We start from the raw sequence: 144,179 nt of genomic DNA on the forward strand, positions 1-144,179 counted from the left end.
GTGGATCAAGGCTGGCTAGAAGGCTGGTGTTAATATGTGCCATCATTAAGGCATGCTGGGGTGGCGCCAGTAATGGCTGCCTCGCCAACAGTCTGTCTGCCCTTTCCTTCTTTGTGTTTCAATTGTATGTGTTAAATGTATGTTTTTAGTGTTCTTTAGCTTGTTTTAATGTGGGCGGTGGGGGTTGGGGGAACCTTTTTGTAATCTCTCACCTCGACGGAGATGTGATTCTTTCCCGTATTGTACCTCCGTCCGCCCTGTGGCCTAACATGGAGGAGTTGGCGGCCTTTGCTGGAGACCAATTTTGAGAGCTCGATTGCGGTCGTCTGTGGACTTACCATCGCGGAGCTCGCGATCCCTTTGCCAAGGTCGACCTCGGAGCTCCAACCGTGGGTGCTTGTGGACTTTTACATCACGGAGCTCGCGGTCTCTGGTCAGAGACCGACATCGGGAACTCCAAGCCGCAGGAGTTTCGACAGCCCCGACGCGGGAGTTTCGATCGCCTTGACGTAGGGGCTTCGACCGCCGACTATGGGAGCTTCGATTGCCCCGATGGATGGTTCGACTGCCCCGACTGTGGGAAAATAAAGAGGAAGAAGGTTGGATTTTTTGCCTTCCATCACAGTGAGGAATGTGGGGAATCCGCTGTGGTGGATGTTTATGTTAACTTTTATGTAGTTGTGTGTCTTGTTGCTTTTTTTTTCGTACGGCTGTATGGTAATTCACATATCACTGTTCCTTAATTGGTACATGTGACAATAACAGACCTTTGAAACCTTTGAAACCTTAATTTTCTTTGGCACCGGGATGATAGTGGTCTTTTTGAAGCTGTCGGAGACCTCAGAATGAGGTAATAAGAGGTTAAAGATGTTTGTAAACATCTCTGCCAGCTGATCCACATAGGGCCCGAGAAAGTGACGTGGGCCAGTTGATTTCCACGGATTCACCCTCATGAAGGCCGATCTTACATCTGCCTCAGTAACTGCTGGTACAGGCATCTAAACGGGCGGGGCAGGTAGCATTCCTCCAGTGATCCTGCGTTCAAAGCAGGCATTGAGTTCATTGGGGAAGGACTCATTGCTGCCAGCGATGCTGCATAAACAACTATAAAGATCTGGAGGAGGAATGTTTTTAAAAATATGCATCCACGGTAAGAGTTTGCAACCCTGTGAAATGGAAAGATGGTTGTTTGGATGAAAGATTGAAAGAAAGAAGCCAAGTTTAAAATGCTGAAAGATTCAAACCATAAGCTGTGTGAATACATCTGCTACTTTGTGAATGCTAATGTTGCTAAATCTTTTCATAGATAGGAGGCAGCTGGAGGGAAATTCATAATTGTCGGCCAATTGTAGAACAAATATATTTAAAAAAGATTTAAAGTTTTAATCTGTGGGGATAAACACGTTTAACATTATTATTTCATCTCAGGGTGAAAGCCTCACGTTATTGTAAATTTACAACTTTTCATGATTAAGGCATTTGGAAGGGCTGATAATGCCAGTTAGGGCTTAACCTCATGGGATGATTCATTGCCAATGGAAAGCTAAGCTCTCCTTAAAGTCTCTTGGGGAACAGATAAGGCTTGCCAACTTTACCCAGGATATACTGTATGAGTAGAATATGATCCTGATGAGGGTGATGAATAATGTAACACAGATATCCTACCCAATTTTAGAATGAGTAATATGGCCTATTAGTGTTTAGTGTTGATAGGTATTTGGGCATTTGATTTGTGGAGACAAAAAAAAACCTTTTCTGACCAATATTAATGTCAGGCGAATCATTTACTCACACAGAAGATCAAATTTTAGTTTAGTTTAGCTTAGTTTAGAGATACAGCGCAGAAACAGGCCCTTGGCCCACTGAGTCCGCACCGACCAGCGATCCTCGCACATTAACACTGTCCTACACTAGGGACAATTTTTATATTATACCAAGCCAATTAACCTACAAACCTGCACGTCTTTGGAGTGTGGGAGGAAACCGAAGTTCTCTGAGAAAACCCACGCAGGTCACGGGGAGAACGTACAAACTCCGTACAGACAGCACCCGTAGTCGGGATCGAACCAGGGTCTCTGGCGCTGCAAGCACTGTAAGGTAGCAACTCTATCGCTGCACCACCCCAATGCTGCCCTACATATAGTTATTTCCAGACATTGGACAGGAATATATTGTGGGTATATTTGAAGAAACAACAAACGTGGCTTGTCTCCAAAGTCTAAAGGCTAAAGTCTAAAAAATAAAAATTCATAGTGACCAAGACCATTATTGGAAAGATTGCAGAAGCCAAATCTCATGAATACTGTAGGAAAAAAACTGCAGATGCTGGTTTAAATCAAAGGTAGACACAAATGCTGGAGTAACTCAACGGGTGAGGCAGCAACTCGGGGGAGAAGGAATGGGTGACGTTTTGGGTCGAGACCCTTCTTCAGACTGATGTAAACAAGCCTGTGACATGAAAGCAGAAAATCCTGGAAAAACTCAGCATGCCCTGCCTCAGGATTTTCAATCTTAAAGTCAGTTGCTGTCCATGTGGATTTTGCACCTTCTCCCTGTGACCACAAGGCTTTCCTCTGTGTGTTCCAGTTTCCTTTCAATAGACAATAGACAATAGACAATAGGTGCAGGAGTAGGCCATTCAGCCCCTCGAGCCAGCACCACCATTCAATGTGATCATGGCTGATCATTCTCAATCAGTACCCCGTTCCTGCCTTCTCCCCATACCCCCTGACTCTGCTATCCTTAAGAGCTTTCACCTAAAGATGCGTGGGTTGGGAGATCAATTGGCCAATATAAATTGCCTCTAGTGTATTAGTGAGTGGAAGCATCTGGGGAGTTGATGAAAGTGTGGAGATAATAAAAAAACTGGGATTAATGTAGGACTAGTGTAAATGGATTCAAGCTTATTACCACATTGAGTCTCTTTATGACTCGATGAGGTCAGGCAACATCTATGAGAGAGTGAGAGAGAAAGAAAGAGACAGTTAAAATAGCAGGTCAAAGACCATCAGAACTGGGAAAGGGAAAAGCAAGATAGTGCAGAGACGGTGGGAGAGATATTTAGCACACATATTTACAGTATTGATCACATCTGGCACATTATCATGCTCCTGACCTCTTCATACTGACTCTTCAGTCACCGAATTCTGGCAAAGGGTGAATTGGTTGAAACATTAATCTTTTGTTCCTAATCAAACCACATGAAAATATTCAACTTTGCTATTTTTATTTCAGACTTGTACCTTCCGCAGTATTTTATTTTTCACCTTAACATCAAGATTGATGGATGAAGTTTGAGTTAGATAGTGGGGTGGGACTTACAATTATTTTATTACTTTGGAAGTGTGTTGCGATGTGCTCGGTGTGGCTAAATAGTTGAGTGTGTTTCGGCTGTGTGCCTTGAATGGCGTGCAGTGTTCCTTTCAGTCTTGTGCCAACACACATGGCAATTGTAACAGGGTATATAAATGTTAGTAGGAGTCCAAAACAGTAAATGTTATTATTCAGTGCGCGATGATAGTGCACAGCAGTAAGACATGAATGAATGATTCAATTGTTGGGGCTTGGGATTTGTTAATTTGTTCACTGACATTGACCAAATATTTTTAGCACTGCATCCATATTTTGGCCACTTCCTATGTGGCAATGAATATCTGTGGTCACCTCCCATCGCCAGCTCTTTTTGCCTTATCAAAACCTTCAGCACTCAGTACCACCCTCCTTCATAGAACATAGAAAAGTACAGAAGACACAAAAAGCTGGAGTAACTCAGGAGCTGAGGAGAGCATGGGAACAAGATCTTATCAGAGTTTAAAGTAAATGCAAGAACCTAGGCTCTGGCGTGCAAGTGGAAACACTGGAACGGTTGGGTTTAAACTGAGTATGGGAACTGGGGCTCTGGTGTATAGATGGGAATGTGGGAAACACTGCCCTGATATGTTCATAAGGTCATAAGTGATAGGAGTAGAATTAGGCCATTCGTCCCATCAAGTCTACTCCGCCATAAAATCATGACTGATCTAAGTCTCCCTACTCACCCCATTCTCCTGCCTTCACCCCTTAACCTCTGACACCCGTATAAACAAGAATTTATCCATCTCTGCCTTAAAAATACCCTCTGACTTGGCCTCCACTGTTCGTAGGAATGCTGGAACCGGAGCCCTGGTGTGTTGGAGAGAGTGCAAGAATGGGCTCCTTGATGTGCCAGAGGGAGCTCAGAAATCAACAATGGGTAAATTATTGCCGTTACACTGCATCTGAAAAGGCAGAGGGCGACTCAGTTTACCATTTCATCCAGAAAGCTGTCACTTTCAACAGAGTAGTGCTCTCTCAGCACTGCACTGGATTGTCGATTGAGGGTTGGTGTTTTGAGCATTTGTCAGGTCAGACTGCATTTTTTTTACCAAAAATAATTTGAATCAATTATTTACAAAAATGGCATATGCTGTAAAATATAAAACTGCATAAACAAACCCACCACCATAATAACAAATATTCTTAGATACTAAATAAACTATTATACAACCATATCACCATCCTTATTAAGGATGCATTCCAACTCCCGTGGTGCCCGGCAATCTATGAAATCCCCCAGGATGCCCATGGACAGAGTACGCGTAGTCCCTTTCTAGTACCCCCAGGTGTGGATATAACCCTGGAAAAGGGGCAGGCAGCTGGCTCGGGCAGAACCCTCTTCTGCCTGGCGCTGTGACTCTCAGATGGCCAGCTGGGCCCAGACTGCATCTTTATCAGCCTGTTGCATAGCAATAAGCAGTGGTCCAGTTCCCTGAGTTTGAGGATAGGTTTAGAGGGGAAGATGGTGTTGAATGCCAAGCTGCAGTCTATGATTTCCCGTAGATGGATCCCTCACCAACGTCTCCTCTGTGTCCCATAGTTCTGCTCTCTCTTCCCCTCCCCCTGGACGGAACAAGGATATAGTTCTCCTGGTCCTCACCTTTCACCCCACCAGCATCTGCATCCAGCACATCATTACCCAACATTTCCACCACCTCCAACATGATCCCAATCACATCTTTCCTTCTACCCCCCTTTCCGCCTTCTGCACAGACTACTCTCTCTGCAACTCCTTGGATCAGTCATCTCTCCCCACCCAACCCACCACTCCCCAGGTGCTTTCCCCTGCAAACCGCAGGAAATAAAACATTTGTCCCTGTACCTCCTCCCTCACATCCATCCAGGTCCTTCCTGGTGAGACAGAGGTTCACAAGCACCTCCTCAAACCTCACCTACTGCATCTAGCATTCACGACGTGGCCTCCTTTACATTGGTGAGATCGAGCGTAAACTCGGCGATTGTTTCGCCGAACACTTGCGTTCTGTCTGCCAAGTCCTACTGGATCTCCTGGTTACTAACCATTTTAACTCCCCTTCCATTCCCATACTGATCTTCCTGTCCTGGGACTCCTCTATTGCTAGTGATGCCACACGCAAACTGGAGGAACAGCACCTCATTATCCGCTTGGGTAGCTTACAACCCAATGGTATGAAAATTAAATTCTACAATTTTACGTAGCTAGCACACAAATCTCCTCTCCCCCCCACCATTCTTCCCTGTACTCCACCTGGATGTGCACCCATTTCTACCCTCCACCTATATACCTTCCTCTGTCTTTACAATTCACATATTTTCTATCCTTATCGCACATCTTTTGTCTTTTCAACTCGTGCTTTTGTCCAACCATCTATCAACCCCCCCCCATGTGTATCCACCTATCACTTGCCAGGGTTTGTCCTGCCTCTCCCCTCTTCCACCTCTTTCCCCACCCCACCCCCCACCCCCCACCTCTCACCACTATCAGTCTGAAGAAGGGTCCCGACCCAAAAGGTCAATTGTCTATGTTCTCCAGAGATGCTGCCTGACCCGCTCAGTTACTCCAGCACTTTGTCTCTTTTTTTGTAAACCAGCATTAGCAGTTGGTGGGGGTGGGGGAGTCTAAAACTAGAGGGCATAGATTTAAGGAGAAAGCATAAAGAATTAAAGGGGACCAGACGGGTCATCTTTTTCTACACAGTGGGAGGTGGTCATGTGGAATGTGCAGCCAATAGAAGTTTTAGAGGTGAGTACAATCACCCATTTAAAAGATTTAGGTAAGTACACGGTTAGAAAGTTGGCCCAAAGGGCCTGTTTCCATGCTCTATAACTCTGACTCCATGAGACAGCGTTCCCAACATTGTCACACACCAGACATTAGTGTGCTGAACTTTGCAAAGATAACTTTGCGGGCGGCACAGTGGCACAGCGGTAGAGTTGCTACCTTACAGTGCAAGAGACTAAGGTTCGATCCTGACTACGGGTGTTGTCTGTACGGAATTAGTACATTCTCCCTGTAACTGTATGGGTTTTCCCTGGGTGCTCCGGTTTCTTCCCACACTCCAAAGATGTACAGGCTTATAGGCTGATTGTCGTCTGTAAATTGTAAATCGTCCCTGGTGTTTAGGACAGTGCTAATGTACGTGGTGATCACCGGTCGGCGCAGACTCGGTGGGCCAAAGGGCCTATTTCCACGCTGTATCTCTGAAGTCTAAAGTGGATGGGAAGCACGCTGAATCCTGAGCCTTGGTTGACACCAGGTGATTTCTCTAATGTTATCCTTGCATTTTGGTATTATATGGTGCAATGGAGAGGGTTACTTGGCTATTTATGACGATTGATATCATTCCCCGGAAGAGCATCGTTAACCAGAAGTACTTTTGCAAATTCCAGCATCTTCATGTGCAATGTTAGTGATGCTAGCCTTTTAATAGACTTAGTTTTTTAACCCAGATGTAATTGATAAGTTAAATTCCCCAGATGTCATGGAGAGGTTCGAACATTTTGTTTGGACCATTAGTCTCTGTGTTACCGGTGGGCAACATAGATACTGTGCTCTCAATCCATTCACAAACCCATAATTCCCATGGGTCAATAACTCAAGAGGGGCGGCACGGCGGCGCAGCGGTAGAGTTGCTGCCTTACAGCGCTTGCAGGGCCAGAGACCCAGGTTTGATCCTGATTATGGGTGCTGACTGTACGGAGTTTGTACGTTCTCCCCGTGACCGCATGGGTTTTCTCCGAGATCTTCGGTTTCCTCCCACACTCCAAAGACGTGCAGGTATATAGGTTAATTGACTGGGTAAATGTAAAAATTGTCCCTAGTGTGTAGGATAGTGTTAATGTGCGGGGATCGCTGGGTGGCGCGGACTTGGTGGACGCACAGGTTTGTAGGGTATTCGGCTTGGTAAATGTAAAAATTGTCCCCAGTGTTTTAGATTTATTATTAAAAAAAATTAAAAAAAGATTTATTTTAGAAATACAGTGCGGAAACAGGCCCTTTGACCCGCCGGGTCTGCGCCGCCCAGCGATCCCCGTACATTAACACTACCCTACACACACTAGGGACAATTTTTTAAAACATATTACCCAGTCAATTAACCTACATACCTGTACGTCTTTGGAGTGTGGGAGGAAACCGAAGATCTCGGAGAAAACCCACGCAGGTCACGGGGAGAACGTACAAACTCCGTACAGACGGCGCTCGTAGTCAGGAGTCTCCGGCGCTGCATTCGCTGTAAGACAACAACTCTACCACTGCGCCACCGTGCCGCAGTGTGTGTGGGGATCGCTGGCCGGCACGGACCCTGTGGGCCGAACGGCCTGTTTCCGCACTGTATCTCTAAACTAAACTAAACTGACCCTCATACTGAAGGGGGTGTTGAAATGAACGTGATGCTGAATGAGAAGGGCAATTATTTTTGCTGCTCTACCACATCGCTCCATAGACCAGCAATGCAGTGTACCTGAATTACGTGGACAGAGCTTTGAGGTCTCAACCATCCTAGTACCACCATACTGTGCATGACTCGAATGATGGTTTACTGTTATCAATTTGAAAATAGTTCAAATATTTGAAAATAGGTTCCTGCTGGCATTGCCAAACAATTATGATTTACGTGGTAAATGACACTGTGATTGGAATCCTTCCAAGTAATTAGTGAGTACTACAGATAGCTGAAGTGTAAGAAAATAACTGCAGATGCTGGTACAAATCGAAGGTATTTATTCACAAAATGCTGGAGTAACTCAGGTGGTCAGGCAGCATCTCAGGAGAGAAGGAATGGGTGACGTTTCGGGTCGAGACCCTTCTTCAGCCAGATAGCTGAATGTTTCCTACAGAGCAATCTATCCACTGTCTCAATGGAACTTGGCACCATATCTGAGGATGGGCTGGCCATGGAGAGGGTCCAGAGGAGGTTTACAAAAATGATCCCAGGAAGGAGGTTAATAAATGATGAGTGTTTGACGGCACTGGGCCTATATTTGATGGAGTTTAGAAGAATGAGGGGGGGGGACCTCATTGAAACGTACTGAATAGTGAAAGGCTTGGATAGAATGGATGTGGAGAGAATGTTTCCACTAGTGTGAGAGTCTAGGACTAGAGGTCATAGCTTCAGAATTAAAGGACATCCTTTTAAGAAAGAGATGAGGAGGAATTTCTTTAGTCAGCGGGTGGTGAATCTGTGGAATTCTTTACCACGGAAGGCTGCGGAGGCTGTCAGTGGATGTATTTAAGGCAGAGATAGATTCTTGATTAGTACGGGTGTCAGAGGTTATGGGGAGAAGGCAGGCGAATGGGGTTAGGAGGGAGATAGATCATTGAACGGCAGAGTAGACCTAATGGGCTGAATAGGATCAATGATCTTGTGAACTGGATTCCCCACATTGATTGTTTGCTGTAGTGAATACGTGCATAATTATGTACAATCCGTAATCAGAAGGGACACAGGACACCCCAGGCCCAGCCTGACATCCCATCAGAGAGACCTTGTTAAAAACTATGGTGGCCTTGTGTCAATGAGGGAATCTACATGTGAAATAACCCTTTTTCCAAGTCTGGTGGAGAGGAAGGCTAAAAGGAATAATTTGCACCAAATCTCGAATACTCCAACGTTTCAAGTGTTTCAATTCCCTGTCACTATTATGCACAATTTAAAAATATGGGTATAATGATAGATAATAGATATAAAAAGAAAACAGGGTATTTCCTGAACTGAAGAAAGTGAACTATTTTATGACTTTTGAAAAAGTGAAATCTACAAATCCCCTTGAAGGTCATAATAGTAGAATGAGGCCATTCAGCCCATCACGTCTACTCCACCATTCAATCATGGCTGATCTATCTCTCCTTTCTAACCCCATCCTCCTGCCTTCTCCCCATAACCTCAGACACCTGAAGAGGGAATTATAGGCCCACCACTGATTATCCAGCACCCTTAGTTCCAGAGCCTGTCTGGTTTGTGCGTTTCACTGGACCAACATAGGTCACGGCCTCCGGTAGCAGTTGAATGGCACTGGAACAGTCCGTCTTGGCTGCTGAGGGGCTGAGATACCGGCCCATAGCGTTGGCCAAGGAAGTCAGCTATGGGAATGGAAATGCCTGCTCCAGCCGGGGCCAGAGTTCAAGAGCCCCGGCCGCAGGGGGCAAATTCGACCCACCGATCAGCTGCGGAAGACCCGATGAGGTCAAGATCAGCTGCCTCACCCAGCCATAGAGTCATACAGTATGGAAATAGGCCCTTCGGCCCAACTTGCCCACCTGCCCGCATTTGGTTCATATCCCTCCAACCCTGTCCTATCCATGTACCTGTCTAACTGTTTCTTAAATGTTGGGATAGTCCCAGCCTCAACTACCTCCTATTGCCATAGAGGGAGTACAGAGAAGGTTCACCAGATTGATTCCTGGGATGGCAGGACTTTCATATGAAGAAAGACTGGATAGATTCGGCTTGTACTCGCTGGAATTTAGAAGATTGAGGGGGGATCTTATAGAAACTTACAAAATTCTTAAGGGGTTGGACAGGCTAGATGCAGGAAGATTGTTCCCGATGTTGGGGAAGTCCAGAACAAGGGGTCACAGTTTAAGGATAAGGGGGAAGTCTTTTAGGACCGAGATGAGAACGTTTTTTTTCACACAGAGTGGTGAATCTGTGGAATTCTCTGCCACAGAAGGTAGTTGAGGCCAGTTCATTGGCTATATTTAAGAGGGAGTTAGATGTGGCCCTTGTGGCTAAAGGGATCAGGGGGTATGGAGAGAAGGCAGGTACGGGATACTGAGTTGGATGATCAGCCATGATCATATTGAATAGCGGTGCAGGCTCGAAGGGCCGAATGGCCTACTCCTGCACCTATTTTCTGTTTCTATGTTTCTATGATCCATACACCCACCACCCTTTGTGTGAAAAAGCTACCCCTCAGATTCCTATTAGACAGCTTAATCAAATATTTTTAGGGGGTCTTCCAGGGGGGGATTTCAAGTGCACTTGTAATTCTGTGCGGGTTAAAGGAGGTGCCGGACCACCAGTTGCAGGAAAATCAGTGGTGGTCCTACACCACCTCCAGCAGCTCATTCAGATTTCTAGTCTCCTGGCCTAACTTTGCAACAATCCGGACGAAATGAGACAAGGGAATTCACTGCTCCTTTGTTGTGTAACTGTAAGTGATTCACTGCTCCTTTGTTGTGTAAAAGCATCATACCAAGATATATAGAACAAATGAGAAAATGTATTTATTGACACATACAACAATCAGACTTTATACAGAAACATGTAGAAGCCATTTGCTTGAAAGTTAGCTTTACATCATAATTCAATGTCAAAATAGGGAAACAAAATGACATTATTTACAGTCAAATGCAAGTTTATTTATTAGTTGCCATTGTTGGATTTTCTTCTGGTATGCAAGTTAGTGCAGCCCTTTTCTCTATAATTCAGTGCGGTTTATGGATCAAAACTCCTGTTGTATTTATTATAAATATATATAACAGCAGTAACCATTGACAAGTGCTACCAAATTCATGGACATATCCGATTTTAGTGTTTCCCATTTCATAAAGACCAACAGGGTGAATGTTTACACACATTAAACATCCTTCATGGGGTATCCTGTTTTATACACTGTGCCAACCTTTACTAATCAAAAAATGATCAGGGTTTGTTTCCAAAATGTAAAAATATTACTAGTTTTAATCTGAGAATCAATAATCAATCCACTTCAACGGCACGATTTTAAGAGAACACGCATTACAATGGCAACATAGTTACAAATAAAGGCGTTAAACATATAGGTGGGGGAAAATGTGAATCAATAGGGAAAACTGCTGCCTGTAATTCGTGAATATCAGCCCTCCCAGTAATCACTCTAATTTTCTGATGCGTGCTAGGAACCGTGGATTTCACAGCAGTATCCTCATTCTTGGATAAACTAACAATGCTTTCAAGAAATGCTTGTCAGATGCAGAGCATTGCAATCCTCCAGTAACTAAACTTTACCTTATCCTTACTTTTTGAGCATTTCAAATAAGGAAACCTCTGGGTTTGTTTACTGCAAGGTAAAGACTATGGAAATTCGTCAGGAACTAACTTTGCAGGCACCCGATTCACATGTTAATAAGTAACTAAGTAAAATATTCTTTCTAATCTTGCAAACTGAAGTCTAGAAACTTTGTTGGCTAGTGTTGGAGAGCTTGCTTGGATGAATGGAGAGTATTTATGCAGAAAATAGAGAAGATTACACAGTAGACAACATAGATTATACATCGTATGAAATCAATAAGCTTAATGGCTCGTTCATATCAATATTATGTTTCATCAAGCCCAAAATGATCCCAGTTTCTCCATTACCTCAGACATTCATATTTTGTATCCCTGTGACCTCTCTATCTTGGGATATGTTATAGGAGTTACAATAAATCCAAGATGTCATTGGTCCAAGTTTAACTTTAAAAATACAAATGCTGTTTAAAAATCACCATTTATTAAAAAAAATAATCAAAATGTCTGACAAATTTAATGGGAAACTGGATTTTTGTTCCTTCAGAATAATACATTCTTTGCATCGAATACCACCAGTTCCTCTTTACAACTTGGTACCGAGGTTTGCCCAGAAATTCAACCTCAGCCAGAAGCATGACATGTGTTGGCTAGTACGTGCAGGGAGATGAGATTAGTTTAACTTTGCATCATGTTATGGCACGAACATTGTGGGCCAAAGGCCCTGTTCCTGTGCTGTATTGTTCTGTTCTAGGTGCTATCTAGTAACAGTCACGTGGCTTTCTCCATTCTGAAATTCCATCAAAAGCAATCAATGGCACCAAATTTTGGAAACAGAAACCCCAACTTCCACATTTTTGGTGGTGCAACATTTTGCGGATAATTTCGAGAGTAATTTTTGGAAGAGATTTCCCATATTCAATAAAAAAGTTTGACTGCTGCTGTGATTTGTTCAAACAGAATCGAGAAGCTCGTCTTTAATCACAAATTTTTAGAGTTTTAATTCTTATTTATGTAGTTAGGAGATGCTCAACAAAAAGCAAATTGAATTCACTGTGCTTTGCAGATCTCATTTGCATGAACATATTAACACATGTGAATTATCTCATTCACTGAAATGCTAGAAATACAAATCATATCTCTATATATGACTGAATATCAAAAGGCTGAATAGAGAAGAATCACGATACAGCTGGAAACAATTAGCGTAGTACACACCATATAGAGCAAATTTAATCAATTAAAAGTTGATTAAAACGAACAAGAATAAACGGGTAGGCCATTTAGGACTGAGATGAGGAAAAACTTTTTCACCCAGAGAGTTGTGAATCTGTGGAATTCTCTGCCACTGAAGGCAGTGGAGGCCAATTCACTGAATGATATCAAGAGAGAGTTGGATATAGCTCTTGGGGCTAATGGAATCAAGGGATATGGGGAGAAAGCAGGAATGGGTGCTGATTTTGGATGATCAGCCATGAATAGTGGTGCCGGCTCGAAGGGCCAAATGGCCTATTCCTGCATCTATTATCTATGTTTCTATATTCAGGATATAGGAAGATCACAGCAGCATTGTGGTGTGGTATTGTGGTAGGACAGCAGCTCAGCTAATAGAGCTGCTTCTCATACCTCCAATCAGCCAGGTTCAATCTTGACCTCCGGTACTGTCTGTTTGGAGTTTGCACCTTCTCACTGTGATCGCATAGGTTTCCCGCGAATGCTCCAGTTACCTCCCACACTCCCAAAAATACACGGATTGGTAGATTAACTGTCCACTGTAAATTGCCCTAATGTGTAGTAGATGTGTGGTAGTATCTGGAGATGTTCAGTCTGTGGTCAGAATACATTGGTTTTGGGGAAAATTAAAATGAATGCTTGATGGTTGGCACATGGTGGACTGAAGGGCCTGCTTTCATGCTGCATCTCACTATAACTCTATATACCTGTGCATTCAATAACTACGATGCACACTATCATTAATAGAGTCACATTTAATGGATTATTTATATTTGCCTTTTAATTAATGCATAAAATAATATATAGGGAGTTGTGATTGCAGCCCAATCCATCATGCAAGCCAGCCTCCCCCCAACCCTCCCCCTCACCTCCATCTATACTACATGCTCTCTTGGGAAAGCAGTCAATATAATCAAAGACCACTTATACCCAATCATTCCCCATAATGGGTACAGGATACAAAAGCTTAAAGCGTGAACCAACAGGTTCAAGAACAGCTTCTTCCCAGCTGATAACAGACTCTTGAACTGATCTCTCATACGCCAAGAATGCATTCCCAATCTTCCAATCTACGTCATTAAACATTTTTTAATTTGGCTGTATCTGTAGCTATAATGCTACATTCTGCACTCTCTTTTCTCTTTTACCCTACCAGATGCCTGGACAGCAGACAAAATAAAGTTTTACACTGTACACGTGATGATAATAAACCAACACCAATATATTGGTTAATGAAATCCAAATGATTTTTCTTTTATGAATGACTGCTACAATACTGTGTACTGCTGAGGCGAACAATAAAATGGCAACTCTATAACCATATTCGCTTTTATAACTCACATTTTATACCTGTTATCTGTTGACTATATTTTTGCTACCATTTCCCCATGAATGTAAGTTGCATTTCCCAAAACACAAATATTCATTCCATTGCTGTAAATTGATATGGTATCTGTTTGCAGCAACTCCACAGGTTCAATAGATTCAGCCAATGCTGCACTGATTTTTGTTGCCTCAGGAAATCAGTGAGAATGCTCAATAAAACAGTATAAACATCGAAGTCCAGCAGCTGAAATCTCACTGGTAATGCATAATGTTAATCAATCGTTATTGTGATTTGTTACACATAGACCCGATATCTGCACGAAACCGACTATGAACAAAAATACAATTTCACCAAGAAACAGAATGCATCGTAGTCAAGTTTAACAACAAGCATCTATATTGCCCATGATTAGACCAACATGGAGCATGTGTCCATTATAAACAGCAGGCATGCTGCCCAATAATAAACTTAAGCAAATAATTTTTGAAATTAAATGTTAGACATATATGGTTGCACAACTTTATTGAGAAGTTCTACTCTTTTGTCGTCATATTTGCCTTTGTTGAGGTATATCTCCTAATATTTGACCCCCCCTACACACACACACACACACACACACACACACACACACACACACACAGCAAATAAAAATAGAAGTGATGCCGAAATCCATCTGCCAATTCAAATGTAGAGGGCTTTGCATGATTAGTTAATTAAAATGAAAACAACTTTAAATTAGGACACAAGGAACTGCAGATGCTAGTTACACAAAAAAAAAATACATACAGTGCTGGAGTAACTCAGTGGATCAGGCAGCATCCATGGAAGACATGGATAGGTAACGTTTCAGGTTGGGACCCTTCTCCAGAGATATATTTTGGGAGAATGGGAGATCCGATTGTTTACATAGATCATTTAAAGACAGAGATTTGAGAAGGACAAACAAATCCTGAGATAGGGAAATGAAAACACCAGTGAACTCAACTCAAAGCTTATTTTTCTCCGTTGCTATTTATAATCTTATTTTCCATGCTCAAATTCATCAAATCCAATTCGTAAGCAATTAAATGACAAAGGGGAGAATGAGCACAACTGATTTTGAGCTGTAACTTGAGCATTGCAAAAAAATCGTTAAATTGCTGTTGTTTATAAAACAAAATGCCAGCATTGTCCCATTTGTTTGAATCAAGTACAATTTTTCAATTGTCACGAAGGATTTGCTTGCATCCATTAATAAATAGGTTTTCATTTGTTCTTTCAGTATGTCCACTTTACTCTGTGCTAAAATACTACTGTTAGCTTTGGCTCTTCGGTTTATTTAGAGTGCAGGTTTTAAAGGTTATGTTGAAATGTTACATGAATGAAATAACACTGCAAGTGGATTCTTGTAGGAAGCCATCATTTTTTGTTTTCCTGCAGTTTAGCTGTCTATAACAAGATATTTTCAAAATATTACTTGCTATGAAATAATTACTTATTAATGATGTGCATTTTGTCCTTGGTTGAATAAACCAAAGGATTCTTGTAGGAAGCCATCATTTTTTGTTTTCCTGCAGTTTAGCTGTCTATAACAAGATATTTTCAAAATATTACTTGCTATGAAATAATTGCTTATTAATGATGTGCATTTTGTCCTTGGTTGAATAAACCAAAGTATTTGTTATCATCAGTGAAGTAGCTACGCTCAGTATCCCACAATTCTTCAAGAATTGCAATGTTAACACATCATGTTTATCATAAACAAATAAAGAGAGAACTGCAAGGGGAGATCTGGAGATGGCTGTGGAGAAGCAATGGATGAAGGTCATTTTATAATTTCAATGTCATACTAAAAGTATAGTTGGTATTTTGTTCATCGTATGTCTTTAACGATACATACTTTTTAGTTGCCAACTTAAAAATGGAAAATACCTTCCCTTTGAGGGACACTATATTGTATGGAATGGATAAAATAATACTTGTCTGACTCTGTGGCCTTAGTTTATAATCCCTGTGCAAGGTGTTTGTCCAGGGGCGGGACAGTGGTGCCTCTATAAAAACCTCGCGGGAACCGCTCCAGTACAACGAGCGAGCGGGCCGGTCGGACTTTGGAGTTTGAATAATGGTGCCAAAAAGATGTAATACATGCAAAATTAATTTCACTGTGCAGTTGCATATGGAACAAATAAAGCTCCATTGAAGCGCTAAACTATTGGTGGTGGGAGGGAGGGAGGAATAGCAACAACTTAGTGAGAAGTGATGGAGAAACATTCACATAATTACCAATGGATCCTGCATATGCATTGTAGTGTCAATATTGTATTGTTATCTTTTTCAAAATGTAATCTAAAATGTTAAAGTTAAATTCCGAAAGACAAAAAATAGAATTTTAAATAAACATTGAACAGTCTAGGACAGGAAGTGCCTTTTCAGCCCACAATGTCTGTGCCATTGTGCCAAATTAAACTAATCTCCTCCACCTATATCCTCCATTCTCTGCATATCCATGTACACCTCTAAAAGCCTCTTACACGCCACTTTCATATTTGCTTCTATCACCACTCCTGGCAGCTCGTCCTTGGCACCCACCATACTCTGCATTAGAAAGATCTAACCCACACATCTCGTTCACACTTTACCCCTCTGACATTAGAGCTATGCTCTCTAGTCTTTGACATTTCCATCCTGTGTTATCTACTCCATGCCATAATTTTACGTACTTCTATCAGGCTTCATCTCAACCGCCAGATAAAATAATGTGTTTAACCAATCTTTCATTATGGCTCATATCCTCTAATCCAGGCAGCATTCTGGTAAACCTGGTGCATTCACCCTCTCAGAAGCCTCCATATCCTTCCTGTAATGCAGCAACCAAATCGGCACACAATATTTCAAAGGGGTAAGATCAAAGTTTTACAGAGTTGCAACATGACTACCTGACTCTTGCACAATGCCCCAACTGATGAAGTGCCCCTTTTAGGGAGCTACAGAATTGGACTACAAGATCCCTTTGTACATCAATGCTGTTAAGGGTCGTGGCATTAACTGTATACTTCCCCCTTACATTCAATCTCCCAAAGGCAACACATCACACTTGCTCGAATTAAACTCCATCTACCAATTCTCCACCCATATTTGTAACTGAACAATATCCTGCTGTATCCTTTGATGTCGTCTGCAAACTTACTAACCAACCCATCTACATTTAAGTTCAAGTGGTATATAATAAACATCAGAAGCCCCAGAACTGACCCATGTAGAACACCACAGGTTACACACTACAGCCACCATAACACTGATCCATCACTGTTTTCCATGGGTAAGTCGGTTCTGAATCCCAACTACCAAGACACCATGGATAACATGCATCTTAATCTTCTTCAAGTCCCCCGTGGTAGGCTGATCCAGAGTTATCAAATACCTCACTAAAATCCAGGCAGACATCCACCACCCTACCTTCATCAATCATCTTCATCACCCCCTCAAAAAACTTATTCAAGTTAGGAAGACATGACTAAACACGAGCAAATCCTATCCCAAAGAACTCTCTCCTATATCTCTAAATCTGAAATGACCTTCACAGGTCTTTAATTTCTTGGATTATCTCTGCTCTCCTTCTTAAACACAGGAACAACGGCTACTCTCAGGCACAGGGGATTTATCCACCTTAACGTTTTTCAGGACACCTAACATCACCTCCTTCTTGATCGCAAACTGTCCTGGCTTATTAGCCCACACGGATCTCACTACATTTCCTTCTCCTTGATGAACACACATGAAATCATTCATTTACATCCCCTGACTCCAAACATAAATTCTCTCCTTTACCTTTGAGTGATACTACCTTCTCCCTAGTTACCCTTGTGATTTTGATGTACATAAAGAGCCTTGGGATATTCTTTCATCTAATTTGCCAATGCCATTTCAGAGCCCCTTTTGGGCCTTCCAATTCCCTGTTTGAATTCCTTCTTGCTTTATGTTCTTCAAAGGCCTGGTCCAATCTGACATTCCTGAACCATGCATGTGCTTCCTTTCTTTCTTTTTGACCAAATGTACAACCCCTCTGGTTATCCAAGATTCCCTTACATTACCATCCTTATCCTTTCACCTTACTGGAACGTGCCGGACCTGAAGGCTGATCAGCCATTCGTTACGTGACTTCCATATGTCTTGAAATCCATCTTGAATCTCTTGAATCTGATGTGGACTTACCCAATGACACTGCTCACAATTTACTCTCCCTAACTCCTTAATTAACTCCCTAATTCAGCACTGCCTCCTTCCCCAATGTCTAGACTTATCTGCATTCAGAACAATCTTAAAACATGCAGAGTTGTGATCACTGTTCCCAAATTGCTCTTCCACTGAAAAACAAGTCATCTGGCCAGGGTCATTTCCCAATACAAGGTCCATTATAGAATCTCCTTGTTTGGACTATTCATTTATTTTTCAGCACACCCTCTTGGATAAACATAGCAAATTCCGTGCGTCTGAGCCACTTGCATTGAGTAAATCCCAGTCAATATTGGCTGTTAAAGTCGCCCACAAGATCCCTATTCCTTTTGCATTTTTCCACAATCTGTCTACATATCTGTTCCTCCATCTCCCGCTAGCTATTGGGAGGCCTATAGTATAATCCCATCAGATAAATTGCAGCTTTCCTATTTTTGAACTCTACCCATATTTCATCAGTGGATGAACCCTCCAATATGTTTCACCAAGTGCCTCTGCGACATTTTTTCTTGATTACTAATGCAACTCCTTCACCTCTTTTGCCTCTACCGCTATCACATCTAAAACATGGAAACCCTGGATGATAAGCTGCCAATACTGTTCCTCTCTCGCAACCAAGTCTCCATAATGCTCATAACATCATACTTCCATGCACTGAGCCAGGCTCTTAAGTTCAACCTCTGTACCCATGACAGCTCCTTGCACTGAAATAAACACACTTTAGTCCAACAGTTTCACCATGTTCGTTAATCTCTCCCTGCCTGTCCTTCCTTTGAGACCTACAGATCCTAACCGCTACCTTCCCATCAATCCTCCTTTTAGAACATCATTCTGAAAATATTAGACTAGAAGCTAACCCAGAAACACATCACCCTGAAATACCAGCTATTTTTTTATTAACGCTTCCTTTTTTTAAACTTATTTTTTTCACCCAACTATTCTTATGACTTAATGTTTTAATTTCTTTCAATGATATTTGAACTGACTCCTAGAGTTATTGCTTATTAGCTGGAAATAGTTTGACGTAATATTGTAGATTTAATTCATGACTTGTGGTGAATGCACATTGGCTGAACCTGTATTGTTATCACCAAGGCCTGGAATTTATCAATGGATGCAGCGATCAGCCATGATCACAATGAATGGCGGTGCTGGCTCGAAAGGCCGAATGGCCTCCTCCTGCGCCTATTTTCTATGTTTCTATGTAACCTGTAAGTTGAACCAGAAGGTGCCTTTTCTGCCACTAACCTGTTAACTTATCTGCTAAATTTTCTATTCTATGACAAGCAGGGAGGGGAGGGGGGTTGGAGAAACAGGGACAGGTTGTGAATAAATGTAAATTATCAAACACAAGGCCATACTTGCGTTTCACGTTTAAACATTAATGCATTCAATCAACATTCATGCAAGTTTAAGAACCTGAAATTGGAGAAGCATCGCATAAAGTATAAAACTGCACTAAAATGAAACTATGTCTCATTGCAATTCGATTTTTTGTTTGAAAATCAAGTCAAGAAATTGCAAACATGACCAGAAATAATAATCCATTCCCATTGTGCACAAATGAAGAGACCTGAGCAATCACAATTGATGGAAATCCATTAGAGGTTCTGCAAGCAGCATGGGGCAAGTTTTAAAGATGACTGTATTTGGCAAAGTGATCAATCGCCTACTGTGAAAGCCTGAAGAAATATGGACACCTTGTACACAAGTGCATAATTTGTGTCAAACGTTTAGATTTTATAAGCCACATAGTTGGTTTGTACCCAGGTTTGTGCAGTGCCAAAGTGCAAATGTGGAGGAAATTCAAGGCACTCGTGTAGTTTGTGGAGATCAATAAGTAATAATTGGCAGAGAAGAATTCTTGGTAATTTTCCATTATTAATCCAAGAGGGCTAAATGGCAAAAGTTGCTATCTGCATAGGAATTGTTCTTATATGCATGTTCCATAACCTAAAAATCTGACTTAATCATCCAAAAAATCATTTATTTATTTTAGAAGTGCATCTACAGAAATGTTCCAAAATAATTGGCAACAACCTTTTTTCGGTGTACAGGTTAAAAGTATCTTTCTCCTGATATAGATGATTATTTTAAAATCTTTGATCTGTAATGATGCAACATATTCATTACGAGTACAGTTTATGTTTTAGTAACCTTGAAGGGATATTTAATTAGCTTGTTAATTAAAAGACTCAAACTACTAAACACCCTTTTTAAAATATTTATTGTTCGTTTCAGCATCAGCAGTTCACATATTGTAATTTAGGAAACAGGTTTCTAGTTGAGAGGATGCTTGTTCAGTGTTTGAACACACTTGGTTTATTAAGGATACACAATAATTTGTGTCCTCCATGGAGCAAGTTACACGTTTTAGCTCTGTTTAATTCCCACCTTCCAAAACCATTATAGCATTAAAGAGGAAAGTGGTTCTTTTTTCCCCCTCAAAGAAACTCGTGTTTAAGAATGAGCTTCTTAATCTGACAACGCTGTGACATGGCAAAATATTTTAAGTCATCATCTCTTATTGTTAGCAGGTTAAAGGTTAAATAATGTTCATCAAAGCTGCTGTGCTTTAGAATTTATTTACATTTAATCATTTATCAATAAGACCACAGTATCAAAAAATACAAGTAAAAATATCTGTAAAAGTATCCCATAACATGTTTATATAAATATTTTTGTAGAACCCAAATTCTGCTGTGTGCATATGACACCCCCTAACCACTTTTGTTAATTACAACTGTTCAAACTGCTTAACTTAGCTTGTGCTAACACAAATAACCATTGTTCTTTAATTTCAGAAGTGTTTAGCAAGAATGAAGAAAAAATGGAATATCATTGAAACAATACAGAGATCAATCTGAAAGGAGAAAGGAGTTTCTGAAACAGTTGGAAAGAGAGCCACCCAACTAAATTAGTTAGGCAGAGGTTGAATACACATCTAATCCTGGAGTGGTTAGAGATAGAATCAATGTGCACAAAGATTTTTTAAGTGACTTAAATGTCTAAGAACCATTAGAAACTAAAATTCAAGGAAAGATGCCTTAAACCTCACCATAGGCCAAGTGACAACTGGTTGGTGAATGTTGCAGATTTACACATTCGGCATTGGCAATTACAGAGTGCAATGAAACTGCACTGTGCAATATTAATACTTTAGCACAACTAATGTGACTAAAGTAACACCTCTGAATGCACTTACATGAAGATTCTCTTTCCCTTATTTTTAGTCCTTTGTCAACAACATACAAGGTTAACACATTAAAAGAGACAGGAATTTCATACAAATATTCTGCAGTTTGCCAATATTAAATAGCCTAATGTTAATCTTCAGGATTGAAATCTATGTGAAAAATTACATTGCAGCAGACAGAAATGTTTTAACCCTGCAGATATATTCGATCACCTCTAAAATGCAATATCTATTTGTCCTTGGTTAAACCCCCATTTCTCTTCTGCAGAATAACTTTACAGTTCAAATAGTAGTTATCGAGGCCGTATGATTGTGTAACCAAACACCCTTGAAAAATACACATTTTTTGAAAGTGGGTATTTCTAAAGGCAGAATATTACATTTTAAATCGGCTGGGTCACTATGGTCTAGAAATTGCTAGCAATTTTCAGTGCAGACCCATTTGCTTTGATTAACACATTAAATTACGATTTTAAAATCATTAATCTTTTCTTGAAGCTTTTGGTTCTAGCTGGCCTTCAGAAAACCTTCCGATTCAAGATTAATTGAGTTAACCCTTTAAGCTGGTTTTATACCTCAGTTGACAGTTTCTTAAAAAAATTCAGATTGCAAAGCACCAATATTGAAACATGACAGTTCATTGTGCAGCCTATCACATTACATGACCCTCTAAAGGAATGCCTTCTGCACTATGTTATTTCAATCATTTGAAACTTCTAAGAGTGATCTCAACGAGGTATCGCAAGCTCAAATGGATTAAACCAACCCAACACGTACAGGCTGTCATTTTGAAGCACTCGACAACAAGTCACCGTGCCACATGACTAATCCCCTGAGCTGTAACCTTTAGCCATTCAGATCTAGTTGGCCTTCAGTGCTTTCCCGGTGCTGCTGCTCAGGTAAGCTCCGTGAAAAAACTGGCAAAACAGCACAAAGTAACTGAGGTACATGAGGGAAGACCAGACAATGTTGTGCATATGGGAAGGGCACTGGCCCGTCTGCATCCACTCATACACCAAATAGTTAACCACGCAGCCCAGGATCATCTGGGTGATTTGCGTCATGGTGATGAACATGGCAAACTTGCGCGAGACTCGGAAGCCAGCAGCTCGCAAAGCGTAGTACGAGTACATGACAGCGTGCACGCCATAGTTCATGGTCATAAACCACCCTCCTCCAGCCACCATGTCTTTGTAAGAGTACCAGGAGTACAGCAGGACTGTGATGTGATGGTACCAGTGCAGGAAGATCAGCTTCTGTTTCCGTAATATAATGAAAATTGTGTCTCCTAAAACAAGAAAGAGAAACACATTGGTAAAACATGTAGCCGATTTCATTGTGTAAAGATTGATAGTGTTTTATAAAATTTCTTGGTTACATTGGTTCCAAGGAGATAAAAGCTTCTTTCAGGCAAAATTCTCTAAACTTCTCCATTCACTTAGAATTGGCTGTAATTTACAATCAACTACTTTGTTGCTCAGGAACTGTGAGGCGAATGTTTTAACTGATCTCCAAATGTACGGATTCTGCTCTTTCAAGAGTTCATTCATTCACATTTCCACTCTAAAGAACAAACAGACCGATTTTAATTTTTATTAATTTCAGAAATCATTTCTAAACACTTTCTACTTTAAACAAAATTTTACAGTAAGTTAGGTATACAGTAGGTACACCATAGATGGAAACTATTATGAAAATAAATGCACAATAATAGATAAAATATACTGTGAGTGAAATTACGATAAAACAATGTTTTTAGCATGTTTAAGTAAGACACTATATTGAATTACTTCACACATAACTGCCAGTTTCCTCGACAGCAATCTGATTCTATTATCTGTGACTGCAAGTTATTTTCCCTGGAGTGACTATCTAATTGCGTTTGAAAGTGTTGACTGCCTCCTCATCCATTTTCCCTCACGGATTTACAGATCAGCACCACTGCATAATGAAGATTTTGTTTGCATCCCATGTCCTCTTCTCATGAAATCAGTTCCTTTCAGTCCCCGAAACAAATATCAATGAGAAACTTTTCTTTGTATTTACCATATCCATTGTGACTTAGTACACCTCTAATATTTTTTATATTTCAGATACAGCGTGGAAACAGGCCTTTTCGGCCCACCAAGTCCACGCTGCCCAGCGATCCCCGCACATTAACACTATCCTACACACTAGGGACAATTTTTACATTTACCCAGTCAATTAACCTACATACCTGTACGTCTTTGGAGTGTGGGAGGAAACCGAAGATCTCGGAGAAAACCCACGCAGGTCACGGGGAGAACGTACAAACTCCTTACAGTACAGCACCCGTAGTCAGGATCGAACCTGAGTCTCCGGCGCTGCATTCGCTGTAAGGCAGCAACTCTACCGTTGCGCCACCGTAATGAGTCACCTCTCATCTTTCTTTGCTCCAAAGAAAACAATCTCAGTTTATCCAGTCTAACCTTCAGGCTGAATTCCCTCAATCATGCTACTACTCTGGTAAATCTCCTGTATTCCCATCTGCCACCTTTGTATACTTCCGAAACTGTTGTGACCAGAAATGAATGCTAGCTGTTCCGCTGTCTCAGGTTGGAGGAAGTCTGAGCCACTGGGACAAACGCGAGACCACCAGCGCCACCATGTGGTCAAGACCTAGCTGCCGGGAAGAATCCCTAGACAGCCACTGCCTTTACCGAGGCTAAGACTGAGTGGCTGGGGCCAGCCTGAGGCACCAGTGCCCCCTCCTGCCCATAGACAACGAGGGACCTCGCTCACAAATAGAGGCAAAGACTGAGCTGCCAGGATAACCCAGAGCCGGCCAGCACCACCTCTTCAAGTCCCAAAGCTGAGCCTCCAGGATGAGCGTGAGACCACCAGCGCCTCCTCTCCAGGCAAGGGTGAACTGCAGGGAAAAGCTTGAGATCACCACGCCTCCTCCTTTGAGGCCAGAACTGATCTGCCGGGACAACCCTGAGATCACCAGCGCCACTAGACATGTGCCCTGATGACGAGGGACAGCGCCCCCATGTGGTCCTGGACTTTCTTGTCACTGTAAATAAAAGATATCATGCAAGTTCACCCTATTGCGAGTGTCGGTGTGGTCACTGCCAAATTCAGCATCGTCCTCCACACCACAGTACATATATCGTATTTTGCTTCTGCGGAACAATTTTTATTTAATTGTTTGGAACATATGAAACAGGAGTAGGTGCAGGCCATTTAGTCCTTTGAGAGTGCTCCATCATTCAGTAAACTACAGCTGACCTTCTACTTGAAGAATTATGGGGTAAATTACATGCCATAGTTGCTGATTTGCACCAAAGTCTTCAATCACCCCTTCAGTTTTGTGTTTAACACAGACCCCCTAAGTCAAATTGAAATTCACAAGCTGCCATTAAAACCCCTGACACATTATTCCAGATCCAAGCATTACTTTTCCAGTAATTCAACCACTGTGCAGATGCTGGAAATCCGAAATAAAAGCAGACAATGCTGTGATAATCAGCGGGTCATGCAGCACCCGCTGAGAGAAAAGCAATTGATGGTTCACCTGTTGGTGAAAGGTTCACTGGTCTGAAATATACCCATTTCTTTCTCCACAAATGATGCTCGACCTGCTGAGCATTCAACATTTTATGTTTTCTATTCACCATTACCACTCTACTACCCAACTATTCACGACAAGGGTGCAATTGGAAGATCCATATTGGGAAAATAAAATGTGAAAAAAGATCGGAACTTTAAAATGGAAGCCAATATTGTTTGAGAGACAGAGTGTAAAGGGGGAGGGAGACAGAGCTATGGCTGAGTCACAGTTTAATAAGGACTATGCACATCAGGCTAGGTAGGAGGCCATGGGAACAGTCATACTAAGGATTTCATCAGTAGGTGGGCTGAGACAGGGAAGGAGTTGGGAGGAGTTGGGTGGTTTGGGCAGGGAAGAGCTCATTCAGAAGGTTATTACACATGGAGATGCAGCATGAATTAAAACAGATGAGCTGTCATCCAAGGAACTGATACAGAAAAGATATCTTCCAAAAGGATTTAGCTGGGCTCGGAGGAATGTGTATGGAATGACCATTTATGAATGACTACAAGGTGAAGCGAGGCAAGATAGTCAAATATAGAAGAGTTGGGGAAGATATAAAGGCTCAGTGCCATTGGCAACAAAGACATGGCAGTTTGCAGAATGTGTAGTCAGGTACTGCTGTGATGGTAAAGGTCATGGTACTGTTCTGCAGCATGGATGTGAAAAGGATGTTTCCACTGGTGGGAGAGGCTAGGACCAGAGGAAAGTGGAAGTCGACATGGCTGTGTAACGCGACAGAATGAATTAGAAGGGCCACTGGAATAAAATAATGTAAGAGGTCGTCCTTGGAGATACCCTATCTCTGAGGGTTGTGTCGGGCGGGGTTGGGCAAGTAATGTGCCTACTCAACAATGAGTCGCACAGTGACTGCATCCATTGCTGACGATCGATTGCTCCAAGCATTGACTGACCATCTGGTTCCAACAATCCCCCCTCTGTTGGAGGTGACGGTCGGTGCAAAGCACCAGGGAGAACACGCCCAGCTGAAGTTACGAGGAGGCGGCAGTTTCCTTAACATCCAGCAGGTGACCGTAGGATCCGGGTGATATGTAAAAATATGGAACAGTGGCTAGCCGATCCCCGGCCATGATCACACTCACCGTGTCGACCAAGATAAAGCAAAGCCCCACGCCTCAGCACTGAGGGACTGCACGGTTCACCACAATCCACTCAGCACCCGCCCTGCACTGGCAGCCTGTTGCCACAGAGTTATCTGAAATTCATTGCTACAGACTTGATGGTAGCAATGGTAGCAGAGTAGACTTGATGGGACGAATGGCCTAATTTTACTCCTATCTCTTATGATGGAGATGGAGATGAGGATTTACGAAGGAGATGAGGAGAAATTTATTTAGTCAGATGGTGGTGAATCCATGGAATTCTTTGCCACAGAAGGCTGTGGAGGCAATAGACAATAGACAATAGGTGCAGGAGGAGGCCATTCGGCCCTTCGAGCCAGCACCGCCATTCAATGTGATCATGGCTGATCATTCTCAATCAGTACCCCGTTCCTGCCTTCTCCCCATACCCCCTGACTCCGCAATCCTTAAGAGCTCTATCTAGCTCTCTCTTGAATGCATTCATAGAATTGGCCTCCACTGCCTTCTGAGGCAGAGAATTCCACAGATTCACAACTCTCTGACTGAAAAAGTCTCAGTTCTAAATGGCCTACCCCTTATTCTTAAACTGTGGCCCCTTGTTCTGGACTCCCCCAACATTGGGAACATGTTTCCTGCCTCTAACGTGTCCGACCCCTTAATAATCTTATACGTTTTGATAAGATCTCCTCTCATCCTTCTAAAACTACACCAGGGAGGGACCGCACGGTTCCTCTGTGGCAACAGGAGGCCAAGTCAGTGGATATTTTTAAGGCAGAGATAGATAGATTTTTGATTAGTATGGGTGTCAGAGGTATGGGGAGGGGGCAGGAGAATGGGGGGTTAGGAGGGAGAGATAGGCCAGCCATGGTTGAATGGCGGAGTAGACTAGATGGGCCGAATGGCCTAATTCTACTTCTATCTCATGATCTTACCAGAGGGCACAGGAAAAATAGTCACTCAGTACTTCAACACATCTGAAAGTGTTGCAGCAGGAAACAGTGTCCTGGTCTGTCTAACAGTCCATTTTGCCACTCCACTGAAAGAGGCAGATCGCAGGTATCAAGGCAGCTGCTGGACAGTCCAGCCTAGATTAAAGGAGCGCTTGTCTGGGGTTCCCTTTCAGTGGTGATGTGTGCATAAATAAGCCGTACAATATCTATAATGTACATCACTGCATCCATAATATTAAAGCACAAAATATTAGAGGAGGAAATGAAGTGAAAACATTTTTCAAGTAGATTTCATGTCACCACAGACAACTTTCATTCACCATTTAAGAATTCTCTGAGGAGCAATGGGGAGGCAAGGCAGAAAGTCATTTACAAGCAAGGCAAGAGACTTCAACCAAGCAGGATTAGCCAGCCGGACGGAGATGCAGACTGAGCTTTAGATTGTCCAAGTACAATGTAATTACTGATATGGCTCGAATCACAATGTCGCTTAGAATAGCTTTAAACCCAGAATCTGGCATGATGTCAAATTAAAATCAAAGAGTCATTCTCTTTTGTTTTCATTGTTCTACGACAACCACACGCATTCTATACATAGAGAATAAAACAGTGTTTGATTAATATTAGGCACTTCGGGTCATGATTTCTGCAGAGTACAATTTTCACCATAAATTAGCTCAGAGCATTCAGCGAAAACAAAATTTTCTGCCTCACTCACCTAGCTCAGGGGCTTTGCTCAACACAAATGCATATGCCCAGAATTTGCTGATCGGCCCATTGTAGAAACCTTGATCACACACCGACTGCTTCAAGCCACTGGTTGTCAGGATATACACCATGTACACTCCAGTACGCACAGCTCCGATAATACTTTAAAGGGGGAAAAAAACACCAAAACAATGAGGCATAATATAACCATACCATAATTAAGCTATTTATGACTAACAAAGATCTTTTTTTTTCTGAAAGCTGTGCAATGCAGAAAAAGGACTGTAGAAAATGTTGGAGACATTAATGCTTTGTTTCATGCTTAACATGCACGTGAATAGGCTTTTTGCACCGACAGGGCACTCCATAATGTTTGGGACAAAGACCCATCATTTACTTATTTGCCTCTGTACTCCACGATTTGAGATTTGTAATAGAAAAAAAATCACATGTGGTTAAAGTGCACATTGGCAGATTTGAATAAAGGCCATTTTTAGATATTTTGGTTTCACCATGTAGAAATTACAGCAGTGTTTATTCATACTCCTCCCCATTTCAGGGCACCGTAATGTTTGGGACACAGCAATGTCATGTAAATGAAAGTTGTCATGTTTAGTATTTTGTTGCATACCCATTGCATGCAAAGACTGCTTGAAGTCTGCGATTCATGGACATCACCAGTTGCTGGGTGTCTTCTCTGGTGATGCTCTGCCAGGCCTGTATTGCAGCCATCTTTAGCTTATGCTTGTTTTGGGGGCTAGTCGCCTTCAGTTTTCTCTTCAGCATATAAAAGGCATGCTCAATTGAGTTCAGTTTGGGTGATTGACATGGCCACTCAAGAATTGACCATTTTTTAGCTTTGAAAAACTATTTTGTTGCTTGAGCGGTATGTTTGTCTTTGCTTGAGTAATATGTTTGTACATTGTCTTGTTGTAGAATGAACCGCCGGCCAATGTGTTTTGAGGCATTTGTTTGAACATGAGCAGATAGGATGTGTCTATACACTTCAGAATTCATTATGCTACTACCGTCAGCAGTTGTATCATCAATGAAGATAAGTGAGCCAGTACCTTCAGCAGTCATACACACCCAGGCCATAACACCCCCACCACCGTGTTTCACAGATTAAGTGGTATGCTTTGGATCTTGGGCAGTTCCTTCTCTCCTCCATACTTTGCTCTTGCCATCACTCTGATATAAGTTAATCTTTGTCTCATCTGTCCACAAGACCTTTTTTCCAGAACTGTGGTTGCTCTTTTAAGTACTTCTTGGCAAACTGTAACCTGGCCATCCTATTTTTGCGGCTAACCTGTGGTTTGCATCTTGCAGTGTAGCCTCTGTATTTCTGTTCATGAAGTTTTCTGCGGACAGTGGTCGTTGACAAATCCACACCTGAAGAGTGTTTCTGATCTGTCGGACAGGTGTTTGGGGATTTTTCTTTATTATAGAGAGAATTCTTCTCTCATCAGCTGTGGAGGTCTTCCTTGGCCTGCCAGTCCCTTTGCGATTAGTAAGCTCACCAGTGCTCTCTTTCTTCTTAATGATGTTCCAAACAGTTGATTTTAGTAAGCCTTAGGTTTGGTTGATGTCTCTAACAGCTTTATTCTTGTTTCTCAGTCTCATAATGGTTTCTTTGACTTTCATTGGCACAACTTTGGACCCAGTACAGTGATAAACTGCAATAAAAACTTCCAAAGACTGGAGGAAAGACGAGGTGCTGAGAGCTCTCTTATAGCTGCATTAAGGAGGCAATCAAACGCACCTGAGCAATTACAAACACCTAAGCCATGTCCCAAACATTATGGTGCCCTGAAATGGGGGGACTATGTATAAACACAGCTGTAATTTCTACATGGTGAAACTAAAATGTATAAAAATACCCTTTAATAAAATCTGACAATGTGCACTTTAACCACATGTGATTTTTTTTCTATTACAAATCTCAAATTGTGGAGTACAGAGGCAAATAAATAAATGATGGGTCTTTGTCCCAAACATTATGGAGGGCACTGTATCTTTCTGCTTCAATCCTCAGCAATACACAAGACATTGAAGGAACTGCTACTCAGTGCAATTGCTGAAAATGGGATTGTATTAAAAACAAAAAAAGTTAGTGTTGGTACATTCACACTTATTATCCAACACTTAAATCATTCATTAGTGCCATAAACATCTGGCATCAAAAAATAATAATTTTACCTATGTGAGGCCTCATTACCTACAATACTTAGCACTTCACGTTTTAGAGAGTTAAACCACAGCAGTTGCAGAAAATAGATAGGATGAAAGCTGAGAAGCTCGTGCAAACTCCAAGTTGTCACTTAGACCAATGAATCACACAGCAAATCCAGCATCAACATTTGAGCAACTATTCTACAAGAGCCAAAAGGAAATGTAATATTTCTTAATATACTTTGAAAACCATCCGAGTTCAGAAACCAGGAACCTTGACTGCACCTGTCCAAAAGTGGAATACTACAAGTTCTGTACATCTGAAATGAAACAAAAATAAAACTGGAAACTCTCAGGAGGATAAGCGACATCTGTGGAGAGAGAGAGAGAGAGAGAGAGAGAGAGCGAGAGAGAGAGAGAGGGAGAAAAACAAGACTGGAATCGAATGAAACATTATTGACTTGAGATATTAACTTGGTTTCCCTCGCCATAGGGACCCAAAGTAGAGTTATATAGCACAGAAACAGGCCCTTCATCCCAATTTGTCCATGCCCACCAAGCTAGTCCAATTTGCCCATATTTGGCCCATATTCTAAACCTTTCCTATCCATGTACCTGGATGTTCAAGTCTTTATTAAATGTTATTATAGTATGAACTATCTCCTCTGGCTGCTCATTCTATATACCCACCACCCTCTGAATGAAAAAGTTGCCCCTCAGGTTGGTATTAAATGTTGTCCCTCTCATCTTAAACATACGTCCTCTTATTTTTCGATTCCTCTACTCTGGGTAAAAAATTCTGTGCATTCACCCATCTATTTCCCCTCTTGATTGTATACACCTCTATAAGATTATCCCTCAATCTCCTGCACTCCAAGGAATAAAGTCAAAGCCTGCTTAACCTCTCGATACATTTCAGCCCCTCAACACCTTTGTAAATCTTCTCTGGACTCTTTCCATCTTAATGACATGCTTCTGATAGCAGGGCGTCCAAATCTGAATACAGTACTCCAAATGTGGCCTCATCAACATCTTGTACAACTGTTACATAACGTCTCAATGTCTATACTCAATACCCTGACTGATAAGTAATAATTGAGCAATTTATTTCACCAAGTCTAACTTGCTCTACTTATTAGAAAGATGCAAATTATAATTTTAACTAGAATAATTACACGCTGGAAAAAGCTGCACATTTTTAAATTTAAAGAAATTTAAGGAATAAAATATGTGCCAGACACTGTTCTGTATAGTTAGCAAAGAACGATGGACTGACACAATGTGGTGCCCCCAAAACAACTTTTTCCTTTTGCCTTTGGTAGCCCTGCTAAGAAGATTAAGTATTTTTTTAATAATGTAAAATTAACTACAGTTCAACAATTGGCCAAAATGTTGGTTATCAAAACATTGTGAGGATCATCATCCTTTACTGGAATGCAAAGTGCATCACATGTATGGCTAAGTCAATTGGATATAAAACTAGATGTATAGTTCGTGATTGTGGTCAGAACTTTACTCCAGTTGCATTCAGAATTTCATTTCTTGACAAAGTGGGACAAATTGGGCTCTGGAATAGTTTCAGAGGAGAAATGAATTATTGTTTAAGACCCCCTCAGTGATGATCTGCCGTAGTTGAACCAAAGACAGATTCAACACATCACCAGGTCCTTTCTAGACACACAAAGCTGGAGTAACTCAGCGGGACAGGCAGCATCGCTGGAGAGAAGGAACGAAGGTCTGAAGAAAGGTCTCGACCCGAAACATCACCCATTCCTTCTCTCCAGAGATGCCGCCTGTCCCGGAGTTACTCCGGGTTTTTGTGTCTACCTTCGGTTTAAACCAGCATCTGCAGTTCCTTCCTACACAACAAGTCCTTTCTTTTTGTCTTCTGCACATTTGTTAATCGATTTGTGTATTAAGTCTGTATAGTTCCGAATGCAGAAAATACCTTGTTTTTTTGCAGGACGCCCTACCAGAAGATCACTCAGAAGATGAAGTTATCACTTGGAGCTACAGTGGCAATGCCACCTACAGATTCCGCACACTATTAAAGAGAAGCAAGTACTATACTACGCAAAAGAGAAGCTACATAAAGAGACCGTCAATAACCCGGACCTAAAATTAGTGAAGAAATATCAAAACTTATTTTAATTTTCAGATAATTACTTCTACCTAGAGGTTACTAAAGTTTAAGAGAAATAACGGCAAGCTTAAAACATGCATTGGGTGGTAACTACTATTAATTTATTGTTTAGCTAATGTACTTATAGCATTAAAATGAACTGCTTACCCCAGCAGTCTGTTTTGTGAGGTACATCAAACTTGAACTCTAGGAGCAAGGTAACAGCATATTACTGTACAGTGATTTCCTTGCAGTATAACTAATTTATATCCAAAAATCTTGGCAGTTTTATTAATAGATGGTCAAATTCTCAGGACTGGAGGTAGCGCAATGTTGCTGCCCACCATACCAACAAGACACATATCCAGATAATCAACAAATGTATTACATTACAGTAGAAATAAGTTGTTCCTGCTGATTTTTCTGTGGAAAATTCAGATCAACTTATGTCAGTGCATGCTCAGTTTTTCAAGAGTGGCTGCAGGATTATGGAATTGTAAATTTAAACTCTGACAGAACATGCAAAAGGTGTGTATTTTTTAAAACCACATAGATAAAAACCAAGTGTAGCTAGACAAGGAAAACAAAAAGATCTTGATTGATATTTTACAATTCTTACATCTCCGTAGGCAATCTACTATGTTACTTCACTTTCATGCATGTTGAAACAAATTGTGCATCATCTTCATTTTAAGTATTGGCCTTGAAATTACATTTTTTCCCACATTTCATCTCAGTGCTGCACAACTGAGAATGGACCCACCCTTCAGTTAGAAGGCAAAATCCAACCAGTCACTTTAGTGACACTAGTTGCTCTGCCTGATGCAATTTGTGCGTCACGTTGCATCATTCCCATGCCATGCCTGCAGAGCTAGTGGGAAAATCAAACCATTGTTCCACGAAGCAAGCATCACTGCTGCTAATGTGCATTACTTTCACTGTACTGCTCAGGATTAGGACTCTGCCAAATGTTGTTAATTACTTTCTATCTTTTGATCCTCAGGATTACACTAATGTTCATTCCCTGCAGCCCCACCACCACCCCAACCCCCTCCCACACCAAAACAGACCTGTACTGACATCACTTCAATTGCTGCTAGACCTGATCCCATTCTGCATTTTTCACCCACCCTCCCACCCACCAAATTATCCCTGCTTCCATCTCACCAATCACTCTACTCCATCCCTCACATGTTCTCAAATTGGTTTGCATGGGTGCTTTCACAGATAATCAGACTACATTGAAGCAGTTATTCCAGTGTGATATATCATCAGCATAGAACAATGGTCACCTTTCTTTCTGCAGCAGCATAGAACAATGGTCACCTTTCTTTCTGCAGCAGCATAGAACAATGGTCACCTTTCTTTCTGCAGCAGCATAGAACAATGGTCACCTTTCTTTCTGCAGCAGCATAGAACAATGGTCACCTTTCTTTCTGCATCAGCATAGAACAATGGTCACCTTTCTTTCTGCAGCAGCATAGAACAATGGTCACCTTTCTTTCTGCAGCAGCATAGAACAATGGTCACCTTTCTTTCTGCAGCAGATTAACTGAGCTTCAAACAACTGAATCCACCCACTACAAAATATACATAAAGGTGACATTCATTTAACTTTAATGGAGCTCCCAGCCTGAATTCTAAAGCATGTGCCTCAGTTACCTCATATTAAAGGAACAAACGTGGCCTATGTGCTAGTTGTAAAATAATGAACACACACACTCCCACAACTCAGTACAAATTATGAGTTTAGGGGGCGGCACAGTGGTGCAGCGGTAGTGTTGCTGCCTTATAGCACCAGAGACCCAGGTTTGATCCAGACCACGGATGCTGCCTGTACAGAGTTTGTATGTTCTCCCTGTGACCGCGTGGGTTTTCTCCTGCTGCTCCAGTTTCCTCACACTTTCCAAAGACGTGGCTTCTGTACATTGTCCATTGTGTGTAGGATCAAACAAGTGTGCGGGTGATCATGATTGTCACGGATTCAGTGGGCCTAATGCCCTGTTTCCATGCTGTATACCAAACTAAAGAAGTTTGATTGTGATATTAACAGTTAAACCTTAATATATTCAAGCTAATAAGTAAATAAACTCTATTTAAAATATAAAATGTAAATGGACCCAGCACAAATAAACAGGAAATATTTGCTCAAATTGCCCAGGGAAGACCCTCGTTCATTCTAAAAGGGTTGAAAGCTTCCTTATACAAAATTTGTTCCCTACACTGGAGTGCAAAATACAGATTAAGATCTAAAGCAGAGATATGGAAAAACCTTAACCAATGGAAAAATCCTGATAGTTCTTTTCACATTATAAAACTAGGTATTAAAATCGCTATAACGTTATATTCTTATCATGTATCAATACATTGTAAATTAATTGATTGTAATCATGTATTGTCCTCCTGCTGACCAGTTAGCAGGCAACAAAAGCTTTTCACTGTACCTTGGTGCACATGACAATAAACCAAACTGAACTATACAGCAACACCCTTCATTGGACAATCTAACAACAGAACACATATTGCTGGCTACCTCTGAGTAGACAGACAGTAATATATTTTCAAACAAATGATTAAAGGGAAAAAAGATTTAAACAGGTTTGGGCTTCACGGTGGCACAGAGTTGCTGCCTTAAAGTGCTTGCAGCACTAGAAACTCAGGTTTGATCCCGACTACAGGTGCCGTTTGTACGGAGTTTGTATGTTCTTCCCGTGACTGCGTGGGTTTTCTCCAAGTTCTTCAGTTTCCTCCCACACTCCATAGAGGTACAGGTTTTTTAGGCTAATTGGCTTGGTGTGAATGTAAATTTTCCCTAGTGTGCGTAGGATAGCGTTATTGTGTGTGGATGGCTGGTCAGTGCGGACTCGGTGGACAGTAAGGCCTGTTTCCGCGCTGTATCTCAAAACTAAATTAAACTAAGGTTAATTGCACTCGTTCAAAATTTGTGCAGCCAAATGCCAACAATTACAGTTAATTAGGTACACTATTTAAATACAGTTTTCCAATGATAACTATACATGCAATTACTGATCCTTTAATGCGTTAAACACTTTTAAGAATTGGGTAAGAGTGGAATTACTGGTAACATCGGGCCCTAGTTGTTTCAGGAACATGTCAGTCTTCCTGAGGTTAGATAGGGTTTCGTACTGAGTTCACACAAAGCTATTTGGTTTACAATGCATTGAACTGATTTGACCTAATGCAGAAATAAGCTGATGAGCCCAACTATTATGTGCTAATGTTTGTTTCACATTAATAGCTCTAAACGTACGTGTCTGCTCCTTTCCCACATTCTTTCATTCAACTACTAACCTATTCCTAAATCCTAATGTGGTTTCAGGTTCAATTATTAACTCCAGTAATATAATCCAGAGGACTAAAATTGCCTTTGAAAATAGAAACTCTCATACTTTTATATCCTAATCTTTTGCATTTAAATCCTATTTCAAGGTCTTAGCCTAAGCTCGGAGCCCAGTCAGAAAGTCAAGTCAGACCCCTAAGCACATAATCGGAACTGCCACACCTGTGCCGTACTCAAGGAGTGCTGCATTTTTGGAGATGTCATCTTTCTGGTGAGACAAGTTTCATTTGACCAATATGTCAAATATGACCAAATATCCTGACCAATATTCATTCCTCAAATGTTCAGTAAAAACAGATTAATTGATTATAATTGTGGACGTTTTTGGTACTAAGACACTGTACTTCCACATATCATAACACTTTCATTTCCCCCCAGAGATCCCATGATAATATGAATCAAATACCATTAGAAAAATATAGCCCTTTAAAATATTACGTTCATTGTTTTAAGTGTTCCTCAAATCAATGTTGTCACCACATCCTGAGAATCATGGTTAAATACTGGCACGTGAATGCTCTTGACCGTTCCCTTCTGCAGCACCAACTCACTAGCACAAAGCTGCCCTGCACTGCAGTCCCATCACATCCTTCTCCACATTAAGCTTTAAATTTTTTTTTTTACGTTTCTTCCACGGGTGTTAGATACCAACGTTCCCCCAGATCTTGCACACCAATCACGTTCCTCTAACCAAATCTTTCCTTCAGATCTCTCCACTTGCCTTGTTCCCAACAGTCTTCTGACCCTCCCCTCTCTTCCCTCACCGGAGACTGCGGCTTATGTGCGGCGTCAAAAAACTTCGCTCACCAACTAAACTTCGAACTTGGACGCAGTCGGGACTTGGGTTTTTGTGCTTAATCTTCACCTTCTCAACATACTTGAATGCACCACAAATGTCTCCATTGTATGAGATTGTTAAGTGGACAGATGATGGGAGGTTCTATTCATCATCATCATCATCATATATATACAGCCGGAAACAGGCCTTTTTCGGCCCACCAAGTCCGTGCCGCCCAGTGATCCCCGTACATTAACACTATCCTACACCCACTAGGAACAATTTTTTACATTTACCCAGCCAATTAACCTACATACCTGTACGTCTTTGGAGTGTGGGAGGAAACCGAAGATTTTGTTGTTTAGCAAAGAGGCATCTTTTTTTTTACAGATACTCTCTGACATCACAGTGCACCTCCCTCTCGACCACAATCCAACCACCGAACAACGGATGTTCCCAGGCAGCCTCCAATTTCATGATGGACACAATCAGGATTCAAACTCTCTACCTGGATCAATATACCAGGCCACTGGAATCCACTCCAGTGACTTAACCTTTGCACTACCATAACCAGTTATAATGTAGTCCTTCTTGAAATCTCATTAAGTATGTATCCATTCAATCAAATCAGTGCCATTCTAACCTTAAAACCGCAAGCTGTCATTTCCCTGCCCCTTACTTTGCTGATAAACAAGAAACGCACCTTGAGTATTACACCACCTCAGATAACAGGTGGGATTGTTGCTGCTGTCTTTCTGGGGAGCTCGACTCCGAAAGCAAGGCCATGTAAGAGTGGTATCAGGAAGATGAGCTTGCTTTAAATGAAGGAATTTATTTTGTATTACATGTAGAATTTGCTCAAGCACTTTAATGTTATTTCAGTGCGAGGATAAGAAAGGAAAGCATTGAATACCATACCATACAATGTGTGGATACCACACACACCGACACATCAGCTTTTTAACCTCTTTGTGCTTTAGGAGGCAAATACAAATAATTTAATGCCAAATTGCAGACTTCTGACTCCTTGCACAAATGCTTGCTTGCTTTACAATAAGCTGCACGATTGAAACAGATACGACAAGCAGATTACTACATTGTGAGAGTACTCTCACAACTGTTGGTGACATCCACCTACACTGGAGAGAAAATAATGGAATCCTGTGAGCAATTACATTACAAAAACTGCATCAGGAATACAAAGACATATCATAAATCTCAAGAGCAAACTCAAGCTCTTTACAATTGCATGGGTGGAAGAGTATGTCAGAAATCACGAGCAGAATCCATTAATTCTATAATCTATTTGTTGAAGTATTTGGACACAGTACTAATTCCTCATGGGTCCATCTTTTTCCTTGCACTACACTGAAGGCATGTTTTGTTAGGTGGTATTGGGGAGATAAATGCAGAAAAAAATCATTTTGATATCATTGGGCTATAAACCCAGGTATTCTTCCAATACTCTGCACAGAAGGAAATCCCAAACAAAATAAAAACACTAGTGGCGCCACCTGGGGGTCAAGCCACTTACTGATTGAACATTCGTCACCGGAACTGGAATGATCAAGTGACAGGGAGATGACAGTTGACAGTTGGAGATGAGAATTGACAGTTGAAGATGACAGTTGACAGTTGGAGATGACAATTGGAGATGAGAAGCTCAGCTCAAGCCCACGAGTTGAGAGACTTGTGGTGCTCCTCTCAACAGCAACAAACACCTAACTGTTCTCCTAACTAATCTCGCGTGTGTTCAACCACTGTTTCGTGAATAAAACCCGTTTGTTTCACCATGCTTGGTGTACTACACTGTCTTCTCCCAAGTTATTTTTGGACGTGTCACAATTTATGTGAAGATACAGTTAATTGAGCAATAGGCCCACAATTGCAAATATGCTTAAACTCCATGGCAATCTGTTATCTCGCTTGCTGGACAAATTGCAAGAAAGATTATAAGGGCAAATATATCATATTATAGTTTACAAGATTCAAATGTGGAGGAAGTCACGTCACAACTTGCAATCATCGTAGTCTAACCTAGTACAAGGTCAGCACCTCCAAGTTATTTAGTTATGTTTAGAGATACGGCGCGGAAACAGGCCCTTCGGCCCACCGTATCCACATCGACCAGCGATCTCCGCATATTAACACTATTCCACACACACTAGGGACAATTTTTACATTTACCAAGCAAATTAACCTACAAACCTGTACGTCTTTGGAGTGTGGGAGGAAACCGAAGATCTCGGAGAAAACCCACGCAGGACACGGGGAGAATGTAGAAACTCCGCCCAGACAACACCCGTAGTCGGGATCAAACCCGGGTCTCTGGCGCTACAAACGCTGTGAGGCAGCAACTCAGGTGAGAGACTGATTTCAGGAACTCCAAGCCGCAGGAGTTCGACCGCCCCGATGCGGGAGCTTAGACCGCCCCGACGTGGGAGCTCAATCGCCAGCTGCGGATGGTTCGACTCCCCCGACCACGGGAGGAAGGGAGGAAAGAAGATAAGACTTTATTGCCTTCCATCGCAGTGGGGAACGTGCAGGAGCCGCTGTGGTGGATGTTTATGAAAATTTTTATGTAGCTGTGTGCCTTGTTGCTTTTTTGTTATGACTGGATGGCAAACCAAATTCCTCGTATATTGCAAAACGTACTTGACTAATAAATTACGATTATGATTAGGACACAGTGGTGGAGGAATGAACATTTAAGGGGCAGAGCCAGTTGAGCCTGCGCAGTACTCAACTCCAAATCTTCATGATCATAAGGTCATAAGTGATAGGAGCAGAATTAGGCCATTTGGCCCATCAGGTCTACTCTGCCATTCAATCATGGCTGATCAATCTCGCCCTCCTAACCCCATTCTCCTGCCTTCTCCCCATAACTCCTGACACCCGCACTAATCAAGAATCTATCTGTCTCTTCCTTCAAAATATCCATTGACGAACTCCACGGCCTTCTGTGGCATAGAATTCCACAGATTCACCAATCCCTGACTAAAGAAATTCCTCCTCGTCTCCTTCCTAAAGGATCATCCTTTAATTATGAGCCTATGACCTCTAGTTTTAGACTCTCCCACTCGTGGAAACATCTTCTCCACATCAACTCTTTCCAAGCCTTTCACGATTCGTTAAGTTTCATTGAGATCTCCCCTCATTCTTCTAAACTCCAGTGGGTAAAGCGTTCTGCCATTCCTGGGATGATTCTTGTAAACCTCCTCTGGACCCTCTCCAGAGCCAGCACATCCTTCCTCAAGTATGATAGGGGAACTTCACAATAGTAATGTCAGTCAGATTTCCAGTCATTATTGCCTAGCTTGCCACCTCAATCCATGACTGAATATTACCTCGGGTTGGAATGGGCCTTCCGAAGGTTGGAGGTGGGGGCAATGAGAGAAGATGGGATCAGAGCCAGGCGAATGGAGATAGATGTGTGCCAAAAGAATAGAAGTGTGAGAGCCACCTTTGTAAGGTTTCAGTCTGATGCCAAACTACATGGTTATCATGGGAATGACCAATGATCATAACCATTGGTTATCATGGGAATGACCAATCATCCCTGTAATCTGTAATTGTACTCTCACTAATCCTTGCCAAATTATATACTTTCTCTTTTGCTTTCATGCTTGCCACACCAATCTTTGAGCCGCAAATTTAACTCCATAATCTTGTTGACCCGATGCCAATTTGCTCATGGCTCAGAGATTATAACCTTTTTTTGTTGTTTTACTTAATTTAGTCCCTAGCTCCTCAAATTCCCTCAGCAGAAGTCCTTTTATTTTTCAACCTACATCAGTGGTACCCACATATCATATCATATCATATATCTACAGCCGGAAACAGGCCTTTTCGGCCCTCCAAGTCCGTGCCGCCCAGCGATCCCCGTACATTAACACTATCCTACACCCACTAGGGACAATTTTTACATTTACCCAGCCAATTAACCTACATACCTGTACGTCTTTGGAGTGTGGGAGGAAACCGAAGATCTCGGAGAAAACCCACGCAGGTCACGGGGAGAACGTACAAACTCCTTACAGTGCAGCACCCGTAGTCAGGATCGAACCTGTGTCTCCGGCGCTGCATTCGCTGTAAAGCAGCAACTCTACCGCTGCGCTACCATGGAGCACGGCAACTGGATCTTTCCCACCTCGTTCCAAATTCCTCGGAAGTTGAGGTGTCCTGAACCCAGACACCAGGCAGGCAACACAGCCTCCAGGTCTCTCGGTCCTTGCGACAAAGAATAGTGACTCATTCATTGTGCTGCTTGCAAAATGTTACCACAGCACAGCCATGTTGACGAATGGGAAATGGAAATTTGCCCCATCAAATCTGGAGTCAGGCAAGACTTCGCACTCTCCACAGTCTTGCTTGGGAGTTGTATTGAAGCCTTTGCTGCATCCATCATGGATGACATGGGGTGAAGAGGATGGGAACATGAGGCAGAGAGGCACTCAGATCAAATCCTCCCCCTCGGTCAATGACATTACAGCCTTCTTCCCAGATGCCTTGTCATCCCGCTGATTGATCAGCATCTGCAACCAATTTCAGCTGGCTTCAGGTCATAGCAAAAGTAAGGCTATGATTTTTGGCAACTAATCTAACTGATCCTTTGGAACCCTCAAAATTAAGTCTGACCACCCTGAATGTGCTGAGACTCTGGTTCAGAAGAGCCGAGACACATGGAAAGAATTGGCTGGAGCAGATCGCCAAGGGAAATTGGGAACATTGCTCTCTTTCAGTGGGGGCTAAGAACTCTGCCATCCAGTGCAAGACGCTCTTGGTGTTGGGTGTGCATGCTGCACATGTGCCCATACCAGTCACCCTATTAATCCAAAGACCAAGAATGAATTGCTTCTGTTGGCTCATGATGCACAAATATCCAGAGAAAGCAGGGGGAAAATTATCAAGTGTAGGACCTATCCAATTGGCACTCTGGTATGTGACTGCTTCAAGGTGTCCATGCAACCGAAGTGCACAAGCACAAGGGTGGCATAGCAGTAGAGTTGCTGCCTTACAATGCTTGCACACCACAGATCTGAATTTGCCCCCGACTACGGGTGCTGTCTGTACAGAGTTTGTACGTTCTCCGTCACCTGCATGGGTTTTTTTCCGACATCTTCGGTTTCCTACCACACTCTAAACAAGTACAGGTTTATAGGTTAATTGGCTTGGTATAAATGTAAATTGTCCCTGGTGTGTATAGGGTAGTGTTATTGTGCAGGGATTGCTGGTCAGTGCAGCCTCGGTGGGCCCGATGGGGCCTATTTCCACGCTGTATCTCTAAACTAAACTAGGTATCAGTCTGTGTTGTGGTTAACTGTCCTCCGTGTTGCAGAGGATGGACCTGGCCTCGTCATCCTGCAATCTTCAATTCAGTTGGACATTGCTGCATTCGTTGTCCTTCATAGAAATGTTTCTGTAACACCTACACCTTTGACCATAGGTTCATCTAGCAATGGTCAGCACAGAACATCCTGCCGGCTCCACGTGAGGACATCATGGATCCTGTGAGATAATTTCCTGAGCAAGCTGTTAAAATAGTCACCAGAACAAACAAGTAAACACCAAGACCTCATTTGACTGGCAGTGAGAGGGACCTTTCCTGTCAGATCCGTCCTGCAAAAGCCAATCTCATTCCCATTGCATGCTTTCCTCAAGATCGCTGCGGTGAGGATGCGCAAAACATCCACTTCTTCCCACACTGTGCATTTGTCAAGAAACATAGAAAATAGGTGCAGGAGTAGGCCATTCGGCCCTTTGAGCCAGCACCGCCATTTAATGTGATCATGGCTGATCATCCTAGATCCAGACAAGAAGATCTAGAAAATGTTGCAATGGTCCTTATCAGATTTGTTTGGAGCTGGTGGGTAACAGAAGACCCTGGTTTATGGGCTGTTCTCGGGGATGCACATTGAGACGAACATCAATTGCTTCAGGAAGGTCATCAAGCTGGTGATGGATACCATTTGGTTCACTTGAGCATTGTTGGTGTTCCAGCAAGGATTTGTCCATAAGCGAATGCTGCCAATTGGCACATTCCAACGTGTAGAGAAATTTACTGAGGGACACACTGAAGCTTGGTACAGCCACCGCAAAGGCTTTGTGGGGAAGGAATGCATACTAAGGTCCTGCTGCCATGAGATGTCGAGATAAGGGGACCTGTTTTACCGTCACTCAAACACTTGACAGCACATTAATAAATGAGGAAACTTAAGTTACATTGATCCATTACAAGACAATGTATTGGATGGGTAGCACAATGACTGTAAAGGAAGAAAAGTGTGCCAGTTTTATTTATTGTGTGTAAATCATGAATAAGGTCTACTTTCTACATTTTTTTAAATGGCTTTACACAGAGAGAATGGAAAAGCTGTTGAGCCATGTGTCGTTTTCACTTGATGCTTGTGTGTACTAACAATACCTTCCTAATACACAGACTTGGAATCTCCATTGACATCGGTAGTGTTTCAGGTTCCAATGTTGATCCCAGCAACAGATATTGGGTCATCTGCCATTCAGCAAGTCCAAATTTCCACTCTTGTCATCGCATCCATGCAAATCCAAGTCATTCTAAGTTTTGATGCAGATGGTTCGGACAGGCGCATTATATTTTCAGTGTAAGGTGACTGGATTTAATTTGAATGTACTGACACCACACTGTATGAATTGCAGGCAAGCACATACTTCATAAGGTCATGTAATAGCAGAATTAGGCCATTCGGCCCATCAAGTCAGCTCCACCATTCAAACGTGGCTATCTATCTCTCCCTCCTAACCGCATTCTCCTGCCTTCACCATATGACACCAGCACTAATCAAAAATCTATCTATCTCTGCTGTGTAAATATCTAATGACTTGGCCTCCACAGCCTTCTGTGGCAAAGAATTCCACAGATTCACCACCCTCCGACTAAAGAAATGTCTCTTCATTTCCTTCCTAAAAGAACGTCCTATAATTCTGAGGCTATGACCTCTAGTCCTAGACTAGTGGAAACATCCTCTTCACATCCACTCTATCCAAGCCTTTCGCTATTCTGTATGTTTCAATAAGGTCCCCCCTCATTCTTCTAAACTCCAGCGAGTACAGGCCCAGTGCCGACAAATGCTCATCATAGGTTACATAGAAACATAGAAAATAGGTGCAGGAGGAGGCCATTCGACCCTTCGAGCCAGCACCGCCATTCATTTTGATCATGGCTGATCGTCCACAATCAATAACCCGGGCCTGCCTTCTCCCCATATCCCTTGATTCCACTATCCCCTAGAGCTCTATCTAACTCTCTTAAATCCATCCGGTGATTTGGCCTCCGCTGCCCTCTGTGGCAGAGAATTCCACAATTAGTTAACCTACTAATTCCTGGGATTATTCCTAGGATACAGAATCCCAAACCATACATAGTACTCCAGATGTGGTCTTAGCAAAGTTCTGTGTATTTGTAAAAATACATCCTTGCTTTGGCACCGCAATCATCTTGTACTAAAGGCCAGCATAATAAATTATTTCCTGTACCATTTGTTTTCTGCGCCTCATGAACCTGTAAGCCAGATTCCTTTGAACAACAACATTTACTTGTTTATCATTTAAAACATTATTTTCCTCTTCTTTCTACCAAAGTACATGACCTCACATCATCCCCCACTGCCTTTTACATACATGCTAAAATAGGTTTCATCAAGGGCATAACAGAACAATAACATTTATACGATTTGAAAGAACATCCACATTAGCATGAATACTGTAAGCCTACATTAAGCTAAGCATGATTTAGTAGTCAGGCTATTGTTGCTGTCGGCAGTAACTGTCACAAGTATTCTGTCTAACTAAACTTGTACTGAACCATGTTTTCAAAGCAACAGTACAGACTGAATGAGGGCAGGAACACAGCTCTGGTCTTCAAAGATGAAACTCTCAGCTTTGAACCACATATTTAACCAGCAAGATGGCCACTGCTAACTGTTACTGTAAATATAGACAATAGGTGCAGGAGGAGGCCATTCGGCCCTTCGAGCCAGCACCGCCATTCAATGTGATCATGGCTGATCATTCTCAATCAGTACCCCGTTCCTGCCTTCTCCCCATACCCCATGACTCCGCTATCCTTAAGAGCTTAATCTAGCTCTCTCTTGAATGCATTCAGAGAATTGGCCTCCACTGCCTTCTGAGGCAGAGAATTCCACAGATCACAAATATGACCGTGATCCAGATAAATTGGCCAAAACAAGTATCATGTAGACTGGTTTGCCTTATTGCCGTGTTTCTCTTCAGCTGAGGGACACCACAAGTTCCTCCACTACCCTCTTTGAATAACGTTTTGACAACCAGCAAACATTTCAGTTTTGGTTCAGACACAAAGCGGTGGTCAGATCATCTAAAGCCTTACCATAGACAGAGCTTTTCAAGCTTCATTGTTCCCCACTTTTGCTTATTTAAACTAGAGGATCAATGGTTTTAATCCTCAGATAATATCCTACGGTTTTGAATGGAGGACAATAGTTCAGATCATTAGGAAGTAACATTTGATTTGTTAAAAACTGTTTTGTGACCAGAAAGCAAAAGAAAGTGAGGAGAACACATTTTAAAGAGAGGTGTCAAGATGATATTTGTAGTATTATGCTATTCTTTCAACCATGAACGGCTCAACTTTGACATTTCTGTTTGTGCAGCACCCAAGAGTAAAAAGTTAAATATACAAGCCTGTATACCATATATCTTCAAAATTCCACCCCCCCCCCCTAAAAATTAGGATCTTCATTTACAGATACATCATCATCAGCATCTGAAATTTGGGCAAGTGATGCCTTTTGCACACACATAGAAAATTATCCTTACTTGGCAATAATTATTATTGTGTTACAGTGTAAGCAGTTATTATTCATTGTGCTTACAATTCCTTTAATAATTATTGTGCTCTGATATTGTATGTTTTTAGCAAAAATGTTTGGAAATCAGCACAACCTGAGCAAGTCACAGGGTGAAACACAAAGTGCTGGACAGATCAGCCAGTATCTGTGGGGGGAATGGATTGGCAACTTTTTGGGACGGGACCCTTCTTCAGACCAATTGTAGCAGGGGGAAGAAAGCAAAAAACGAGAAAGCGGGACAAACCTTGGCACGTGATACGTGCAAACAGGTTATGGTTGGGAATGGTTGGAGCAAACGACAAAGGCAAGAGTTGAAAAGGATATCCATCTATATCCCTCCCTCTAGCTTTACATTTCATTCCTTTTCTTTGGCACCCTACTGTCTTCTTTTCACCTTACCACCCATCTGCCAATCAGACCCCTCTCACCAAAATCCACATGCCAGGTTTTGTCCCAAGCCCACCTCTCTTTTTAAGCTTTCTCCCCCGCCCCCCATCCACAATCAGTTTAAAGAAGAGTATCAACCGGAAATCTTCCCTGCCCATTCCTTCCACAGATGCTGCCTGACCTGCAGAGTGTTGTTTTGCTCAAGATTTCAGCGTCTGCATTTCCTCACGTCGCCAAATCACAATGTGGAGATGCATGGAACTGCAGATGCTGGAATCACTTGCTAATCTGGTTTAGAAATCTGATCATTTAGGCTTAATGACATGATAAAGAGAATACTTATTTAAAAATTTGACACTGGCATTTTGTTTCCAAATTATGTACAGCCAAACATATGATTGAGCCTTTGGGAGACCGGTAGATGGATTCACCTGCTGCTACAGAGATGCAGGCATCTTCTATATCGAAGTATAGAAGTTGGGAAGTCATGTTGCAGTCTTATAAGACATTGGTGAGACCGCATTTAGAGTATCGTGTTCAGTTCTGGACACCATGTTATAGGAAAGATATTGTCAAGCTTGAAAGGGTTCAGAGAAGATTTACGAGGATGTTGCCAGGACTCGAGGGTCTGAGCTATAGGGAGAGGTTGAGTAGGCTGGGTCTCTATTCCTTGGAGTGCAGAAGGACGAGGGGTGATCTTGTAGAGGTGTATAAAATCATGAGAGAAATAAATCGGGTAGATGCACTGTATTTCTTGCCCAGAGTGGGGGAATCAAGGACCAGAGGACATAGGTTCAAGAAGGGGAAAAGATTTAATAGGAATCTGAGGAACTTTTAATAGGAACTTTTTCACACAAAGGGTGGTGAGTGTATAGAACAAGCTGCCAGAGGTGGTAGTTGAGGAAGCAACTATCCCAACGTTTAAGAAGCAGTTAGACAGGTACATGGATAGGACAGGTCTGGAGGGATATGGACCAAATGCAGGCAGGTTTGGAGGGATATGGACCAAAAGTGGGCAGGTGGGACTAGTGTAGCTGGAACATGTTGGCTGATGTGGACAAGTTGGGCCGAAGGGCTGTTTCCACACTGTATCACTCTATACAACGCTGTATCTCTAAACTAAACTGAAAAGTGCACCAAAAAGGCTATTTTCATTCAAGCAGATGTTTTAGTGGTCAAGATGAGAAAAATAATGGTCAGGTCAAACTTACTTGAGTGCACTTCTAAAATTTGATTGAGCATTAAAATTAAAAAATGCAAAATGATCTTACTGGGCAAATGGATGTCTTAATTGTAGAAAAAAATTGTTTGAATTTGGTTATTTAGAGAAATACTTTAATGCAAATTAGCCTCCCCATTTCACAGAATAAAGAACAAAAGGGTTGCACAATGTCACAGGTTTGATCCTGACATCGGGTGCTGTCAGTATGGAGCTTGCACGTTCTTCCTGTGACCATGTGGGTTTCTACTGGGGGTGCTCTAGTTTCCTCCCACATCCCAAGGGCTTGCAGATTTGATGGTTTATTGGCCTCTGCAAAATTGCCATTAGTGTCTAGGGAGTAGATGAGAGAGGGATAATATTGTCAGTGTGGACTTGGGTGGAATGAAGGGCCTGTCTCCATGCTGTATCTCTAAACTAAACATCAAATAAAATTGATTCATGAATGGTAAATATCATATCTTGTTAATAGAAACGATACCATATCCATTTACGGGGCGGCACGGTGGCGCAGCGGTAGAGTTGCTGCCTTCCAACGCTTACAGCACCAGAGACCAGGGTTCAATCCTGAGTATAAGTGCTGTATGTATGGAGTTTTTACGTTCTCCCCATGACAGCGTAGGTTTTCTCCAAGATCTTGTTTCAGCCCACACTCCAAAGACTTACAGGTTTGAAGGTTAATTGGCATGGTATGAATGTAAAATTGTCCCTCGTGTATGTAGGGTCGTGTTAATGTGTGGGGGTCGCTGGTCGGTGCAGTCTTGGTGGGCCAAAGGGCCTGTTTCTGCGCTGTATCACTAAACTAAACTAATTTGCAGCATCATGATGCAATTTTGACAGAAAACATAAACGTAAAACATTAAACATAGAAAAATAGGTGCAAGAGTAGGCCATTCGGCCCTTTGAGCCAGCACTGCCATTCAATATGTATGATCATGGCTGATCATCTAAAATCAGTACCCCGTTCCTGCTTTCCCCACCATATCCCTTGATTTCTTAACCCCTGAGCTAAATCTAACTCTCAAAATGAAGTATTCTCAGTTTTAGACAGGAATTGGTGTACTTAAACATTTTTGACCTCAACGCGAATGGTAAAAATCACAATCCTATACGAGAATTAAAAGATGGCTTGAACTTATATGCAGTCTTGATCGGAAATGTCATGGATTATCACCAACCGAGGGGAGGGGGGGGTGGGTGGGAAGAGGGAAATGACACTTACCTGAAGAGGGCAAGGCTCAGTGACCACAGTACCAAGGGTTTCCGCAGCTCAAATTTTGCTCGTTGCTTCATCATGTGCCGACCGCCAAATATCAATGCAGCATAGAGAGCTGCATACAAGAAAGACTTCTTCCTGAAATAGTGGGGGGGAGGGTGGGGGGTAAAAAACACTGCTTTGTTAATGCAAGTTCTGTGAGAAGTCAGAGTTGAAACTGCTGCATCTATTTTTGTCTGCAAATGCTACTGTGTAATGGCAGGGCCAAGGAACTAACTTCCAAATAAACCATGCACTCCAGATAATTCAACACTTCTTTCCAGCTAAATCTATTTGTCCAACAATCTGATCTTAAATTGTAGTGAAAGTGGAGTGCAATTCCAATGCTTGGGGGATATCAAGTGAAAAAGTGCGGCACGGTGGCGCAGCGGTAGAGTTGCTGCCTTGCAGCGAACGCAGCGCCGGAGACTCAGGTTCGATCCTGACTACGGGCGCCGTCTGTACGGAGTTTGTACGTTCTCCCCGTGACCTGCGTGGGTTTTCTCCGAGATCTTCGGTTTCCTCCCACACTCCAAAGACGTACAGGTTTGTAGGTTAATTGACTGGGTAAATGTAAAAATTGTCCCCAGTGTGTGTAGGATAGTGTAAATGTGCGGGGATCGCTGGGCGGCGCGGACTCGGTGGGCCGAAGGGCCTGTTTCCGCGCTGTATCTCTAAATCTAAATCTAAAAAAATCTAAATCTAAAAAAGCATTGTCGGCAATGGAGAGCTGAATGGTGAAAATTATTCAGGCAATGCAACTGATTTTTTTTTTTAATGTCTCCGAGATTTTAAAACTATTAAAAATTGAGGTAAACAAGTTTAATGTAAAGTTTATGAAAGCATTTTTTTAAAGTTTAAATTAAGGAAACAAAGAGTAAGGCAAAAATAATTTGTGCTGCCCTAGCATTGCACTGGGAAGTCACGTTGGAAACTTGGACTCACTGCTACTAGGTGAATCAAAAGATTAAATGAAGCCGAATCTGTCACATTACAAAGCACCTTTTTGTTTCAATTTGAATGTCTGAACCCTAGTGGATCCAAGCAGAATTGCCAGCCGCAGCCAGCACCTTTCAGCTCAGTGAGTGTTATTTGATGCTGTGAATCGGCATTCCCTCACAGCACAACAGTAGAGTAATCATCAAATAATATAATAAGGTGGTATGAAGTAATTGACAATATTCATCATATTTTAGAAGAATGAGGGGGGGACGCACTGAAACATGCAGAATAGTGAAAGGCTTGGATAGAGTGGATGTGGAGAGGATGTTTCCGCTAGTGGGAGAGTCTAGGACTAGAAGTCATAGCCTCAGAATTAAAGGACGTTCTTTTAGGAAGGAGACGAGGAGAAATTTCATTAGTCAGAGGGTGGTGAAGCTGTGGAATTCTTTGCCACAGCAGGCTGTGGAGGCAAAGTCAGTGGATATCATTAAGGCAGAGATGGATAGATTCTTGATTAGTGCAGGTTATAGGAAGGCAGGAGAATGGGGTTAGGAGGACGAGATAGATCAGCCATGATGAATGGCAGAGTAGACTTGATGGGCCAAATGGCCTAATTCGACTCCTATCCCTTATGACATTATAATGTTCATAATTATTCATAATAACTGTCAAGCCTTTGGGATGTGTGAGGAAGCCAGAGCGTGCAAGCTCCACACTGACAGCACCCAAGGTCAGGATCAAAACCGGATCTCTGCAACTGTGAAGCAGCAGTTCTACCAGCTGTGCCACCCTGCAACCCTTTTGTTCTTAATTCTATTAAATGGCATGGCCTAATTCACATTAAAATATTTCTCTGACCAACCAAATTCAAACAAAAGTTCATGCATAATATTCACTGTATGGGTAGATGGGGTAAATATTCATCGAGTTCAATGCAATCACAAATCCATTGAGCTAATAAGGTGGTGTCTGCCTGGTACCACATTACACTGTAGAAAGAATAGCAGTATAACTGGATTGATAATCCGATCAAGTTCGGGTATTCTAGAGAAAGTAGGGACAAAGCTTGTAATGGAAATTTAAAAAGTTAGCAGAGAAATCACACCTCAGAACATTACATTTTTACAATAAAGGGCCTGTTTCCATGCAGTATCTCTAAACTAGATTAATTCACAGAGCAGAACATAAAGCATATTTAAAAGGAATAAGACCTCTGTGATTAATTTTCTGTCACTTCACTTTTAAAACCGTGACAGTTCATTACATTTGAATGAGAGTGAGGTTTTATCCTTTATACTGTGATGTTATATTTTGACCTTCTTTCGCCTGCTACACTTTGTTAATGTCAATTAAATTTGACATAAAGGTAATAAATGTGAAGTCAACAAAATCCAAGCTAAATTAATGTTCAGGAAGGAATTGCAGATGCTGGTTTAAACCAAAGATAGTCCCAAGAAGCTGGAGTAAGTCAGAGTTGTCCCCAGCATCTCTGGAGAAAAGGAATAGGGGACGTTTCAGAGTGAAGAAGAGTCTCGATCCTAAATGTCACTCATTCCTTTTCTCCAGAGACGCTGTCTGAGCCGTTGAGTTACTCCAGCATTTTGTGTCTATCTTCGGTGTAAACCAGCATCGGCAGTTCTTTGCTACACAGTTTAATCATCATGCCCTGCACAGAAATTGTGGGCCAAAGGGTCCGTCCCTGACAAGTATTTCTATGTTCTATCACAAACTGCTGCCAGAAGGGCCTCTGGAACGTCTGTGGGGAGTTACCCCAGCTTTTTGTGTCCATCCAAGCTAAATTAATTTCTGAACATATTCCAGTTACAAGAATCATAGTAGTTCAGCAATTTGTTGTCACAACTACTTATGCAAGCAGGATATTTAAATGGTCAGCTCTCAAGTTCTTTGATAATAGTGATAATCTGCAAGCCAATTATATCCTTAAACTACAAGAAATGCAAAGAGCACTGCCACGCAATAAAACACAGGTAATCAACAATGTAAGGTACACAAAAAGTTGGAGAAACTCAGCAGGTCAGGCAGCATCTCTGGAGAAAAGGAATACATGACATTTTGGGTCGAGACCCTTCTCAAGACCCTACAATAATGTAATTGAGACAATAGATCATTACAAAAGGAAAAACAATCATGTCATAACATAAGAGGTTTTCATGTAATCTCACTTTTTTTTTTACTGACTACAAATTAATGACGGAGACGGGAACAGAGGCAAAAAATAACTTTGACAAAGTCCATTAGGTTTGGGAAAAATTGTGAATGGACCAACCCAAGATCAATCATTGACTCCTAATACATCACCAGGATATTTGTGATATGTTTACTTGGACATGAAACAGTTTGGTTTGCGGTTGGCTGACTGAAGTGCACAGAAGGTATTATCTGAAGGATCTTACAAGTTTCTGTTTTGCATTCCAGGGCAAAACCTGCCTAAGTTTTAGAAACAGAAGGGGCACAGTGATAACACAGGGCGGCACGGTGGCGCAGTGGTAGAGTTGCTGCCTTACAGCGAATGCAGCGCCTGAGACTCAGGTACGATCCTGACTACGGGCGCCATCTGTACGGAGTTTGTACGTTCTCCCCGTGACCTGCGTGGGTTTTCTCTGAGATCTTCGGTTTCCTCACATACTCTAAAGACGTACAGGTATGTAGGTTAATCGACTGGGTAAAATGTAAAAATTGTCCCTAGTGTATAGGATAGTGTTAATGTGCAGGGATCACTGGGTGGCGCGGACTCGGTGGGCCGAAGGGCCTGTTTTCGCGCTGTATCTCTAAATCTAAAAAAAAACCTTTGCATGCTAACCTGCTATGAGTAAATGAAGACTGCAAATAACATGGTTTGCTTCGTTTATTTGGGTATTAAAACTACCGCGGGGGGGCGCCGCACGATGGCTGCCTCGCCAACAGTCTGTCCCGTCCTTCTTCTTTAGTCAGTCGTTAAATGTATGTTTCAGTGTATCTTTAACTTTGTATTATGTGGGGGGTGGGGTTGGGAAAACTTTTTTAAAATCTCTTTCCTCGACGGAGATGCAACTTTTCAGTATCGTATCTCTTTCCGCGCTACGGCCGGACATCGATGAGCTGGCGGCCTCTTGCTGGGGATCGGATTTGGGAGCTCCAACCGCGGGAGCCTGTGGACTTAACATCGTGGCGCTTGTGATCCCTTTGTCAGGGATCGACTTCGGGAGCTCCAACCGCAGGAGCTTCGGCTGCCCTGATCATGGGGAGCTTTGATCGCCGGCTGCGGATGGTTCATCTGCCCCGACCGCGGCAGGAAAGGAAGGAAGAAGATAGGACGTTATTGCCTTCCATCACAGTGCACTGTGATGGATGTTCATGTTCATTTTTATGTAGTTGTAGGTCTTGTTGCTTTTTTGGTATGACTGTATGGCAAATCAAATTCCTTGTATGTTTTTTACATACAAGGGCTAATAAATTAATTACAATTACAATTTATTTGTAGCTTTCAAAAAAAAAATCTCAACCTTGCAGTGCTCAGGCAAATTGCATCATATTGCAATCTAATATATGGCACATTTTGCAATGCAAAGTAACTTTTTGTACTCATTCAATAAATAGCACATTTTTGTATAATTTTACATATTAGGAAAAATAACGTAATTATATAGGCAGTTTATTTTCTAGATACAGCTTGGCCCTTCAGCTAACCGAGTCCATGTCAACCATTAAATCACCCGTTCACATGGTTTGTTACCTTTGTTATCCCATTTTCCCCCATCTACTCCCCACACTTTATGGTCAATTTACAGAGGCTACACACCCACACATGTTTGTGATGTGGGAGGAAGGTGGAGCACCCGGAGGATACTCACAAGGTCACAGGGAGAACTGCAGCACTGTTCACGTACTTAATTGAAGTTTTGAAATCCTTGCACCTGACAGTCTCAAGTGATTTTGGACTCTCTCTATTCTTAAAATGGACACACAATGCTGGAGTAATTCAGCGGGACAGGCAGCATCTCTGGATAGAAGGAATGGGTGACATTGGAAAAGGCAAAAGGTCATGACATTGGCCTACATTACAGTGCACAAAAACATGAAATATAGTGTTGTGCATAGAAGTATAATCACAGGGACTTCCCAAAACAGGAGGGAGGGGGGTTTGCTGCACAGATGGCCTTCTATGGCTGAACCTGAAGTCATGGGTATAGTCTGTGAGCAGTGTCAGATCAAGGGAACAGAGGTAGCTATTTCAGAGACAATGTAATGGTCCAAGTCAATGGGAGTTTGGAGTGGAGGATAAAAATCCGAATGACGAGAATTGAGGGGTGTAGGAAGGAAGTGCCCATGCTGGTTTACACCAAAGATAGACACAAAAAGGTGGAGTAACTCAGCAGAACAGGCAGCATCTCTGGAGAGAAGGAATGGGTGACGTTTCGGGTTGAGACTGGGTCAGGTCTGAAGAAGGGTCTCGGCCCGAAACGTCACTCATTCCTTCTCTCCAGAGATGCTGCCTGTCCCGCTGAGTTACTCCAGCATTGTGTGTCCATTTTAAGAATTGAGAGATGACAGATATTACCAAAATTGCCAAAGGTTCAGAAGAAGGGAAAATGGAGGGAAATGGGCACTTCGATTTTTTTAATCCATTCCTTCACTTAACATTTCCAAATGTCTTTTAACCACACCGAGCCATAGATGTGATGACTGACAGAAATGTTTATAAGAAGGGTCTGAAATGTCTGAAGAAGGGTCTCGACCCGAAACGTCACCCATTCCTTCTCTCCCGAGATGCTGCCTGACCTGCTGAGTTACTCCAGCATTTTGTGAATAAATCGATTTGTACCAGCATCTGCAGTTATTTTCTTATAGAAATGTTTATAATCTAAGTACCAGAATTCCTAACATTGTTCTCTGCTGGTCAAGGCCTCTCAGCAGTAATGTGGTTCTGAAAACTGATTCCAACATCGATGCCTTTACACCACTTATTCCAAAAACGTAATTGTCGAGTTGAGTGCTAGGTTACTTAATTGCTTGTAACTATTTCTAGCTCTGTTGTCTCAAGATACATCTTGAAAATCATTGTGAAGTTTGTTCCCAGTGTCACAGCTGGGAATGTAGCGAAGGATGAGATTGAGTAGAAATGAACAATAAGTAAAAGGGAACGTTTGCTCAAAATTGGGCTGGGGAGAAAGAACATGTGATGCAAGTGGTGAATAGGATTAAGACAGCACATCAGGTGAGACAGTTTTCAGAAGTTTCAGAAGGATGTAGCAGCGAGAATTGTAACAATTATCGTAGATGAACAAAATCTGGTTCTCACATAAATTGAGTGAATCTGCAATAAATTGGTATTTATGGAAACAGCAAGGTGTAAAATGTGTGCTATGGAAGGCCTATAGTAAATAAATACTCGCAGAAAAGTAAAGCAAAATTATCAGTGTCTACACCATTCCAACATGATCCCTATTAGTACACACACCCCCGGCATACATTGATGGCACTGAAGTAGATATGGTCAAATGCTTCAAGTTCCTTGGAATAAATATCACCAGCAATTTGTCCTGGATCAGTCACACTGAAGTTATGGCCAAGAAAGGACACCACCGCCTCTACTTCCTAAGAAGCTCAGGAAGTTCAGCAGGTCCACAACAACCCTCGCCATATGCACCACAGAAAGCATTTTATCAGGATGCATCACAGCATGGTTTGGGAACAGCGCCATCCAAGCCCACAAGAATTTGCCGAGAATTGTGGACGCAACGCAGGACATCACACAAACCAACCTCCCTTCCATTGACTCCATCTACAGTTCATGTTGTCTCGGCAAGACCAGCAACATAATGAAGGACCAGTCTTACCCGGTCACTCCCTCTTCACCCCTCTCCCATCAGGCAAGAGGTAGAGAAGTTTGAAGATGTACACCTCCAGATTAAGGGATAGTTTCTTCACAGCTGTTATTAGACAACTGAACCATCCTCTCAGCAGTTCAAATGTGGTCCTGGTCTCCCATCTACCACAGTGGAGACCTCTGAACCATCCTTAAACAGAATTTATCTTCTACTAAATGTTGCACCCTTTATTCTTTATCTGCCCACTGTGGACGGCTTGATTATAATCATGTATGATTTGTAAAAGATATGGATAGCACATAAACAAAAGCTTTTCACTATACTGTGATACAAGTGACAATAAACTGAAATACTAATTCTTTGTGCAGTCAGAATTAATTGTTTTCGATGATGCATGAAGCAGCCTTACAGCTATCCAAAGCTTTGCGTAAACTACTTAGTATTGTTAAATACCTGAGGCAAGTTTTTAAAAAAATCACGCTCCTGGATACAATGGGCTACGCACCAACACCCAATTCCTAAAGATTATGAAGTGGGCAGAATTGTTTTTGTATACATAAGGAAATAAAAGATAATGGAGCTCAGAGTACTGTTTGCAATCGGCAAAATTAATGGGCTAAATTGCCAAGTTTGGCCAACAGTTCTAATCATAGATAGACAATAGGTGCAGGAGTAGGCCATTCGGCCCTCCGAGCCATCACCGCCTTTCAATATGATCATGGCTGATCATCCAGAATCAGTATCCCTTGATTCCGTTAGCCCCAAGAGCTATTTCAAACTCTCTCTTGAAAACAGTGAATTGGCCTCCACTGCCCTCTGTGGCAGAGAATTCCACAGATTCACAATATCTCAATCAGAAAGGTCAACGAGAGCAGTGGAGGACTGACAGAAAAGACAGAAAGAGCTGTTTATCATCAGTTTTATCATCGTTCTCCATAAAGATTTGCACAGCCATCTACATGTGGAGTCACAAGAGATGGCTCAGATGTTTAATAAATATTTCTCATTAGTTTTTACTGTGAAGATTATGGAAGCCCAGGGATTGAGGAAAATGTAGTGAGGTCCTGGATAATATATTAATTATCAACGAGGAAGTATTGACAGACTTAAAGCACATTTAAGTGGATACATCCCAAGGGCCTGACCAAGTGCATCCCCACTACTTGCAGGAAACTCGGGGAGATATTGTTCATGTCTTTGCAGAGATACTTGCATCGTCTTTGGCCGCAGTTCCAGAAGACTGGAGGGTGGTTAATGTTGTACCGTTAATTAGGAAGGGCAGCAAGGGCAAACCAGTGAACTGCAGGCCAGTCGGTGGGCCTGACATCAGTGGTGGATTAAGTTACTGCAGGGGATTCTGATGAACAGGATTTACCAGCATTTCGACAGACAAGGTAGTCAGCAGAGCTTTCTGCATGGGAAAATGTGTCCCGCAAATTTGATTTGAATTTTATATGAAGAGGGAACAAAGGGATTGATGAGGGAATTAAGTAAGATTGCGTACATCTGCATTGAAGCTTTCTAGTGCAGGTTGGCCCACGCAGGCGACTACTCCAGGTGCGGGCCAGACCGCGAGGATGACGTTCGCTTCTGGGTTAAATAGAAATCAGGAAATAGGCTGGCACCGTCAGGTGCGAGTCACCTTAGGGCAGTCGAAGTGCCCATCACCTATTGCATTGTGCACGTTTCCATCACTGCTGGCAGAAAATACAGCTTTGGAAGGAAACATAGAAACATAGAAAATAGGTGCAGGAGTAGGCCATTTGGGCCTACGAGCCAGCACCGCCATTCAATATAATCATGGCTGATCATCCAAAACCTGCTTTCTCCCCATAACCCTTGATTCCATCCTGTGACCTTCAATACAAACTATCCCGAAAACCAGAAGCACCTTATTCTGAGACGAATCTGAAGAAGGGTCTCGACCCAAAACAACACATATTCCTTGTCTCCAGAGATGCTGCTTGTACCGTGAGACGCTCCACACCTTGTGTCTATCTTCGGTATAAACCAGCATCTGCAGTTCCTTCAAGCACATTATTCAAGGTTGGGGTTGGCACATCAATAAAAGGGACTGCACTGTCACATCAAATGTGGAGGAAGGAACGGCAGATGCTGGTTTAAACTGAAGATCGACACAAAACGCTGGAGTAACTCAGCGGGACAGGCAGCGTCTCTGGAGAGAAGGAATGGGTGACGTTTCGAGTCAAGACCCTTCTTCAGATCAAATGTCCTCCACTGCATCTGCAATCTCACTCTTCAACCACCAGCCGATATTAAATACTTTGCTGAAGCTTCCTTTACTGATTATTTAAAAACAAGTGTAATCACTTGGGACCATTGACAGCTCAGGTGTTGAGAGAGAGCATACGAGTAAGTGTGTGCAAGTGATTAGAGAGGGTGGGATGAGAGCGAGGTGACACACAGAAAAATGCTGTGCCTCCTCTCCCCATCGCCCCTCAGCACCACGGCAGCCTATCCTGCCACAGAGCATCATGACTTAAAGGGATTCTTGAAGTGCCGATTGCCTTCCGAGAGATCGGTGCAGAAACAATACATTGGACCGCTTTTTAATGTAATTGTTACCTTGACCATGTTGATCTCCCCTCAATTACAGGTGCTGGAAATAAAAGTACGTGTGAGAAAACAGAATGCAAGGTAAACATTCTGTTTTCTCACAACTTCCTCTCTGCAACTTAAAACTGTTTTCTTGCATTTTCAGTTCGATAAAAGGTTTTTGATCTGAAACATCAACTTCGATTTTCTCACCTCTGATGCTGCCTGACCAACTGTTTTACCTGTTTTTTTTTTAATTCCAGCACCTGTAGTTTATTTCACACCACAGTGGGTAGAGTTGTTGCCACATAGCTCCAACTCACCAGGTTTATCTCCAGGTTCAAATCTCTGGTGCCGTCTAAGTGGGAATTTACATGTTCTCCTCTGGTGCTCCAATTGCCTCCCAATTAACTCCTTGCTATAAATTGCACCTGGTGTGCATGGATAATAGGAGAATCAGAGGAGAGTTTGCAGCTATTTGAGTGTAAAAATAGATTAGAGGAAAACAAGTGGGTGAACGGGAATAACTACGAGAAATGCCATAGAATCAACAGACTAAATCAGGGGTTCCCCAACCTTTTACGTCCCGTTTACCCCTGGCAACATTTCGAAAGTAAATTTATCCCCACCCTGTTTTGTTCATTAATTTGAGTTTACACTTCGACCATAATAAAGCAACTGACAAAGGGGAAATTTTAAAATACTGTTAACATTATTATTTTGAGTTCAAATAACAATAATCATATCATATCATATATATACAGCCGGAAACAGGCCTTTTCGGCCCTCCAAGTCCGTGCCGCCCAGTGATCCCCATACATTAACACTATCCTACACCCACTAGGGACAATTTTTACATTTACCCAGTCAATTAACCTACATACCTGTACGTCTTTGGAGTGTGGGAGGAAACCGAAGATCTCGGAGAAAACCCACGCAGGTCACGGGGAGAACGTACAAACTCCTTACAGTGCAGCACCCGTAGTTGGGATACTCAAGTTCAAATTCCACCAGAGCAGCAATACAATTAAAAGGACTGATTGTTTACTAATGGTAAATCACAAAAACAGTTGTGTTACTGCAAAAACCCATCTGATTCACTTCCATATTACCTCACTGCATAGGAGGCCTTTCGGCCCATCAGCTCTCAGAACATTCCCATTCGCCCATTAAACTTTCCCCCTGGCCCATTCACTCCACATCAACTGCTCCCCCAGGTGCAAGCCACTTTGTACACACGAGGAACATGTTGCAGCAGCCACTTTACTTACCAACCCATGTCGTTGGAATAAGGGGGAAATATAGCGCGCCGTGAGGAAACACGCAATCACTGGGATAAGGTGCAAATTCCGTACGTACAGCCCCGGATGTGTGGAGTGAATCTGGGTCGCGTGCACTGAAAAGTTAGCAGCACTATTCGCTGCACCACTGCACAGGATTATGCTGGTGCTTGGGAGGAGGACATTTACCATCCTCACCTGGTTTGGCCAATCAATACATGACTCCAGGTCAGTCACTATGGCTGTCTTTCAAAAGTCTACTGAAATGGCACAGCAGTTTAAGAGGTAATTAGGAATGAATAATAAAAGCTGCAAGTGGTATCCAGATCCCAAGCAAGTCAAAAACAAGCCATCGTTGGGGAGGGCAATTGAATCCTTTCTACAATTCCAACAACCATGTGTAGGAAGGAACTGCAGATGTTGGTTTAAGCCGAAGACAGACTCAAAAACCTGGAGTAACTCAGCGGGCCAGGCAGCATCTCTGGAGAGAAGGAATGGGTGACGTTTCGGGTCGAGATCCTTCTCCAGTTCGAAGAAGGGTCTCGACCCGAAACATCACCCATTCCTTCTCTCCAGAGATGCTGCCTGTCCCGCTGAGTTACTCCAGGTTTTTGCGTCTATCACGTGTATGGAATGTCAGGCCGAGATACAATCTGCCATAGTTTGACTAAGGGCTATGGGAAAGAGATAGTCTCCAACCCCAATGGGTTAGGAATTCATTCGCATGGCCCGAGGCATTGTGCATTATTGAACTGACCTTACATAACAAATCTGCAAAGGAGTGAATGACTATGCAAACTACTTATGCTGATTACTTCAGAAAGCCAAACTGACTAAACACTACGAGACCCTCCCGCTTCTTAAATACTGCCATTATTCCTACTATTACCAGGTTTGTGCTCAAGGGTTGGCTCCTTGTTTTAATACTTCTTATAAAAGGTGGGTGATACTGGAAGGCTCAACCTAGATAATATACTTAGGTCGACACAAAATGCTGGAGCAACTCAGCGGGTCAGGCAGCATCTCAGGGGAGAAGGAATGGGTGATGTTTCGGCCTGACTCGCTGAGTTACTCCAGCATTTTGTGTCTACCTTCGATTTGAACCAGCATCTGCAGTTATTTTCCTTAAGTTCATTTGGGAGGTTGAGTCTAGAATGGATCACTTCTTCCATGATTACACCAATGAAGCCAAGATGACAATGAAGTGCAGAGATATTAAAAAATATATATATGCCTTCATATTTCAAAAATGTTAATGCCTATTATCCAGGATTCTAGCTTCGAGAATTGATTTTAAGTAGGATACAATGTATGGGTTAATTCACAAGCATATGCTAAATTTAAGGCACTCTCTTCAGAGCACTGTGAGCAGGCTTAACCATAAACTGAAGGATTGTTAAAGGATAGACACAAAAAGCTGGAGCAATTCAGCGGGTCAGACAGCATCTCTGGTGAAAAGGAATAGCTGGCGTTTCGGGTCAAGAACCTTCTGTCTGAAGAAGGGTCTTGGCCCGAAACACCAGGTATTCATTTGAAGAAGGGCCTCGGCCCAAAAAGTTACCTATTCCTTTTCTCCAGAGATGCTGCCTGTCCCGCAGAGTTACTCCAGCTTTTTGTGTCTATCTTCGGTTTAAACCAGCATCTGCAATTCTTTCCTACACGAATACTTAGAGGAGGTTCTTCTAGAACAGAGATTAGAGGTTGTCCCCTGTTCGATGGTACAAATGTCCTGAAGTAAATGAATATAATATGCACAAGCTTAAATATTTAAAATAACTCAGTTTAATAATGCAACCATTAGTTTTTTCCTCCCCCATTCACCAAAAATTGAAAATAATACCACAAATCAGAAGCTAGGAATCAGATGCAAAGTAATATATAGGGAGAGTTTAGTCTGAAATCTGCAGGCCTGAATCTGATTTCCCTTCACAAATTGGGGGACAAAAAGCCCAGCTTTCAAGATGTCGTAAAGTCATAAGGTCATAAAAAAATAGGAGTAGAATTAGGCCATTTGTCCCATCAAGTCTACTCCACCATTCAATCATGGCTGATCTATCGCTCCCTCCAAACCCCATTCTCCTGCCTTCTCCCCATAACCCGACACCTGTACTAACCAAAAATCTATCTATCTCTGCCTTAAATATATCCACTGACGTGGCCTCCACAGCTTTCTGTGGGAATGAATTCCACAGATTCACCACCCTCTGACTAAAGACTCCTCATCTCCTTTCTAAAAGAACGTCCTTTAATTCTGAGGCTAATTCTTAGACTCTCCCACCAGTGGAAACATCCTCTCCACATCCACTCTATCCAAGCCTTTCACTATTCTGTACGTTTCAATGAGGTCCCCCCCTCATTCTTCTAAACTTTTTCTGAGATCATAGCACAACAGATCAAAGACATTCTAGCCTTAGAGGGAGTACAGAGAAGGTTCACCAGATTGATCCCTGGGATGGCAGGACTTTCATATGAAGAAAGACTGGATAGACTAGGCTTATACTCGCTGGAATTTAGAAGACTGAGGGGGGATCTTATAGAAACATATAAAATTCTTAAGGGGTTGGAGAGGCTAGATGCGGGAAGATTGTTCCCGATGTTGGGGAAGTCCAGAACCAGGGGTCACAGCTTAAGGATAAGGGGGAAGTCTTTTAGGACCGAGATGAGAAAACATTTCTTCACACAGAGAGTGGTGAGTCTGTGGAATTCTCTGCCACAGAAGGTAGTTGAGGCCAGTTCATTGGCTATATTTAAGAGGGAGTTAGATGTGGCCCTTGTGGCTAAAGGGATCAGGGGGTATGGAGAGAAGGCAGGTACAGGTTACTGAGCTGGATGATCAGCCATGATCATATTGAATGGCGGTGCAGGCTCGAAGGGCCAAATGGCCTACTCCTGCACCTATTTTCTATGTTTCTGTGTTTCTATTAACAGGTATTAATTCTCCCAGCAGGATTTTCAGGTGGCTTTTCACTGCACTTTTCAGTCCACTTTCGACAATTCCTCACCTCCACAGATGCTGCTCTGTCTGGCAAGTTCCTTCAGCAGTTTAACACCAAATGCTGGAGTAACTCAGCGGGACAGGCAGCATCCTTGGAGAGAAGGAATGGGTGACGTTTCGTGTCGAGACCCTTCTTTAAACTCCTCTCTCCTTCAGCAGTTTGTTTTTCTTCTCCAGACTACAGCAGCTGCAGTCTGGTGTGTACTCATCGATTTACATTCTTCAGAAAAGGGAGGAGAAGGAGAATCACTTCCCTCCTTTATAATTTAAAAAATAACTTTGAAAAACCCTTTTTTTTAAAAAATTATCCTTTTCACTCCAAGAAAGGTGGTTAGTTACCAGTGAAAATGTGATACAAATTTATTGCAACACTGTGGGAATGTGCAGAGAAGGAAGAACAAGTCGATCCACGCAAGTTTATTTCTCAGGATCATAGACTACAGCTGAAACAAAAAGCATCCACAGTGGAGGAGTGAAAATGGCGAGGTCAGTCAGATGAGGTACTGCTACTTTTGTTTCCTTTTGAAGAATTGAGAGTCCAGAAATTAAACCTTTGTCAAACAAGAAATATATTTCATTGCTTTTTTAACTGAAATATTCATTCAAATCTATTTTCAAAATCAAAGAAAACTTCTCACAGCAATTAATAAAAAGCACATCTTCAGTCCAGCACCAACCACTGAGCCAATGAGTGCTATCTACACCCTCATCCAATTTCCGCATCAAAGATTATCAGGTTTTTTTTTTCTAAATTATACCAAAATCTGCTCTGGGTCGTGTAATAATTGAAAGTTTTCTTGGTGTATATTCAATTGCATATATCGATTTATTTCCATAAAAATGCAGAGCTTGATATTGTGTTAGTGAGTAAGATTAGCTAGGAACTGCAGATGCTGGTTTCCAAAAAAAAGACAAAGCGCTGGAGTAACTCAGCGAGCCAGGCAGCATCTCTGGAGAACGTGGACAGGCCACGTTGTGGGCCAGGAACCCTTATTTCTATTTTTGTCGTCTTTCCTTTGCTCAAAGTTAACTGAACTCTTTGACCCTTGAAAGGGTCTCAACCCGAAACGTCGCCTATCCGTGTTCTCTAAAGATGCTGCCTGACTCACTGAGTTACTCCAGCACTTTGTGACTTAGATTGGTCAAGATGGGTGGTTAAACGACAACAAATAACCCTTGTGTTGGCCACAATGAAATGGAACTAGTTCAGCTAAGCATGGATTAGTTGGGCCAAAGGATCTCTGTTCATGCTGTGCAGCTCGCCGACTCCATCATTTAGTTGTTCTGAGCAAACTTGGAGCTGCTGTTGGAACGCAGAGTGTCAGGCAGAATCTGTGGATGGAAATCGATAGCCAATATTTTGGGTTGGGACCTTCATCTGGACCAGATGAAAGACACTGAAGTGGGTGGTATGATAGATAGTAAGAATGGTTATCAAAAATTACAGCAGGATCTAGATCAGTTGGGCAAGTGAGATGAGGAATGGTTTTTAGATTTTAAGATTTAGAGATACAGCGCAGAAACAGGCCCTTCGGCCCACCGAGCCCGCGCCGCCCAGCGATCCCCGCACACCAACACAATCCCACACCCACTAGGGACAATTTCTTTACATTTGCCCAGCCAATTAACCTACATACCTGTACGTCTTTGGAGTGTGGGAGGAAACCGAAGATCTCGGAGAAAACCCACGCAGGTCACGGGGAGAACGTACAAACTCCGTAAAGACGGCGCCTGTAGTCAGGATCGAACCTGAGTCTCCGGCGCTGCATTCACTGTAAGGCAGCAAGTCTACCGCTGCGCCACCGTGCTGCCCATTAATGGAGTTTAATGCAGAGAAGTGTGAGATGTTGCATTTTGGGAAGTCAAACCTGGGCAGGATTATCACAGTGAATGGCAGGGCTCAGGGGAGGGTTGCAGAGCAGAAGGTACATAGTTCCTTGAAAGTGTCATCACAGGTAGATAGGGTGGTCAAGATGGCTCTCGGCACATTGGCCTTCATTAGTCAAGGTATTGAACATAGAAGTTGGGATGTTATGTTGAGATTGTGAGGGGAATAGCTAGGAGTTATTTTTTACCTGGAGTAAGGGAATGAAGAACCAGAGATCATAAGTTTAAGGTGAGGGGGGAAAGATTTATTAGAAACCCGAGCGGCAACTTTTTTCCACACAGAGGGTGGTGGGTATATGGAATAAATTGCCAGAGGAGGTAGTTAAGCAGATACTATGAGCACATTTATAAGTCACTTGGACAGGTACATGGAGAGGAAAGATTTAAAGGGATATGAAAGGGATCTGAGCCTAATGTGGGCAGGTGGGACAGGTGTAGATGGGTTATCTTGTTCGCCGTTCACCAGAAGGCCCTGTTTCCATGCTGAACAACTGTGATTTTATCTGGACTAAAACACTGTTTTTTTGCTCCAGATTCCAGCATCTGAAATTTCTTGAGTCTCTAATCTGAGAAATATGTTCGGGAAAATAAAATCTCTAGTGTCTGGTAGCTCATTTGCAATTTAGAGATACAGCGCGGAAACAGGCCCTTCGTCCCACTGAGTCCACGACGACCAGCGATTCCCGCACACTAACATTATCCTACACACACTTGGGGCAATTTTTGTACAATGATACCAAGCCAATTAACCTACAAATCTGTACATCTTTGGAGTGTGGGAGGAATCCAGAGATCCCAGAGAAAACACACGCAGGTCACAGGGAGAACGTACAAACTCCGTACAGACAACAACTGAACCCAGGTCTCTGGCGCCGGAAATGACAAGAAATTTCCAGGGCACTAATAGTAGCTGAGAGAATGAAGGGCTGAAGCATAATGATAAATGTCAAACTGAACAGTTAATCAATTCCATGATATTTTGTTTTGCACAGTCTATCAAATAGACTCAAACTAATGAAACATGGGAGGTAAAGGGAAGCACGGTGGCGCAGCGGTAGAGTGACGCAGCGGAGATCCGCGTTCCATCCCGACTACGGGTGCTGACTGTACGGAGTTTGTACGTTCTCCCCGTGACCACGTGTGTTTTCTCCAGGATATTCAGTTTCCTCCCACACTCCAAAGACGTACAGGTTTGTAGGTTAATTGGTTTGATGCATGTGTAAATTGTCCCTTGTAGTAGGATAGTGTTAATGTGCAGGGATCGCTGGTCGGCGCGGACTCGGTGGGCTGAAGGGCCTGTTTCCGCGCTGTATCTCTAAACTAAACTGAACTTCCAATGGATAAGAATGACAATGGTATTGAAGAAAGATCTCAACCAGCGCCAAGCTTCGATGGCTTAGTTTCTCACTACACCCCAAACCGTGAATGGCAAATGGAAGGGCTGGCTTGATGGTAGGAAACGGAGAATGATGGTGGAAGGTTGTTTACCTGGAGTGGAGACCCATGTCTAGTGATATGCTTCAGGGGTTAGTACTAGACCCTATATTGTTTGGCATCTCCAACAACGACTTGGATGTGAATGTGCAAGACATGGTTAGTAAGTCTGCACATGATATTCAAATAGGTGATATTGTAGATAATGTAGGAGATGATGAACAATGACAGTGTGATATTTATCAGCAGGATAAGTGGGCCGAAGGAACGGCAAATGAAGTTCAACTGGCAGCAGCTGCGACTGATTGAAGCATTTGTTCCCCAATGTATTCAGGTCACAGATTTGTTTCCCACCCAAAAAGTTAAATTAATGCAGAATAAAATATATGCAAAACAAAAACCGTGCAAAAACTCTCCATATATTGAGTGTCATACTTAGTAGCCAGCTTACAGATTTGTTTCCCACCCCGGCCAAAAGTAAAATAAATTAATATGGTCATAAGTGATTGGAGCAGAAATTGGCCATTCGGCCCATCAAGTCTACTCCGCTATTCAATCATGGCTGATCTATCTCTCCCTCCTAACCTCAGTCTTCTGCCTTCTCCCCATAACCCTTGTCACTCTCACTAATCAATCCATCTCTGCCTTAAAAATATCCATTGACTTGGCCATGGCAAAGAATTTCACAGATTCACCACCCTCTGACTAAAGAAATTCCTCCTCATCTCCTTCCTAAAGGAACGTCCTTTAATTCTGAGCCTATGATTTCTGGTCCTAGACTCTCCCACTAGTGGAAACATTATTTCCACATCCACTCTATCAAGACCTTTCACTACTCGATACGTTCCTAATCCTTCTAAACTCCAGCAAGTACAGGCCCAGTGCCGACAAACGCTCATCATATGTTAACCCACTCATTCCTGGGATCATTCTTGTAAACCTCCTCTGGACCCTCTCCGGAGCCAGCACCTCCTTCCTCAGATACGGTGCCCAAAATTGCTCATAATACTCCAAATACGCCCTGACCAGCCTCAGCTCTATTCAGAATAAAATATATACAAAACAAAAACTGTGCAAAAACTCTCCATACATTTAGTGCCATACTCCGTAGACAGCTCGCAGACTCCTCAATCTGCAGGCCCAATGCTGCCGATCGACACAAAAAACTGGAGTAACAGCAGGACAGGCAGCAGCTCTGGAGAGGGCCCAGTGCTGCTGTACCTACAGTGGCCCAGAGCAACCTTCAGCAAGGGGATGTGATTACCATGCTCCACAAGTCCAGTGTGGGATTAGTCATAAGGTCCAATGGGCCTTACTCTTTGTGCTGATACCCTCTCAACCTAAATATAAAATACTTTGCGATTTTCCTTAAATGTGTCCAGCAGGAAACCCATTTGGCCCTCCTAATTTATTTCCTCTCAAGAGCCTCCGATTAAGAATTGGAAATATTTAATTTTAGGATTGTTTTGATACCCCTAAAAAGAATTTAATAAGAAATTAGCCGGAAGTGTTTCCTTCTTGTCTCCAGGTTTCCTTCTTTCTTCTTTCTTTCTTTCTTTCTTTCCTTTTTTAATTTTTAATTTTTATTTCTTTATCTTTCTTCTTCTCCTTTTTCCTCTTTTTTCTAACTGGGGGGTGGGGGGGAGGGGGGTTGTGGGTGGGGAGATAATACAGAACAATACAGGTATAATCGAATTTTAAATGTATAATCGAATTTATAATGTAGGTACCATCGCGTACTATGAGTTCATACATGTATTTGTTTTGTTAAAATTTAAATAAAATTAATTTTTTAAAAAGAGCCTCCTACACTTTCTATACTCCCAAGGGCCTCTCCTGCTTTCAGTTTTCTATACCTAGCCTTTAAATTTATTTTATTCACACATTCAGCCCTCACTATACTTTAAGATCCAGGATTCCATAGTCTTGCCGTCCACATCTATCACACATTGACCACAAACTCTGACTATTTCATATTTGAACATCCCCCCACTAGACAGACGTAGACCTATCCACAAGTAGCCGCTCCCAGAAATCAGCACTTCCATCAATACAGGACTTCATTTCCAGCCTGTCTTTATCCCTTTCCAAAACTAGTACGAAACATAGTACTGTGAAACATAGTGGTGCAGTATGTAGTCCATTGCAGACATTGGACTTTGCGCTACAATGCTGAGAACTACATTCGGCACTCTGTATCTTCCATTGCCCTATCTATTGTACTCGAGCTTGACTTGGTTGTATTTATGTATGATACTATTTGTTCTGATTGGATTTCATGCAACATAAAGCTGTTGATTGTCGGTACACGTGACAATAATAAATCTAAACCATAACATTGAGGACAGGACTGAACTGACTTACTTACTTCTCTATTCATGGTCACACATGCCTGACTTGACCATTTGTTCGATCGGAATTCATAACCTGCCAATCCTGTTTCATCTGTGCAAAGACTAAATAAACTGGCTGATTGCAGTACCTCACTGCAAGTTCCTTGAAGTTGCAGTAATAGTGTGCTGGTTTACGAGATGGCTTTGCAAGGTATGGTACAAGACCCACTGCTAAACAGGCTCGCTGATCCCACTCAAGATCTGGCTCATTTGCCGAAGGAAGGCATATATTGCGCAGCTTGAAGGGCAGCAGTCACATGGATACAGCAGGCATCAATGCTGTTGGTGATTTAATCTGCACGTTAATTCGTTTCACAAACATTTTCAATAAATATGGCGCAGAATGGAATGCATGTCTGTTCATCATACCAGTAGTGCCAGCATTCGGTACTCAAGAGACTGTAACTCAAGTCGGCAAACCCTCTTTGATCTGCTCCACCATTCATGAACAATATCCCTGGGGTTATTTCGCTGCTTGCCTTGGCACAAATCACATCCATTCAACAACTTAGATGAAGAGTGGTGAGGTGGCTCTATATGCATCCAGGCATGAAAACATAATTGAGTCAGAGTCATAGTGCAATACAATGTGGAAACAAGCTCTGCGGTCCAACTTGCCCACACCGGCCAACATGTCCCAGCTACACTCGTCCCACCTGCCTGCGTTTGGTCCATATCCTTCCAAGCCTGTCCTATCCATGTACCTGTCGGAGTGTTTCTTAAACACTGCCTCAACTACCTCCTCTGGCAGCTTGTTCCATACACCCCCCACCCTTTGTGTGACACTTTGGGCAGAGTCATCCTATGCAACCACATGGTCCTCATCATGTATGCTCACTATCCCTCCACAAATTCACTAACCAAGTTCTCCAGAGTTCAAAATTATTTGTCCTGATCTTTTAGGCATTTTGGTCTTACCAAGTGGAGCTCCTTATAAGAGGGCAATTTATTTTCCAGGAAATTGGCTTCCAGCAGGTTAGCGAGTCCCAGCATTGTGCAATTGCGTCTGTCGCACACTTGTGGACCTGGTCAAGCCCAGCCCAAGTTTACCAACAGTCAAATTGGTTGATGAAGTTGAATGACTGAATGTCTCATTCATCCAAAACAGATAGTAAAAATACATTTTTTAAAAATAATTCTTCAAAATATAATTAAAATACATTAAACCGGAGTGGAATACCTATGATCGACACAAAATGCTGGAGTAACTCAGCAGGACAGGCAGCATCTCTGGAGAGAAGGAATGGGTGACGTTTCGGGTCGACACCCTTCTTCAGACTGAAGGAAAGGAATAACTATGCACGCGTTTAAATCAATAATACAAACAGCTTCATTTGAATACCTTGGGTATGCAAGCAAAGAATTTCACTGTGCCTTATCACACGTGACAATAAAGTATTCCATTCCAGCTTCCATCTCCACCTGATTTTGAGATTAGACCATGTGTACTTAGATCAAGTTGAGCAAGCAGTTTTCCCAGCCTACTGCAGATGTTTGTGTGGCACTGCTGGACTCAGAAGCAGAGGGAGGAATGTAGTTTTTCTATCAACACCAACTGGTTGGGTAGGTATTCCAGACATCTGTCTCCAACACCCACAGAGTTACAAACACATCAGTGGGCATTCAGTAACGTGATATGGGCCGTGATATTTACCATGAACATCTCCAACTGAACCCTTCTTTTATAAATTTACTGATGTGCAGTGATTAAAGTGGACCCAGCCTTCATTTTATTGGTCAGTTTTGACCAAATATGGAAGCTTTTTCTTGCAGTTCTCTTTAGATATGACTGCTGCAAGGTAAAACTTTCAGTCATACTATTTAACATAAAACCCGATCAACCTGTATCAGAAAATAGTGATCATCTCCGATTCTTTATACATGTGGCCATTTGATTTGATTTTTTCATTTGATTTAGAGATACAGCGCGGAAACAGGCCCTTCGGCCCACCTAGTCCGCGCCGCCCAGCGATCCCCGCACATTAACACTATCCTACACACACTAGGGACAATTTTTACATTTACCCAGTCAATTAACCTACATACCTGTACGTCTTTGGAGTGTGGGAGGAAACCGAAGATCTCGGAGAAAACCCACGCAGGTCACGGGGAGAATGTACAAACTCCGTACAGACGGCGCCCGTAGTCAGGATCGAACCTGAGTCTCCGGCGCTGCATTCGCTGTAAGGCAGCAACTCTACCGCTGCGCCACCGTGACGCCCTAGTCATTTGCAGTCATTCCTCTGGATTGTATAAGTGGCAGATGTTGCCACCGCATTGTGCTCCGATCTAAGAAAAGGGACCACATAGACTATGGAACCGGGCAACTCCACCACACACTTCCTGCAGAAGCACCTCCACTGCTGAATAGTAAGGCAATGTTCTGCTGTAGTGCATTGCGCCACCACTCAGCCAGACACAGATTTTTTTAAAATGTACATTTCTTTGGTTCCACAATGAAAAATATGGATGTGTCACATGAGTTTTCTTCGGGAGATCCTGTTTCCTCCCACACTCCAAAAACGTACAGGTTTGTAGGCTAACTGGCTTGGTCACATTGTAAATTGTCCCTGGTGTGTGTGTGTGTAAGATAGTGTTAGCGTGCGGGGATCGCTAGTCAGCGCGGAGTCGGTGGGCCGAAGGGCCTGTTTCCGCACTGCATCTCTAAACTAAACTAAAACAAAACACAAATTAAAAATGGCAGACCGTCCAGAACAGAAAATCCCGACTTCCACTGTGCAAAACGTGTGGAATAATGAACACCGTGTTCAATCCAGTTTTTTGTTCCTATACGAAAAAGTCAACAGACAGTCGATTCTTATGATTGGAATACAGAACTGTGGAGGTGGAGCAGGAATGCATGCGGCATTTTCACAGGCACAGAACAAACGTTTCCTCTTTACAGGGTGGCACAGGGGTAGAATTGCTGCCTTACAGAGCCACAGACCCAGGTTCGATCCTGACGTCGGGTGCTTGTCTTTACGGAGTTTGTACGTTCTCCCTGTGGGTTTTCTCCGGAATCTCCAGTTTCCTCCCACACTCCAAAGGCGTCCAGATTTGTAGGTTAATTGGCTTGGTATAATTGTAAAATTGTCCCTAGTGTGTGCAATATAATGTTAGTGTGCGGGGATTGCTGGTCGGCGCGGACTCGATGGGCCGAAGGGCCTGTTTCCGTGCTGTATCTTTAAACTAAACTAAACTACTTAATCTGAAGCAAGTACATAGCGAACGTTAGCTAAAACCTGAAGACGCTTGCTTACCTGGAGATTATACCTCCTGCCCAAACATCAAATATTCAAAACAAGTGAACTTTGAGACATCGACTCTAAACAAATATAGGAGCAGTTTGTTTGTCAAGCGCCATTTCTGTTCCTCAATCAAAAAAAATGTACATGAATTGTTTGGTATATTTTAACTACTTGCTTTCCATGGTCCCTGGAAGACCAATAAAAAAAACACTGGCTTTGCACGTGAGCAATGGTTGAGCCACTAATCTTTGGGTCAGACACTTGCCCAACCTCGCGCTACAATAGAAATAAGCTTGAGCATAGCCAACTCAAAACTCATGCTGCTTGGAACCTCAATGCACACCGCACAGAAACAAGAGTTGGAAACATCTGTTCACAGTGGATTTTGCAGGGCTACCTCAAAATTCCACAGGTATTACATGGAAGGCAAACTCATTGAGAGAAATGGTATTCAAATATCTAACCGCTAATTAAATGAACATCAAAGCAATGCCACAAAGACGCACGATACCAATCACTAGCCATTCTCAACTGAAGGGCTTGGTTTGTCCAAAACAATGCCAAGGCAGGTAAGTCAAGTCAAGGCAGGTAAGTCAAGTCAAGTCAAGTCAATTTTATTTGTATAGCACATTTAAAAACAACCCACGTTGACCAAAGTGCTGTACATCTGATTAGGTACTAAGGAAAAAAATGAAACATACAGTAGCACGCAAACAGTTCACAGCGCCTCCTCAATGAGCCTCAAACGCTAGGGAGTAGAAATAGGTTTTGAGCCTGGACTTAAAGGAGTCGATGGAGGGGGCAGTTCTGATGGGGAGAGGGATGCTGTTCCACAGTCTAGGAGCTGCAACCGCAAAAGCGCGGCCACCCCTGAGCTTAAGCCTAGACCGCGGGATAGTGAGTAGCCCCAAGTCGGCCGACCTGAGGGACCTGGAGTTAGAGAGGTGGGTTAGAAGATTTTTGATGTAGGGGGGGGAATGTCCATTTAGGGCTTTATACGTGAATAGGAGGAGCTTGAAGTTGATTCTGTACCGTACAGGGAGCCAGTGGAGAGAGGCCAGAATCGGGGTGATGTGGTCCCTTTTACGGGTACCCGTCAGGAGTCTCGCTGCGGCGTTTTGGACCGGCCAGTGAGCCTCAGGTAAGGGCACAGGCAAGGTCCCTGGTGACTGGGGAATAGCTTATGTTGCTTCCAAAACAATGCCAAGGCAGGTAAGGGCACAAGCAAGGTCCCTGGTGACTGGGGAATAGCTTATGTTGCTTCCAAAACAATGCCAAGGCAGGTAAGGGCACAAGCAAGGTCCCTGGTGACTGGGGAATAGCTTATGTTGCTTCTTTGTTTAAGAAGGGAAATAGAGAGAATCCAGGGACTGAAAGGCCAGTGAGCCTCATGTAATTATTGGAGAGGATTCCTCAGGGTGGGATTTGCTCCCATTTGGAAGAGTATGGGCTAATTAGGGATAATCAGCACGGCCTTTGTTCATGGCAGGTTGTGTCTTACTGACTTGATTGAGTTTTTTTTTGAGGAGGTGACAAAGATGATCGATGAGACAGGGCAATGGACGATGTTTAAATGTATTTCAGTAAGACATCTGATAGAGTCCCCCATGGCAGGTTTAACCAGAAGGTTAAAATGTATGGGATAAAAGTGACTTGGTCACATGGATTCAAAACTGGCTTGCTGTTGAAGACAGAGGGTTATGATGAAGGACAATATTCAGGCTGGAGGCCAATGACCAGGGGATCTCTGCAGGGAGCTATGCTGGGACATATAAATGACTTGGATGTAGATGGGTTCGTTAGTAAGTTTGCAAATCACACCTAGATTGCAGCGAGGAAGGCTGTTAAAGTATACAGTGGGATGTACATCAGCTGCAGAAATGGGCAGAGAAATGGCAGATGGAGTTTAATCTGAGCAAATATAAGATGTTACACTTTGGGGAGGGGGTCAAATCAAGGGGAAAATACATAATTAATGGCATGACCCCTAAAAGCGTTGATGTATAGTGATCTTGACAGCAAGTCCATAACTCCCAGAAAGTGACAACGCAAGTCTATAAGGAGTAATTAAGGGATATGGTAAGCAGGATATGGAGGGATGAGGTTTATGTGCAGACAGATAAGAGTTGGTCTTGACATCATGTTCGATATAAACATTGTGGGCTGAAGGACCGGTCCATGCTCTGAGCTGTTCTATGTTCTAAGGGCAGAGCACTTCCAGCAATTTGCAGGCACGACAGAAAAATCTAATGTATTCATCATTTAACTTACATAAAATCTCAGCCCATAACGAGTCAAGTACAGATAGGATGGCTTTACAACAAGACGATAAAATGGCACTTATTGGTGGACAAGAAGGAAGATTGAAAAGTACCAGGCAGCACACAAATGCTGGTGACCCTAGCATCAAGTAATATTCTGAACAAATTGTTGAATAAATAGCAATAGAAACTCTCTAGGAAGTGGACCCTCAATGGATCTACACCGGCTCAAAATATAATCACTTTGATTTTCAAGCTTTCTAAATATTTAATTGGTGTTAACAAGTGCAAGCCCATCCTCCAATCTAGTCTAAGGCATCTACTATTCAAAATGTGTTCTTCTGTGAAATAAAGAAACAAAACAGATTGGACAATCGCTTTCAGAGCATTCTTTAGTTCACAAGACTTTGAGTTGCCGGTTTTCTGCCACTCAGTTATTTTACCAATCCCATTCCGGCCTTCCTGTCTGTGGCATTGTGCCCTGTTACAACAAGGACCATCGGAAACTTGAGGAATAACATGTCAACTTCTAACCAGGTACATTGCAGTCTTCAGTATTCAAAAGCAGACTCCCCAACTTCAGGTAACTTGGAGACAGGAGAAACTGCAGATGAGGGTATCTTGAGCAAAAAACAAAGTGCTACACAAACTCCGTGGATCAGGCAACTCCTGTGGAGTCACTGTTGTGGGTCAGGATTGATTGGAGTGGGGAGGATTGTGGAAAAGAGAGACTGGGCTGGCATGTAATGGATGGAGCGGACAAGAGTCTGAAGAAGGGTCTCGACCCGACACATCACCCATTCCTTCTCTCCAGAGATGCTGCCTGTTACTCCAGCATTTTTGTCTGCCCTGCTGAGTTACTCCAACATTTCGTGTCTACCAAGTAACAGATGGAAAATAGACACAAAAAGCTGGAGTAACTCAGCGGGACAGGCAGCATCTCTGGAGAGAAGGAATGGGTGACGTTTTCGGGTCGAGACCTTAAGCATTTGTGGCGGAGGGGGGGGGGGGGTGGTTTCATTGGCAGACGGGTGGAGTAATTGACAAAGGCTAGAGGTGAAAAATGAGACGAGGATGTCAAATAAGGAGAGAAGGAGGGAATGGGAAGGGGAATTGAAATAGTTTGCAACCGGGGAGATCCGGCAGACTGGCTAACAGAGCACAAGTGTTCATCGCAAGCGATCAGGTGCCTGACCTGCTGTGTTCCTCCAGCACTTTGCTCAGGTTACCTTTAAGTGTATAGGAACACATTTTGTTATTAATTACTACACATTATTTTGGCTCTACCCCCCCCCCCCTTATCTATTAGTCTAGCACGTCCCACAGCCTCACTTACAGTGATGCATTATGCAAACAAAGAAGCATAATGTACTTTAATTGCTACTCTAACCAGCCCCATTAACCAATTCGATCTCATTATTTTTGTTCTACTCACCCCTCCCCCACCATTTCTTCTGCTAAAAACTAACTGTTTTTTTCTTTCCCTGTTCTGACACAGGGTCCCACACTAAAAGATCAATTGTTTATTTTTCCAAAATGCTCCCTGATGAGAGAATTTAACATTTTTACTATTTATTTCAGATTTTCAGCATCTGTATTTCTTATTATTTCTATTTATTTCACTACTCAAAATGCCATACAATAATATTTTTGTTAAATCATACAGAAATAAATCTTAAGTACAGCTACTATAGCAGACATTTAAGCAACAAGGCAAGGAAAATCCAACTCTCTTGGGATTTCATTAAATAATTATGTACCTCCACTGTAAAAGCAATCCTGCAATTCATAACTTTGTGAAATATTTTATGAGCATTTTATGAGGTTTGCCTTCATCAATCACAAAAGGCACACCTCTCTCAACCACACTGAAATAAAAATGACAGCATTTTTGGTTACAAGAGTACAAAGGTAAAGGATACAATTTAGCAGAAATTCCTGAATATCTTTTCATAACTCTAGGCTGTATTGGTTCAAGTTTTGAAATAAAATCTCTCCATTCATGAAAAAATTCTGAAGAGCATCTAGTATAAACAACAATAAGTAGCAACAAAAAGTTCAGTGTATTTTAGTGCTCAGAAGGTTGCATGTCATCTGTGGGGAGAGAAACGGAGTTCACAATTCAGGTTGATGACCTTTCAGCTGAACTAAACAGTTTGTGCCTCATTTCTTTCAATTTAAATCACGCAATTACGGACCATTAAAATATGGGGAAAAAATCTTGTTAAACGAGGAATACAAGTAAAGAGCATAGTTACTATCTGAACCCTCCCCCACTAAAAAAAAAATCAGATCAATTACAAGTGGATATTACTTTCTTTAACAATTGTGGCGCAGCGGTAGAGTTGCTGCCTTACAGCACTTTCGGCGCAAGAGACCCGGGTTCGATCCTGACTACGGGTGCTGTCGGTATGGAGTCTGTACGTTCTCCACGTGACTGTGTGGGTTTTCTCCAAGATCTTCGGTTTCCTCCCACACTCCAAAGACGTACAGGTTTGTAGGTTAATTGGCTTGAGTTTGTATACTTGGTATAAGTGTAAATTGTCCCTAGTGTTTATAGCCTTGTATTAATGTGCTGGGATTGCTGGTCGGTGCAGACTCGGTGGGCCGAAGGGCCTACTTCCGTATTGTATCTCTAAACTAAACTAAACAAAACAGGATTAATGTATATTTCTGAAGTGAACCAGATATGCTTCTGGCATTCAAAGGAGGCTTTGGGTGACCCCATTTGGTTGGTTAGAGACGAATGGCAACACATTTGCAACAGGGAAAATCCATGTCTCTTGTATGTCCAATATTTGAACAGATAATTATTCCCTAAACCATGGTCTGAGATATATTATAGACATGATCAGCCATTAAATAAATGGATTGGTTGCATTATGAATTCACTGTCCCCTTCTTCACCCAATTATGAACAAAATTATTAATGTGAAGTTGCTAAATGTGTGGATAAATCATTCCCTTTTCAAGGGACTGAAGGTGGGGGAAAATGAGCTACAACTTTAAATCACCTAACCCACAGAGGAGGTGGGATCTAGGACATAGAATTGAGAAAGTTGCCAAAATATTTTAAGGAGACTGCCTTCTTGTACTCTGGCAAGAAGATAAGACACAAAAAGCTGCAGTAAAGGGCCTGTCCAGTTATGCGATTTTTAAGGCGACTGTCAAAGTCGTAGCAGATCACAGAAATGTTCTTTTACCCCACGACAATGACCACGACAATGCCGAGTCAGGTCGATACAAGTCACTTTTTTTGTGAAACTAGCACCTGACTAAGAGATTACACCGTCTACGAAAACATTGTGAAATTCCCACGCTTACCTGACCGTCAAACTGTCGCCTCCAATCTACCTGTCAAATGTCCTGACGGCAAATAAATTGGTTAAACAAAACTATCTTCTGGTATCTTCAAATGCCTTTTCTTAATTTAATATTACGTGCTTCTAAATGCATCTGCGACAAGGGTTTTCCAGTGAACCTCCAGCAGGACCAATGCGTTCCCATGGGAGACTTGGGATCTGGTTTTAACGTGACATCCGGGACTTTTCCGACAGACAGTGAGAACCCGACTGCCAATACTGTTGTCCCCACTGTCTTTGTATCAGCCTCCCCGGTATCAACATCTTTTACTTATCCAGTCCCGCTGAAAATCCCAGAGCTATTCTTCCTCTCACCGTTGGGAGATCCGATTCCTTGTAACCTGCTGCAGTCAGGTTGAAGAAAATTGTCACTAAAAAGCTGGAGTAACTCAGCGGGACAGGCAACATCTCTGGAGAGAAGGAATGGGTGACGTTTGGGGTCGAGACCCTTTCTTCAGACTGAGAGTCAGGGGAGAGGGGAAATGAGAGATCCCTGGACGTCGGTAATGGTCTGGCCGGACCTTGCTGTCCTTATGGTCATGTGCCCATGCCTCCTTTAACAGTATCGCAGTAACTCCGTTTGTCTTTGTGTTAGTAGTGCCTGTCTTTGTGTGAGCGTTTGCCTTTAAACGTTGTGAAATGCTTGTGTATGTGTTTGCTTCATTGATCAAAATAAATGAATGAAAAGAGTTGTCATCGTGCAGTGCCTGTGTCAGCGTTTTATTTCATTGGTCAAAATGAATGAGACTAGAATCTTTGAATGAGATGCCTTGATAAAGTACTTAGAAACACAATAAATTCAGACTCAAATTTTTGTTTTAAATGACCAAAATCAACTTTATTACAACAAACTATATACCTATGAAAGATAGATAACTACATGCCAAAATCTTTTTTTTTAAACGGACACTTCAAACGATGACCAAATATGCCTAAAAATTTCACTGGCCGGACCTTGCTGTCGGTTTGTTCAGGTGTCCACCCACCTTTGACAGTATCGTGGACTCCGCCCACATTACACACCTGGCTATTGCAGCTGCACTTCTGTCAATTGTCAAAACGGGTTTTGACAGTTCCTGTTGGACCTTGTCTTCTCCTGATCCCGGTACCTGTCTCCGGTTGCGTTGATAGTCAACAATGAAATTCATCCGTCCTCAGTACCGGCGCAAAGCTAGGAAACCTGGGGACAGCATGCGACATCGCCCGCAATAATACCTGGCGACAAGCCAGCTGTCACCGAGAAATTTATAGCAGGTAAAACTTTCCGCGACGCGCCGAGATCCGCTGCGATTCATTGAAGACTCCTCACGATCGTGCCCGCGACACCCCGGCGAACATTCGCCGACAGCCTAGTCGCCGGCAGTCGCCATAAAATCGCCTAAGTGGGACAGGCCCTTAACTCAGCGGATCAGACAACAGTGTACAAACGTCACCTATTCCTTGTCTGGAGAAAAGGAATAGGTGACGTTTCAGGTCGAACCCCTTCTTCAGACTCTGGTAGTTTGGATTTCCTGAGAATCAGAAAGTGACAGGAGAGAAGGCCAGTGCCTTTCATGCACTGATTATGAGCCCAGAGGTGCAGAAGCACTTTGTTCAGGAATTACAAACTTTTACCTGATAAACTGTCCTTGAACTGCCAATGACATCCCGCCCATCACAGGAATGTTTAATCTCCTCGCTCAACTTATTGTAAAGTTAGGACTTGCCCACCAAACAATTCATGACTGCTCAACAAACAGCAATAACATGCCAGTCTGATTGCCAAATGGGAAAGCCATGTGGGATCATTTGGAGTCTGAGAAAGGCTTCCGGCCCGAAGCGTCACCTATCCATGTTCTCTAGAGATGCTGCCTGACCCGCCAAGTTACTTAGTGTCCTCTCTGGGATCATTTAAACAGGTCTGCACAAATCACTGAAGTCAGGGTATCCTGTACACAAATTCTCTCCCATTTTCATCCAAGTTTGAAGTCATTATTGGGCTCCTTTTCTTGGGAATCGTACACAGGCAACTGAGCTCTCTGTTATCAGGCAACTGAACCGTCCTCACACCAGCCAGAGTGCAGTCCTGACCTCCCATCTACCTCATTGGAGACCTTTGAGCTATCTTTAATCAGACTTTATCTTGCACTAAATGTTGTGTCCTTTATTTGTACACTGTGGATAGCTTGAATATAATCACATCCAGCATTCAAGAGAGCTGGATAGAGCTCTTAAGGATAGCGGAGTCAGGGGGTATGGGGAGAAGGCAGGAACGGGGTACTGATTGAGAATGATCAGCCATGATCACATTGAATGGCGGTGCTGGCTCGAAGGGCCGAATGGCCTCCTCCTGCACAATAGACAATAGACAATAGGTGCAGGAGTAGGCCATTCAGCCCTTCGAGCCAGCACCACCATTCAATGCGATCATGGCTGATCACTCTCAATCAGTACCCCGTTCCTGCCTTCTCCCCATACCCCCTCACTCCGCTATCCTTAAGAGCTCTATCCAGCTCTCTCTTGAAAGCATCCAACGAACTGGCCTCCACTGCCTTCTGAGGCAGAGAATTCCACACCTTCACCACTCTCTGACTGAAAAAGTTCTTCCTCATCTCCGTTCTAAATGGCCTACCCCTTATTCTTAAACTGTGGCCCCTTGTTCTGGACTCCCCCAACATTGGGAACATGTTTCCTGCCTCTAATGTGTCCAATCCCCTAATTATCTTATATGTTTCAATAAGATCCCCCTCATCCTTCTAAATTCCAGTGTATACAAGCCTAATTGCTCCAGCCTTTCAACATACGACAGTCCCACCATTCCGGGAATTAACCTAGTGAACCTACGCTGCACGCCCTCAATAGCACCTATTGTCTATAGTCTTTCCTTTGACTGGATAGCACGCAACAAAAAGATTTTCACTCAGTCCATGTGACAATAATAAACTAAACTTTACTAAACTAAGCAGGTAGTTCTTCTCTAATGCACGTTTCCGTAATGCTAATTGGACATAACACAATTGATGAATTTGGGAACAATATTTGCATTACAAGGGCCAAATTGGTTTCACGCGATTTCAATACGAACAAGAAAACCAATTAAAAGTCAGTCTGGAAATTGACAAGCCTAAAAGCAATCTCAGAAAACAACAATCAGGAAAAGTTTCCACTTAATCGACTAGTGATATTCAGACACCATTGTATCCCAAGTACATAATCTGGAGAAAGTCAATGGGTCAGGCAGCATCTATAGAGGGAATAGACGATTTTTTGGTCAAGACCGTTCTTAGGTCTGAAGAAAGGTCCCGACTTGAAACGTTAAAATTCCTTCTGCAGATGCTTCCTGACCCGCTGAATTCCCCCAGCAATGCATGTTTTGCTCCAGATTCCAGTATCTGCAGTTCCTCGTGTATCCGAGAACACAATCTGTAACGTTTCACCACAGTTGATCATTGAAAGTAACAAGCAATTACTTCTATTGACACTCATTAAACACTGTTTTTTTGGCTTGCCATAACAAAAACAAACTTTGTTTTTGAAAATCCCGGCAGAACAATACCTTTGTTATTTGCAAGTCTGAAACTCTAACCCTCAACTCTTTTCCACATTGATAATTATTTTTAATAATACGATATTCAAGGTTTCTTAGGAACATAACTATTGTACTACATCAGAGCTATATGCAAGCAGACATCAAAATGGGAAACTCAACCCACAGAATTTTCAAAACTAAACATTAATTAACCTGGCATTTCAATTCTGTTTGAAATATATTATGATTTGGATGAATATAAAAAGGGTCAATCTTTAAGATGAAAGTAGTCTAACTCAAAATTAACTTGGAAATGCACACAAATTCTGAAGCATCCCTAAGAGTAGAGCGAAAAAGGAATTTCGCAGTTTTGTTTTAGTGCAGCCAGCACTAAACATAGTAATAATACATCAAAATATATGATCTCCGGAATCAAAGCTTCAACAAGCTTTACATATTGCTTTCAAAAAATGCTTAGTAGCTTGTATCCAAACATTGCTGAGCATAGATTTTTTGTTACACAAATATATGCCCTTAGAAGTAATTGTAGACCGTCTTCCTTTCCCAGTCTGACAATGTCAGGAATGTTTAATTGTCATATGTATCAACGACAGAACTATGAAATTCATACTTGCAGCAGCTTAACAGGCCTGTAACACAATACACATGATTATTTCATGAACAAAAATTCACTAAATTGACAACCCCAATACCAGTGCACGCACAATTTCATAGTGCAACCAAAGACAATCAATAGCTCATCAGTTAGTGCGTACTGTTCAAGAGCCTGACGGTTGCTGGGGAGAAGCTATTCTTGAATGTGGTAACCTTTTCTTTAGATAGGCACAAAATGCTGGAGTAACTCAGTGGGTCAGACAGCATCTCTGGAGAGAAGGTACGGGTGAAGTCTCCCATTCCTTCTCTCCGGCTGCCTGTCCCGCTGAGTTACTTCAGCATTTTGTGCCTATCTTCGATTTACAACAGCATTTTCAGTTCTTTCCTAAACCTTTTCTTTAAATGCATGTAGAGCTCCCTGGTTTATTGGCAAGGTTGCACTGAATTATTGTAGAGGGAAGTTGAGTAAGTTTAATGCAATGGACAAAAGAAAAGCAACTCGATTACGTAGAAGAAATCATGTTAGACTGCTCCAGGAAAAAATCCAACAGGTGGATGGTCTTCCAAATGACAGTTCTTGCGAAACATTGAACATAGCTCAACTGAATTTTCTAGTCACAACTTATATTTTCTGAACCTTTCCTGGCTTTTTAAAAAAAAACCCAAATCTTTGCAGCTCTTCCAATATTACAATTGAGTGAAAATTAGCATTGCCAACTTCATTCTAGCTGAGCTGTAAAGAACCCTGTATATTGCTTAATCCTTTCTTAAACAAAGTTATTACTATCCTTCAGCAGAATGTTTGTTCCTATGGATATGAAAACGTTTATTAGAACCGCCCCACTTTCATCTCTGGATTGTTCCAGGACACACACCACCACAGCCCAGTGATATTTCTATTGCAACTTAAACTTGCCTGGTATCACTTCATATATCAATTTTTTTTTATGCAATTGCCCTATTTCTGCTGTAATCATCATCATCATCATATATATACAGCCGGAAACAGGCCTTTTCGGCCCTCCAAGTCCGTGCCGCCCAGTGATCCCCGTACATCAACACTATCCTACACCCACTAGGGACAATTTTTACATTTACCCAGCCAATTAACCTACATACCTGTACGTCTTTGGAGTGTGGGAGGAAACCGAAGATCTCGGAGAAAACCCACGCAGGTCACGGGGAGAACGTACAAACTCCTTATAGTGCAGCACCCGTAGTCAGGATCGAACCTGAGTCTCCGGCGCTGCATTCGCTGTAAAGCAGCAACTCTACCGCTGCGCTACCGTGCCGTAATATAGTCTGGGGCTTGCAATGCTGTCACTGCTGTGATGTCAGCACATGTATTTAGCCCTTAAGCCTTTCACATCTCAACCACATGGAAACTGCAATAGAAATACAAGGTTAGAGAATCATAAAGTTAAACAACATGGCGAAAGGCCCTTCTGCCAAACTCAACCGTGCCAACCAAGGTACCTTCCCGAGTTAATCCCATTTTCATGCATTTAGTTCATATCCTGCTAAATCTTTCCCATCCATTAATCTCTCCAAATGAATTTGGAAATATATAACTGTACCTGCCTCCATCACTTATAGAGTCATAAAATCAGAGACTTACAGCGTGAAAACAGGCCCTTCAGCCCAACTTGCCCACACCTGCCAATATGTCACATGTACACTCGTCCCACCTGCCTGCATTTGGCCCATATCGCTCTAAACCTGTCCTATCCATGTACCTGTCTAAATGTTTCTTTAAAGTTGCGATAGTACCAGCCTCAACTATCTCCTCCGGCAGCTCGTTCCATACACCTACCACCCTTTGCGTGAAAAGGTTACCCCTCAGGTTCTACTAAATCTTTCCCCCCTCACCTTAAACCCATGTCCTCTGGTTCTCGATTCCCCTACTCTGGGCAAGAGACTCTGTGCACCTACCTGATCTATTCCACTCATGGTTTGTTACACCTCTATTAGATCACCCCTCATCCTCCTGCATTCCAAGGAAGTGTCCCTGTGGCTCAGACCGAGTCCTGGCAACATCCTCACAAATCTTTTCTGCACCCTTTCCAGCTTGACATAATCTTCCTTATAACATGGTTACCAGAACTGACCCCAATACTGTAAATGCAGCCTTACCAATGTCTTATCCAACTGCAATATGACCTCCCAACTTCTACACTCAATGCTCTGACTGATGAAGGCCAATGTGCCAAATGCCTTTTTGACCACCCTAATTTTAATTAACTATAGTACCTGTACTCTTAGATCCCTCTGCTCTACAACACTCCCCAGAGCCCAAGCGTTCACTATGTAGGTTCTGCCCGTTAGTGCTCTCAAAATGTAACCACTCACATTTCTGTGTTAAATTCCTTTGCAACTTATTCCATATGCCCAGAATGCTGAAAACATGCTCCTCAGGCTCCCTATAACTCTCCTCACCTTAAACCTATATTCTCTAGTTTTAGACTTCCCTACCTAGCTATTCTTCTTCTAATTTTATATACCTCGGTTATGTTAACTTTCAGCTTCCCTCACTTCAGGAAAAGCAGACTTCACCGATATAATCTCCCCATGATAACTCAAGCTCTTCAATCCATGTAACATTTGTGAACTTTTCTGCACCCTCTATCTTAAATCGCAACCTTTCCCCATAGGGCAATCAAATCTACACACCACATTTTAGATGTGGTCTCACCAGTGCTTTATACAGTCGTAGCATGGCATCATAATGTCAAAATTTACCATCAAGAATGATATTGGATGGGACTTGCTTGCATGGTCCATCTAGTTTGGGTCTGAACCACTTGGGTGAGGCCCTCATTAAAGCCTTGTTCCAAATTAAGGTAAAAGGGCAATTCCAGAGGCGATGTGCAAGTTAGTGCCTTTTGACTTCAAGACAAATGTAAGGGTGGAGCAGTAAGATTCTCTGGTACAACTGGAATCAATTAAAGTCAAGGGAAAGCTCTCAATTTTACTCAAAAAAAGGAAAAAATGTTTGTGATTGTTGAAGGTCAACCATTTCAGGCTCGGGATATTACTGCGAGTTTTTCATTGAAAAGTTGCTGGGCTACCCATTATCATGTTGCATAAACCCTTCCATATGAAGGCTAGAGATGGGAAGATTCACTGACAAATAGTGGTGGCTTAATGAATTGGCTTTCATCACGTCTGTTATGCTGTCTGTGTGGACATTGCACAATCTCACATAACCCACTGGTTTCCCTCAAGCACTCCAATTTCTTCCCACATCCCACAAAATGTTCAGGTTGCCAAGTTAATTGACATGCAGGCAAATGGTAGAACTTGAGGGGGAGCGATGGCAGTGTGGGCAAAAGTAGTAGGTACAGGGAAAAGTAGTGGGAGAATGGGACTGCTCAGTGTGCCTGCATAGACTCGATGGGTCAAAAGACCTCCTTCTACGGCGTAGGGAAACACACAAACATTACACAATAATCAGTTCCATCTGCAACTCCTCAAAATGTGTAGCAGATTCAAGCAGGTTGATGATTAGTCCATAAAAGGCAGTTATGTAAAGGCTGTACAGGCTGACATTCCCTGTTCCCCGAAGATGGACACAAAACGCTGGAGTAACTCAGCGGGACTGGCAGCATCTCGGGAGAGAAGGAATGGGTGACGTTTCGCGTCGAGACCCTTCTTCAGACTACTTTTGTAGTCTGTTTATCTTCGGCTCTGGTATTTTATTTTATTCTTCACATGTTTAAATTATGTTTTATTTTTAATTGTCTACTGTATATCGTGTTGTTATCCTTGTGAGCAAAGATCGTAAGGCAAATAATAAAATGTATTCAAACCAGCATCTGCAGTTCCATCCTACACATTCCCTGTTACCTGTGCTCCGTGGCTAAAATTAAAGCAATCCATTGGAGCACCTAAAGGCCATACTTGTACCAGTTGCTGAGGAAATGGATCAGCTAACAGAGAGATGAATTGATGGCCTGAATGGTTGAGCTCTGTTCCGGAAGTAATATCTATCTTGTCAATAGACTCTCTGCTAGCAAGGGCAAAACACTCCAGACAGCAGTGCTCCAAGTCAGGGCTGCTGCCACGAGCAGCATCTGGCTAAATACAAGTTATTTATGGGACTTAAAACACGAGCTCAATTGGCAAATTAAAGCAAACTATTGACTCTCTTAGAAAATTATTGCAATAAAAATGCATAAATCAGACTGTGTGATTTATGTGGTACTTCCTTCAAGAGTATCTGCTATAATCATTTTTAAAAGAGGAGGAATAAAATCCTTTTCATTTGCTTTTCATGTTATGAATGAGCTTGTTGGCAGTGACCTTGAGAGATTTAAACAAATCAAAGAATAAGTGGGCCATAAGTAGAGAATGCACATCAGCAGCTGATAGTTTGAAATAATAGCAGAGGTTAAGAGCACCACGTTATAAATTAAATATTTAGAAGCATGTCCATCTGGCTTTTTAATCTTATGTTGGCAAATAGGTAAGTAGCCCCAGTTCTTTGAAAAACAGGACACAGCCATCAAATGGATTAACACATGAAATTAATGTCCTTAATATTTCCCCATAGATTTTCTTTCAAGTCTGGCTCCATGGCGGCGTACAGTTCTTTGATCATCCAGCCCCCTCCCATTTGCAACCAATGTTCTCTGTTGAAGTCCTGGAATGGAGTGAATCAGGGCTTTAAAATATTTTATATTCATTTTCAGATCATTTTAATTTAGTTTGGTTTAGTTTAGATATACAGCGTGAAAACAGGCCCTTTGGCCCACCGAATCCATGCCGACCAGCGATTCCCACATATTAACACTATCCTACACAAACTAGGGCCAATTTTTACATTTACCGAGCCAATTTACCTGCAAACCTGTACGTCTTTGGAGTGCGGGAGGAAACTGAAGATCTGGGAAAAAACCCACGTGGTCACGGGGAGAATGTACAAACTCCGTACAGACAGCATCCGTAGTCATGATCGAACCAAGGTCTCCGGTGGTGCAAGCGCTGTAAAGCAGCAACTCTACCGCTGCGCCACCAAGGGGCCATGGGCCATCTTTTCTTCCCATTACTGATTTCCATTTAACAAGGTTACGGGGAGTGACATAATTCATACAAGGTGACTGGGAGTAACATTTTCCCATCAAGGTTGAACTCCAATGCTCTTGAGTAAAGAGTTCCTTATCTAGACCCGTGATGATAAAAGAACAGTGAACCTTTCCCAAAGCTGGATGTTGTTTATTTGGCGGGCAGCTTGCACATGGTCATATTTCTATGCTGCTTTTGTCCTTCTTTGTGGTGAAGGTCAGGCACCGAGAGCCACCTAGGGCGACACGGTGGCGCAGCAGTAGAGTTGCTGCCTTACAGTACTGGGTTCAATCTCGACTATGGGTTCTGTCTGTATGGAGTTGGCACTTTCTCCCCGTGACCACGTGGGTTTTCTCAGAGATCTTCGCTTTCTTCCCACACTCCAAAGATGTACAGGTTTGTAGGTTAATTGGCTTGGTACAAGTATAAATTGTCCCTAGTGTGTGTAGGATAGTGTTAATGTGCGAGGATCATTGGTCAGCGTGGACTCGGTGGGCCGAAGGGCCTCTTTCTGCACTGTATCACTCAGACTAAAACTGCATGTAACTGCAGTGTATTTTGTGGATATTATACACAGCAGCCACTGGACGTCAATGATTAGTGAAATGCATGTTTAGAGTGGTGAATTGGATGCCAATCAAACATGCTATTTGTCAAGCTTTGAGTGATTTGAAGCTGATCTAATTCAAGCAAGTGGAACATTCAGTAATACTCCCGATCTATGCCTTCTGCATGGGGGAGACTATGGGGAGCCAAGGCACGACTTACTCCCCACCGGATAATCAGCCTCTGACGAGCTCTTAGCTCAGTCAAGTATTTGGTCAATGATGATCCCATCGGGATGTTAATGGTAGACAAGATGGCGATGGTTATACTTGTAGAAGAAGTGTTATCTGGTACTTTGCTGATGCAAATGTTACTTGCCACCTATCAGCCCATGCCTCAATATTGTCCCAAAACTGCTGCATGCAGGCATGGATTGTTTCATTGCTAAGGCATTGTGAATGAAATGGAGCACTTTTGTCAACAGTGAACATTCCCACTTCTGACTCTATCGCCAAGTGATTATTGATGAATAATAGACAATAAACAATAGGTGCAGGAGTAGGCCATTCAACCCTTCAAGCCAGCACCGCCATTCAATGCGATCATGGCTGATCACTCTCAATCAGTACCCCGTTCCTGCCTTCTCCCCATACCCCTCACTCCGCTATCCTTAAGAGCTCTATCCAGCTCTCTCTTGAAAGCATCCAACGAACTGGCCTCCACTGCCTTCTGAGGCAGAGAATTCCACACCTTCACCACTCTCTGACTGAAAAAGTTCTTCCTCATCTCCGTTCTAAATGGCCTACCCCTTATTCTTAAACTGTGGCCCCTTGTTCTGGACTCCCCCAACATTGGGAACATGTTTCCTGCCTCTAATGTGTCCAATCCCCTAATTATCTTATATGTTTCAATAAGATCCCCCCTCATCCTTCTAAATTCCAGTGTATACAAGCTCAATCGCTCCAGCCTTTCAACATATGACAGTCCCGCCATTCCGGGAATTAACCTAGTGAACCTACGCTGCACGCCCTCCATAGCAAGAATATCCTTCCTCAAATTTGGAGACCAAAACTGCACACAGTACTCCAGGTGCGGTCTCACCAGGGCCCAGTACAACTGTAGAAGGACCTCTTTGCTCCTATACTCAACTCCTCTTGTTATGAAGGCCAACATTCCATTGGCTTTGTTCACTGCCTGCTGTAACTGCATGCTTCCTTTCATTGACTGATGCACTAGGACACCCAGATCTCGTTGAACTCCCCCTCCTCCTAACTTGACACCATTCAGATAATAATCTGCCTTTCTATTCTTACTTCCAAAGTGAATAACCTCACACTTATCTACATTAAACTGCATCTGCCATGTATCCGCCCACTCACACAACCTGTCCAAGTCACCCTGCAGCCTTATTGCATCTTCCTCACAATTCACACTACCCCCCAGCTTAGTATCATCTGCAAATTTGCTAATGGTACTTTTAATCCCTTCGTCTAAGTCTGAAGCTGAAGATGATGTGGCCATGGACTCAGCCCTCAGGATCTCCTGCTGGGATGGCCTGGGGTTGGGATGATTGATCTCCAACAATGGAAAACATCTTCAAGTATGTATGACACGACTCAAGCCTTCAGAGAGTTTTCCCCTTGATGTCTATTGACTCCTTGATATCACGTTCAGTCAAATGCTGCCATGGGTAGTCACTATCAATTCACCCCCAAAAATAAAAACTCTCTTTGTTCAAGTTTGGACCAAGGCTATGAAGAGGTTTGAAACAAATGTTGCATGCCGAATCTCAGGTGCTTTATTGGAAGAGTTGCGTGATGGTATTGTCAGCAAACTACCTTTCATCACTTTCTGTTGATTGAGATTTGGCTGATGGGGTGGGGATTAACTGGATTACATTTGTCCTGCTTTTGTGGACAGAACACAATGTTTCCACATTGCCAAACAGTACAGGTACAATTTTTGCTGTAACTAACTTAGTTACAAGCACAAGAGATAATGAAACACAAGACTTTAACTGCGACATCATCTGGTCCTAGGTTTAGGTTTGGCACCTATACAGAGGTAGTGAAAAGCTTTGTTCTGCATGCTTTCATATCAGTTTGCATCTGATAATACGATACATAAAGGCAACCAAGTCAAATTCAAGGATAATAGGTAGAGCAAAGAGGAAGCAACATACAATACAATACATCTTTATTGTCATTGTACAGGGGTACAACGAGATTGGGAATGCGCCTTCCATACAATGCAATAAATTAATTAGCTAATCAACATAAATTTAGACAACCCAGAGAAACAAATTAGAAACAGTTTTAAAACAGAATAAAGTGCAAATAGGTCTGTGCCGGGTCGCTGTGCGATGTGACCATCCGACTCAGCAGGACCGGTTCAGAGCAGCTATGGCCCTGGGGATGAAGCTGTTCCTGAGTCTGGAGGTGCGGGCGTAGAAGGCCTTGTAGCGTCTGCCAGATGGTAGAAGTTCGAACAGACTATTGCAGGGGTGTGAGGAGTCTTTATGAATGCTGGTGGCTTTCCTGAGGCATAGTGAGACATCTTCCTTTATGCATGATACAACAGAGTTCTCAGCATTGTAGCACAGTCCAATGTGTTGGGGGGGGGGGGGGGGGGGGGGGGGGGGGGGGGAACAGGACAGTACTCTAGCTAATGGAAGTCCTGTAGCCTTTACTGCATTCATTGTTCTCAGCTTTTTGACAACATGGTAAATAACATGTGCTGAAGACTATGATAACCTCGTTTCTATGATAACCTGGATATCAGAACATTGCAAGATGGATTCTATATTACCAGCTGAATCTGGATGCCATCGGCACCACTTAACTCTGATCTTGTCCACATCAGGTATCCATATCCTTATATTTTCCAACTTGGTCGCTGACATCCCCATTGCACAGGATGCCGCAGATAAAAGTCCCATTAATGAGTTTGGCTGACCGACACAGGCATCAGGTGGAAGCTGAGAATCTTCCCGATTGGCTTAATACCAATTACAATAGTAAGATTACAATTGCACACTCATTAATTACTTGAAAACCAAACAGCAGATGACATGTCAAGCAGAATCTATGGACAGAGAAACAGAGTAACATTTCGGGTCAAAGACTTTAATCCCGTTTCCCTTCCTACAGATGCTCCCTGACCTGCCGAGACATTTCAGAATTTTGTTTTCTATTTACCAATTACTTGCTAGGACAATATCACCTTCCTAAATGACAACCATATAGTTAAGGACATTTTTCAACCATTACTATGAAATATATACTTTAATTGCAAATCCCTGTGCAGAATCAAATACTTACAAGAACAGGAATATTCTTTTAAATTTGTTTTCAACAATGTTTAAATAGGAGCATCATATTGAAGCTTTTTCTCATCTCTTGAGGTGTGGAGGTGGCGAGTGAAAAGGGCAGTGGAACCGAGTAATGCACCAACAATTTACCCTTGCATATAGAGTGCGATACGTGTGTGTGTGTGTGTGTGTGTGTGTGTGTGTGTGTGTGTGTGTGTGTGTGTGTGTGTCAGTCTCAGAGCTTATTCTCAGTTTCAGTTCGTTTTTCCACTATATCAATAGAATAGTCTATCATTCCCATTCGAATGATGCAATTTGGCAACGACACCAATCTTAGGGCGGCACGGTGGCGCAGCGGTAGAGTTGCTGCCTTACAGCGAATGCAGTGCCGGAGACTCAGGTTCGATCCTGACTACGGGCGCCGTCTGTACGGGGTTTGTACGTTCTCCCCGTGATCTGCGTGGGTTTTCTCCGAGATCTTCGGTTTCCTCCCACACTCCAAAGACGTACAGGTATGTAGGTTAATTGACTGGGTAAAATGTAAAAATTGTCCCTAGTGTGTGTAGGATAGTGTTAATGTGCGGGGATCGCTGGGTGGCGCGGACTCGGTGGGCCGAAGGGCCTGTTTCCGCGCTGTATCTCTCTAAAATCTAAATCTTATGCTGCAAGTGCACAACCACTGGGCTAAGACAGTCAGCCCAGATTTTACACTGAATCCCCAAAAGATATTAAACTCATCAGTTTATATGCCAGACAACGAGCAAGTGGCCTGAATAACTGACAGACAGACATGATGTTCTTAATAACAAATTATGCGCGTCTCCCCATCATCAAGGTCAAGTTCAGTGTTTTAGTGTTAAACCAAACACAGAGTCCATTCTCCTACGATATTTGGCTCTGGATCACAAAAGATAATCCACAGTGTAGGCGAGAAGACAAAACAAAGTGCAACAAAATGAAGTTACAAAACTTTCAAGGTAACCTATGGTATAGATCTACACAGCAACCACAGTATCTTTTGTGGTTGTTAGTTTTAAAATAGGACTCAACCACATTGTTAAAGCATACTACTACTACTACGCACTCTTCAATATGTATGGGAAGGGGTGGCTACAATATTAAATGCAACAGTTGCAATTTGCTTGATCATCGTGAATAGTCGTGTTTCCACATTCGTGATTTCCGAGGATCTTAAAAGCAGAAATCTATTTAAATGTAAATCATCTACTCCATGCCATGCGTTGAAGTTCATGTTGAAAGGGTATGAAGCCATAAAAATGAAATAACCTCTCAGCCCCTCCCCTCCCCTCCCCTCCCCAAACAATCCCTGTCATTAGTCATGGCATATCAAAGTGATGGCATGGTATGACCAACTTTGTACAGTATGTGTGCAGGAGAACAACACTTTAAAAATACCATACAAAACAAATATTGTAACTGATATCAAGGAGTAAGCTAAAGGTCACAATTTGTTCTCAGGATCACCTTATACAAACAAGAACTATGGAACAATAAAGTGTTATGGAACTGACTCCTCCCCAAGGATCATACAGTTTGACTGCTTCAATTTATACCACACCAAAACCAATAAATCTCTGCTGTTTCAATGCACAACTTTCCTTTGATATTTCCTCCCAATAACCGTATCCAATCCCAGCAGAGTGCCATACACCTCTGAGGACTAGTAGAAGGCAATGTGGATGAACCTTATGTCAATGGTTCTGAAGTTCCCTCTGGTACCTTCCCTGGGGGCATTCCCCTTAGGAAACTCAAAAAACATCACCAGACTACAAAAACTAACCAGACTAAAGGACTGTGGAATCCATCAGAAACATATTAGACCAAACATCTAGAAAAAGATACTCTTGTATTGGTGATTACCAGGCAAGAATGGGGTATTTCATGTTAATTTGCCTTCTTAACCCAAAGATGCCCTTCATCAAGTGAGCCCTTATCACCAGTCCAGATCAGTGCAGATTAGAGATTGAAACTAGGATACCTTGTCTTTTACAACTGAACCATTTAGGCATTCATTTTTTTCTGTACTCATGCAGACTCGCGCTAATTAGAAACAAATGTACAAACTTCCATTAAGAAATAAACAAAGTAATCTCGTTGGTCTCAACAAGTTGAGCTAACTAGAAGTTTGTGAAATCGTATCTACTTTTGTTCATTCCCTCACCCTTTTCTACAGCCGCTTTCCGACCACAGATTGAACACTGATTTTCCAGCAACGGATGGTCTGCCCAACCCTATAATACGCACAAAATTACGAGAGCTCAGTTGAAATTCCCAGAGCGGCCACAGATGGCGTTGCGAGTGGTGAGCACCATTTCCTGTCGTGTCCCTCCACCGGGAAAAAATTAACTACGCTCTCAATCTTCTCTCCTGACTGTTTTGTAAAGACAATTCAGTAAATACATTTTAACGACCCCCTTAGAACAGATGTGGGATTTAGCGGACGGACCTGCCGACCCATCCTTGGCTCCCACCGCCTCCCCGCCCGTTCAGAGCCCCGGTTCCGACCCCACTGCCAACTCACAAGATGCACCAGCCAACCCTTCTTCACCCACCAACAGGACGCAAAGTGCTGGAGTAATTCAGCGGGTCAGGATCTCTGGAGTAATTCAGCGGGCCAATATCTCTGGAGTAATTCAGCAGGTCAATATCTTGGAAGGACATGGATGGGTGACATCGGGACCCTTCCTCAGACTGATTCAGTTGGTTGAGTTACTCCAGTACATTGTGTCGTTGAACTTTAATTCTAGGCACAGTTGCCGCTGATGTGCACCAGCAAGCCCTTTCTCACCGCTGTTGTTGCAGCTCGTATTGTAGCTCTTCAATGTGCTCCCATCCACAGAACATGCTCGGTCACCATGGGGCTTCCTCCCCTCTCACCTGGTGGAGGAAGGAACTGCAGATGCTGGTTTAAATCGAAGATAGACACAAAAAGCTGGAGTAACTCAGCAGGACAGGCAGCACCTCTGGAGAGAAGGAATGGGTGAAGGTTTAGGTCAAGACCCTTCTTCCAAGATGGAGTATGATGCGGTGGTGGGGGGGGGGGGGGGGGGGGGAGGACAGGGCAGCATTATGAAGGTAGGCAAGATAAAAGATAATCCAGAGAGGCTCTGGAACCAAGGGTGCTGGAAAATCAGTGTTCAGCCTGTACTATCCCATCCACAATCCCTTTGAAAGAGTATAATGAATTGCATATAAAATCATGTAGTGTATAAAATTATGCAAGAAATAGATCAGGTAGATGCACAGAGACTCTTGCCCAGTGTAAGCAAATCGAGGACAAGAAGACAGAGGTTTAAGGTGAAAAGGAAAAGATTTCATAGGAATCTGAAGAGTACCTTTTTCAGTGAAAAAATGTCACACAAAGGGTGGTGGGTGTATGGAACAAGCTGCCAGAGGAAGATCCCAACATTTAAGAAACAGTTATACAGGTACATGGATAGGACAGGTTTGGAGGGATAAGGGCCAAACGCAGGCAGGTGGGAGTAGTGTAGCTGGAACATGTTGGCCGGTGTGGGCAAGTTGGGCCGAAGAGCCTGTTTCCACGCTGCATCACTATGACTCTACGATTTTATTCTAATACCAAATTCAGTAATTCTGAAATAAATCCTCAGATGTCAAGAATAGAAGCCCCACTTTGTGTTTACGTTCCACATAATTAAGCTCCCACTTTAGCCAATCTCTCCTAAGTGCTATCCAACTTGCTGACTTATTTCCTGAGTCAATCATCAAATGGAAGAAATCTGCAACTTCAGTTGCAGGAAACAGATTGTCACTGCAACCAAGTTGGGCAGCATGGTGGCGCAGTGGTAGAGTTGCTGCCTTACAGCACCAAAGACCCAGGTTCGATCCTGACTACGGATACTGTCTGTATATGTTCTCCCCGTGACCTGTGTGGGTTTTCTATGAGTGCTCCGGTTTCCTCCCATACTCCAAAGACATACAGGTTTGGAGGTTAATTGGCTTGGTATAAATGTAAATTGTCCCTATTGTGTGTAGGATAGTGTTAGTGTGCGGGGATTGCTGGCCGGTGTGGACTCTGTGGGCCGAAGGGCCTGCTTCTGAGCTGTATCTCTAAACTAAACTACGTTTCCAGGCAAAAATAAGAATGATGTAAACTAGGCATCAAACTAGTTTTACCTTGAATAAAAGGCAGTGAAAGGATTGGGGAGAAGGAAAGTTGATGGAAACGGAAAAAATTGCATCAGGATTATTTTAAATTGTTAAGAACCTGCATAACGTCTAGGTTGTTGAACTTCCAACACACTGAAATATAACTGAAATATAACAAAAGTTAATCAGCAGTTGCTATTTTGGTCAAATGTCATTACCCTCTGAAACACAACGTTTTGTTGATATCAATTTGAATGCTACTTGTTGCAATCGCACTCCACCCATTAAATTCTTCCAAATTTTGGAATACAAATCACAAACTTGCAATGCAATCGTTTTATTAAACACAATGTCCAAGAAGACAACCAAAGGAAGGCAGCTGCCATTAGGATGTCCACCAGCAGACACATGAACGCCTCATTGAATGCAATTTGGCGATAATTCATCAGCATTACACAAAGGAGTGCATTCACTGGAGTTTAGAAGGATGAGAGGGGATCTTATAGAAACATATAAAATTCTTAAAAGGTTTGGACAGGCTAGATGCAGGAAAAATGTTCCCGATGCTGGGGGAATTCAGAACCAGGTGTCACAGTTTAAGAATAAGGGGTAGGCCATTTAGAACTGAGATGAGGAAAAACTTCTTCACCCAGAGTGTTGTGAATCTGTGGAATTCTCTGCCACAGAAGACAGTGGAGGCCAATTCACTGGATGTTTTCAAGAGAGAGTTAGATTTAGCTCTTAGAGCTACGGGAATCAAGGGATATTGGGAAAAAGCAGGAACGGGGTACTGATTTTAGATGATCAGCCATGATCATATTGAGTGGCAGTGCTGGCTCAAAGGGCCGAATGGCCTACTCCCGCACCTATTTTCTGTTTCTATGTTAGAACTACTATGGCAAGAACTTTCCAAAATCACAGATGACAACAAACAATCTGCTGGACAAAACTTTACAGATCGAGCAGCAGCTGTGGGAGGAAAGGAACTGTTACAGAGTTAAAAACCTGCATGAAAGAATGTATGATACTTTATTAAGACATGCGACAGGGGGATTCGTTGTTGGAATGGAATTGTTTTTCTATCAGGACAGAATGGAGAGGGAATAAAGAGAGGGCGAAAATGGAGAGACAACAACCAGTAGATGATTTGGCAGAGCGAGGCGAGGCAGAGGAGGACAGGTAACGACAGCCAGGAATGAGAGGGGGAAGGTGAAGTTGAGAAACAGACAGGTGGATGCAGACAATAAAAATACAGATGGAGCCGGGTAGGGGGAGGGTAAGATGAAGATGGAGACACCCAAGGTGGTGATAAGTTATCACCACCTTGGGTGCCTCCATCTTCATCCTCCCCTCCCCCTATCCGGCTCCATCTGTATTTTTATTGTCTGCATCCACCCGTCTGTTTCAAGCGAGAACACAAAGGTTACCAGTGCTGGAATGTGGTAAGAAAGGAGACAATGTGAATTAGCAAAACAAAGTGTTGGAGGTGGTCAGCTGGTCAAGCAGCATCTGTGGGGGGAATAGATCGGCAATGTTTCGCGTCAGGGCCCCTCTTCAGACATAGGTGCTGCCTGACCTGCTGAATTACTCGAGCACTTTTAAGTTTTGCTCAAGACTACAGTATGAGTAGTTCCTTGCATCTCTATCATGTGTTTTATTAGGGGAGAGGTGAAGGGCAGATAGAACCAGAACTATAGAAGCAAGGAACTGCAGATGCTGGTTTATAAAAGGCACAACATGCTGGAGTAATTCAGCAGGTCTTGCAGCATCTCTGGAGAACCTGGTTCTCCGGTTTCCTCCCACGGTTTGAACGGAGATGAGGAAGAACTTTTTCAGTCAGAGAGTGGTGAAGGTGTGGAATTCTCTGCCTCAGAAGGCAGTGGAGGCCAGTTTGTTGGATGCTTTCAAGAGAGAGCTGGATAGAGCTCTTAAGGATAGCGGAGTGAGGGGGTATGGGGAGAAGGCAGGAACGGGGTACTGATTGAGAGTGATCAGCCATGATCGCATTGAATGGCGGTGCTGGCTCGAAGGGCTGAATGGCCTACTCCTGCACCTATTGTCTATTGATAACAAGGTTCGAAGCCATGTTCCCTAGCAGACAAAAACTGGTCTCCAAATTTGAGGAAGGATATTCTTGCTATTGAGGGCGTGCAGCGTAGGTTTACTAGGTTAATTCCCGGAATGGCGGGACTATCGTATGTTGAAAGACTGGAGTGACTAGGCTTGTATACACTGGAATTTAGAAGGATGAGAGGGGATCATATAAGATTATTAAGGGGTTGGACACGTTAGAGGCAGGAAACATGTTCCCAATGTTGGGGGAGTCCAGAACCAGGGGCCACAGTTTAAGAATAAGGGGTAGGCCATTTAGAACAGAGATGAGGAAAAACTTTTTCAGTCAGAGAGTTGTAAATCTGTGGAATTCTCTGTCTCAGAAGGCAGTGGAGGCCAGTTCTCTGAATGCTTTCAAGAGAGAGCTAGATAGAGCTCTTAATGATAGCGGAGTCAGGGGGTACGGGGAGATAGAGCTCTAGGGGCTAGTTCTGCACCTATTGTCTGTTGTCTATTATAAACATTAGTTTACAAGTTACTGATCAGAAGCCGTGTTGAAAGTGAAATTTATTTGCCAATTGAGATAAATATGCAGGTGACCACAACTTCATTGAATTTATTCAATTTGTGGTAATAATTGGGTTGCAAACTAGAAGGAAAAAAGTTTGGGGAGCTCGTAAAGAGTAAAAGTGGCTATTATAGAAACATAATTTAGAAAATAGGTGCAGGAGGAGGCCATTTGGCCCTTCGAGCCAGCACCGCCATTCATTGTGATCATGGCTGATCACCCCCAATCAATACCCCGTGCCTGCCTTCTCCCCATATCCCTTGATTCCACTAGCCCCTAGAGCTCTATCTTACTCTCTCTTAAATCCATCCAGTGATTTGGCTTCCACTGCCCTCTGTGGCAGAGAATTCCACAAATTCACAACTCTCTGGGTGAAAAAGTTTTTTCTCACCTCAGTTTTAAATGGCCTCCCCTTTATTCTAAGACTGTGGCCCCTGGTTTTGACGCGCCCAACATTAGGAATATTTTTCCTGCATCTAGCTTGTCCAGTCCTTTTATAATTGTATATGTTTCTATAAGATCCCCTCTCATCCTTCTAAACTTATCTATTTCAAAATTTGTTCTTGTGTTAAAATGTCATTATTCCTGACTACTATTAATTACTGTTAACAGCGCTTTCTTACGAAATAGAGAAACGACTACTATTAATTACTGTTAACAGCACTTTCTTATGAAATAGAGAAATTACAATTACTGTTAACAGCGCTTTCTTATGAAAGAGAAATGATGCAACACAACTTCAACTTCAAAGTGCACTAGTCTGCAAGGTAGATTAAAGAACCATTTGCTAATTTCTCATGCATGAATCACACATGAATCACACATAAAAAGCTTATTGAAATTTCTGGCAGGAGTCCTGAAAAGTGGACCGAGGCAATCCGCAGGCGTTGCCACTTTCATTTCACTGCACATCTTGTATATGTGACAATAAAGTTGACTTGACTTGAGCACTTCTCGTCTTGATACTGCATGTGTATTTGTATTAGTGACAGAAATCGAGCCAAAATGCACTGTTTTCCTACCCTTACTTAAACAGGGAGCAAACCACACTCTAAATTGGAAAACAAATGCAATTCAGCTACCTCACTGGGCATTACTTTCACATGTAGACATTTTGCCCTTCCCCAATTAATTTACAAATGGTGCCCTTTTGCAGTGGCCCAATTGGACTGCTCCATAACACGATGAACCCAGCAAACCAAGCTGGGTGCTGTTTGCAGCTTTTCTTCCATCCCCTTCTCCCCCCAATTTTCTCTCATCTCCACGGCAGCTTGGACCTTGGAGAGAACATAGTACAGTCTTGTCTCAAGCCAGGAAATGAAGTGGCAGCTGCAAACTCAGGAAGCTGCCATCACTTCTGAACCATTTACCTTCTAGCACTTCCAAAGGAAGTCAACCTCTTAATAGTTTTGATGAACCTTAACTTAGTAGTTAAGGCAAAATGTTGCACATCTGAAAATGGTGGAAGTCGAATTCCAGAGCACCGAGGCCAATGATATGCACTCCCAACCAACAAAGCCTGTAGCAACAAAAACCATTCCTCATCTGTCCCCGCAAAAAAATGCTCCAATATCTGAATAACTAAGGTATTTTGATTTCCCAAATTTCTATCGCTGGACTGGGAAGAGTTCGTGCTACCAATTGTTGTTTCCAGTTCACACATGGCCACCAAAATGGATAACTCAGATTCCAGGACAGTAGAGCCTAAATAACATCTACCACATACTCGAGGAACTACCTCTACAGTGAAGAAGGGGTGGGGGGGGGGGGGGGGGGGGAAGAAAAAAGGAGGACCCGGCGTGGGTTACTTTGAAACGTTGTCAGCTCCCTTTATGTGGTGACTATTGCATACCTTGTCATATGTGACAACATATTATTCAATTCAATTCAATATATTATGGAGCACAAATCTGGTGGGTTCCAATCAAATCAGAGGCTGAGCAAGGCTAGCCAAATAATGAAAAAAGAATGAAAAACTATTTATACCACGCACGCATACTACTTCTGCAAAGTATCACCTTAAAAAGGCGAAAGAGACGTGGTAGTTTACAGAGGGAAATTCGGAACTTAACTCCTATAGTCATGAAGTGCTTTGAAAGGCTGGTCTTCTCACACATCAAATCCAGCATCCCTGACTCACTGGACCCACATCAATTTGCATACAGGGCAAATAGATCCACAGAAGATGCCATCTCTCTGGCTCTTCACACTGTCCTGACTCACCTGGAGAGACAGGGCACGTACGTGAGGATGCTATTCATTGACTATAGCTCCGCCTTCAACACGGTCATCCCCACCAAGCTCATCACCAAACTCCACCAGCTAGGCCTCAGCTCGTCATTATGCGACTGGATCCTGGACTTCCTGCTGGAGCGACCGCAGGCAGTGAGAATGGGCCCGCACCTGTCCTCCACTATCACCCTGAGTGATAGCCCTATCACAGGGCTGTGTTCTGAGCCCCATGCTCTACTCCCTCTTCACACTCGACTGTGTTCCTGCATTGTCAAGTTTGCAGACGACACAACGGTGATCGGGCTTATCACCAACGGTGATGAAACAAAATACAGAGCTGAGGTGCAGAACCTGGCGGACTGGTGCTCTGATAACAACCTGTCCCTAAATACCACCAAGACCAAGGAGCTGATCATCAACTTCCGTAGGTCACATAACAGGGAATATGCCCCGATCTTTATCAACGGGGACAGTGTGGAGAGTGTCTAGCTTCAAGTTTCTGGGCACTCACATTTCTGAGGACCTAACATGGTTCAATAACACTGCTGCGCTGGTCAAGAAGGCACATCAACGACTGTTCTACCTAAGAACACTGAAAAAGTCTGGTCTACCCCAACAGCTGCTGACGACATTCTACCGCTGCACCATAGAGAGCATCCTAACACATGGCATCCCTGTGTGGTACCTCAGCTGCACGGAGGTAGAAAGGAAAGCTCTACAGCGGGTAGTCCATAGAGCTCAGAGGACCATCGGAATGCAGCTACCAGCCTTGGAGGGCATCTACAACACACGATGCCTCAGAAAAGCCACCAGCATCCACAAAGACTCTTCACACCCCTGCAACAGTCTGTTCGAACTCCTTCCATCGGGCAGACGATACAAGGCCTTCTACGCCCACACCTCCAGACTCAGGAACAGCTTCATCCCCAGGGCCATAGCTGCTATGAACCGGTCCTGCTGAGCCGGATGGTCACATCGCACAGTGATCCGGCACAGATCTACTTGCACTTTATTCTGTCTTAAAACTGTTACAATTTGTTTCGTTGGGTTGTTGTTGTTTAAATTAATTAATTTATTGCATCGTCTGGGAGGCGCATTCCCAATCTCGTTGTACCCCTGTACAATGACAATAAAGATATATTGTATTGTAGAATCATCTCAACAAAAGTTGCTGATGATGAAAATTAAAAATACTGAGAGCACACAGCAAACAAAGGGCAGGCTAGATCTCTCCGAAGGCTGTCAGAGATTACAGGGTTCAGCAGAAAATAAATTGCGAATTAAAAAAATCAAGTTATTGCTTAACTGCGAACAAACGTGGGTCATTGAACACAAAATAAATTATAATTATGGCACAATAAGATGAATGTATCTCTGGTTTTGTTAGCTGCCACCATAGAAGGGCCCAAATTCACTCTTTCTGTACTGTTTATGTTGAGTTGGAGGCTAGGGCCACCTGGCTGAAGGGGGAAGGGTTTGCTAGGACCACCTGGCTGAAGGGGGAAGGGTTTGATAGGACCACCTGGCTGAAGGGGAAGGGGGAAGGGTTTGCTAGGGCCACCTGGCTGAAGGGGGAAGGGTTTGCTAGGGCCACCTGGCTGAAGGGGGAAAGGTTTGCTAGGGCCACCTGGCTGAAGGGGGAAGGGTTTGCTAGGGCCACCTGGCTGAAGGGGGAAGGGTTTGCTCGGGCCACCTGGCTGAAGGCGGAAGGGTTTGCTAGGACCACCTGTCTGAAGGGGGAAGGGTTTGCTAGGATCGCCTGTCTGAAGGGGGAAGGGTTTGCTAGGACCACCTGGCTGAAGGGGGAAGGGTTTGCTAGGGCCACCTGGCTGAAGGTGGAAGGTACACCCCAGCGGTACGAACATTGACTTCTCCCACCTCAGGTAGTCCCTGCTTCCCCTCTCTATCCCCTCCCCCTTCCCAGTTCTCCTACTAGTCTTCCTGTCTCCAACTACATCCTATCTTTGTCCCGGCCCCCCCTCACCTGACATCAGTCAGAAGAAGGGTCTCGAGTCGAAACGTCACTCATTCCTTCCATTCAATATGATCATGGCTGATCATCCAAAATCAGTACCCTGTTCCTGCTTTCACCTCATATCACTTGATTCCATTAGCCCCATGAGCTATAACCAACTCTCTCTCAGCATCACTTTCTGAAAGATCAGGGTATAACCGACCTAAATATCAGAACAGTGTCCCAACAGTATGACGCAAACTCAAAGAAGTCACTGATCACTTGAAACAAGAGGGGCTTGTTATCTTTTTGGGGTGGGGGGGGGAGGGGGAGGGTTTGCTAGGGCCACCTGGCTGAAGGGGGAGGTGGGAAGGGTTTGCTAGGACCACCTGGCTGAAGGGGGAAGAGGGAAGGGTTTGCTAGGACCACCTGGCTGAAGGGGGAAGGGTTTGCAACTTGCAAGTTGAATTGCAACTTGAAAGAAACCGCAATCAACATCACAGACCACGATACTTATTGTAGCTGAGGCACCTCCACTGAAATATTAGACAACATGGTGTGATTATCCCCCTTAATATGCATGACAGCCAGTTGACAAATTGGTGCATAAATGAAAGTTATAATTAAAAATGTCAAAAGTCAATTACTCTGCCTGTCAAAAATCTGAAATGAAAACAGAATGCTGGAATGACTCATCAGGCCAATGCAGTGCAGAACAGCAGCAATGTTTCAGGTCAATGACCTTCTCGAACTGAGAAAGGTTGGAGATTAAAAAAAAGAGGAAATGGAAGGGGCAGAGAGAACTAAAATGGAAAAAAAACCCGACAAGACAGAGACCAAGAAAAATTAAGTGACACAAGTGATGATGGTAATGCCGGCAGAAGGATGATGATAAGATGTAGGTCTGGAAAATATACAATTAAGTGCAACAAATGAATTCTGAAATATCAGAAAGAAAAATTAAAGCAGAGTAAATTTTGGAAATGCAAAATTAGAATGGCTGATGATCTGAAACTGTCTGAAGGAGGGTCTCGACCCGAAACATCACCCATTCCTTCTCTCCAGAGATGCTGCCTGTCCGGCTGAGTTACTCCAGCATTTTGAGTCCACCTGTTGAATCAAAGTTGAGTCTCAAGAGCTACAATGCGCCAAATCAGAAGACAAGGCTCCATACCTCAGACCTGCATTGAGTTTTGGAGACACAAGAGACTGCAGATTCTGGAATCTAGACCAATAAACAAATTGCTGGTGGAGCTCAGTGGGTCATGCACCATCTGAGGAGGAAAAGGAATGGTCAACATTTCAGGTTGCAACCCTACATCCGAATATTTCAGTCCTATCCCTTTGCTTCGTGGATACCGTTTAACCTACTGAGTTTCTCCAGCAATTATTTTTTAAAAAACATACTGAACTTTGTTGGAAGGGCCCCAGAGGCCAACAATGTCAGAATAAGAGAGAGCAGGAGAATCAAAAGTGATAAGCAACTGTAGATTCAGGGCGATTTATTCACAAAATGCTGCAGTAACTCAGCAGGTCAGGCAGCATCAGATTCAGTGCGACCCTTTGCAAGATGAACCGAGTGTCCTGCAAACCCAAAAGAGGTGCCATGAAGATGGGAGTGGGATGCAAGAATGAACCTAAAGATCCTGGAGGACACTGACACTTGGAATCCAGAGATGGCTACATTATGGTGGAATTGAAAGCTAAAAGCCTTGAAATCAGACAGTGATTTAAATAGTTAATGCACTGATATACCATCCCCTCTGGAAGTAGGAAAGAGGCAAGACCACATATATTGCCCATCTCCAATTGTCTTTAAGATGGTATAGAAATAAAATGCTGGAGTAACTCGGCGGGACAGGTAGCATCTCTGGAGAGAAGGAATGGGTGATGTTTCGGGGTCGGGACCCTTCTTCAGACGGTGTTAAGAAGTGCTTCTGTCCACATCTGCAATCCAAATAGTGAAGGTTTTACTACAAAGCTATTCTCATATTATATTATTTTTCATATTTCAGATACAGCGCGGAAACAGGCCTTTTCAGCCCACCAAGTCCGCACCGCCCAGCGATCCCCGCACATTAACACTATCCTACACACACTAGGGACAATTTTTACATTTACCCAGTCAATTAACCTACATACCTGTACGTCTTTGGAGTGTGGGAGGAAACCGAAGATCTCGGAAAAAACCCATGCAGGTCACGGGGAGAACGTACAAACTCCTTACAGTACAGCACCCGTAGTCAGGATCGAACCCGAGTCTCCGGCGCTGCATTCGCTGTAAGGCAGCAACTCTACCGCTGCGCCACCGTGCTGCCCTAAACAGGGTGGGCAAAGATTTTAACCCTGCAGTAATGAAGGAATGGAAATACATTTCCGACTCAGGATGGCGTAGGTCTCTGAAGAATTAGCAGGTTACATTCCCACAAGCCAGCTGCTTCTGCCCTTCCAAGCTTTGGAGGTGCTGCTTGGAATCCTCAGTACATTGTGCACACACACTAGTCAGCAGACAGGCTACATCAGATTGAGAACGTGAATGTGTGAACTTCTCTTGTTCTTGTAATATTTATCTGAATAAATGCCATATTGTTAGACGGTCTTTCAAAATGCTCCAGGAAAAAAAAGCAGACGGAAATTTCTTCCTGTTGTTACTTCCCAAACTAAACGTCAGTAACGTTTGCCAATCAGCTTTCGAAAAAATACATCAAAGTTCAGTGAGATGACAGAATGTACAATGTTGGGCTCTCCCTCACAATAACCAGGCAATACTTTAAACCAATCCATGTACGAACTCTTTTTATTATATTGGAGGTATTTACAGATTTCCGAAATGGACCTTTCGTCTCAACATAAAATAGGTTTCCAGAGCTTCAAGGTCAGTTTATTGTCACATGTACCAATTAAGGTACAGTGAAATTTGAGTTGCCATACAGCCATACTAATTGAAGAGCAACAAGACACACAACCACATAGAAGTTAACTTAAACATTCAATCACAGTGGATTCCACATTCCTCACTGCGATGGAAAGCAATAAAGTTAAATCTACTTCCTCTTTGTTCTCCCGCGGTCGGGACAGTCAAACCATTCGCAGTCAGGGTGATCAAAGCCACTGCAGCCGATGATCGAAGCCCCCGCTTCGGGGTGATCGAAACTCCCGCGTCGGGCTGGTTGAAATTCTCTCCACAGCATGGAGCTCCCGAGTCAGCCTCTTCTTACCAGAGACCGCAGGCTTCATGATGTTGAAGCCCACAGGCCCCGTGGTTGGAGCTACGATCCCCAGCAAAGGGATCGCAAGCTTCACGATGTTAAAGTCCTGGAGACTCCCGCGGCTTGGAGCACCGGGTCGGTCTCCAGGAAAGGCCGCGCCACTCCACGACATTAGGCCGCAGTGTGGAAGGAGATACAATATGGAAACAAATCGCATCTCCGTTGAGGCAAGAGATTGAAAAAAGTTTCCCCCAACCCTCCCACCTAAAACAAACCAAGGAACACTAAAACATACTTTTAACACATACTAAAAATAACAAAAAAAGGACAGACTGTTGGCGAGGCAGCCACTGCAGGCAGTGCCATCCGGTGGTTAATACAGCTTTAAGAATTGTTGCATGACCAGCTGATCTCTTTACTTTTAAGGCCTAGTTTCAGTATAGCAGCGACTGTACAAAGGATACTGCAAGGAATGTCACTTTGCACAATTGCACTTCTTCTACAAGTTCCTTTGTTAAATTATGATTCTGGAGGATAACTCGTACATTTACAGAGCGGACATTACAATTTGTTTTAAGCAGACTCTGGAAAAGGTGCAAAATTCCCCCAAGATTGCTCGGAATTCCAGATACCCCAGCTTAAAATAGAGAAGAAGCATTCTGATGGCACCGAGAACCACGTGCCCATTTGCCCAGAGTACACAGACAACCTCTCAAACCACGCACCCCCCACACACCGTCAAGTATTTCTTGTCCACCTTGACAGGCGCTGGGGGTGTTCTTCCATTGATGGGAAAGAGGACGATTGGAGCAGAGAAAATTAATCGTCAAGTCCCAGACAGGGATGAAAGCATGCGAGTGGCACCCAACACAGGCGTGCTAGCCACAGAAGCAGATCTACAATAACATATGACAATCGCTCCACACTCTTAAATCTCTATTCCTGCAGCAACATTTCTTACTTCCACTATGATCTTCTTAAACTCCTTTCAGATCTGACCTTACTTTGACTCCCAGCACCCGAAACACAACCACATCGGCCTCTTTGGTGATCCCCGGACTACCCTTGATCGGACTTTGCTGGCTTTACCTTGCACTAAACGCTATTCCCTTATCATGTATCTACCCACTGTAAATGATTCAATTGTAATCATGTATTGTCTTTCTGCTGTCTAGATAGCACGCAGCAAAAAAAGCTTTTCACAGTACCTCAGTACACGTGACAATAAACTAAACTGAGCTGAATAAGTGGCACATGGTGTTAGAGCTATTGGATAATTAAGTCAATTAAACTTTGAACATCACATTAAAAAAGGTGGATAGGATCCCTCCCATTGTGAGCGTATGTGGACCTGGGCCAAGGGCAACCGAATCATGTGCTTCAGTTAATACACTAATCATGAAACAAATAAAAACATCCAAGCTGCTGGGTTCCAGTCAAGTAGACTGTGAAAAGAACAAAGGCTGTAGAGGGAAGAGTTTATTCCCTGCATTCAGCCAACCACAATAGACGAACTAAAATCGGACAAAAGGTCCAATTTTACCATACGACAAACCCTCAAAAAGACATCAAGGAATGAACCCAGTGAATTACAGGCACACCACGACATACCTAGAAATGAAAGAGCTTGGCTTTAGCAAATCTTCACCTTTAAACCAGGAGCAGGGGGAAAGTCCACAAAATGGATGCGAGGATCCATGCAAGGGTCAGATTCATATTCAGAGTATCACTTGAACACAAAGTATCTGGTCATGGTCAATCCTACAGAAGAAACACTCGTTAGATGTATCTATACCAAGATGAAGGCATCAGAGAAACCTTACATTTTAAGTTAACTCAGGAATAACTCAGCATATCCTGCTGAAGCAAGCCACTCTTGAGGTGTTGCAATTAATAGCAACGCGTTAGGTGCTGCAATGTTTAAGACCACAATGACGTTGGCTGGAAGATGTTATTTGAATGTGGTAAACCCAAAGAATACACTGTAGTTTCAAGCAAATTTCACAGTAGTAGAATGGAAAGTCATACTTTTACTCAATTATTACAGAACAGGAGAAGTGATCGTATAAACTGCTTGGAGGAGACTCACTGTGATGGATGTTTCTTTTTTTGTGTGTTTTTGGGGTTGTGTAATTTGCCTATTTTAATGCTTTATTGTGTAATCTGCCTATTTTAGTGCTTTTATTGTTGGACTGTGGGTGACTGAATTTCATCCAAAAAGCTATCTTCAAGGCCAGCCATCATTGCAGCACCAGAACTCGTACAAAAAAAATGTGGAGTGATACAAAGATGAACCTAAAGGAGACACACACACACAGTACTATCACGGATACGCCAAAAACCCACCAATGGGTTGGAAACAATTAAGGTGAAGTCTACGTCAGACTAATGTCGGATGTGGCTCTGTGGTGGTGACTTGACACATTGCACGATACAACCCAGATCAGACATGTTGTCCCATGTCAGAGGAACGGGTCTAGAAGAATAGCCTGTCTCCCAAATATCTAGAGGACCTGGTGTCAAATGATCCTACATTCCTGTTTTCCCTCACCACCCCCATCCCTTCTACTGTTAAAAAAAGGCATGCAAGGGAAAAAATATAGGTATCACTTCAAGCATTGTAGCATGTTCCGACTGCTTTCCATGTTGAGACAATTGTTCCAGTATTGAAGCTAATACCCAGAAAGTCTGTCTGTCTATCTGCCTGCAGAGCATAAGAAATTCTAACTGAGATGACTCCTACCTTCAAATGCTTTGGGGTGAATGATTGAGAAATATTTAGATACAAACCTAGACTTAGCCCCATCCCTAACCCGTAAATGTGTTGTGCAGGAAGGAACTGCAGATGGTGGTTTAAACCAAAGATAGATACAAAATGCTGGAGTAACTCAGCGGGACAGGCAACTCTGGAGAGAAGGAATGGGTGACGTTTTGGGTCAAGGCCTCTTTTTGAAATGTGTTGTTCTAGTCAGAAGATAATTCCAAATAAAATTGTTGAATCTTTGATTCCCAAGCGACATCTTGTTCTCTTTTTCATACATGGAGTGTAACGGACATCGTAGTGGAACTTTAAAGTACCAACAATAAATGTCCTGTAAGCTTTGTTCTTCTTCCTGGAACATATCCACGAACCCTATTGGTATCACCCACATAGGGGCATCAGTCTACCCCACGACAGAAGGGGGAGAAGTTGTACAGTTTGATAGCCACAGGGAAAAAAGATCTCCTGTGGCGTTCCGACCTGCATCTTGGTGGAACCAGTCTGTTGCTGAAGGGGCTCCTCAGGTTGACTAGTGTGTCATGGAGGGAGTGAGCTGTACTGTCCAAGATGCTCCACAGTTCGAGGAGCATCCTCCCCTCCAAGACCACCTCCCATGATTCAAACTCCACCACCAGGAAGGAGTCAGCCTTCCTGATGAGTTTGCTAATCCTGTTGGCATCTGCGGCCTTCGCCCTGCTGCCCCAGCACACGGCAGCGAAGAAGATGGAACTGGCTACCACCGTTTGGTAGAACATCTGCAGCATCTCACTGCAGATGTTGAAGGGGCGGAGCCTTCTCAAAAGGTACAGGTGGCTCTGTCCCTTCTTGTGCAAGGCCTCAGCATTCCTGGACCAGGCCAGTTTACTGTCCAGGTACACTCCCGGGTATTTGTACTCCCTGGTAAACTGCACATCCACACCGTTGATGGAGACGGGGGACAGGGGTGTTCCTCTCCTCCTAAAGTCCACCACTAACTCCTTAGTCTTGTCAATAGACAATAGACAATAGGTGCAGGAGTAGGCCATTCAGCCCTTCGAGCCAGCACCACCATTCAATGCGATCATGGCTGATCACTCTCAATCAGTACCCCGTTCCTGCCTTCTCCCCATACCCCCTCACTCCGCTATCCTTAAGAGCTCTATCCAGCTCTCTTGAAAGCATCCAACGAACTGGCATCCACTGCCTTCTGAGGCAGAGAATTCCACACCTTCACCACTCTCTGACTGAAAAAGTTCTTCCTCATCTCCGTTCTAAATGGCCTACCCCTTATTCTTAAACTGTGGCCCCTTGTTCTGGACTCCCCCAACATTGGGAACATGTTTCCTGCCTCTAATGTGTCCAATCCCCTAATTATCTTATATGTTTCAATAAGATCCCCCCTCATCCTTCTAAATTCCAGTGTATACAAGCCTAATTGCTCCAGCCTTTCAACATACGACAGTCCCGCCATTCCGGGAATTAACCTAGTGAACCTACGCTGCACGCCCTCAATAGCAAGAATATCCTTCCTCAAATTTGGAGACCAAAACTGCACACAGTACTCCAGGTGCGGTCTCACCAGGGCCCGGTACAACTGTAGAAGGACCTGTCGGTGCTGAGCTGCAGGTGATTCAGCCCACACTACTCAACAAAGTCATGACTACACCTCTGTATTCAGCTTCTCTTCCCTCACTGACGCCGCCCACAATTGCAGTCATCTGAAAAACAAGGGGGGGGGGGGACAACAAGGTTCCCCCCCTGCCCCAACTAATTTTCAACAGTTGGCAGATAGGAGAGCAGAGAACCATCTCCCACTTACCTCAGCCAAATGTATATCCACCAACTGCACTGCCTTCACAAGGCCAAGCTAAACGTGATGAGTAATGTGCAGATACAAGGAACCTTAGATGCTGGTTTACCACGAAAAGAGAAAGTACTAGAGTAACTCAGCAGCTCAGGCAGAAATGCCATATTTCCAAGTTCTACATAGATGCCACCAGACCTGTTGAGTTACTCCAGCACTTTGTGTCTTTTTTTTGTGACAAGTAGGGTTACCAACTGTCCCGTATTAGCTGGGACATTCCGTATATTGGGCTAAATTGGGGTTTGTCCCATTCGGGACCGCCCTTGTCCCATATTAGGCCCGGGGGTTGCTGTAGGCCTGGACACTGCAGGCCCGGGGGTTGCTTTAGGCCCGGACACTGGAGGCCCGGGAGCCACCTAACGGTGGTTGCATAGCAACCAGCCTCCCGGCCCGGGCGGCCGCCATTGGTAAAGCGGGAGCATGTGGCCGCTGGGTGGGGTCTTGTGGGGCCCGGGGTGGTGACGTCACCTTTTGTCCCTTATTTGGGAGTCAGAAAGTTGGCAACCTTAGTTACACGTACAGGTGACCCATGCTTACTCAGTTTGTGTTTCGGCCACATCTCAAGGTGCAATGTGCTCAGCATCAAGATCCTGTGCGGAAACTTTCAATAGTTGAGATTGCTTTATTTCCACATAAGTGGGATGTTTGCATGTTTACAATGAGGAATTAATTTTACTGATCGCAAGCAGGCAAATTCCCTCCTGGCAGAACTTGTAAAAATCTGCACTCATTTCCACATTGCACCACAAAATATCTGCGATTACCCAAATCACCCTGTACTTTTTCACTTTATTTGCATTTAAATTGCTAGACCAAGAAATGGCTAATCGTTATTCCCTTATGTATCTACACACTGTAAATGGATTGATTGCAATCATGTATTGGAAAGAACTGTAGATGCTGGTTTAAAGCCGATAGACACAAACTGCTGGATTAACTCAGCAGTGAATGATCCATTCCTTCTATCCAGAAATGCTGCTTGTATAACCGCTGAGTTACTTCAGCATTTTGTCTATTTTCCATTGTAATCATGTATTGTCTTTCTGCTGACTGGTTAGCATGCAACAAAAAGCTTTTCACATAGCAATAAACTGAACTGAAACTGATTCAGTCGTGAAAGAGTTAATGGGTAGACGAGCAAAACTGAGGCGAGACAAAGTGTAGAAAGTTCACTGAATACAGCTCATGATATTTATCTGCAAAAATCAGACGAGCCTCCGGTGATGTAATCACATGCAGATAAGCTTGTAGTCGTCAGAGCAGGCCTCCTGTCTTTTGGTTGGCTAGTTTTTTGTCAGAAGACATCATAAGATGATCAGCATTGGTGGACCGATCTCAGTTAAACAAGGTAGCACCAAGTCCCTACAGCACATGGCTCTGACAGAGCTCAAAAGAAACAGACTGCAAAATAGAGTGACCAAAAACTTTGCTTTCATGCCGAATTTTTCCCCTCTAATAAGCAGCTGCATTTACTTGTTTTTCCAAATCATTTCTAATCATGTTTCAGCATAAATGCCTAACTACAAATGCACACTGTGGTGCATTCAAATATCAATGCTATGTTAGTCCCACGTTTATATCAGAAAAGCAGACCTATTACATTTACTGGATTATCTTCTCCCTCAAAATGTTTTTAAAAAGGTGTTTTAATCCTTTCCAGATACATTTTGCAAGTGTGAAAGAATCTACCACAGCTGACCTTTTAAGATCACTGCTACATTTATACATATTGTTACAAAACTTCACTGAATAGCTCCAACTTTAGAATGTGAAATTAATACAGCATTTATTCTATTCATAACGTACAGGAAACCACAAAGGATGAAATACTCTTTTCCAGATTAAACACCAATCAGGAAAGTCAAAAACCAGAATTTAAAAAGTCTCCTTTAATTATGTCAGCATGCATTTCAAAAGCACATTTTAACATTGCAAAACATTCCAAAATGCAAATAGGACCAGGCAAATAGTAACTTAAAGCCAAAACACAAAGGCATCAGGGCAAGAGACAAATGCTTAATAGTCAAAAGTGGTGGGTTTTAGGGTGCACTTTAAAACATAAAGGATAAATGAGAGTTAGTGTGGCTTCAACTAATGGTACACAGGTAATACAGATGTAACAGAGGAAGTCAGGGACATGCAAGGACACTTGGAACATCGCAGATCTGAAAGTCTAAAGATGGCAAGAGGCATGCCAGAGAGATGTGAAGACAAGACTAATGATTTCAATTTCAAACAATTGGTCTATTTTTTATATGAAATGACTGGGTAATATTTGCACAGTTCCAAGTACGATTGCTAATCTCACAAGAACACCCGGATACCTATTATTTTTTAAATCTTTTAAGATGGAGGTTAATTTCTGTTTAATGACAAAGTCTACTTCCACAACATCCCAGCAAGGGCGACTGGCTCACAATTCAAATCTAACATGTGCAAAGACAAGGTGTTTTCCAAAACAAAGACTCACAAAGTTTACTCTAGCTGTCGTTTGAGGCACTCTACAGGAACAACAAGTTTGAATTCTGCAATTCAATTCGTTATCAAAGTTTCAATGTAGGTTGGTGCCATAGTACACTTTACACTTCTCACATACAAGCAAACATTATAACTGTCTAGGGAAAAAAAAACCCTGCAGATGCTGGTTTAAATGGTCGACACAAAATGCTGGAGTAACTCAGCAGGTCAGTCAGCAAATCAGGAGAGAAGGAATGGGTGACATTTTGGGTCGAGACCCTTCTCCACTCAGTCTGAAGGGTCTCGACCTGAAAAGTCACCCCTTCCTTCTCTCCTGAGATGCTGCCTGACTCGATGAGTTACTCCAGCATTTTGTGTCTACCATTATAATTGTCTCACTATCTTTCTAGTAAATTTTACAATCACATATACAGGTAATTGATAACTTAACAGTCCTACTCATAGCAGTAACAAAATTGTTACGGATTAGTATCAGACTGCAAAGTAAATATCAGAGCAGTTACTGCCTGGTTCTAACTCCTAATAATGATGCAGCAAAATTTCCAATAAAGATGGAATCCTTATTTTATGATTTGGATTCCATATTTGATTTTGAACAAAACGCAAAAGGCTGCCATTCAGACTATTGAGACCAAGCCGACTCACAGTAGAGCAAAGATAGACACAAAATGCTGGAGTAACTCAGCGGGACAGGCAGCATCTCTGGAATGAAGGAATGGGTGACATTTCGGGTCTCGCACCAAAACGTCACCCATTCCTTCTCTCCAGAGATGCTGCCTGTCCCGCTGAGTTACTCCAGCATTTTGTGCCTGTCTTTTGTTTAAACCAGCATCTGCAGTTCCTTCATACACATTCCAGTAGAGCAATTCCATTCCCCATCTTTTTTTAATGCACCGCCAAAACCTATTTTGTGATACATGTCTAAAAACACCCCTTTGAATATTTTACCTCATTACTGACACTTACAACTTTTACAGCGGCCAGTTGTTTTACCAACCCATCATTGGAATGTGGGAAGAATTTAAAGCATCCAGCATAAGCCATGGGTAAAATGTGCAAACTCCAAGCATACAGCACCTAAAGTTACGCCTGAAAGCTAGGCCCGAGCTGTGAGACAGCAGCATCAACTGTTGTGGTAATGTTATTTATATTATTTTTGTTCACTCACAGGAATCTGGTTCCTTAAATTAAAGGAAGGAGATAATCCAATTGGCTCTTTTGACAGCATCTTCCGCGAGTTCTCAATGATAAGCACCTCCCCAACTTATATTCGGACAATTTGAAACATCCCCTGCCAACAACACTTCCTTACACATACCAGTCTTTGGAAACTGACACACAATAAAATATGATCTGACTTTGTTTGCAAGTTAAATTACTTTTTGCAGTGAGCTGTGATCTATTCATTTCTACAAGAGCAAAATAGCACAATGTAAAAGCTTAATTCAGATTACTGAATGGCTTTAGCTAAAAACGCCAATTATAAAATAGCCATTTTACCATTTAAAAAAAACACCAGTGTCTGGCTGTGATGAGAGCATCTGTCTGCCTCATTCCCCACCCTCCATCTCACCAACCCCCATTAAAACTATGTCACATTGACAGAATAACCACTTACACGAAAGCAAAACGGAAAGTGGATTTACTTCGACCGCAGCAAACTTTATTTCTATTATATTGGATTTGCCAATATAAAGGAGTGCTTATCTAAAAAGGAAACCAAATGTGCATGTCCTCAACTTTCAGTAATGTGAGCATAGTGTGATCTCAAAAGTAAAATATTGCCAATCACACTTATTTATACCCATAAAACAGCATAATAACCACTTCAGTGGACACATGCTGAAGCTGCTTTTTTTAAAAAAAATTATAGAAAGGCTGAATTCATAGAAAACAAGGGGTTACTCAAGGCTTCAAGCACTTTTCATCGAGCAATCTGAGAATTGCTGCTGCTGTTGCTGTCTAGGCGAGTGCAGGGACTCAGCTAATCTAAATCGCAACAGTAAAATAAAACTGGGTATCATCAATGGATTAGACGCAACTATTGACCGCTGGCATCGTGCACAGAGGAAGAACCCACACTAACATAGCAGCATCCGCGACTGGGCTTCCACCCCCTTCTCTCTCTCTCTCTCTCTCTCTCTCTCTCTCTCTCTCTCTCTCACACACACACACACTTGGGATACAAATACCTCCAGCCAAAGGAGTGGAAAGTATTTTTTTCATGAAATCTTTTGTTGATTTTTTTTTGGGGGGGAGGATTGGGTCTTTCTAGTCTCGGTAGTTTAATGCAAAGTCACGTTTTGTGCTTCAGTTTGCAGTGGGGAGGTTTTTTTTTTCTCGCCCTTGTTCAATGCATTAAAAAAATGGATGTGGCATGAACGTCTGCTCCAGCAGGTAGGGGCGGGCTGTCTGCACGTGTTTCAAATGTCTGCTCAAAAGAGCCTTGCAAAAAAATGTTTCTAAAAAAAAAAAAAAAATGTATAGTGAGAACGCTGGGACTTTTGAAAACAAAAAAAAATCGTGACACAATGAACGCTTTTCCTTTTCCAACCCAAATCCCTTAAAAAAAATAATAAATGAAACACCAAATTAATTATCCAGAGTAAGGGCAATGCAATCTGATGATGTTTGCAATATGCCCCCCACCCATATGGAGAGCTGGGCAGGAAAGGAATGGGAAGAGCTCCTAGAAAGGTTGGAATAAAACTGATGGAAAGCCAGACGAGGAAGTGCTTCTCGGTTGCATCCAAAAGTAGGCGAACCCCTCTTCACAAATGCAAGGGGTAGTAGATTTGGAGCGAACAATACATTTGCAGCGAACTTGAACCATTGGGGGAGTGGGGGAGGGGGGGGAAGAAAAAAAATTACCTCCACAAAATATATATATATATATATTTTAAACAAAATGCTGGCGTTATCTGGAAATACCACAATAGGTGTGTGTGTGTGTGATGCCAACCCATTTGTTCTGCAGCAAGTCCTCTATAAAACACCGCTCACCAGTTTTCCTGCATCCACAGAATGGCTTCTCTCTCGTTGAATTGTCTCTCGAATTCATATTCCTGCAGCGCCAGCACTGACATGCTTCCAGGTTGACGAGTAGTGTTTTTGTACCAAGTGCTGGCTGGGAGGAACTTAAGCCTCGCTGCTGCTGCTGCTGTTTCTGCTGCTGTTGCTGCCTGCGTTGTCGTGATTGATTGTCAGCCTTTAGAAGCATTCACTTCCTTCTCTTCCCATCCCACTCCACACACACACACTCACTCTCTCGCGTCAAGGCAGCGCCACCAAACTCTGCACGCAATCCTAGCGCCCGCCCACCACCGCATCTTCTCATGGCTTCTTCCACTCCCCTCTGCTAAATTTCTTCTCTTCCCCTCCCCCCTTCTGCTGGATTTATTTCACTTTCTCCGCCCCACTGGATTTCTTTTATATTCCCCCTCCCTCTGCTGGGATTTCTTTCATTTCTTCCCCCCCCCCCCATGCTGGATTTCTTTCAAACCCCCTCCTCTGCTGGATTTCTTCCACTCCCCCCCCCCCCTCTGCTGGATTTCTTCCCTCCCCTTCTGCTGGATTTATTTCACTTTCTCCGCCCCACTAGATTTCTTTTATAACCCCCCCCCTCTGCTGGGATTTCTTTCATTCCCCCCCCCCCCCTCTGCTGGGATTTCTTTCATCCCCCCCCCCCCCCCCGCTGGATTTCTTTCAAACCCCCTCCTCCTCTGCTGGATTTCTTCCACTCCCCCCCCTTGCTGGATTTCTTCCACTCCCCCCCCCCTGCTGGATTTCTTCCACTCCCCCCCCCCTGCTGGATTTCTTTCACCCCCCCTCCTCCTCTGCTGGATTTCTTCCACTCCCCCCCCCCCCCCTGCTGGATTTCTTCCACTCCCCCCCTGCTGGATTTCTTTCACCCCCCTCCTCCTCTGCTGGATTTCTTCCACTACCCCCCCCCCCCCCCCTGCTGGATTTCTTTCATCCCCATCCCTTTGCTGGAGTTCATTCATTCCCCATCCTCTCCCCCCCCCCCCCCCCCCCTTCCTCCCTCCCGCGCTCCCTGAGGGCATTTTCCCAGGCAACGGAGATGAATACAAACAGACTCGGTTCTCTAAATGCCACTTTAAATATTTCAAACAAGAACGTGTAAAGATTTCAGTTAAAAATCTCAAGGTGCTGATATTGCTCCCACACAACAGTACAAAACACTTCTTCCAATTGCCTTCACCTAGCAATATCAATCAGTATTCTTGGACCTCTAAATCGATGAAATGCTCTTTCATTTATACAAACACATTTCCCAACCTCAGAGAAATTTCAAAGTGCTTAAGAGTAGGTGAAATATTTGTAATACTTTATAATATCATAACGAAAGAATCAAAACAGCTAACTTGTGCACGATTTAATAAAGTCAGAGTGCACAACCTTTCTCTTCCTAGAAATAGTCTTCTAAGACAGACAGAACTTAATTTTAACATCTTATCTGCAGACCAACTCCAACAGTGCAGGACTCCAGTGTCACCATATCTGTTTGGCTGGAGATGGTCTGAACCATCCTTTCTTTCCAAGCCTCAATGCACCATTTTACCCAGCCTACCTCTTCCTCTTTCGTATGTCAACTACAACAATCAAAAGTGGCAATTGGTGCTTCAGAGTACTGTAGTTGACACTTTGCTGCACATTTTGCCAGTTCCGTAGAACTACCTAGGGTGGACGACGAGAACGTAAAGCAGCTCCCACCCCACCCAGCCTACTGAAATGTCTTTAAAGATCTTTAAGATCTTTAAGATAAAGATGGCCGCGCCGTGTGTTCTGCGAGCCACCTTGGTCTACGAACGCCGAACCCTCCTGATGATCCGACCCTCCGTCATCGACTTCTTCAGTCCAGGTCCCGGACAAAGTTTCTCCCAGCGATCGCTCCTCGATCAACTCCCGGTAGATGTGCGGGCCCAGCCTTACATCCACCGCCGTACGAACCGCGCTACGAGGCGGAGTAAATGCGCGGGAGCCTTTGAAAAGCTAAAAAACCTCGCCCGCGCTCATCCAACATCGGCCTACCTCGCCCAGCGCTGCGAAGTCGGACCTGGTCGACCTTATCGTTCCATCCACCGGCGCTCCCTCGAGCTCAGGTATGCCTCTCTCCAAACGGCCATCTGTGAAGCGCAGCGGTGTGGTCTCCCTGAACCTCCGCCCGGTGGCGTGGGAGCCGCTACCAGACCGAAGCTTACCTGCTGTCCCTGCTAAAGTGGCCCTGATCAACACAAGATCCCTACTGAACAAGACCTTCATCCTCAACGATTTCTTCACCACCCGTGGATTGGATTTCTTACTTGTCACAGAAACCTGGCTTAACCCTGGTGAGCTTGCTCCACTCGTGGAACTCTGTTCTGATGACTGTAACTTTTTCACCTCGCCTAGGCTCTCCGGACGCGGTGGGGGCCTAGTCACTGCGTTTAAGAAACATTTCAACTGCCGCCTCCTGAGCGCTGATCATTTCTCCAGTTTCGAGGTGCAACTTATTAAAGTAGGCCTAGCCTATCCCCTCTTAATTGTTCTTGTGTATCGCCCACCAAAAATGCATAAGGATTTCATCACCCAATTTGCTGATCTTATCTCTAGCATTTTGCCCAAATTTGACCGGGTCATGATTCTTGGTGATTTTAACATTCATGTTTGCTGTCCCACTAAGCCTCTTGTGAGTGAATTTATGCACCTGGTTGAGTCCTTCAATCTGACTCTACATACCACTGGACCCACTCACAAGCTAGGCCATACACTCGACCTAGTGTTATCGTCCGGATTCCCAATCTGCAATATTGAAATTACTGAGGCTTGTCTATCGGATCATAGCGCTATTACTTTTGATGCATCTCTGCCTTTCTCTCCCGCCAAATCTCATCTCCCTGTTCGTTACTCCCGCTACATAAACGCACTGACTGCCAGTAAGTTCTCCGAGACTCTCATAGCTGCCCCCAACATCTGCACTATTGAGGCTTCTCCCCCCCATCTCAGCACTGAGGATCTCATCTCTTTATTTAACACCACTTGCTCTTCCATCCTGGATTCTGTTGCTCCTCTTAAAATGAAAAAGCCTAAGCCCAAAGGTCGGCCTTGGCTCAATAACACCACCAGAGCCCTAAGAAGGGAGTGCAGAAAATCAGAACGGAGGTGGAAATCTGATAAGCTTCAAATTTTCTTTGAAATTCTGAGAAACAATCTTCTCAAATATCAGGAAACAGTAAAGTCTGAGAGAACACAATACTTTTCTGATCTTATCTCCAAAAACTCTCAAAATTCCAAGATCCTATTTGGCACAATTACCTCTGTCATATGTCCCGCCCCCAGTACCAGCTTAGTTGGGTTCCCTGCTAAGTGCGAAGAATTCTCTAAATTTTTCACCAGCAAAGTTGAGAACATTAGAATGAACATTTCCCCTCCCACCCGTGACCTAGCTGTCTCACTGGTCTGCTCATCTAAATTGGACTATTTCCAACCCGTCACTCTATCCTCCCTTGCAAAGCTTGTCTCCACCATGAAACCTGCAACCTGCCCCCTTGACGCTGTCCCCACTACCCTTCTGAAGGATGTCATTGCAATAGCCGGTCCCAGCATCCTCTCTATCATCAACAGTTCTCTGGCCACTGGCACCGTTCCAACCTGTTTCAAGCACGCGGTGGTCCAGCCCCTCCTGAAAAAGCCTAACTTAGACCCCACCTTACCTAGCAACTACAGGCCCATTTCCAAACTGCCATTCCTGTCAAAAGTCCTTGAAAAGGCAATTCTAAATCAATTAATGCCTTACCTACACCAAAATACAATCCTGGAAGGTTTCCAGTCAGGTTTCAGGGCCCACCACAGCACAGAGTCTGCCTTGTTGAAGGTACACAACGACCTGCTTCTCGCCATCGACACCGGCGACTGTGCTATCTTGCTCCTTCTCGACCTCAGCGCAGCGTTTGATACAGTGGATAACACCATCCTTATTGACCGTCTCCGGTACGGGGTTGGCGTTGATGGCACTGCCCTGAGTTGGTTCATTTCCTACCTCAAAAATAGGAGTTTCTCCATAAACATAGGCCCGAGCCTAAGGCGAGTCGCAGCCGCTCCTGCAGCCTCCGAAGACGGCCGGCTCCGCCGATGATAAGTCCGATCCGGGGCGGGCGAACACGCTGCTGCTGCCGCTGTTGCTGCACGTCGGGGCGGTCGTGGCTCCCGACATTGAAGCCCCCGCCCAGCAGAGAAATATCCTGCGGCCTATCTTAGGCCGCGCCGGACGGTGAAATGTCCGCGACCCAAGCCCCGCGATCCGGGGCGGGCGAACACGCTGCCGCTGCCGGAACTCCCGATGTCGGCATCCACGCGGCCCGAGCCTAAGGCGAGTCGCAGCCGCTCCCGCAGCCTCCGAAGACGGCCGGCTCCGCTGATGGTAAGTCCGGTCCGCGGGCTCTGCGAACCGGAGCCCTGGAGGCCGCCAGCTCCAGGAGTTGGGCCGATGGTAGGCCGCAGCAGGAATGGAGACACCACCCAGAAAACAAAGGTCGGGTCTCCGTTCGGAAGGGACACCTATTTACAATTTTACAGTTCCCCCCTCCCCCCCACATACACACATAGTACAAAAACACAAAAACACGACATCACAACTGCAATTAAGACAAAAAAACAACAAAAACACAAAGACAAATGGACCGCAGGTAAGCCGCAGCTGCTATGGCAGCGCCGCCATTTTGGTATACGCGCCGCCATTTTGGTATACATCACATATAAAGCCCTAAACGGGCTTGCCCCCCCTCATATCAAAAATTTTCTATCCCACCACTCTATCTCCAGGTCCCTCAGGTCGGCCGATATGGGGCTACTCACTATCCCACGGTCTAGGCTTAAGCTCAGGGGTGACCGCGCTTTTGCGGTTGCAGCTCCAAGACTGTGGAACAGCATCCCTCTCCCCATCAGAACTGCCCCCTCCATCGACTCCTTTAAGTCCAGGCTCAAAACCTATTTCTACTCCCTAGCGTTTGAGGCCCTCTGAGGGGGCGCTGTGAACTGTTTATGTATTATGCTGTTATGTTTATGTGCCATTTAGTTGTTCGTTTATTAGTACCTGAACTGATGTACAGCACTTTGGTCAACGTGGGTTGTGTTTAAATGTGCTATACAAATAAAATTGACTTGACTTGACTTGACTTTAGTCAGAGGGTGGTGAATCTGCAGAATCCATTTTCACAGAAGGCTGTGGAGGCCAAGCCAATGGATATTTTTAAGGCAGAGATTGACCGATTATTGATTGGTACGGGTGTCGGTGGTTATGGGGAGAAGGGAGGAGAATGGGGTTGTGAGGGAAAGATCAATCAGCCATGATTGAATAGCGGAGTAGACTTAATGGGCTGAATGGCCTAATTCTGTAGGCCGAAAAACCTATGAACTTATGAACATACGATTGACAGTCAAGATTCAGACAATCTAACAATTTATTGTCTCGAGAGTACTTTCATATCAGTTGGAACAAATTTCCTCCACTTTCTGTGCCATTTTCGAAATTCAGGACAATGTATCTATAAAAATAAGTGAGATACATTGGTAGAAAAAAATAACTTTGGTCGAAAAAATAGAAAGATGGAAAAGCATCATTTAACCATGGCCTCATTGAAGCACAGAAGTGGGCCCACAGGGTCTGTGCCAGGAATTTATACCTTTAAGAACCATCTGAACCAAATTAGGACACCAAATTGAGGGCACAAATTAACAATGGCAGTCAAAATTAAGGAACATTTCCAAGACTTTATATTAATGTTATAGGCAAGATTTATTGGAGGCCAAATGGCAATCTGTGCATGATGCCAGATGGCACTGATGAAATCCCAAAAGAATATTTCTCATCCATGTTCGCAAAAGTGAAAACATTGTTGAAGACTTCATGGGGAGGACCTGTGAAATTCTCGAACATATTGTATGTAGAAAAGGTAGAAGAGGTTTTAGTGGTGTAAAGATGGATGCATCCCCAAGGTTGAATGTGACGTATCCCAGGTTGCCAGAGGTCGACGGAGAATAATGCTAGAGCATTTTGACTGGGATTTTTAAATCTTTGCTAGCCAAAGGTGAGGTGCCAGAGGGCTGCCAGGGGTCGACGGAGAATAATGCTAGAGCATTTTGACCGGGATTTTTAAATCTTTGCTAGCCAAAGGTGAGGTGCCAGAGGACTGGGGGAGCAGCAAATATGGTGCCCTTATTCACGAAGAGCAGCAAGGATCAGTCAGGCGCTTACCGGCCTGGCTGTACGTCAGTGGCGAGGAAGTTCATGCAAGAACAATCTGAGGGAGAGGAAGTTCATGCAAGAACAATCTGAGGGAGAGGATTGTTCTTCACTTGAAAAGGTGGTGATTAATTCAGGATGGTACAGTGGTGCTGCCTCACAGCATCAGAGACCCAGGTTTGATCCTGACCTCGGGTGTTGCCTTTATGGAGTTTGCATGTTCTTCCTGTAACCACGTGTGTTTCCTCAAGGTGCTCTGGTTTCTTCCCACATCCCAAAGACATGTGGGTTTGTAGGTTAATTGGCCCATGTAAATTGCCACTGGTGTGTAGGGAGTGGATGAGAAAGTGGGATAACATAGAACTAGTGTGAATGGATGATTGACGGTCAGCATGGACTCGGTGGGCTAAGGGGCCCATTTCCATGTTGTATCTCTAAATTTGAAAAAATGACAGTCTTTGTAATCTTGTCTTGTGACTATCTGTGTATAAAATCATGAGAGGAATAGATCGGGTAGATGCACAGAATCTCTTGCCCAGAGTCGGGTAATCGAGGACCAGAAGACATAGGTTAAAGGTGAAGGGGAAAAGAGTTAATAGGAAGCTGAGGGGTAACTTTTTCACACAAAGGGTGGTGGGTGTTTGGAACAAGCTGCCAGAGGAGGTAGTTGAGGCTGGGACTATCCCAACATTTAAGAAACAGTTCAACAGATACATGGATAGGACAAGTTTGACATGTTGGCCGGTGTGGGCAAGTTGGGCCGAAGGGCCTGTTTCCACACTGTATCACTCTATGACCCCACAACACTATCTTACATGATTTTGTTAGTGGAAGTTCCTGACTAATCAATTTGTCAATTATTCAAAGCGATCTCAAAATGTATTTGATGGGATCAATGTGATTGATATAGCATGCATGGAGTTTAGTAAAGGCCTTTGACAATGTCCCATAAAGAAGACTCAAAGGTTCAAAGGTATTTTATTGTCACGTGTACCAATTAAGGCACAGTGAAACTCGATTTACCATACAGCCATACTAAAAAAAGCAACAAGACCCACAACTACATAAAAGTTAACATAAACATCCACCACAGCGGATTCCCCACATTCCTCACTGTGATGGAAGGCAATAAAGTCTTATCTTCTTTCCTCATTCTCCCACGGACGGGGCAGTCGAACCATCCGCAGTCGGGGTGATCGAAGCCCCCGCAGCCGGTGATCGAAGCCCCGATGTTGGGGCGATCGAAGCTCCCGCAATCGGGGGGGTCGAAGCTCCTGCGGCCTGGAGCTCCTCGTTGTTAAGTCCGCAGGCTCCTGCGGTTGGAGCTACGAGGTCGATCCCTGGCAAAGGGACCTCCGGCTCCACGATGTTAGGCCGCAGTGCGGACAGAGATACGATACGGAGAAAATCGCATCTCCGTCGTGGTAAGAGATTAAAAAAAGTTTCCCCCAGCCCCCCCCCCCCCCTCCCCAGAGATGCTGCCTGACCCACTGAATTACTCCAGCATTTTGTGCCTATCTTAGGTTACCATGGGGTCCAGGGTAAGTTGGCAAATCGAATCGAAAATTGTCTTAGTGGGTGGCTGGGATATTTTTGTAATTGGAAGTTTGGATCAGTTGAATATCACAGGGATCAATGTTGGGACCCATTTTATTATATCTACCAACATTTTGGATGATAATGCAAGAGACACAATGAGAAAGTTTGTGCAAATGAAAATTATAGTATTGTTGATACTGAGCAGAATAGTTATGGTCCACAGGATGATATTGATCAGTTGGTAAGGTGGCCAGAGGACTGGTAGATACAATTTGATTTGAAAAACGTACAAGGTGATGCACTCTGGGTGGATTAATAAGGGCAGGATATTCACAATGGCCTTGAAGATTATGGACGGATAGTGAAACCTGTCTGAACAAGTCCAAGGATTCCTGAAGATGGCAGCACAGGCATAAAAGGAGGCGAAGATGGCACAGGAGATATTTGGTTCAGTAGGTAGGGCATAGAATGTAGGAGCAGGAACTTTGAACAAACTGGTTAGGTTATAGCCAGTATTCTGTACAGTTTTTGACACAACTCCAGAGAAATGATGTGATTGAACAGAAGAGAAGTACAGAGGAGATTCACCAGGAGGCTACCCGAGGTGATATGTGGAAAGACTAGCTAGACTGGGTTTGTTTTACTTGGAGCAGATTAGGCTGGGAGGGGTTTGAGATGGGTGGGAACCTATGGAGGTATGCAGAATTCTGAGAGGCCAAGTAGGTTACTTTTCTCCCTGGCAGAGATGTATAAAACAAGAGGAGATCAGCTTTAGAGGTTGGAGATTTGAATGTTTTCACAAGAGGCTAATTCCAATCTGAATGTTTGTGGGGACAGATATTCTCACAATTTAATGTATCTAAAATAAAGGACCCAAATTGCTGGAGTAACTCAGTGGGTCAAGCAGCAGCTCTGGATAGCATGTAGAGGTGATGTTTTGAGTTGGGACCCTTCTTCAGACGTATCTAGTTGGGCACAAGCAAGAGAAGGTGGCTGTTCAAGAACTGGTAAATGGGATTAGCACAGAAAGGCACCTGCTGGTCGGCAAGGACATAATGGCTGAAGGGTCTGTTTCTATAATCCCATTTTCCAGTATTCAGCCTTTGGCTTTCGAAAACATGGCATTTCAAGTATTCATCAAAACAATTCTTGAAAGTTGTGAGAATACCTGCATTCACCATGGTTTCCAGATTTATATCACCCTGTGGGTAAAATAAATCTTTCTCCACGCCCCTTTAAATCTCCTAGTCCATACCTAAAACATCTATATACTAAAATTCTCGTTTGTTTCTTCCTAAACCACAGCGATAACGGTACACGATAGCATGACAATTTTAGGCCCACCTTACTCACGGTCGTCCCTTTGGTGTTAATGGAAGAAGTTTCATTGAAATCGGTGTTATATTTTTAAAGTTATTCACATTTTAAAGTTTAAATCTATCTCTTAGGGAGGGAGGAAGGGAGGGAGGGAGGGAGGGGGGAGGGGGGAGGAGGGAGGATAAGGGGGATGGAGTGGGTGGGAGGGGAAGGGGAAGGGAGGGAAGGGGAGGGGAAGGGGAGGAGGGAGGGGGAGAGAGGGGGAGGAGGGAGGGAGTGATGGGGAGGGGAGGGGGAGCGGAGGGGGGGGGCGGAGGGGGGTAGGGGAGGATGGAGGGGGAGGTAGGGGGGAGGAGGGAGGATGGGGAAGAGGAGGGGAGGGGGAAAGAGGGGAGGGGGAGGGGAGGGGGAGGGGGTGGGGGGGAGGAGAGGGTGCTGCACCACTGCAGGTTTGGGGCCAACGGGTCCACTTGGTCTATTATGTCCTTAAATTGTAAACACCTCTGCGATGGGATTTACCCCTTCTATGCTCCTTGTCAGTAGCAGACTGTAAGATAACAAGAAAGGTAGAGGTTGGTTTAGAATGTATATGTGTGGGTGCACAGAGTATAGTAAATACGTTTAGTGAACTGAAAGCACAAAAGCACAAATAACCTCACAAACCATGGGAGTTTGTGATAACTGAAGCAGAGCACAAAAAAGTTCAGGACTGGAAACTTAATTCTCATGGATATAAAGTGCTCAGAAAAGGGTGAAAAGGGAATTGGAAATGTAATTCTTTAAGGAAGATAGACACAAAATGCTGGAGTAACTCAGCATTCTGAAGAAGAATCCCGTCCCGAAACGTCACCCATTCCTTCTCTCCAGAAATGCTGCCTGTCCTGTTGATTTACTCCAGCATTTTGTGTCTATCTTCAGTTTAAACTAACATCTGCAGTTCCTTCATACACATTTCTTTAAGGAAGATACATTGCTGGGAAGATAGGATGTTCTTGAGGGAACAAGGTGAGTAACTACATCAAAGTTTGTTACATGTTCTTTTTGTCTTCACCCTAAATGCTCTCATTAATCTATCAATCAAATGACTCAATACAGATGAAAGTCACGCCAGTAATCCAGAACATGTTCCCTTTGTCCTAACCCTCCCTCTCCCACCCTTTCTGCAAATTAAAACTAAAAATTGGAATCAATTCAGCTTTTCACAGATGTAGTCTGACCTGATGAGTGATTCTGGCTTTATCTGTTTGTTTTTTTAAATTACAGGAACTATTTGATTGATGAAGAAGCAAGAAGTCTGTTATCATGGTGCCAGAGGTATGCTAAAGGCCAACAAGTAGTGAGAGGGAAATAAAGAAGTAAATCTATAATGGAAATGTAGAGCTGTAGAAGAATTGTAGAGTAGAGATATTGGGGTGAATTCTCCGACCTTGATATTTACGTTCACATGTTTTAGGGGTAGAATTAGGTCATTCGGCCCATCAAGTCTACTCCGCCATTCAATCATGGCTGATCTCTGCCTCCTAATTCTATTTTCCTGCCTTCTCCCCATGACCCTTGACACCCATTCTAATCAAGAATTTGTTTATCTCTGCCTTAAAAATATCCACTGACTTGGCCTCCACAGCCCTCTGTGGCAATGAATTCCACAGCTTACCTACCCTCTGACTAAAGAGAAGTTCCTCCTTATCTCCTTTCTCAAAGAGCGCCCTTTAATTCTTAGGCTATGACCTCTGGTCCTAGACTCTCCCACCAGTGGAAAGATCCTTTCCACATCCACTCTATCTATGCTTTTCATTATTCTGTCGTTATTCACCTATTGATTGGTGCAAATGTTACAGCAGAAGGTAAAGTGTGGAGTTGGACAGGGAGGAAGAAATTTCGGAAAAGTGTTTGGGAAAGCTCTCTCATAACAATAAGGCTTTGGTGGATCTGATATTGGATATTGAGAAGGGCTAAGTGGGCCAAGTGTAACACTAGAACTCCTGAAAATCACAGGATTAATGGTGAAGAGCAAGAAGCAAACTAAACAAAATAACAGTTGAAGGAAGACTAACTTCAATAGAATGGGTGGAGATCTGGCCAAAGTCAGGCAGGTAAAACTGTAATAGAACAATGAAAGCCCTTGAAAAAGGAAATGGTTCATGTACAGATCAGGTACATTTCCAGAGGAGGGAAAATATGGGGGGCAAAAGCCAAAGTTTCCTCAGTGATATACATAATGTAAAATGTTGTGAAACATAAAAACGTAGGCTGTATTAAGCATGTCAAATGAATAAACTTCTGAGAACCAGGCTGAATATGGTGAGATGAGAGAGGAATGTAAAGGAGAACAGGGTGGACAAAGAGTGAATACGAGAAAAGGATGTCAGTTAACATTTTAAAAAAACGTAACTCAAAAGCTCTCTAGGCAATTTGTGAATAATAAGCAGGTAGTAAGAAGAATAGCTGTGGCCAGTTAGGGATCATGAAGGTAATCTGTGCTTCTTGACGGAGGATAGATGAGAGTATTTAATTAGTATTTTGCATAGATCATTAACCAGGAAGAAGTTGCTGGCAATATTTCAACAGAAGTAGTGTTGGCAGCGATAATGGATGCAGTGAAAATTGATAAGGAGTAATTATTAAGAAGCCTTGTGTGTAAAATAAACAAAATACTTGATCTGGGTGAGATGCTTTTAAGGTTGCTAGGGAAGTGGAGGTGGAGATTGCAGATGGCTTTCCCATAATCTTTCAATTTGGAGAATGAGAAATAGGGATGTAATGTTATGCCAAACAATTACCAACTGTCTTAACTGAAAACTAACTTTGAATGCTGGGGAAGCATTTTAAAATGTTAAAGAAACAGGCCATTTGGACCAAAATATCCACATTGACAAAGATGCCCCGTCCAAGATAGTGCTATAAACATTTCCCATCTATGTATTTGTCCAAATGTCTCTTAAATGTTGTTATTGTACCTGCCTCGACTGTTTTCGTCTGGCAGCTCATTCCACATACCCACCACCCTCTGTGTTAATTATTATTTGGGGGTAATGTTAATGGGCATTTGGAAAATATCTGACTTAAAACGGAAAAGGGAAAGCAGCATGCAATTGTTAAAGGTAAATCATGTTCGACCAACATGACAGAATATTTTGACAAGATAATATAAGAGACGGATATAGGGAATGAAGCAGTTGTCTGAATGGATTTTAATTTTCAACAAAGGTAGCTGATGCAATTGAAAAGCGGAAGAAACGATGGCTACTGGACATCTGAAATAAACGCAAGAATGCTGAAAATGCAGGACAGGCAGCAAATGTGAAACAGCGTCAGTTTTTCAGATCATTGAGCTTACATCAGATTTTTCATCTGTGCTGCTAAGTATTTTCAGTATTAACTGCTTTTATTTTTTTTCATATGATATTACATATGCATGTACCACTTTAAAAACCGCAGCCTGCAACCAATCACTCTCTATGTCTGTCCGACAAATATTTTACTCCAGATTTGGACAGAATTGGATACCTGTCTCAAAGTAGGCTACATCAAGAATGCACTTCATGTCATTAATTTTTCTTTCGAGTCATCGAGTCACAAAGTGATAGTATTAGACAACATATAAACAGGTCCTTCAGCCCAACAGGTCCATGCTGACCAAGATACCCTTGCTGAGCCAGTCCCATTTGCCTCCAATAGCCCACGTTCCTCTAAGCCTTTCCTACCCATGACTCTGTTCAAATGTCTCAAATGGTTGCATTCACCACTTCCTCTGGCAGCTTGTTCCATATACCCCGCTCTCTACGGCGGCACGGTAGCGCAGCGGTAGAGTTGCTGCTTTACAGCGAATGCAGCGCCGGAGACTCAGGTTCGATCCTGACTACGGGTGCTGCACTGTAAGGAGTTTGTACGTTCTCCCCGTGACCTGCGTGGGTTTTCTCCGAGATCTTCGGTTTCCTCCCACACTCCAAAGACGTACAGGTATGTAGGTTAATTGGCTGGGTAAATGTAAAAATTGTCCCTAGTGGGTGTAGGATAGTGTTAATGTACGGGGATCGCTGGGCGGCACGGACTTGGAGGGCCGAAAAGGCCTGTTTCCGGCTGTATATATATGATATATGATATGATACGTGAACAACATGCCTCTCAGGTTCCTGTTAAATCTTTCCCCTCTTACCTAAACTTTAAAGTTATGTTCTCTAGTTTTAGGCTTCCCTGCCTGTGACTAAGACTGTGACTATCCATCTTATTAGTGCCCCTCACGATTTTATAAACTATTGTACAGTTACCTCTCTGTCTCCTTTGCTCCAAGCCCACTCAACCTATCCTCACAACTCAAGCCCTCCAGCCACATGAACCTGATCAGCACCCTCTCCAGCTTAATGAAATCTTCCTGTAGCTGAGTGCACAATACTCCAAGTATTGTCTCACCAATAACATTTACAGTTGCAACATAATGTCCCATCTCCAGTACACAGTGCCCTGACCGATGAAGGCAAGCATGCCAAACATGTCACCACCGTATTTACTTTTCTTTATTGAGTTTAGTAAGAAAGTACCATTGTTTTCGAATTGAATCGCTGATGATTTTCTCTTATCACTGGAGAAGATAATGAGGTGGCATTTGATAAAGTCCCACAAGAAAAGCTAGACAGCAAACTGAGGCCCATGGAATTGATGTTCCCTTTGAAATAAATGGCAGCATGGATTTAAACAAAAACCGTTCAAGCCAGAAAGAAAAGAGTTGTAGTAATTTGTATAAATTATGTAGTAGTTAATAGAAGTTAATTGTTCTCCTCTGATCATGCAGAGGGTCATATCTGGTGTCTATGTTTTCATCTTTAACTGATGCCATTTTGGTTGATTTCTGAAGGGGCCGTGTTTGGAGATGTGCACCCAAAAGGCTTTAAGAAAATAAATCAACTTTCGAAAGAATGCAATTCTTCCTTCTCATTTTCTTTAAATGTTAGGATGTAAAAATTGTACTAAATTGTTGGGTTTTTTTTGTGTGCCATCGTTGATGGTGGCCTTCGAGGGTCAGAGCTGGAACCACTGCTTTCATCAATGTAAAGGAAATGAGTAATGTGGGGTGAAATTTCAAAATTTGTAATTGACACAAAACACAGAGGAGTGGTAAACAGTGAAGAGCTTCTAATTGATCGCAAGGGAACTTACATAAGCTGATAGATCAGGCAGGTAAATGGAAAGTGAAATTTAACACAGGAAAGTGAGCCGGCACGGTGCGCAGCGGTAGAGTCACTGCCTAACAGCGGCTGCAGCGCCGGAGACCCGGGTTCGATCCCAGAAAGGGGTGCTGTCTGTACGGAGTTTGTACGTTCTCCCCGTGACTGAGTGGGTTTGTCTCTGAGATCATCGGTTTCTTCCCACACTCCAAAGACATACAGGTATATTGGTAAATTGGCTTGGTGTTTGTGTATATTGTTCCGAGTGTGGGTAGGATAGTGTTAATGTGCAGGGATTGCTGGTCTGAGCGGACTCGGTGGGCCGAAGGGCCTGTTTCCATGCTGTATCGCTAAACTAAAAATGTGAAGTAGGACATTTGGTACGAGGGGACACAATATAGGCTAAATGTCTGAATCCAATGGGTCTACAGTGCAAAATAAAACACATGTCTTTTAACATAAATCAGTGAAAGTTGCAGAGCCACTCTGTTTAATCTCTGTACTCATAGTATTAAAAGGCATGTCTCCTCGGTAGGCTTGGCGAAAAAACAAACAAACTTGCAAACGGAAGAAATTCGTCCTCTTTTTGCGTATGTTTAAAATATAACAACTCCATTAAGTGTGTTTTTAGAGAGTGGAAGGTAATAGACAGTAGTGCTCTCCAGGGGTCAGAGCTGGAATCATTGCTAAAAAGACATATTAAATCTTGGACCTTGTTAATAGTGGGGTGTACAAAGGCAGGGAATGACCAAAGCCTCAACATCTCTTGACAACCAGATTTCTCCAGTTCTCTGCAAATTCCCACCTGATACCATTAAAATCAGCCTTACCCTAATTTAGGACATTAACGTGGGCTATTTCCATCCTTCACCATTAACTGCTCTAAAACTAATAGAATTATGGTCACTGGTCCAAAAGTGCTCCTCCACTGGCACTTCCGTTACTTGTCCTACCTCGTCCACAACAGAAAGTCCAGTGTTATGCCCTCTTGAGTAGCCCCTTGGATTAAGGAAACTTTCTTGGACACATTAATCAAGTTTCACCCTTCCAAGCCCTTCACACTTTGGGATGAGAGGGGATCTTATTGAAACATATAAGATAAAGGATTGGACACATTCGAGGCAAGAAACATGTTCCCAATGTTGGGAGAGTCCAGAACCAGGGGCCACAGTTTAAGAATAAGGGGTAGGCCATTTAGAACGGCAATGAGGTAAAACTTTTTCAGTCAGAGAGTTGTAAATCTGTGGAATTATCTGCCTCAGAAGGCAGTGGAGGCCAATCCTCTGGATGCTTTCAAGAGAGAGCTAGATAGAGCTCTTAAAGATAGCGGAGTCAGGGGGTATGGGGAGAAGGCAGGAACAGGGTACTGATTGTGAATGATCAGCCATGATCACATTGAATGGTGGTGCTGACTCGAAGGGCCGAATGGCCTACTCCTGCACCTATTGTCTGTTGTCTATTGTCTATTGAAACCCAATGAATATTAGAGAAGCTGAAATCTCTCACGAACACTGCCTATTATTCTTACAGCTACCTTTACACTGAGTAAAGGTAGCTGTAAGAATTCAGACTTCTATTAAGAATTCTAGTAAGAATTCTAAAGGCTTCAGACTTTAGATTTTAGACTTTAAATATACAGAGTGGGAAACAAGCCCTTCGGCCCACCAAGTCTGTGCCGACTAGCAATCACCCTGTATACTAACTAGCACTATCCTACACACTGGGGACAATTTACAATTTTACCAAAGCCAATTCATCTACAAACCTGTACATCTTTGGAGTGTGGGAGGAAACCAGAGCACCCGGAGAAAACCCACGAGGTCACAGTATGAATGTACAAACAGCGCCTGTAGTCGGGATCGAACCCGGGTCTCTGGCGATGTAAGGCAGCAACACTACCGCTGCGCCACTGTGCCGCCAGCAGCCTATTATATAGATCCATCAAAGTGATCATTCTCTTCCTGTTTCTCTCTACTCATAAAGCCTCTTTGGATAATCCCGCAAGAGCATTAAGGGCCTGTCCCACTTAAGCGATTTTTTTAGGCGACTGCCGGCGACTGTCAAAGTCGTAGCAGATCGACAAAATTTTCCTTTAACCGACGACAACGACCACAACAATGCTGAGTCAGGTTGAGATTACACCGTCTTCGGAAACATCGCGAAATTCCCACGCTGTCAATGCTTCTCTGGCGTCCTAATTTTCGCTGAAATCACTGACAAGTCGGTAAGTACTTGATAGTTTTGAACTATAACATCTTGTATGGGTTACCTGAAAACCAAGCTTCACGGTAACAAGGCATAAACTGGATTGACTTCCAGTTTACTAATAGCAGTGTTAAGAAATTTAATTTTAAAAGTGGTTAAATGGATTTTTGTGAAAAGTGTGTGGGCATTCTTTGAAAATGTACGGGGGATGCATATCTGGTTTCTGGGTTGCATATCTGGGTTGGGAGCCTATTTTAAATGTGATCGCTGATGGCCATAAACATCGCAAAAATTCCCACGCTTACCTGACCGTCAAACTGTCGCCTCCAATCTACCTGTCAAATCTCCTGACGGTAAATAAATTGGTTAAACGCAAGTATTTTATGGTATCTTGAAATGACTTTACTTATTTTAATATTATGTGCTTCTAAATGCATCTAAGAGAACCTAGCAAACCTGGGGACAGCATACGACAGCGCCTGCAATAAGCAACGACACCTGGATCACTCCGGATGATTTCTCAGCGACGCGCTGAGATCCACTACGATTCTTGGAAGACTCCTCACGATCATGCCCGCAACACCCCAGCGAACTGTCAGCGACAGCCTAGTCGCCGGCAGTCGCCTTAAAGTCGCCTAAGTGGGACAGGCCCTTAAAGATGATCTCTGAGCACCTAAGTTCCATCCTCCATGACCAAAAAGGCAACCCCACCCCCTCCCCCACCTCTCTTACCTGCATCTTTATCACACCTGTAGTGTCTATGCACCGGTACATTGAGCTACCAGCCCTGCTACTCTTTAATATCCCAGTCCTCCTTCAAATTAATTCATGCACTGAGTTTATCCACCTTACCTGTTAAGCCTCTAATATTGACATAGTTTAAACTTCCAGTCTTTCCTCTCCCTTTGGCATACTAACGACATAGGTAGGAAATAGGTGCGGTCTTGCTGAGTCAATATAGGCAGTTGGGAAAGAGGTTGAAAAGCAGGATCTTGCAGGTATTAATCTCTGCCCTGTCTGCTCAACTTACTCTTTTTGACCACAGTATTTGCCTTCAACTTGTTATCTGCCTCCTTGCTGCTCTGGGACCCATTTCTCTATCAATCTAGTTTAAACCCTCCCGAGTAGAACGAGCAAACCTCACTCCCAGGATATTTGTCCCTCTCCAGTTAAGGTGCAACCCATCCCTCTTGGAACTCAGCCCCAGAACAGATCCCAAAGACCCTAAAACCTGTATCCCCACACCAACACCTCAAAACATATTCATCTTCATCTTATTTGATCTTATAGAGGTGTGTAAAATCATAAGAGGAATAGACCAGGTAGATGCACGGAGTATCTTGCCCAGAGTAGGTAAATTGAGGGCCAGAGGACATAGATTTAAAGTGAAGGGGAAAAGATCTAATAGGAATCGGAGGGGTAACTTTTTCACGCAAAGGGTGGTGGGTGCATGGAACAAGCTGCCAGAGAAGGTAGTTGAGCCTGGGACTATCCCAACATTTAAGGAACAGTTAGACAGGTACATGGATAGGACAGGTTTGAGGGATATGAACCAAACGCGGGCAGGTAGAAGTGGTGTGGCTGGGATGTGTTGGCCGGTGTGGGCAAGTTCGGCTGAAGGGCTGCATCACTCGATGACTCTATCTGTCCTATTCTTCTATTCTTGCTCTCACTAGAACATGGCTCTGGGAGTAATCCAGTGATTAACACCTGCAATGTCCTTCTTTTAAACCTCTTTCCTAACTTCCTATATTCACTCCGCAGGACATCCATTTTCTTACCATTGTCATTGGTATTGATGTGCACAATGACCTCTGACTGCTTACTCTTCTCCTTGAGAATTTTCTGCAGCCATTCCCAGACATCTGGAATCCTAAGACCCAGGGAGGCAATGCATGACACTGCAATCCCATTTGCAGCCACATCTCCTGATTGTCTCCTTAACTCTATGGTCTCCTATCACTACCACTCCATTCGACCACCCTACCCCACTGTACCTCAGAGCCAGACATGGCTGCTGCTGCTTTCTCTTGGACAGTCATGCCCAGCCCCCCCCCCCCTCCCTTCTGCTGCCTCCTAGCGGTATTCAAAAGAATAGTCTGAAGAAGCAACTGGACCCAAAAAATCCCCCATTCCTTCTCTCCGGAGATGCTGCCTGTATCGCTGAGTTACTCCAACATTTTGTATCTTATCTTCAAAAGAATATGCATGTTTTCAAATGGAAAGGCCACAGGAGATTCCTGCAGACTCCGCCCACTCACTTCACCCTTCCTGGTGGTCACTCATCTAGCTTGTTCCTGCACCTCAGATGTGATCATCTCACCATGACTCCCGTTTGAAATGTTTTCCGTCTTCCCTACCATTCCGAGGGTCATCCAGATGTGGCTCCGGGTCCCTCACACGGTCAGTCCGGAACTGCAGTCAGGAACTTCCCACAGGCAATGGAAGTTTCCCTGGCTTCCTAGGTCCTGCAGGAGGAGCAGAGCAATGCTTCAACTGCACGTAGACTAAAGAAGAAGGTCGCAAGAAAAAAGACTTTACCTTATCTTGGCATCATCCACTGCTGAGCCTCCTCACTGAAGCTTCTTTAGTCAAAGCCTCACACACATTTCAGCTCAACACATAGCCACTATCCATAGGTTGGTGCCTTATAATCTATATACTAAAACTCTCGTTTGTTTGTTTGTTTGTTCCTGAACAACAGCCAAAACGGTACACGATAGCGGGACAATTTTAGGCCCACCTTACTCACCGTCATCCCTTTGGTGATAATGGAGAAGTTTCATTGAAATCGGTGTTATATTTTAAAAGTTATTCACATTTTAAAGTTTAAATCTATCTCCTAGGGAGGGGAAGGGGAGTGAGAGGGGAGGAGGGGGGAGGGAGGGGAGAAGAGAGGGAGGGGGAGAGGGCTGGAGGGGGAGGGGGGAGAGGGGAGGGAGAGGAGTGGGTGCTGTACCAATGCAGGAGAGGTTTGGGCCCAACGGGTCCATTTGGGCCCAACGGGTCCATACTTCTTATTGGCTGCTGCGCTTCTCAGAGACAATCAAACGGCTCCTTTAAACCTTCCCACTGGTGATCGGAGAATAGAGTTAGAAAAGGAAATGAACAGACAAATCTACAAAGAAATGACGAGGGTGGAATAGCCTTTAGTGTTGTAAACATTTTCAGATTTTCTAATGAAGTAGAGATTATATATTCTCTCCCGACAGGTGTCCAGAGACCCGTGTTAATATTGTGCATTGCTTCATGAGAAATGAAGGCAACCAGATTAATGCAAAGATAAAAACATTCACTGCAACAAGATTTTATATATATCACCTTCAAGAAGCTGCAAACATTACTGGCTTTGGACTTCTATGGACTGGCTTAGGTCACACTTGCACTTGAATGTTGGTAATTCATTTATTGTTTCAATTTTGTTTAATATATATTATCTCTGTGTATTTATTCTCCCCCTCCCCCTCCCGCTCCCCCTCCCCCTCTCCCTCCCCCTCTCCCTCCCCCTCTCCCTCTCCCTCTCCCTCTCCCTCTCCCTCTCCCTCTCCCTCTCCCTCTCCCTCTCCCTCTCCCTCTCCCTCTCCCTCTCCCTCTCCCTCTCCCTCTCCCTCTCCCTCTCCCTCTCCCTCTCCCTCTCCCTCTCCCTCTCCCTCTCCCTCTCCCTCTCCCTCTCCCTCTCCCTCTCCCTCTCCCTCTCCCTCTCCCTCTCCCTCTCCCTCTCCCTCTCCCTCTCCCTCTCCCTCTCCCTCTCCCTCTCCCTCTCCCTCTCCCTCTCCCTCTCCCTCTCCCTCTCCCTCTCCCTCTCCCTCTCCCTCTCCCTCTCCCTCTCCCTCTCCCTCCCCCTCCCCCTCTCCCTCTCCCTCTCCCTCTCCCTCTCCCTCTCCCTCTCCCTCTCCCTCTCCCTCTCCCTCGCCCCTCCCCTCTCCCCTCTCCCCCTCCCCCCTCCCCTCTCCCCCTCTCCCCTCCCCCCCTCCCCCTCTCCCTCTCCCTCTCCCCCCCCTTCAATATTCCTCTCCAAATAAATAAGTCCAGTGGAGCGGGGGAACAGTTTGAAATCTCCATTGAAAGATAGTCCCATCCCTCTATCCTGTAGCCAACGAGATTGTGTATTGTGCCCATGAGCACTTGGAACCTATTCTACTTGATCGGGCTACACGGTGGCGCATCGGTAGTGTTGCTGCCTTACAGTGCCGGAGACCCGAGTTCGATCCCAACTACAGGTCCTTGTCTGTATGTTCTCCCCGTAACCACGTGAGTTTTTTTTTCTGAGATCTTCGATTTCCTTCCACACTCCAAAGATTTACAGGTTTAAAAGTAAATTGGCTTGGTATAAATGTAAATTGTCCCTTGTGTGTAGGGTAGTGTTAATGTGCAGGGATCGCTGGTCGGTGCGGATTCGGTGGGCCAAAGGGCCTTTTTCAGCGCTGTATCTCTAAACTAAACTAAACTAAAAAACTAAACAGGTGGGTGTGATCACTGAGCCAAAACAGGCACGATATATTTCTTGTGCAATTTCCATGAAATTGAAAATATGAGAAATTAGAAATAAATTGCCAAGTGAGTCACTAGGGCCTACCCATCTTTGGCTTAATATCCAGTTCCTGCACCCACACCTCACACGCAATACTACTGAAATCCTGCAACCACAGCATTTGATTCTTCGAAATCTCTGCGAACTAGCTTACCAAATTACATATTTTATCAACAAAACTTGCAGTACTCGATGTGTAGGGGAAAAAACTGCAGATGCTGGTTTAAATCAGAGGTAGACACAAACAGCTGGAGTAACTCAGCGGGCCAGGCAGCATCTCTAGAGAGAAGGAATGGGTGACGTTTCGGGTCGAGACCCCTCTTCAGACAGATGTCAGGGGAGGGGCGGAGCAAAGATAGGATGTAGTTGGAGACAGGAACTGGGAGAACTGGGAGGTGGGAGGCGATTGAGAGGGAAAGCAGGGACTATCTGAAGTTAGAGAAGTCAATGTTCATACCGCTGGGGTGTAAACTACCCAAGCGAAATATGAGGTGCTGTTCCTCTAATTTGCGCTGGGCCTCACTCTGACAATGGAGGAGGCCCGGGACAGAAAGGTCAGATTGGGAATGGTAGAGGGAGTTGAGGTGCTGAGCCACCGGGAAATCAGGTTGGTTAAGACGGACTGAGCGGAGGTGTTCAGCGAAACGATCGCCGAGCCTGCGTTTGGTCTCGCTGATGTAGAGAAGTTGACATCTGGAACAGCGGATACAATAGATGAGGTTGGAGGAGGTGCAGGTGAACCTCTGCCTCACCTGGAAAGACTGTTTGGGTCCTTGGATGGAATCGAGGGGGGAGGTAAAGGGACAGGTGTTGCATCTCCTGTGGTTGCAGGGGAAAGTATCCGGGAAAAAAAATTACATGTAATGAAACAAAATCTCAAAAAAGCGAATTTTCTCCTAATGTCCTGGGCAGGAAACCTAATTAAGTTAATAGGGATGCCAAACCACATAACTGATGTAGTGTGAATGAGATGGATGCCAAACCACATAACTGATGTAGAGTGAGAGAGACTGATTCCCTTGTATAGGGAGTGCAACCAAGGCAGAGTTCTGTAGATGGAACTACAACACATCATGGACAGGTGTGCCAACATCTGTCACATGGTTGTTCCTGACTTTAAAGCCAGTCTGAATAAGTCTGTGGTGTATTTAATTGGGAGCGGGTGAATGTCTGCAGTTCTCTGGATCACTGGCCACAGACAGCTTCATTTGGACTATAGTCTACTCAGTTAATTGGAACATTACTGCCAGCATACTGTTTGTCATATCTCACACAGGGCAACAATATCAATACCGATAAAGTACTTTGTGAGGTGTAAAGGTCTGGGACCTGCTGCGATCATGAACAGCGCTATAGAAATGAAGGGGTTTTAAAGGTCAGATATTTATATAAATGGAAAACAACAAAAAGCCTGAGTTTGGGGTTATTTCTTTCGTCAGTGCACAACTTTGAATAGAAATATTAAAGTAAAAATAGTTTTTCTTTACTTACGTGAACATATTTCCTTGTTTCTTGACATTTTTGTGCCATCAAGAGAAACAATGTCAGCACTTTAACAGCACACACACTTGTGGCAACTATCATTTCAGTAAAATAAATTATTTGAAGCAAAACATAACTGCAGATACTGGAAATTTGAAACCAAAGCAAAGAATATCAGGTCCAGTTGGAGCTGTGGAGAGACAACCAAAGTAAACATATATATGTATATATATATATATATATATACAATTCTGGTCTGTGCGATCGACTATATATATAGTCGATCGCACAGACCAGAATTTTCTACATTAATAGACGCCAAGTGCTGGAGCAACTCAGCAGGTGAGGCAGCATCTCTGGAGAAAAGGAACAGGTGACATTTTGGGTCTGATTCGAAATATCACCTGTTCCTTCTCTCCAGAGATGCTGCCGGACATGCTGAGTTGCTATATCATTTTTTTGTCTATCTTCGGTATAAACCAGCATCTGCATTTCCTTCCTACACATGTTCTCTCTATTGACTCCCTCGACACTTCATGCTGCCTTGGGAAACCAGCCAACATAATTAAAGCCTTGTCTCACACTGGCCATTCATACTTCTTCCTGTTCCCATCTGGCAGAAGTTTCAGAAGCTTTAAAGAATATACCACCATATTCAGGACCACTTCTTCCCCTCTGTAAGCAGGCTTCTGAATGGTCTTTCTAGCCCATTGAGGACATTGGACTTTGTCTGTGGAACTGATGCGTGACTATCTGCTATAATGCTGAGAACTATATACTGCACTTATATATATATTCCCCCTTTGCTCTTTCTATTGTACTTGAATTTGAACTGATTGTATCTAAGTATGGTACATCTGATCAATTTGGATAGCATGCAAAACAAAGCTTTACACTGTACCTCAGTAGACGTAATAATAATGGACCTAAACATGGAAACATAGAAACATAGAAAATAGATGCAGGAGGAGGCTATTCGGCCCTTCGAGCCAGTACCACCATTCATTGTGATCATGGCTGATCATCCCCAATCAATAACCCGTGCCTGCCTTCTCCCCATATCCCTTAATTCCACTAGCCCCTAGAGCTCTATCCAACTCTCTCTTAAATCCATCCAGTGATTTGGCTTCCACTGCCCTCTGTGGCAGAGAATTCCACAAATTCACAACTCTCAGGGTGAAAAGGTTTTTTCTCACCTCCATTTTATATGGCCTCCCCTTTATTCTAAGACTGTGGTCCCTGGTTCTGGATTCGCCCAACATTGGGAACATTTTTCCTGCATCTAGCTTGTCCAGTCCTTTTATAATTTTATATGTTTCTATAAGATCCCCTCTCATCCTTCTAAACTCCAGTGAATACAAGCCTAGTCTTTTCAATCTTTCCTCATATGACAGTCCCGCCATCCCAGGGATCAATCTCGTTAACCTACGCTGCACTGCCTCAATTACAAGGATGCCCTTCCTTAAATTAGGAGATCAAAACTGTACACAATACTCCAGATGTGGTCTTACCAGGGCCCTATACAACTGCAGAAGAACCTCTTTACTCCTATACTGAAATCCTCTTGTTATGAAGGCCAACATTCCATTAGCTTTCCTCACTGCCTGCTGTACCTGCACGCCAACTTTCAGTGACTGGTGTACAAGGACACCCAGGTCTCGCTGCACTTCCCCCTTACCTAACCTAACACCATTGAGATAATAATCTGCCTCCTTGTTTTTGCCGCCAAAGTGGATAACCTCACATTTATCTATATTATACTGCATCTGCCATGCATCTGCCCATTCACTCAACCTGTCCAAGTCACCCTGCAACCTCCTAACATCCTCTTCACAGTTTACACTGCCACCCAGCTTTGTGTCATCTGCAAACTTGCTAGTGTTGCTTCTAATTCCCTCTTCCAAATCATTAATATATATGGTAAACAGTTGCGGCCCCAACACCGAGCCTTGCGGCACTCCACTCGCCACTGCCTGCCATTCTGAAAAGGACCCGTTTACTCCTACTATTTGCTTCCTGTCTGCCAACCAATTTTCTATCCATGTCAACACCATACCCCCAGTACCATGTGCTCTAATTTTAGTCACCAATCTCCCGTGCGGGACCTTATCAAAAGGCTTTCTGAAAGAATAGATACACTACATCCACTGGCTCCCCTTCATCCATTTTACTTGTCACATCCTCAAAAAATTCCAGAAGATTAGTCAAGCGTGATTTCCCTAAACTTAAACCATGAGAGCAGAATTATTATGTGGACTTGAATAAAATAGGTTACAATCCATGCACCTCAAAAGAATGAGTATTCACTTCACTGTAACATACAACATTATTTTGGGGGCTGACAAAGAGTAGATGCTGAGAGAATGATACTGCTTGCATGGAGGACTAAAACTAGGGAAACAGTCGCAGGTAAAGGAATGACTAAATAACACGGAGACCAGGAGAAATTTGACTCAGAGAATTGTGAATCTTCAGATTTCTCCACCCTGAAGGTCTTTGGTTGTTTGGCTAATTACAAAAAAAAACATTATTGGACATTAAAATAACCAAGGGGTACAAGAATATTGCAGGAAGTGAAGTTGAACTTGCAAGTCAACCACAACGTCATAGAAAGCAAAGTAGATTTGAGCAGGCCTAGTCCTGCTCCAGGTTTGTATTCTGTAATGTGCTTAAGTCCAGGAGTGTGGATAAAATCCTAACCTTCTGTCTCAAAGGCGCAGAGTTTCTACCGAGCCAAATTAATATTTAATAGGATATTTCCATTAGCTGAAAGTAATTAATAATGTTGTTTTCTTCGTCCTTACTGCATTAACAACATTTTTATCTTAGTAAGGGCTTCGTCAAAAGGCATCAGAAGTGAGGATAGTAACGTGTGTATTCTATCATTCATAAGCAGAGAAATCTAGAATGAGAGCTGAAAGGATTTAGATATCTAACTCCCACACCCTTAGACAACGCAACTACTGTTCCCAGTTTTACCGCAACCTGAGTATGAGTGAGTTTCTCCACAAAGAGCCACTCTCTTCAAAACTGCCATTTAAACTTTTGCTCAAGAAGGCATCTCATATCCAGTCCTGGCAACATCCTTGCGGATTTTCCTGCACCCTATACTTCCTATCCTTCACATCCTTCCTATTCGAATGGCAACCAGACAATGTGGTGCTGTTTGACCAATGTTCCATACAGATGTGACATGATGCCCAGACTCTTGTAATCAGTCCCCATATGATGAAGGCAAGCCTTCATCGGATATGCTTATTTCACTGCTTTGTCCACCTGTGCAGCCACTTTCGGGGAACTATGTACTAGTACCCCGAGGTCTCTCTGTTCTACCACCCACTCTCGGACCTTGTCATTTACCATGTATGTCTTGCCATATTTTAACCTCCCATAATGAACAATTTTGTATTAATCTGAGTTATAAGGGCGGCACGGTAGCGCAGCGGTAGAGTTGCTGCTTTACAGCGAATGCAGCGCCGGAGACTCAGGTTCGATCCTGACTACGGGTGCTGCACTGTAAGGAGTTTGTACGTTCTCCCCGTGACCTGCGTGGGTTTTCTCCGAGATCTTCGGTTTCCTCCCACACTCCAAAGACGTACAGGTATGTAGGTTAATTGGCTGGGTAAATGTAAAAATTGTCCCTAGTGGGTGTAGGATAGTGTTAATGTACGGGGATCACTGGGCGGCACGGACTTGGAGGGCCGAAAAGGCCTGTTTCCGGCTGTATATATATGATATGATATGATAATCCATTTGTCATTCCTTTGCCCACTTTCCCAGTTGACCTAGATCTTGTTGTACCCTTAGCCCACCTACTTCACTGTCCACCACTCCAGCAATTTTGGTGTCATCTTCAAACTTACTAATCTGACTACCTACATTCTTCAGACTGATCAGTCTGAAGAAGGGTCTCGACCCAAAACATCACCTATTCCTTCTCGCCAAAGATACTGCCTGTCCAGCTGAGTTACTCCAACATTTTGTGTCTATCTTCGATTGAAACCAGCATCTTCTGTTTTCTTTATCATCATTACTTTTTTGCATATCTTTCATTCATTTGTTCTATATCTCCCTACATCACCATCCATATCTCTCGTTTCCCTTTCACCTGACTCTCCAGTCTGACGAAGGGTCTTGACCCAAAACGTCACCTATTCCTTTTCTCCAGTCTGACCTGCTGAATTACTCAAGCATTTTGTGTCTATCTTCAGTTCAAACCAACATCTGCAGTTTCTTCCTACACAAGATTTAAATCTTTGCTGATGTGCACTGTTAGTTGTGGTGGATGGCCACCTATTGAATCACTGGTAAATTAAAAACCTATAATTCAACAATCTTAAAAGATTGCACAAGTTCCATTGCTGTTAAATCTGTGGGTAGCAGCTCCAATTTCACCTGCGCTGTGATTCTAGTACTGCAACTTTCTTATACATTGCATATACATTGCAGAAAACCATTGCACTGCAAAGTATGACTGGAATGTAAGATTGCTTGGACCCGAAACTGATTATTTGATCTACCTGGTTAGTTGCCTTTGCTCAAATTGCTGGAGGCTTTACTGATTACTATGAAAATACTTCAAGATTACCTTTTCTGATTAAATTCTTAAAGTTCCAATGTTTCATACTTTACTTTTTTGCTTGCCTCTAAAGCACACTAGTCTTAAACTATATATATAACTAACTAATGTCAATCCTAAATAATGATTTGTTTTTTCAAAGAACATTAGCTTGTCCGTTGCCTTGTCTAATTAAACGTTACCTAATCAGGGACAATCTCAGAGATGCCTGCCATTGCTGATGACATGATGGTAACATGCTCACTGAGTTTGGCGTGGGTCTGCCATATTTTCCTGGCTGTTATCCATAACAGCGTGAGGTGGAGCACTGAAAGAAAGATAATCTTGCAGAAGAAATAAACAAAATAGTGGGAAACAAAGAAGTTCAGTGTTGGTGTAATCCAGGAGCAAAGGACATTTGGAATCAAGGCTTGATCAACCCAGGTCACAGCAGAGATACTCAGAACTAAGTCTGGACAGTGTCTGATTGTTCAATGGCTCACTCCATTCAGCAGTCTAGATATGCAAACTTATGTCAATGTTGGCTGGGTTATAGTCATAGAGTTATAGAGTGATACAGTGTGGAAACAGACCCTTCGGCCTAACTCGCCCACACCGGCCAACAATGTCCCAGTTACACTAGTCCCACTTGCCTGCGCCTGGTCCAATATCCCTCCAAACCTGTCCTATCCATGTACCTGTCTCACCAACATCTTATACAACTGCAACATGACCTCCCAAGTTCTATACTCAAAACACTGACCGATGAAGGCCAAAGTGCCAAAAGCCTTTTTGACCACCTTATCAACCTGCGACTTCAAGGAACCATGCACCTGTACTCCTAAATCCCTCTGCTCTACAACACTACCCAGAGGCCTACCATTTACTGTGTAGGTCCTGCCCTGATTCAATGTCCCAAAATGCAACACCTCAAACATCTATGTATTAAATTCCATCAAACATTCCTCCACCCACCTGGCCAATCGATCCAGATCTTGCTCACAACCATCTTCACTACCTGCAAAACCACTAGTTGACAGTAGCAAGCCAATCAACCAATGCAAGAAGATAGAGAGTCCACTGGGATGCTGAGCACTTTGGAGAGCACCACATAACGTCGGAGGGCCTGCTGAGATGACACAAGGCTGATCAGAAGATCCCATTTTGCTGATGCACTGAAAAGAAAAAAATACCTGTCGGTGCCAGCAGTTACATGAGTAAAAGCTGACGGGCCATCAGAATACATGCTTCATAGAGTCTACAGCAATAAAACTGGTCAAACCCATGAGAGAGACATGCCCAATCTTGCAATCACAAAAGAAAGTTCATCGATGCCTGTACTTGCTTAAAAGACTAAGGAGATTTGGTATGTCTCTCGAATATCTCCTGAATTTTTACAGGTGTATGGTAGACAACATAAAGACTGGCTGCAACTCAAACATGCATGAACAAAGAAGATAACAGTGATTGGTAAGTTATTGGTAAGTTATTGGTAAGACCATGTCTGATCCATCATGGGTACTGACCATGAAAGTGATCGATATGATCCCACCATCAACGGGATCTATTGGAGGCTCTGCTATAAGGCAGCTAATATCATCAGACCAACATCACCCTGGCCATGCTTTCATTTTGCTCCTAACATCAGAAAAAAGGATAGGATTCGGAAAAACGTGGACAGTGAGTTCAAGAAGAGCTACTTCCCAACAACCGATAGGCTCTTGAACACTACACAACACCAACCTTAACTATAAACCTGTGTGGACTGTCCTTGGTTGCCCTATGGACTGGTATTGTTATTATCAATTTATTGAGTTTATTGTGTCGGAAGGAACTGCAGATGCTGGTGTACACCGAAGATAGACACAAAATGCTGGAGTAACTCAACGGGCCAGACAGCATCTCTGGATAGAAGGAATGGGTGATGTTTCAGGTCGAGACCCTTCTTCAGACTGAGAGTCAGGTGAGAGGCAGCGTAAGGTGTGAAAATGAGACATCAAAGGGGATGTGAATCAAGAAAAATCTAAAATAGATCATTGTTAGCTAGAAGGTAACAACAAAGCATACATATATAAAATGTAATCAGGGGGACAGTCAGACTGGTCAGAGAACTGGGAAGGGAAGGGATGGAGAGAGAGGGAAAGCAAGGGTTACTTGAAGTTAGAGAAGGCAATATTCATACCGCCGGGGTGTAAGCTCCCCAAGCAAAATATGAGGTGCTGTTCCTCCAATTTGTGTTGGGCCTCACTCTGACAGTGGAGGAGGCCCAGGACAAAAAGGTCAGTATGGAAATGGGAGGTGGTTGTTCAAGTGTTTAGCAACCAGGAGATCAAGAAACAATCATCTGGAACAGCGAATAGAGTAGATAAGGTTGGAGGAGGTGCAAGTGAACCTTTATGTACATTATCTGCGTTTATTGCATTTACAGGCTGGTCACGCTGCTCCAAGTAAGAATCTCTTTGTTCTGTTGTCCGTACATCTGACAATAAAACATTCTTGACAGGGTTTATGTTGCCAAATTTTCTTTTCATTCATCTTCATCCCAACTGTATTAGCAACCGTTTTGCTACATTTAGTTTCTTGTAAATCTGTATTTTTCCAGTGATTTATATTCTTATTTCAACACAGACACCAGACTTTACCAGATATATCCAAGGGTGCCAAAGAAGGCGAGCATAACTTTTCTCCTTTTCAGTTTTACAGTTGTGGAAGCTAAATGCTTTCTATTGTATGGTTGTTTCATGACCTGAGGTCCTTGGGACCCAGGTCCTTTGGAGTGCAGGGGGCTCTCCTAAGGACCTTCTACAACACGGTGGTTGCATCGGCCATTTTCTATGGAGTGGTTCGCTGGAGTAGCAGCATCTCAGGGAAGAGACTCGACAAGCTGGTCAGGAAGGCCAGCTCTGTCCTGGGTTGCCCTTCGACTCAGTGCAGGTGGGGGGAGAGAGGAGGATGATGGCAAAGCTAACATTGCTGCTGGACAACGACTCCCACCCCATGCAGGACACTGTCACTGCACTGAGTAGCTCCTTCAGTGACAGACTCCTTCACCCCAAGTGCGTGAAGGAGAGATATAGGAGGTCCTTCCTTCCCGCTGCTGTGAGACTGCACAACCAGTACTGTTCCCAGCAGATGAGTCAACAATAACAGCTAAGAACACACAGAAAACCGATGACAATTTATGTATCTTTATTTATAATGAATGATCTCTTGCTCTCTTGCTATCCACTTTGCTGCTGAAACATTGTAAATGTCCCCGGTGTGCGATGAATAAAGGAATATATTATTATTATTATTATTATTATTATTATTATTATTATTATTATTATTATTATTATTATTATTATTATTATTATTATTATTATTATTATTATTATTATTATTATTATTATTATTATTATTATTATTATTAACCCGAGGAAATATTTTTAGAGACTTATCGTTTTACACCTCTGAGTCTTTTGTTCATCTATCCCATTTCAGTTATTGATTCCTGGGAATATTTGGTCTCTGTATTTTCCTTCCAAAGTACACCACCTGCCACATATATTTTGGCTGCAAGTGTATTAATGACTTGTATTTTATTACACCAACGTTCATTATTATGGATACTCTTCAATTTAATGCCACATTAAAGGAGATTGAGATCTTTGTGTCCTGGTGTCGAGACAACAACCTTTCTCTCAATGTCAGTAAGACAAAGGAGATAGTGATCGAATTCAGGAAGCAAAGCCCAGTTTGGATTGACTGTGCCAAAGTAGAGATGGTTGAATACTTCAAATTCCTAGGAGTAAATATCACCAACAATTTGTCCTGGGCCACCCATATTGCAGCAATGGCCAAGAAAGCACACCCAATGCCTCTTCTTCCTTACAAGGCTTAGGAAGTTCGGCATGTCCCAA

General features: G+C 43.3%; 1 protein-coding gene across 2 annotated transcripts; it reads right to left on the bottom strand.

Moving 5' to 3' along the window:
• Nucleotides 1–13,391: 13,391 nt before the first annotated feature.
• Nucleotides 13,392–113,481, bottom strand: elovl6 (ELOVL fatty acid elongase 6). Of its 2 annotated transcripts, none has more exons than XM_078406284.1 (4): nucleotides 113,246–113,481; nucleotides 47,753–47,884; nucleotides 27,638–27,789; nucleotides 13,392–22,580 (listed from the first exon to the last, which is right to left on the bottom strand). In XM_078406284.1, exons 1-4 carry the CDS (start codon nucleotides 113,326–113,328, stop codon nucleotides 22,153–22,155), a joined length of 795 nt encoding a protein of 264 aa, XP_078262410.1. In that variant the 5' UTR covers nucleotides 113,329–113,481; the 3' UTR covers nucleotides 13,392–22,152. The 2 variants fall into 2 exon arrangements, with proteins under 2 accessions (XP_078262410.1, XP_078262420.1); XM_078406294.1 differs by lacking the exon at nucleotides 113,246–113,481 and adding an exon at nucleotides 111,209–111,229.
• Between the last annotated feature and the right edge of the window lie 30,698 nt (nucleotides 113,482–144,179).

The sequence above is a fragment of the Rhinoraja longicauda genome, chromosome 1 (assembly GCF_053455715.1).
Source record: "Rhinoraja longicauda isolate Sanriku21f chromosome 1, sRhiLon1.1, whole genome shotgun sequence".
NCBI classification, from domain to species: domain Eukaryota; kingdom Metazoa; phylum Chordata; class Chondrichthyes; order Rajiformes; family Arhynchobatidae; genus Rhinoraja; species Rhinoraja longicauda.

What these genes read in the sequence shown, in the direction of transcription:
- elovl6 (XM_078406284.1), bottom strand. Translation starts at nt 113,328, where the DNA reads ATGTCAGTGCTGGCGCTGCAGGAATATGAATTCGAGAGACAATTCAAC. An exon ending in CTGTGGATGCAGGAAAACTG is followed by an intron (nt 47,885 to 113,245) that starts GTGAGCGGTGTT and finishes CCACTATTTCAG; the next exon opens with GAAGAAGTCTTTCTTGTATG. An exon ending in CTGAGCCTTGCCCTCTTCAG is followed by an intron (nt 27,790 to 47,752) that starts GTAAGTGTCATT and finishes CCCCCTTTAAAG; the next exon opens with TATTATCGGAGCTGTGCGTA.